We start from the raw sequence: 126,520 nt of genomic DNA, 5'->3' as shown, positions 1-126,520 counted from the left end.
CGAGAGCGCGAAAGGGTTTGTCATGTCAGCTGAAAAACTAACGGCGTTGTAAAGCGAGTAAACCAGATTTCATCCAAGAAAGATTGGCGTGTAAATGAAGATTTCGCGACGTAATTTTAGCCGCTTTTTCGTAATTCTTCTCGTTGCGTTCAATGTACCAATGTCATCGCGCAATTTCTGCAAACGAACTTTCTACAAATAAATTTAAGTATAATGATTCCTCTTTCCCAACTTGAAAAAAAAGGAATCAGTTTTTGCAAAAGTATAAAAGTCGGCAGGATCGATTGACGGCGCGCGTAACTTTACGCCCATTCGCGTCTAGCGAGTAACACAGCGCATAACAAGGAATCTCGACTCACTGCTGACTCGTATCTACAAAACCGACAAGCGGAAGGTGAGTTCTTTCCCTTTCGCTCCTTCGCTTGGCCGTCGTTTATGGGCTAACGAGCACGATTTCTCTCACACCGATTGTTTCTCTAGCGAGAAAGTGACGCAAAGAGGATGTAACGCGTAGATAATCGCAAATGCAGCACAATCGCGCATGCTGCAAGCTGTACACAAATGTACAATGTGTACGGTTTTAACATTCGTACCTTGACAAATTAAATAACGTCGTATCATCAATCTGATTTGTAGTATCGTCGATGTTTACATAAACTATAAGCGGCCACCATCTCTCGTCCGAGAGATCGACACTCGTTTTAGCCGAACGAGACAAGACGGATAACGTTAATCGATAAGTTGATTAGCTCGCAATAACGAGCAGTTGAGATCTAAGGACTCATTATACTCGCGCAGTTTTCATATAATCAAGTGAAGCGACGAGAAGGGTGTGGGCAGGTAACGCCGGGGGTGAGATTCGCCCTTAGGGTTGGCTGAACTCCCGCCTTTGTCGGGGTCGTAGTCTTCATCCTAAGGGATTTCATTTCCATTAGCGCATTGAAGAAACTCAGACGAAGAAAACATTCCGAGAGGAAGAAATCCTTTCTCGAGTAACGACCACGCTTAGTTCCAAATATCCGGCTTTCCTGATTTCAGGCAATTTCGATTTTCTAGCAGGGTGCCCGTGTATACGATGCGTGTGTACATGTACATCCGCATTTATCGTATTCGCCGGGGCGGTCCTACCTAGAATCTATTATAGAAGCTCTCGTCGAGAGGGTTCTGGCGTTACTCTCTTTGCGGGACAAATGTCTGTAGAAATTGCTATTACGCAGGATCTCCATCTTTCACAGGATAAGGAGCGTCTGCTAATGGTGATATTACCGGTGCGTCATAAGAAGAAACGAATACCAAGTTCTTGCTTTCAATTAAGTTAATGGTTCACCCTGAGCACACAATGGCTTGAGTTTAAGATACCGCGACCGTTAATAGGAAACGCACCATCACGAGCGTGTTGCCACCTTTACATCGCGATTCCCTGCAATCCCTTGCAGCAACGATAAGTACAACATGTAATGACGAGTAACCTGGCGTTTACGAGACGAATGTTGAAGTTTTGTTAAAACGCTGTGCGTTTTTTCTCGAGCTTGATGACGATCGATGATCAATCGACAAGTGATTTTAAACGCAAGCCACTGATTCATGGTATGCGCAACCGAATCTCATAGCATCGTAAAAACTCCAAGGAGATTAGTCGGCAATAAGGCGAGCCAGCGAACGCAGTTAGTAGCACCGATCGCGTGACAGGAGTCAAAGCATCCGGAAGGCAATGAGTCCTTCACTCGGGTACGGGAGGAGAGAGCGGTTAATAGCTGGAGGACAATGGGCTTGGGGTTGCTCTCGTAGGTTCCTGGGACCACCGGCGAACGCAGCCGAGGGGATAGGCACGTAGGTCGCAGGCGTGACTGTGTGAGACCCTCGCTGAGATAATTGAGCCGTCAGCTGCACGAATCTCGGGCCACGCCATGATAGCGCCACAAGTCACCCTCGCCAGAACGGAAGTACACTTGGGTCACGTGACGGCGCGTGGATCGAATTACCGCGAAACGACACTACCATCCCCCTATCTCCGGGAATCTTCGTCGCTATCGCCGCCATCGCCGTCATCGTCGCAACGTGATATACGCCATTGACATACACAGTCGATTAGATTTTGTCCTGGCTAATTTCCCCGGTTATCAGAAATTTCTCTCACAAAGACGAGAAAATTTGCTTTCCGAGAATTTTAAACGCCTGTCTTTTCGGTGTTGTTTGGATAATGGCTCTGACGAGTCGTAGCGACACACGTAGAACGGAGTGCAAAATACCGACAAAGGACACGCCACACACGTTGCATGCACACACGGCGAATAAAAACCAGCCGAGAGAGAATAAGGTATCTCGGGGCGCGTCCAGCCGACGCGGAATCTGCTTCAACGCGTTCTAATCCGTCTAACTCGACATAGGATTCGATGATGCGACGCGACGCGTGAAATCCCGACGGATTTGCCCGCAACGGAAATCAACGGTCTAGATTGCGGAATGCATCGAGGAAGAGAGAGAACGACTGTTTACGCGAAAGATCGGCTCGCTTTCGAGTAAGCTCTTGGCGAACGTAATATTCCGGAAATATTACGTTCGCGTGGAAATGATCGGAGATTGAACGACATTATTTCCGTACGGGTCCGCATACCATTTGTATAACGTATTTTGTCAACTCGGCACAAGAAATGGATCAAGGTTCAAAAGTTCATTGATTGAACTTGTCTCGTGTCTTCATACCATCCTCTTTCACATATTTCTTCGTTATTTGCTACATTATTCGCAAAGGAATCAAGAAACAATAATCAACAAACAAATATATAAAAAACGCTTGTTGAGATATTTATCAAGCATATGAATTAATACAGCGACACGTCCAAGTGCAAGAGCGATTTGTCAGACGTAGTTCTCGATTCAGCTTAGACTCGGTGTTTTCCAAGTTGGTGAGATTGGGGTGACTTGGGGAAACAAGATTATTCCTATCTCGGCTATTATCAGCAGAGTACCATAGTTGGGAACAGAGAGTTCTTTACCTCTGTGCTAACTAGCAGTCTCTTGCGACCTTGCAATGTTCAAGAAGAATTCTATCTCGAAAAGTTGAATTAAAAAGCTCTCCACGTAGCAAAATGCTTATCGTAGCTCTCCTAAACATCTATATCGTTTTGAGAATCTGCAGTCCCCAAATTTTGCTCGTATTTTGTCCTCGCGAAATCAAAGACAGCTTCCCACGATGAATCCTCACAGATCCACGATGGTTCTTTCTCGGAGCATTCTAGACGGATACATCACGGAGGCACACACGTATCGTTGCGAGCAGGGGAGTAGTAATGCCAACCGATTATCCATCCCTCGACACTGATACATTTTCCCCGCACCTTACCCCTTTCCAATGGATGCGCCCTTCTCGTATCTGTCTTGGTTCGCCCCTCCAGGAACGTCTTGGAAGTCTTCCCCTTCCGTGCCAGGATTCGTTTAGCGAGTAAGCTATGTACCTTTCGCCGGGTGATGGGAAAGTAGAGGGGACTCACTCCGCCAAGTGTCGACGACAAGAGGGATGGTGGTTACCGGCTGGCTGGAGGGGGGCCACACCCACCGTCTCCGGAGACGGCCAATCACATCCGCGACGACGCCAAAGGCTGCCGGGTATCCCGGAAGTTGTCACTGTGTATCAGGCTGGCTTTGCCGCCGTCGCGAGATACGAGTTTGGAATTTAAGGTTTTAAAACGCGTTTCTCTGTATATAGACTCTGTACATATCGCGTTTATATATATTTGTATACACACGCATGTATATGTTTGTATGTCAATAAGTATATGTGTCGTCACTGCGAAATCTTGCCGATATTTTCAGACTTGTTTTCCGCCGATTCGGTCGATTGTTTAATACATTATGCTACAGACACTCGGGTAATAAACGGTAAAATTATAAATTTTCATCTTTTCGATACACGGTATACGACACATATCGCGGTGTATCTCATACGCCACATGTGCTATTATTATCAATAATAATACGACATAAATAATGTAATTACACGTGGTCTAACGTTTGAGTTTCGATCGAACAAAGGTTTGAAGTACAGGCGCGAGAAGGTTAATCAAATGAAACATGTAAGACGTGTAAGCAAGGAGAGATTACGCGGAAGAGCAACGTGTAACGTATACGTATACACAAGCTTGGTCGTATCCTACCCAGTGCACGCCGTATATACCATGTACGCATTATCCGAACCACTATTAATCGATTATCCGACGCGAGAGCTGATTCCTATTTGATACTCCAACAAGGATTCCCGATTATTATTCCCGGCGAACAAAGCGCAAGAACGTGCACGCACTCTCCAGCGGTTCATTAATCAAAAGCACCAGCCCCCAAAATGGCTTCCTACCTAGTAACGCCCTCAAAATCGCCTCTTTCTCTCGCTGTCACCCACTGCAAAACGCACATACATAGATGTATATCCAGCGGAGTGGCATCTCTCGCATCGCTGGCCACGCTTTCTTTGATTTTCGCGATTACGTTACTGATCTGCGACAGGTGCGCGTCCGCGTAACACGCGCCTCCTCACTCGCCCATGTTTTTTGCTCCACACGCTCCCTGCGTTTCATCTCCGATCGTGACAATCATGATCAATCGTCAGGTCAGGGTATATTAGTATTATGTATAAGAGAGAAGCAACGATCCGCGCGAGAACGCTCGGGGATATCGAGAAAGTCGGAAAAAATGTCTCGGATATTCGTTGCATCTTTATCAGGTTTCATTGGGAAAATGGGACGTGATAAAACACGATATTATAATAGATGAGAGCTGATCGGTGAAAGAGACTCTCTCGTAGCGTCATCGCTCGTTAGGCGAAGCGTTTAACTTTGGAAGAAGAGAGGTTGCAAAGTAGACGACTGCACGCGCGAGACGACGCGGTAATTGCGCTGTCAACGGCAGTGTCTTGGTCGTGGAATCACGTGCATAATATCGCGCACAGCCTGGAACGCTCTCGCAGATTACTATCTGCATTCGTTCGACTCTCTTTCCCCCCGTTTTCCCCCCGTGGAAGATCGTTTCTAAATCAGATCCATCTGCGGGGCATCGCGCAAACACGCGCCAGTAGACCAGACGTATTATAATATACCGAGTGAAAAGAAGCCGAGGGGATATTACTTTCGACTTTTTATTCAATTTTTCATTTGAAATACTTGAGCGTATAGACTTATTCTGCGTTCTTTAGGAAAGTCGTTCCGTGCGACAATGCAGTTTCGACAATTTGCGCTCTTATCCCACTTATATCATTTAATCTCGATCTTTATTCCTTTCACCTACTAAATGCATTTTGACTAATTCTCTAGTCTCGATGACAATGGCAGCTGGTAGAAAACTTGATTTCGCAATCATATATATTTCAGTCAAAGTCGCGTCAACGCGGTACAGACTCTTGGAATTAATTTTCGCGCAAGCTCATGCCTCGGGAAAGACTAACCGAAAGTTTCAGGTGAATCAGCACCGGCTAAAGCTCCGGCATAAAGACGAAATGAAATTTAAGCGTAGCTCCCGGACATCATTAAGCAAAGCTTCATTCGCAGAGCACCTCTCGCTTCGCACGCCGAAGGACTTTCGAGGGGGTGAGTTATATGGGGATGATAGCGCTTTCGATAGATACTCGCGTCACTAGAGCACCATTAACTCTAGATTACAGCGCTGTGGTATTTACACAGGCCAGAGGCGTAACGTAATACGTGACGAGCCCCATCTTACCCCTGCCCTCTCCCTGTATCTTCCCCTTCATTACCTTCGCCCCCGCGTTCGCTGTTCTTCCGTTCACGCACGGAGCTCACCCTTCTCTCGGTCTCCCGATCTCTCTGTGCTGAGAGAGAGAGAGAGAGAGAGAGAGAGAGAGAGGCCAGGTTCTCTCTCCCCCCTCAAAACACGTCGTCATCCCTATTTGCTCGTCCCTATCCCCCTTCGAAATGTATCACTTCGCTTCATTTAATATCGTGGGACGTCGGGCGTACCGACGCCATTGTTCCCGTTAACAGTGGATCACGGCTAAAATAATACCTGCTAATGGCTCCCGGTTTTAAGCTGACAAACAACAGCACGAGTGTAATAATATAATGCGAGCGTCGCTCACGGACGACGACGATGGGATACATGATTTTCCTTCTCCTTCTCTCTGTACGTGTCCGTCATGTATGCGTTGGATTATTAGCAACGAGTAAATTTGGCAGATCGGGAATTACATCTTCTCCCTCGTAAGGCAAAGAATCTTGCGCGTTCCGCGCGCACAGAGATAAAGTCGAGTATAATTAAACGGAAGGTCTGTGTTTCTCGCCCCTCGGCTCGTGTTTGACCGTGAGGGCCTCGTCTCACCGAACAATTGCGATTGTCGGACCGGCACGTACTACTTCCTTTCCAATTAACGAGTTTTCCGTCAAAACGTACCTCCCTTTACAACAGTGCTCTATCCAATTCTTTGTCTCCCTTTCTCTTCTAGCTTTAACTCGCAAATTTTTTCATCCATCCTATTATCCGGCGCAAAATGCCTTTCGGGAAATCACGGCAACCAGGCATGATCCTCAAAGTGTTCCTCTCTCTCTCTCTCTTTCCCTCTCGCTTTCTCTGTAGCTGCGCCGCGCAATTTAATTTTTTCTTATTCTCACGTACTATACTGCGTTGTATAATTTTGCGAGTGAAAAAATGTACACGCCGTGCGACCGACCGCCGCCGCTTGCTACGCACCTGCGGCAGCAGTAATTTGTAGTTTTTATGAGAAATTCTATATTTGCCCGAGCTGTTCATTAACCCGCTCACGTTAACCGAGCTGCGACACGGTAATAAGGGCTACAGCAAGGTCGGGCAAAGGGGTATGGTGCTGTAGCAAGAGGCGAGCACAGTTATGAGTTGGCGCAAAGGGCGACGTGCAGAAGGAGAGCATGAGAGAAACGGATAGGAGAAAATGTGTGCGTGCGTGTGTGTATGAGAGAGCGCGAGAGGGTGCTTTCTGCTCTTAATTAATTATTTCCGCGACAAACGCTAACCAAAGTAGATCGAAGGAAGTGTGTGTGTGATTTAGGGTGAGTCGAAATCGCGACATTTTCTAATTGACATTATGATAAACTTGCAGATCATGAGCTATCATGGACTAATTCTTGATAAGATTACAATGTGTATGAATGAAAAGTTCTGCCAGATTTTAAAAGCGCATTTGCAAGAGAAAATACTTGAAGCGGTATTATGCGAATTACGTCCGCGTGATTTTCTTTGTAAAAACATTTTCCGCAAGCAAATAGGTGCTGTTAGAAAGAGGGAAATGATTGCTGTGAACTACGAAACAGAACAAGTTTCATAGTTAATCAGAATAAAGTGTACAATTATGCGTATACATATATAGAACGTTCTCAACTACTCAACTCAAAATCAATTTTTTTCAAATTTTATCTTTCAATGAGATTTTTAATATCATGTAAGTTTGCGATCGATAATACTCAAACCGCAATTCTGCCAAGCTCACTCGAAAGGCAAATGAGACCAAATGAGGAGAAGAATAGCTTACAAGCTATTCTTGTAGCTTTACAACTTATCTTGTGAACAATGAAATCGCTTATGAGATTAGTAGCATCTCGTTTTTCGAAACTTTTTCCTGAGCAATTCCAACAAATACTCGCTGCGTAGCAGTCCGCAACACGGATTGAGACGCGAGATCTTGGATGCATTGCATCGTCTTCTTGGCTGCACGCGAGTCGCGCTCGTTTCTTGAGTTACAAAACTCGGCTTGCCATACCTCGCGCCTAAAACAATATTGGCGGGGGCCAACCAGGGGTTCGGGGTTCGGGTTGTGCACATTAGATATTTATTTAAGGCCGTCCGACACGGCCGCTTTGCTACTCATTCGCCCTAGAACTCGACCGAATGCGCGTACATGTGCACATGCGTGTGCACGTGTGCACGTATCGAGTGCACGCACATATGCGTGAGCGCGTCATTGACATAGGTACCACAAAGTCTTTGGCACTAAGTACCCCAAACTCGAAATGTTGACCCGGTTAATAGCTCCGTGTTTGATTAGACTACTGTAGTTCGTATAAGCTGCCACCGGTAATGCGAGTTTCATCGCTGGCGACGGTCTATGTTCCATGATACATTATGCAGAAATGGCTCGACGCGCCTATTAAAGACGCGCCCTTCTTTGGTATCTTTGCTGCGTTGAAAATTAAGAAACGAAACTAAGTGTAAATCAGCCTTTTTCAAAAATTTATTTCAAACTTTTCAATTTGTTTCTTGGAATCATTTATTCTTTCTAGAGATAGAAGAAAGGGAGAAGAGGGGTTCTCTCGGTGATATACATTTATATTATATCAATCAGCTAGTATATTGCAGATAGATTTTGAAGATTTCTTTATTCCCGTTACTAGCGACAGTTTCCCGTTTAGGACAGGCTTCTACAATTCTACCAGGCAATTACCAATTATGGTTTAATTCTTGGATCTTGTTGCGCATTTGTCGTAAGGTTCATCAAAGGAAACGCTTCCGCTCCGTTATTTTCCAATTCACTAATTTACGGTAAATTCGCATTTTCCGCGTTGCCGAACTCGAAGAGGAAGTCGCAAAGAGTGGAGAAGAAGGCGCGCGACTCGGCGAGTACAATAAAATCAGAGAATACGCTTCGCTTCGCGTTGTGCACCACCGGGTTACACGAAAAGAGCGAAGAAAGGTTAATTATCGAATAACAAGGGATGTGCCGTTTGGAAACAGATCACCGGAAAGCGCGCTGAGATTGTTGCTTAGATTTTAATGCGTTCGACAAATATCACAAGATTTTCAATCTTGAAATGAGATAAGATATCAGGATACATCTCACGTCCATCGTGATAAAGAAAGATAGTCTGTAATTATACATGTTATTAAACAATCTCAAAACAAACGAAGGAAGAGATTTGTATTTACCGATCGAAATATTCTGTATCGTAAAGTTTGATTCGTGAAAACAAGTCAAGATAATTTACGGATATTAAGCATATCTCTGCCAAAATTGTAGTGTAACGACAGTCGTAGCACGTAGCTAAGCATGTATCTTTCGCGTTTGGCACGTATTAATTCTGCACATGGCACATGTAATAGTAGGCTCGTGACATTCTCAAGATATAAATAAAATTTCTTTATAAATTTCTCAGGATGAATGAAATCTTTTTGCATTTTTTCCTGGAATATAGATGCACATTGACACAAGTGCGTCTGCGCTTGCACGAAAAAGGAAGTAGCCCTCGATTAGAAACCGAGGGGCGTTCTACGGTAAAACCTCTTAAATCTACTGCACGAAAGGCAATGAAAACCATTGATCCTGGCCAACAAAATGGTGATCGTTCGCTCGAATGATCAATAAAGAGAGAATAACAACAGGGCTCGGCCGCAAGCCGACTTACACGTTTCAGCAACGATGCAATAAAGATCACTAAACGCCTAATCGACCGATCGATCGAGGATTAAAGGATCCGCAAAATCCTTCGGGCAATCCAACAGTATCGATTTTCTTGCTTGGTTGTTGAAAAAACATTACACGCTGTACACGTGCAGTTTACAAATAGAAATATAAAAGAAATACAAAAGACTTGACAAGATGGTTACGCAGCATCCGTGACACTTTGACTCACTTACCATGAGTGAGTCCATTTATCAAATTCAATTGTTTGATTTCAAGAGGTAAAGATTGAAAATTCTTTTCTCTACTTTTCGCAGTAACATGCCAATTTTTGGAAACAAGTCGTAGCTTATTCCTTTTTCGATCTCGTCAGGTTCCGCAACTTTATTAACGACAATCCAAAAGTGATATCCGCGCACGCGGCTAGATTCGCCATAATGCCATCTGTGTAAACGAATCAACCGGTGGCCGACTACCAATGGAGTCTACAAACATTTTGACGTTCATTCACGTTGAATGAATTCATGTGAAAGAACGTCTCTTACGCTCCTTAACATTGAAAAGGGCGAGAATTCAGGATGCTTTGCGCGTGCCGGCACTCGCCAGCCTCGTATGGTTACGTGTCGTCGTCCTTTCAAGAATATACTTGAGATATATGTATGATTTTCTTCGTTTGCGTGTGTAATCGAAAATATATGCTTTCATTTGCAACATATGTATAACATATGGCATTTGCAATTGCATAGAGTGAAAATCAAGAATAAAGAATCATAATATAAATCATATACATACTAGATATTTTTCAGTCTTATTCAGTCGTATTATTATCGATATATGACTACAATTTGCACTGTACGCATGTAACGAGTAACGATTTTAAAATAAAATGAGGGAGGGAGAGAGAGAGTTTATCAAATAGCAAGATCATTGTGCCACACGCATCGCTACACAAATCCTCGAAGAAATCAGAAACGTTTTAACAATATAAATGTATACTTGCCTCGTACAGTCTCGCGTTCCGTCTTCGACGCTTGGCTTTTTTCCATCACCTCCTCCTTTTCTCTTTTCTTCCGCGAATATCGCCATTGCTATTCAGATATTCGAGACTCCCTCCGTGGGGCTTTAATGAAAATATTTGCTAAGAAAACAGCTCTGCACTCCCCTCCTCGTTGTGGAGGTGTGCTCCACCCTGCAAGCAAGGCCAGTTATTCTTATATCCAGATTCGCAATGTTCTCCGCGAAGGCGATTTTCATACATACGTACATACATACGTATTGTATATATGTACAAAAGTACATACAATAATTGTCGAAATACAAGCAACTTTCGATGCTTTGACTTAAGATGCAATGTATTTTGATACATTATCACAGTATCCGTATCACAAGTACCGCGTGTGCGATAACACATTATACACAATATAATCGTATTTGTTTTTCAAACACTTTATTATATTCTGATCATTTCTGATGGCAGTAGATAATATACATCAAATGAAATCTTTTTCTCCTTACTTTTTTGTTTTTTTTCTACTTTCTACTGAGTTTACGAGAGCTCACGTACATTCCTTACTCGTACTAACGTGCGTACTGAGACACGTTCTTTTTAATTCTTACAAACATTCTCTTACCATAGAAAACAAGAGTTTTCAATAAAATAGTTTTGACATAAAAGAGATATTTAATGCGCATATTTATCCAAAAAATCATTTTTTGTATCAGCATTATTACAGAAAAATTTACTTACAATAATAATCCGTTACATTGGATCCATTCAATAATACAGTGGCGACATCTGTCCCTTCATTTGAAGAAACTAATTTCGCTTGATTCATATCAATTACTGGTCACTGCACTGTTTTATCTGTGAGAGAACGTTCCTGCGATGTATTATAATCATATAATATCATTTTGTTTCGATAAACTTGGACGAAATCCGAATAGATAAAACGCCATGAACCCACACATATTATCAACTTACTTTATCTAAGATTTTTATCTAATTAATCTTTGTAAGCTGAAGTCAAATAGGCATATATATCTAACGAATTATTTCTTGCATATATTTTTCATTAAAAACAATGCTTACTTTATCTTTCGATTTTATACATACGTATTTTCTTTTTCGCAAGTAGAATGATTTAATCGTCGAGTAATTTTTAGTTTTGTTTTGTATTGTATTGTTCCGAGATGATACCGAGAGAGAGAGAATAAAAAGAAAAAAGTTTAATTGCCTTTTTGGTCGATTTTCTTACGTAGCGTGTGCATATTTCATTTTATTTCCGTTTTTCGTCAATATAAAGAGCAAAAGAGTTGTGCTTTATCGTGTAGTAATATTGTACAATTAAATATTTTTATTGTATTTAATAAGAACTTTGATTAGGAGAGGAACTATAACTTGAATTATAATTTGAATAATTCGAATTAAAATATTAAAACGAGAGATATTTGGATTAAACACGAGACACGTGAACATTCAATCACCATTTTAGTTATGACATCTTGGTTATGATATCTTACCGTCCGTTTATCCAGCGTGTCCATTCTCCCGCCAACTTTTATGCAACCAGATGCTAGTTACCAACTGTATAATAATGCGCATTTGCATATCTCGCCATATCATTCGTACGAATTAAATTTGGCACGCGCTACTAAAGATATGAGACCTTTCTGTACTTTATATAACTATGCTTATGTATTTTGTTCCATTTTCTGTCTGTTATTTACGTAGATTAGCATTCTGTGGGCATTGATCAATAAAATCACACTGGTTTGTCTCGAGATATTCGGGATCCATTTGACGTTACAAATGCTTCGCAACACTTTCTATCCGAAAGAAGAAAAAGGATAGAGAGTAACGACGAAGCATTTGCAGCGCCAAATAGATAGCCGCAACTCCAATCGCGATGAGTATGTATGTACCTTAACCTGGGGGTCGATTGTGTATCATATTTATAATTTCATTGGTCAACATCTAGTAAATTTGCTCACTTCTGTAATTTTCACCCAAGTAATATGATACACAATCGACCCCCTGTATAGTGATTCGCGCGCGAAATGTCACAGTTGGTAATACGGTCGGATTCGCAGTTGGCTTCCGGCTGTGTATAGTACGTGCGATACCAGGTGTGCAAACGCGTCACGCGTATCGTGCATAGTGCTTGGGAGATTGCGCTTCGTTATGAGATCGCGGCAAAATTACCCGCGTGTGAAATGATACGGAATCACGGACCAACATCGCCGAGCCGTGCGGCTTGACGTTTTCATCTTTGGTCAAATCAACACGTCAAGTGCACAGACGACGCGTACGACCACTTGGTGTGCGTTGTCGACGCATCGCGAGTTCCGCGCCAAGAGGCAACATCGTTCCTTGTTCATCGCGATCATTCGTTCTCGAGAGCGGTGCCAGTCTCGTTGCGCGCCTTGTATGTGAGGAAAAAGAGAAAGAACCATCGTCGCCGCTGCCATCGCCGTTACCATCGCTGCTGCAGAGTGCAGCCGAAATGCCGCTGCTACGTAAACAGCCGTTTCAACGGCTTCATGTTTCCTCCGATTTTAGAGACGATGATGAAGTGTACCATTGCGAAGTTACCAACGAGATATTTAAAGATTACAAGTAAGTTTATAACGACGACGATGGCGACCGCAATCCTGACAAATCAATCTTGCTTCGTTGTCGAATATACCGATTTATACAGTCTCGTAAAGTGACAGCGAGATTACAGTATCGCAACAAGATGGACTATGTCCGTGTTATAAAAACTGATTGGTCTTTTGTTACAAGTTTGTTTTATTATTCCGTAAAAAATACATCAATAACCGGCTTGCGCTTGTTGGTTTGTTTAAAAATTGAAATGGCATGGTTGTTTCGACAAGGTTAGACTCGCGAGCAGCTTAACGTACGTTTACGACGAAATTGATGTTGCCATTGGTAAAATTGGGTAGAGTTCGCCAGAGAAAAGGCTTCACATTGCTACTATGTTTCACTACAGACTCAAATTGGAACATTGTATTTGACTTTTTTTTTTACTTTTGGTTATCTTTGGCTGCAGATGCAGACGTCTGCTTACATTGGTAACAATATGGCACTGTATCCTCATATACCTGTTTAATTGTAAGCTTGAATAAGCAAATGAGATCCAGCTAAAGAAATTAACAATTACCTCATTATGTTGTGTAACAAGTTTTGTCCATTGAATATTAACACACGTAGAAATGAGATGCTCCTTTTACCTCAATATCTTGTCGTTGTGGATATGTATATATAAAATTATAAATGCATATAACACAGATGCTGTATACAGATCTGAAATAGAAATGTGGAGATATTTTAGAAATGCAGAAATTGCAACGTTGGATAGATTACTCAGATTTTCCTTGCTCTTGTACAATGAATCTATCATACTAATATATGTATACTATGATACTAGTATATAGTTTTAATATTATTACAGTGAATTTTGCGAGAGAATTATTTTGTGCAACTCGCTCATATGGTCATGTAGTATAACGGGTAAGACTAATATGACATTTGAGGAAGCTTTACAATGTGAAGAGAATGCAAAGAAGAGTTTGAAAGAGTTTCCGATGGAGGTAAGCTATAACTTTGTGTAATCTATATCGAGGACAGGCAGAGTGGGTCAATGGGTATGCTTCTATATAAAAAACATTGTCTTGTACTTTTCAGTTGCGAATCCCTATATTGTATCTTGCTAGTAAAACAAACAGGTCCTCGTTTAACGAAATGATCGAAGACGTTTATCAATTTGCGAGAGATCGCTATTTCGTAGGAGAAATGGTGGAGGCTAGCTTCACGGAAGATTCCTGGTGTAACTGCCACGTTCTTCAAGTCATTGTACCTTCCGAGCAACAAGTTAAGGCATATATGAACGAAAATAGCAAGTAATTGACTTAATTTTGTTAAATCATTTTCATACAAGTCGTTTCACGTGATCGATTTAATATTATTTCACATTTCGGGGTGGGAAATGTTTCAGCAGTCTACAGGAGCATTATTATCATCCACCGGCAAAATTATTTCGTTACGAGGTAGAACAATTGGATTCTGGAGATTCCGATGTCAGCGAGATCATGATAGTGGAAGCGTCGCAGGTTAGAAGACGGAAGCAGCATTATAGCAGAGAGCGTAACAAGATATTTCTTCGTCAACTCTGTGAACAAAATAGTAACGGTATATGGGTCGTAAAGGTTAATAGAGATTTTATTTTAAAATGTTACGCTATTTGCGTAAGGAATATCTGTACTATGACGTACACGTAGGTGACATCGCGACAGAAAATTTTTGGTTCTGTTGCAGGAAAGCGTATTGGAAAAGTATGGAATTAACAAAGTACGTTTCGATACGATATTTGCTGGGACACTTCCAGATTTTACAGTGCGCGTGAAGAAATCTGTCAAGCATAAACAAGAATCGATAGATAAATTTCTTACTTCGACCGTGTCGAAGCAGAAAACACTGGAGAAGGTGGATCCTTTGAAGAAAGTTAGCGACAGTGGAAAAGTGAACGATACCGGTGCGATAAAGAAATTTCGTAAACCAAGGTAAAGATTGCTCAGTGAGGGAGCGAACTCCCTCCGTCCGTCTGACGGAATTTTCTTCTTTCGTTTAATGTCTTTGCGTTTATCTCGACAGAATGAATGGCAAGTTTAAAGAAGAACTTAAAGCGAAAGCTCTGGAGGAGAAAGCAAAGCGTAAGGAGGAAAGAGCACTGAAAAGCGAACGGAAAAAGGAGAAAAAGCAAAAGTCGGCAGCTTTGGCCGCGTACATGAAACTGTGGAACAAGCCGAGGGAAGATCTCGAGTGCGAGGATCTTTGTCCTATTCCTGAACCTACTGCCATCAAATGCAACATACCAAACGAGAAATTCGGAGACTTTGCCATGATATTAGAATTCCTTGCATTTTTTAACGAGGAGTTGGAGGTATCTGTATATTTCTCAGGAGGATTCAATTTGGAACTATTGGAAAGGGCATTGTTGACTGAAGAAGCATCCGGTCCTTGGAGTGATCTCTTGCAACTGTTGTTATTAAACATATTGAAATATCAAGCGGAGGAAGACAATGAAGTCGACGCGCAAGCGTCTACTTTGCTAGACAATATTAGTCCTTACGAAGGAGCGTCGTCGATGGCGAAGGCCATAAAACTTGCCACGATGGCTTCTACATGGTGCTCGACTTATCAAGGCTGCAAATTGTTGGAACTTACGCTGGACCACGTAACTTTAAGCGAAATTCTCAGGCAACATCTATTAAGCTCCGGAGGACGTATAAGCGAAGCCGCTTCCAAATGGCGTTATTCGCAAAAGGGTACGTGTGAAATGTGTCATTTTAATTGAACAGTAAGAGTATGTCAGGTAGAATGTCGACATTTAACGTGTAACGTCTATCTATCGTCATTACAGGTGGTTATACAAATTTCGACGATCCTGCGCTCCTTCTGAGGATTAACGACGCTTACCTCTTGCGATTGTTGGGCCACCGAAATGTCAGCGAGCTTAACTTGGATGATAAAATCAAAATCGTGATGTGTTTGATCAATCAGCTGTTTACGTTTGCATCGATCCGCGATGCGATCGAGGAACGACACGATAAGCTGCACCAAGCTAAGAAAGAATTAAAGCTGTTCTTACTCGCCGAGCAGAAGAAGGAGAAGGAGGAGAAAGAGAAGATGAGGGAACGCGAGAAGGAAGGAAAACTCGAGGAGGAAGATGCAAAGCCGAAGAAAATTACACGCGGCAATTACGACGAAGAAAGGAAAAAAGAAGAATATGAGAACAAGCTGAGAGAATTACAACAAGCGTCGAGGAACGACAAAATGATGCTTTACTTGGGCGCGGATAGAGCCCATCGAAGATATTGGAGACTTCTGTCTATTCCAGGTACGTTGCAACATTTCATGCATGGCCTGTTAAGAAAACGAAATGATTTTTCATTGCAAGATACTGCAACTAGTTAAATGATAATGATCTTGTTTTTCATTTTCTTCTTATAGGATTGTTCGTAGAAAATGACGAACGGTGGCCTGGAAGCTGTCTTGCCGAAGGCACTCCGCACCATCCAGAGTTGCAAGATAAGGAGGCAACATACGCGTATCTAAAAACGAAATTTGAGGATGAGTTTAGCGACAAAGAGAACAGCTTTAAGAAATCGAAAAAGTCACCGAAGAAGCTTCTCTCCTCTGACAAGAGCAGCGTTAAATCGTCTCGAAAGGAGTTCAAGCAAGATCTTACCAATATTAAAAAGGGCTTGGTATTGTGCACGGGAGATAAAGACTGTCCGGTTCATTGTAAGAGATCGCCGATCAAGTGGAGCTTTTACGGGAAGCAAGAAGACGTTCAAGCATTGATAGACAGCTTAAGCACAAGGGGCGTCAGGGAGAGCGAGCTTAGAAATAACCTTTTACAAGAGATGGACAGTTTGCTTCTGGTTATCGACGAGTGTCCTAAGCACAGATTAAATCCGGACGTAGTAAGTATATAGTTTTCCCTAATTTACACAGTAAATTTGTCGTTAAACGTATACACCATCATGCAGCGCTAAAGGAACGAAGATTAAGCGGGATGTACATAGTTTTCAGATCTCAAGGGACAAATTAGTAAGTCGATTACGAGGAAAAACAAGTACGAGAACGCAAACTTAACTTTCCCTCCCGAAACGACGATCGAGGAAGCGATGGAATTGACGTTGAGAGATCACATTTTGGACTTTGAAGACAAGATCAATGCAGGTTGTTTGGGATGTCTGAAGATAATCGATCGCACCGTCTGGAGGAACGCGATCGTTCAGAGAGGTTACGACAAACAATGTGACAAATTGATGTGCGCCGGCAATGAGATCGATCTAGACACACCGGCAAATACTTTAGTAGACAAGATAAAGAACGAGTTTAAGCACAGTAGACCCGGTACTCCCGACTCCGAGGTTGGAAGTATCAACATAAAGACTTACAGAGATCCAGGAATGTACTTAGGTTTACCCGATGAAACCGAAATGACGCTCGACCAAAAGCAGCAGACGATCATCAAGCAGTTGGCGTGCGCTATTTTGCAGCTGTCCCACGCTATAGAGCAGAGGTACTTACAGAGACCGTTAGGACCCGACCAAAAGGATAAAAAGTGGTCGGGCGAAGAAGCGCGAGAGAGATGGGAACAATCACTCGTAGCGTCGACCAACTGGTCTCAATTGTTCGTTCACTTGAGCACGCTGCACAACAGTGTCGCATGGGACAGGAGCGCGTTAAACGCTCAGTGTCGCATATGTCGGAGGCGTAGAGACGCGGAGAACATGTTACTCTGCGATGGATGCAACCGCGGACATCACCTCTATTGTCTCAAGCCAAAACTTAATGTAATTACGATATTTTTCGCGCTCACGCGCCCGCGTTTACCTGTACATTATGTCTTTTCCTAATAATTGCTCCATCATTTTTCTTTTATATCATTTCGTTGTGCTATTGCTTCCTTGTAGGCCGTACCGTCTGGAGACTGGTTTTGTACCGCGTGTAAACCGCCGGAGATCAAGCCCAAGGGGAAAACTCAAAAGCGAAAGAGGTTCGAAGAGGAGATTGACGATGAACCGATATTGACCAAAGAGACACGGCACAATCGCGCGAAGCGCGTGCCTCACAGCGACGATGAGGGCGATCAGGTGGATGAAGAGGACGATGAGGAGAGTGAGGAGGATATGTAAGATATTTCTTTCATCGATCTTTCATTCAAACGCGATTCAATTCAAAATCGCGTTGCTTTAGTCGATTTGACTGATCAACCTTTTGTGAACCTTTCAGAAATATACGATTGGAAAATCTATGTGCATCGTGTAAGACTGGTGGCAGGCTGATCGCTTGTGATACGTGTCCAAATCGTTATCACCTGGAATGCGTAGAACCGCCATTGTCGAGGGCTCCCAGAGGAAGATGGTCTTGCTTCAAGTGCAAGAATAAAAGAAGAAATGCGACAAAAGGTAACGGCGCGTAGTAACAACGGAAGAGCGAAAGTATCTCGAGTTTTCAAGGGCCGTATAACGTCCCTTTACTGTTACTCGAACAAGATTTCTGCATTTAGCATAGATAAAAATTGTAGCCAAGTATAGACAAGAGAGTTTCTTAGCGTGGTGATTATGTTTGATAGTGAGGGGGCGCGAAAGGGACAAGGAGAGGCTGTGCGCAGCAGCAGCACGCTCTCGCATCCATGGCTTTGCCAAGAGCCTCCTCACTACAGAATCTACAGACTGGGACGGTCTGTATCGTATCCCTTATTTTATTCTATATGTGTGCGTGCGTGCGTGCGTGCACGCGTTGCGTGTGTTTGTGTTTGTAGCATTTCCCAACATGATTGATTTATTATTCTTTCCTTTTGTCATTCTCTTTCTTATTTTCCTCGGGAAAGCTCGCTATACATTGAAAGAGTAGTGGATTTACAACATGTGTCAATTTTACAATCAAAGTTAACCGTTTCAACTTGTTTTTTTTCTGGAGCATATATAATGAAATACACGAGGTAAAGTACACGCAAGCATACAGCAGTACTCATTTCGTCGCTCTTGATTTAGATTTTATCGCCTTGGCAATGGAATTTGCTATTGCTAATCCATATCCATATGTATGTATCATATCATATGAAAAAATATCAAGCATCGGTAGAGCTTTGTAGCGCCAACTTGAATGAATTTGAAACTGGAATAACACAAAAATGTACGCCAACTAAATAAAGGAATTTTGGGTGTGCAGATAGTAGCGCATCGGATGACACCGAACCAAGGCAGACGCGACGCGCAACGAAACGAGCAGCGGAGATTGAGCATGAAGGGGACAAGAATTCAATTAAGGGATCAATGGCAAAGTTGCAAGAATTATTAACCGACGTTAGGCACCACAGGGATTCATGGCCGTTTTTGTCACCCGTTACAAAAAACGAAGTTCCAGATTATCATGATATCATTTCTAATCCGATGGACTTTGGAACGATAAAATACAAACTTGGTAATGGTGACTACGAAGCGTTAGATCAATTTTTTTCCGATTGCCAGTTGGTCTTCGAAAACTGTAGATTGTACAACAAGGAACACAGTTCCGTATACAAGTACGTATCAACGTTATCATTATCCGCTTCACGCAAGTTCGGACGCCAGAGATTACAACGCTGATAATAATACACACTAGAAATTTGTAAATTTTGCTCCGTTGTAAAAAGCCGAGCCTTGTTATAAAACGTTCGCTTTGCGCGAGGTAGCGTTTTATAAAAAGCTTAAACTCTTTATTAAACGGCTGAATTTGCAGAAATGTGATATGCACACATACACACACGGTACATGAACGCTAATACACACGCACATATAATTACTATTAACGACAATGTAATGGGGTATATCTGCTTGTCTCGTAGAAAATACTTATTTTGACTCGATATACATACAAGTAAATCATATCGTGCGTAAATGAGATAAATCTCCATGTATGATGTATTCAAGGGAAAATTTGCAGAGAACATTGTTTCACGCATTAAAACAAGCCGTTATTCTACACTATTAAGTTATCAACCCCTAAACTAAACCCTAAATGTGATTAATGTACGGTTGCATTGGAAGAAATTGGCTTTCTCAGTGTCTCTTAACAGCTCTCAGCTAACTCTTAACGATGTCTCTTAAAGCTGTAAAATCATTCGTCATTGTTGATGATCATGTATAATCATGTATAGTCAGTAATTTAATATATCCGCAAGAGTAAGTAAGGCCTTGCTTGATCACACAAGTTGATACAAGTAATCTTTGGCCTCCGAACCAATCTGGAAATACGTGTGTAAGAAGTAAGGCTATGTCTTTTTAAAAATAGTTACGTGTACAGGGCGGGCACGCGGCTGTTCAAATACGTTGAGAAACGTTGCAAGGAATTGAGCTTGAATTTCAACCAAGTACAAATATTCGAAGAAGAAGAACCGAAGGTGAAGAGGGCAAGATTGGACGAGGACCATGTGGAACGAAACGGGGCAATCGACAGCGGCGAGGACGATGATGAAACGGAGACACGGAAGAAGAGATAGAAGCGGGATACGCATATTTCAGTGTATACTTGTGAGATTTTAATCTGCGCCGCTCATAAATCTTATATTTTCATTCGACAAGTGGATGTGTGTATCAATACCGAGCGGTAACCAGATTCCAAAAGAAGTAGTCAAAACATTTTCTAAATACACATATATATATATATATATATATATATATATATATATATATCGATTCCATTGCAAAGAGTAATAAGAAGTTGTGTCGACACTATTTATGGAGGCAATAGTACAATTTTGAAAATTATTTTGTCGAATCAACCGGCGCGTATACGAAGAAAGATTGTCTCTTTTTTTTTCTTTGTCAAAGATTGATTTCTTCGAGGCTTGTAATAAAGATGTATGCAGTATTATTTGCAAAAATGCATATACATAGCTACACTATATATGCTTTTAAATATATTATCAGTCGTGCATCACGAAGCGTTATGAGCAAAGCGAGCACAGTGCATACAAGCAGTTGATTACAGTTACATTTACATTTGTTTCGCGACTGTACAAGAATAACCCTATTTTCGCTCTTTAGCTGTAAAGCAAGAAAAGATTTCGATATACATACATACATACATACATACATACATATATACACCACAGCGCGCGCGCGCGCACACACCACACACACACACACACACACACACACACACACACACACACACACACACACACACACATACTCTCTCTCTCTCTCTCTCTCTCTCTCACATATCTTTGCTTCGATATATAATTATTTATTATTTTAATATTATTCTCGCATAAAGCAACATCGTATTATACTCTCTTTTTCTCTATGCCGTAGTTGTTAAGAATCGTTAATTGTATATGATGATACTTACCCTCATAGTTTTTGCTTTTCTCCAAATCTATACACAAGACACAAGCATAAATTTACATGCATTCATAAATTTACGTTTGTAGATCCAGACAATAAAATTGAATACTTTTGTACTGCCTGCTCTACTATCATAAAAAAAAAAAAAACAAAAGGTAATATCAATATTGTTCACATTTTAGGAGATTTCATTTTCATTTTAGTACTGGATAGTATTAGCTTTTCCTTGCACGTATCAGCTTGTCAACTGATCTTTCAAATATTTCCATACTTTCATACGAGTACAAAATACTATCAATTGTGTCGTACAGCAATTGCAAGATTTTTTTAGTCGTGTTTTTAATTTTTCATCATATTTTATACAATTATTTTGGTAATATAAACATTGAAACTTGACTTTTTAAAACGACCTGTCCTTCCTATAGCCTTTCCTCGAATAAACTCGCGTATACGGTATGATGATATATATCTGGTTTATTTTCTTTAGATCATTCGTTTGATGAACGAGACGACTTACAGATTACTTTTTTCTTTACATGTATTTGACATAGAACTTTAACATACAGCTCTCTAATGTTGGTACTTTGTCGTTAATGATGGCCAGTACCTTGGAACAATTCTTTATCAAGTTTCTTCCATTTCTCAACATTCTCAGGCGAATATGCTGAAAGTAATGAGAAAGATTACATACGTCCTACTAATATGGATCGACAACGGCAATTGTTAATAGCAGACTTACATAATTTTTGTATCTTGTAAAATACGGGCGATACTACCACTATACCAATTAGCCAATACTTGAATAGCCAACTGTGTTTCCAGTAATATTTGAATGGAAATTGAGCTATCTTTGCAGTGAGGGTATACGGGTACTTCATAGGTCGGTACGGTCCACCACCTCCGAACATATTGGCTGTCTGTAATGGATACAAAGTTGTAATTTGCACCGCGTACGCGGCAATAATAATATTACGCGACAGAAGTTAGGAATGTATCGATAATTTCCGAAAGACTCGTCAATGCGCGTGCATCGACACGTCTAGTTTTTAATCAGGTGTATAGGTTATTTAGTCGATGACAAGAAACACGCGAAAAATCAGAGCTTTTCTTCACTATGCATAAGAGAGATACGAATAAAAGTGTGATAATTATATGATATTCATATGTAACAACGCGTAAATGCTAACAAATTGACAAAGTAGACGATCCGTTTTTTCAGGTAATAGCAGCTTCAACCCATTTGATCACACCGCAAAATAAAACGGTTCGATTGGCGCTTTTCATTTTCACATTTATTTACATATCTCTCAATTACTTACAGTTTATAATTTAATATTTCGTCCCAATATCGATGAGAAAATAGCGAATAAAATTACGTAATGTATCTATGAATCCACTTTGTCGCAAAAGATGTTGGTACACTCGAAAGGATCAGTGCAACACTTTCGATACTTTTCGTATGGGTTTCCCGCGCATGCGCAGTAGATTTAATCCCAATATTCCTCTTGTTTCACACTTCCCACACGCATTCAACGTCAACTTATCTTCTCCAATTTTCCTGCTCCTATTTCCTAGTATCTCTTCATGTTTACGATAACAGCACAATTTGGCGCATCTGATATAAGTTTTCAAACATTAATTTGTGCAAGAATACTGGAATAAACCACGCATATGCGATAGAATATCTTCAGAGATTTATTATATTCCACATAACAACGCACATTTATTTCATCAGAGCGTGCACCACGGCTTTGGCGTTCAATGATTTCAGATCCATGTACGTCTGTCCAGTTCCAACAAAAACAATAGGTTGACCAGTGATGTACGTCATTGTGATAGCAGCACCAACCTGCAAACCATATTACTAACGCTACATTTACATTACATTACATTACTATTTCACTTGTAACAAAAGTTTAAAACTTGTCATGGTATTGCGAAAAGATTCTACTCGGTTGACATCACGATACACATATACATGTATGTGCGTACAATTTTAAGGGAAAGGCTTTTTTCTTTTCTTTCTTTCTTTTTTGGAAACTGGACAATTTCTCAACAGAAGTTGAAAAACACAGTTTGTACAGGAAACTTACCTTATCATCGATCGTATCGAATTTCGTTAACACGATACCATCAATAATGTGCGGATTGGCAGATTGACTGTAATCGGCCAAGGCCTGATTGAATTTCACCAGTTGATCCACAGCCTCATTACCGACGAGAGCTTCTCCAACGAACAATACCAAGTCCGGTTCGTTCACTTTTATCAACTTTGCCAAAGCTCGCATCAGTGGCTCATTGTCCTGCATCCTACCAGCGGTATCCACAAGAACGACGTCGATCCTGGAATCCTTTGCAAAGCGAATCGCCTCCATAGCTATGCCTGCTGCATCCTTGCCGTAACCCTTCTCGTATAGTTGCACCATCGATCGATTGCCATGCTTCTCAGGCGGATGTAAGGCGTTCAAGTGCCGCATGTGCGTCCTCAGCTGTTCTACTGCTCCAGCTCTATATATATACATAAATTTTGCGGAGGCGCTTAAAGGTTTAATTAGAATTTAACTTAATATTCCGAATAATTCAAAGAAAAAAATCAGTATTTTAAGTGATTTATTATCGGTGTGGAAACAAATTCATATCGTATCGATTCTCTATAGCTGTCTACGTCGTCCATTTACCTGAATGTATCGCACGCGGCAATCAACACACGGAAATTATTCTCTATCAACCAGAAGCAGATCTTTGCCAGATTCGTCGACTTGCCGACTCCGTTGACTCCGCAGAAGGTCATGATGTAAGGTCTGTTATTTTTTTTCGCTTCAAAAGCGTCTCGCAGAATATCGATTCTCCTCTTCGGTGACAATATCTGCACCAGAGCATCTGTCAAAGTAGCTTTCACCGTGTTTGCTACACTGTCGAAGGTACCGAGCACCTTCCCCTCCAGTTTCGTGCCGACGGAATCGCATAATTTCTGAGCGATGTCGGCAGCGACATTCTTGGTGATCAGGTGATCCTTCAATTTTTCCAAAACCGGCAACATGTCCTCTTGTCTCAAAGACTTGCTACCGACCAGGCTTTTAAACATGGAGAACACGCTTGTCTTCTTCTGCGCCTGCTGTGGCTTGGAATGCTCCATCTCTTGATCGGAATTGTCCTCGGACTCGCTGTCCACTTCGAGATCGCGTATGCTACCCTTCATCTGTCCAACTAGCTGTAAGAGTGACAAAAAGGTATAAATAATTTTATATAATTTTTTTGGCTATAAGTAGAGAAGTAAAGAAACACAACCACTCAAATTTTTAGTTTATATAACACACAAGATAATTGAAAAAGAATATTACAGTTGTATCAGCTGCCACATAATCGCCACTTTCCTCCGGCTTATCTTTCGTGCGTTCCAATGTAGCGAGATCCTTGGTTGTTCCACCTAGTTCCCAGATGCGTGGTTTCTTGCCGGCTTTCTCAGGCTTCGGACTCTTTCTGATACAACATATATTTTAATTTGTTATCTATTTGTTATCTACGTTTTTTTTTTAATTTAAGGAAATTGTTGGATTAACTTGACTTGTTTCTCTCATTTGCATTAAACGTACAATCATCTGCATTAATGTCGTTCACGCGGCGCAAATATCCCTCTTTGTAATATTTAGAAAAAGCTCACATCTTGATATCGCGCTTAATTGTACGATTAAATGTACGGCGTACATGCGTACATACATGTTACTGCAACTGTTCAATTTCGCAAGACTCAACTCAGAGGACAAGCATCTATTAATAAATTAGGGAGAAAAGCGCTTACTGCTTGTCTGCTTTTTTCTTTTGTCCTGCCATTTTTTGAGCGAGTTTCATGCGATTGGCAATCAGTGTTTCCTCGTCGAGTTCTCCATTCCGTTCTACTGGCTGTTTCACCACTTCTTGCTTTGAAATTTCCTGAATTTTCGCTAAAGCATAAAGGAGGTTTTCCTATATTTTTATATGCAACATGAGAAACAAGGGAATTAACAAGCTTAAAACAGGGAAAACGACAATAGTAATTAAATTTAATTTTCTAAGCTTTTCTAAGATTTCCTTTTTTCCCTCATTGTCAATAACAAGGCTCTTTGTCAATAACGCATACACAATTTTCCCTATACATTTTATTTCATGTTAAATCACTGTTTTACTTGTCACGTAATGAGACATTGACATATGTGAATAGCAAAAATGTTAGCCAAGTAGTATTAATAAACGATTACGACACGAGAGAGTTTTTATATCCTTCTGAATACGATAGTAATAAAGTATTCAAGTATTTGCTTGGCAAATCCAACTTTATTTTCTATTACTACAAGAAACATTAATCCCTTTGTTCTTATTGAAGATGAAAATGATTCTAAATTGATTAAAGAATGTGATATTCCACATTAAGATCAATCGTAATGTAAATGTAAGCCTGTGACAAACCTTCATTAAACCTTCATTAAATTTCTTGCACTGTCGATGCAAGATATTATGCATAACAACGCGTAATTTAGTGCAAAGTCACTATGCAAAGATTTAGTAAGCGTTACTTACTTTGGAAATCTCCATTAGAGTTAATGGTTGGTTTCTTCTTTTTACCTGGAAGCGAAGAAGAAATTTTTATTGTTAGTACTAGTCAAATTGTAGTAAAGAGAAATTACTATTTACAAAATATAGCTTCTGGGATTATATCTATTACACATGACATAATGTAACATGACATTTTAATGTATCGCAGAAATAAAATAAGCGTAATCGCAGTATAAATTCAGTGGTACAATTATTAATGTTTATGTTATTATGGTTATTACGGGTAAAGAATTGAAATAAAAGTAATAATTGTTTGTCACACGATTATCAATATCTCGAGACATGTATATCATAAAAGACAGACATGTATATAAATCAATTATACAGCAAAGATTCAACTAAATACAACACATAAAAATTTAAATACGAATTTGTAGACGTAGTCACGTTATAACTATACCTGATTTTTTATCATCTTTATCATCTTTTCTCTCAATCATACTAGCAACAGTCTTCTTGGACTTTTGACTCTCATCGAAAGTACGCATCTGCTTCGGTATCTTGGCTTGCGTGCGTGACCATTGTTCGGCCCGCTCCAGCACCAAACGATAGGCCTGTTCAAACTCAAAATTGGTGAACCAGCTCGAGCTCTCCAGCTCATTCTTAAAACGATCCCTGAACTCCAAGTGAATGTCATTCAAGAACTTGTCGACGTAAGATAACTGTAGTATTTTCTGATACGCCACCACAAATACCAATTCAAACTCGTTGTCGAGTTTATACTGCAAACGCAAGGAATCATGTTCAAAGCTGTGGTTCCCTGTACGTTCCTGAAAAAACAGAAATGAGTTCTTGTCTACATGAGAATAATTACACAGAGATTCAAATTTTCTTAACTTTTCAACTACTTTTGAAATAAAAATTTTGTAGCATATGTCAACCAGCAGCATTATTAATCATTCTTGACTTCTTCAGTCAGAAAAGTATTATCAAAAGGTAACATCTCAACTTGAAGAAAAGTACAAGTGGTATCTTTCAATACAATATCTACCTCTCTAATCTACAATGTACCTTGTACATTATTTTTATGAGGCTACAACTAAACCACTTTCACTCTCACAAGATCCTAATCATAACAATCTCAAACATATGGTGCTTTTAATGCTGCTGTTTTATATTTTTATCTAGTATGCACTTGAAGGTTTTGTAAATAAAAATAAACGCGTCACTTTTGTGATACTTTAATCAAACGAGGAACAATTCTCTTCGATAGAAAAGAATGGCGAAAATAGAAAGTTGAAAAAGTCATATTTCCTTTTTTTCTTCATAAAGTTATAATTTTTGGAACAAGTAGGATAACTAAAAATTGCTTGAAATTAAGATTAAGAAAACAATTTGAGAAAATTGATGGTGTAATAACACGAAATTTACAATGAAAGATCAACAGATAGGCAAAGTGTCAAAGAAACTTACTTGCAATATGACACTTCTTATCAAGGCATTGACACTGGGCGCAAAAATCTGAGACGTACTCTGAAAACACCAGAGGACTATACCACCTTTGCTGAATATCGTGAAAAGATCGAGCATAATGTTTCGTGATGTTTCAACAAGAAAAAAAAAGATCCGAATACAATACAACGTTCCGACTTAACCTATGATGCAATTTGCTACACGTCAGATTAGAGTTACCAGAAGGGCAGATTTTGTGCACATGCGCACGAATGCTAGCAAGTTTCTAGTGCCATGCTGGAATCAGCTGAGAAAGCATCACAATTCACAGGAAAAAAATCTGGTTTACGATCATTGCAACTCGCGTAAACGGTTTTACAGTACCGACAAATAAATTTATTCTAACACAACACAATGTTACGTTCCGTCGTTATAAGAATAGCTGAAGAATTGAAAAAGTCATGAAAAACAAAAAAAATATATAGTAAAGGGAAATTCTCAGGTTGCGCCAGCAGCGCAGTTAGTTTCTCCTGTTAAATTTGTCCACGCGTTAGTTATCGGTGAATCGAAGCTGCCACAAACGGGACGCGACAATCGCGTAGCGAGGGACAAGAAACGATGTGGCAATCAATTACTTTCGATTATCGTATATCTTATATCGCAATATCGAACACACATTTCCTAGCGTTGTCGTGTTCCGTGTGAACGTGCCATTAATGACAGATGATGCGCGCAACTGTCATTACAGAGTCATAACAGTCAGCAGACGGAACGCGTAACTCACGGAACCGACAGAGATAGATCGAAAGGAATCTATTTTTCTCTTTCTATTTTATTAATGCGTATCACACATGTATGCATATATATATATATATATATATATATATTGTATACATATGTGGTATCATCGATGTCGAGTACTATAACTGTACGTAATAGCTATTTGTGACCGTTTGTCAGCCATTATAGTTATCAACATTGCGTTTATTCACTGCTGTTCTGGTTAAACAAAACCAAAGAAGCAAACAGTTGAACGTGGAAATCATGAAAGTCTCATCAATAAAATTCTCAATGTTCTTTGACAGAAAAGTGAGTAGAAAATTAGTAGACTTGGTTATCTTCCTGTTGTATCAATAACACAGATTTTTGTGTATTTTAAGCATTTACAACATTGCAGATCAGTCGAGTGGCGTAACTGTTGGTCCAACAAAAAGTTGCAGACTTACTAATTTTTTTGCATTGTACGAATCTGTACAAATTATAACACTACATGTACATATATCCACAATGCAAGTATAATATGGATAACAAAGTAGTATCAATTCTTTTGGCATGCTATTTTGTGCGTCTATACTTACATTACTTATTAACATAAAGAATTCAAGTCTGCTGCCGAGTTTCACAAGTCTGTCAAAATGGGTACATCGAGGCAACAAGATCGATCTCTCGGTAGTGGAATTTCATTGCCACAATGGATGAAGGGAAAAATGGATAATAGGTTGGTCTTTTTCTTTTTTTCTTCCCTTTCTCTTTGAATTTTAACTAATTCTTTCAAAAGAAGTGCTTATGCTCGAAACATGGTACACAATGTTAAAAGTATTTCACTTACAGCTGTGGATGATATCCTTTTGAGTTTTTTGATAACATGTATTGCCAAGTTAATCAATAAATTAGCAATGTATTTCGTACATATAACGATCATATCAATCACGTAACACATTTGAGAGTATGGCATATTTTTTTTTTCTTTTTCTTTTCTAGATTCGACTTTGACGATGTAGCATTCAGTCCACCATCGTACGACGATAACTTCTTTTACATAAGATATCAAAAGTCACAAAATTCTGAACTACCAAAAGAAGGATTAAAACGTATCGTTCCTGAGGTCTTGAATGAGAACAACATCACGAGTTCTACAAATCAGATAATGAAGGAACAATCTATTTCTGACTTGAAAGAAGCCAAAATCGATTTTAGCAAACATCCTTTGCCCTGTCAACCATTTATACCTGCTGTAAATAGTAAAGGTATAACATTACAAACTATTAGGGTGGAAAAAAAAAGAGTAAGAGTTTTCTTTTTCGAAAGTTGTACCATCTTTTCTCTTCTTGAAAAATTGTTTTAGCTGACGATATCAGACCTAAAAAACCTGTAACAAGTGGATACGTAAAACCCAAATCGCAGGGAACGGACGACGGTTTTCATGGTGAATCGGCTCTCTGTGGCAAGTCGATCGTTCACGTAGCTAGTCAGATGATGTCTGGCAAATTGACAAAAGTACTTGCACCAGATTCCAGTTCCCAACAGATGGAAAGTTCATCGAGAAATGTCAGTAAATCTTTGCCGGCGACACCGCTGACATCACCGACAGCAAGTCCTGATAATTCACCAAAAGCACGCAGAAAGATTCATGCCAACAGATACTTTACGGGCGCATTCGTACCAGACAGAGAAAAATACCAGGGTAATTGGATTTTGGCGAGCATACTTGGGCAATCCAGAGAAATTATTACGGCGAAAATAGAAGAAGAGGATGAAGCCTTTGCAGACATGGAACCACACAAGCCACTCAACAGGAAAAGATCGATATCTTCGCAAAACCTCACGTACATAGGGCAAGAAGACAAATCAGCGGATAAGTCGGCGATTCACATGAATCTACTGGAAGCTAAACCATCCGAATTAAGAGAGATGAATTTTTGGTCACCAACTTCCATGTGAAGTTTATACTTTTACACATTTCGTTAAATTTTACTCACGTAGCTATCCATCGTGCTTGTACCAAAGCATATCTAGATCGTAGAAAAAAAAAGAAGAGAAAGAGCGCGCGCGTGTGTGTGTGTGTGTGTGTATGTGTGTGAGAGAGAGATAACATAGTTAAAACTTTTACATTATTAACGTATAATTCGTAGTCAATATGTAGCGATTCACTCTTATTGCGTTTGCGTTTGACTAGAGACATGTGGGACACACACGTTAAAAATTAAAATCAACGCTGAGAGGAAAGCAAAAGATGTACCGCGATTCGTTCATCTGGAGAATTGTATACATTGAAACGGTGAAACAAAAGTCTTTTTCCTTCGGATAATATTGCTAATTTATGGGATATGTTAGAACCGTAAAAAAAATATGGGAAGAAAAAGGATACGAATTATGAGATGCGCTTGTATCGTAAATGGAAGAACACCTGAGGAAACATGAATCCAGTACAAGGGATTCAGATGATGTTTTGTGTGAACATATGGCATATTGTGTGCGCATGTTTATGAAAATTCAATTTTCCGGGATAGGACTTGACAGTCTTCGTATGTTGTGCAATAGAATAAAGATGTTATCTAATTATATTACTTGGAACGTTACGCGAAATCTGGAACGCGTTACACTCTTTTCACGATGTTTGAGAAAATTATAGAGAAGAAAAGCAGAAAGTATCAACTACAATTGTTGCGAATTTGTACAAACAGTTATACTTTACGTGTGTTACCTATGCATAATGGTTTGCTTTCAACTAATTTAAGAAAAAAACATTAAGATTTAGTTATAAATTATATCGTAGAAATTGTTATAAGTACAAAATTATCTATTAGTTATGAAACAGAATCATGTAATATCTTAGGTTTTAAGACAAAATATTTGGCTGTAATCATGTTCGTTTACACACTACGTATATAACATTGTAGTATAATATAAAAATAAATAAATAAGAAAAAAAGTTATGTATTTCATTAATACATCTATCTGATTGGCTAACGAACATCTTCAAATCATCATCAGGTTAGAGTTCTATATTGCATGTAGTTCATGGCTGCATAGCTATGACATGAACGCGGGAAATCTGTCAACGCGCGTAGAACCGTAAGAAACGGCGTGATAATGGCGCAGCGCCGTATAGAGTGAGTAGATTTAGCGTGATAAATCGCTCCTGAAAAAGAATCGAATTAATATCATTGCTCTAAACATCTAATAATTCTTCTAACACAACGTAATCCAATCGATATAGCATTTATCATTCTATGTCTATCTTCTTTCGACAATTGCTTTGTGTCAAGTATGTACATCGTTTTGAATGACGTCGCCGATGTACTTTGTCTTTGCAGCTCCTTTTTCACCAAGTTACCGTCCAAGAAGGAAAATTCGACCGAAAGTAAATCGGAGAGGTATGTTTCATTACAGACATTATAACGATATCTCTATCTGTAACAGTCGATTATGTTAAAAATCCTTGCGACTTGCTCGCGCTTGAGTTCACTGGCTCTACCGGCCCGACGTCTGGAGTACGCGGCTGTGACTCGTAGTCGATTTCTTGTCATTTTTAATGGGATACATACAACCAACAGCAACAACTCATCCAACAAACAGGAGGCCCACCATGATGCTCAGGGAAACGGCAAACGAAAGAGAGACAGCAGCAGTGAGCTCGCTAGGTAATCAAGTCCAATATTTCTGTTCATCATTAACAATCAGAACTGTAGACACCTATTTCCTCTCTCTTTTCTTTATATAATATAATCTTTTTGTAAATTGTTACATCCACAGTTCTCCTCTCTCGAAAAAGCTAGATACTAAGTCTACAAAGGCCAAGAGAATTTCCAAAACTCCTTCTCCAGCTGCAAAGCCTCGTGTAAAGTTAGGTAATTATACTGCTACGTTATATTTAATGCAATATATTGTTATGTGTCTAAAGCAATATGCTTGTCTGATTCTTTTCTAAGGAGCTACGCCAAAAAGTAAGTCAAATAAACTTTCACCTGGAGCATCGAAAAAGACAGAGAAGAAGAAAGAGAAAACTAGTGTAACTGTAAACAAAAAAAGAGAAGAGAAAAAAGAAAAAGATGAAGCAAATGAAGCTAAGTCTGTAAAAGATAACGAAAAGGAAGAGAAAAATTCGACTGATTCAAAAGTCAATTTGGAAAGAAAATCTGTAAGTAAAACTGTAAAGAAGAAACGAGCCAGAATAATTGAGCCAGTAGAGTCGAGCGACGATGAGGATCACTTACCTGTAAGTTTAGATTTTATTAATCTGATTGTCTTCTACTTTTATTCTGTATTATTTAGCAAATATGTAAATTAGTAAGTTTTTTTGTATCTGCAAATGATGGTTTATAGTTGCCTGAAAGTCCTGAAAGAAAAAATAGTCCAAAAAAGCCAGAGCCTAATGGCAAAGAAATAAAAATCGTAGAAGAGTCTAGCAAAGTCGACAAGAACACTTTGGATAATGAAGCAAACAAAAGTGCTTCGGATAATGAGGAAAAAAGCAAAAGTCCAAAGAAGGAATCTATGCCTGAAAAGAAGCCGCCCAAGAAAGTGCATAGCTTTTTACGTAAGTGTTTGCAGAAAAGAAGCATTCTGAAATTAAACAGTAACACGCGGTAGATCTAAATTAGAGGGAAATATAATTGCGCAAAGTTTAAAACTTTATTGAAATAATTATTTGATGCAACAATTAATGAAATATCGCATTTATCAGTATCGAAGCAAAAGAGCGATACAAAGGATGACAAAAGGAACGGCGGAAAAACTAGAAAAAGTGCTGACCAATCTTACAATCCCAGTGCATCTGGTTATCATCCAATAAACGACGCGTGTTGGAAACGAGGAGATAAGTGAGTTGAGATTGTTAAAGAGGCTTTAACGAGAGAGAATATTTGTAGGAATCTGAAAAAAGTTTCGAAAATATTTGAATCTTTGCTTACAGAACTCCATATAGCGCATTCACGCGTACTTTGGAGCTCATTGAGGAAACTAGTGCGAGACTGAAGATAATAGAGATACTGTCGAATTACTTCCGATCTGTCATAGTTCTGAGCCCAGCGGATCTGTTGCCGAGCGTGTATTTGTGCCTTAATCAACTAGCTCCAGCGTATGAAGGTGAATACTGAAATTGTGTGCATCATTCAAAGTATTAAAAGTATTTTTATTCACGTTATCGTATTCCAGGAATTGAGCTCGGTGTGGCCGACACAAATTTGATGAAGGCGATAGCACAATGTACCGGCAGAACGTTGGCACAAATCAAAGCTGACGTCCAGGAGGTCGGTGATTTGGGAATCGTGGCAGAAGGTAGCAGATCCAATCAGAGAACCATGTTCCAACCAGCACCACTGACCGTTCCTAATGTGTACACAAAATTGAAGGAGATCGCACAAATGACGGGGCATGCGGTAATCCAACTATTATAATTAGAATTTATCTTATAACGAATATATCAGAATTTCTAAAACAATCATAAATAATTATTCTGGAAATTCTTTAGTGAATGCAGAAATTACTTTGCTTATTTTCAGTCTCTCGCGAAGAAGTTGGATAAAATTCAGACGCTGTTTGTAGCGTGTCGTAATACTGAAGCGAGGTATCTCATCAGATCGTTGGCCGGAAAACTTCGCATCGGATTGGCAGAGCAATCCGTCTTGCAAGTAAGTTGCTCGCAACATTACGCTGTCTCAATCGATATTATTAAGAATTTGATTCGTAGGCACTGGCTCTAGCTTGTGCGATGACGCCACCGGAACAAGAATATCCATCAGAAATTCTAAATGCAAGCAAAACGATGTCAAGTGATCGTTTCAAAGAAAAATACGATCAGATAGCTATTACATTAAAGACAACGTATTGGTAAGATAATTTTCAAGTTTAATTATTCAAAGTCGAATATAATCTTATCTTTAATATTGAAATTTATTAATATAATTATACATATATTTTTTTAAATAATTTAATCATAAATAATGATATTGATTAAATGTAGCATTTAAGTCTCAAAATTTTAGTTCACACTTTGTTAATTAAAACAACTAATATGTATTTTTACAGCGAGTGTCCGAATTACAACCTTATAATTCCCGTCTTACTAGAGGCTGGCATTAATGCCTTGCCGACCAAATGCAAACTTACTCCTGGAATACCTTTGAAACCCATGTTGGCGCATCCTACTAAGGGTGTTCAAGAAGTCCTCACACGGTTCGATGGCTTGAAGTTCACGTGTGAGTGGAAATACGACGGGGAAAGAGCACAGGTATTTTCCTTTTTTTTGTTTAAAAAATTTTACATAATATTGCGATAGTAATATGCGATAGAGATTCAAATAAATAAAAATTTATAATTAAAAATTTTTGATATTAAAATCGGCAGATACACGTTGCGGACAATGGTCAAGTCAGCATCTACAGTAGAAATCAAGAGAACAATACCAGCAAGTATCCGGATATTATTAAACGATTCAAGAATACTTGTGGTGACTTGGTGAAAAACTGTGTACTCGATTGCGAGGCGGTCGCCTGGGACAACGGAAAGAAGCAAATTCTACCGTTCCAAATTCTCAGTACGAGAAAGCGAAAGGTGAGAAAGCGATTCTTGTATCATCAAGTTATTGCAATTTTTGTTAAAACTTTTCTATGAAATATCATTTGTTGTAGTATAATGTTTCGTAATCATCATCGTATCATTGTAACTATTTAATTCGAGACATCTTTTCGTATTATTACTCGTATTATTTATTCCGTCTTTGTTTTTAGGATGCCAACGAAGAGGACATCAAAGTGCAAGTGTGCGTGTTCATGTTCGATCTGTTGTATCTGAACGGCGAGTCGTTGGTGAAGCAGCCGTTCGCAAAACGCCGCGAGTTATTGCGAGAGCATTTCAAGGAGGTAGAAGGCGAATGGAAATTGGCTAATAGCATGGACACTACAACAATGGAGGAGGTGCAAATATTCTTGGACGAGTCCGTGAAGGGAAATTGCGAGGGTTTGATGGTGAAGACATTGGAGGAAGAAGCAACTTACGAGATCGCGAAGCGATCGCGCAATTGGCTGAAGCTAAAGAAGGATTACTTGGACGGTGTCGGCGATACGCTCGATGTCGTTGTAATTGGTGGTTATATCGGCAAGGGAAAGAGAACTGGCACCTACGGTGGCTTCCTCTTGGCGTGTTACGATCAGGAGAACGAGGAGTATCAAAGTATTTGTAAGGTACGTTCCTAAGATTCTCTCGGCGTTGAAAATAGACAGGGACACTAAAATTGATTTGCTATTTTTATCGAGTTGAACTGAAATATTTCTGGTAGGTATTTATTAAATTTCCGATAGTTTCCGTAATACATGATATATGAGTTACAATAAAACATTGTAAGCATATTGCTACTATTTTACTCCTTTTACTCAATATATTATTTTAACTCACTTTTAATATATCGTTCCCCCCTCGTAAACAGATCGGTACGGGTTTCAAAGAGGAAGACCTCGAAAATCACACAAAGTTCTTCAAAGATCACGTGATATCCCAAGCAAAATCATACTATCGCTTCGACAGTAGCCATGAGCCAGATCATTGGTTCGAGTCGATTCAAGTCTGGGAGATCAAGTGCGCCGATCTCTCCCTCTCGCCTGTTCATAGGGCGGCTATTGGAGTAGTGAGTCTCCAAACTTTCCAACAAAAGTGTTTTTAACACGTGGCTTATCTTCATTGAACTGCGCTAAAAACAATTAAGAAATTCCATATACAGGAATGTTATTTTTTCTTCTTTAGGTCGATCCGGAAAAGGGAATATCTTTGAGATTTCCACGATTTATTAGAATCCGCGAGGACAAGAATTGCGAGGAGGCAACGTCCGCTCAACAAGTCGCGGACATGTATAATAATCAAGAACAGATAAAAAATCAGAAAAATCAGTCAGCATCGAAGACCGCGGAGGAAGATTTCTATTAATTTCTTTTCTGTTTTTTTTTATTTATTTCGCGACGCCAAGAACTCGCGATCAAGATCCAATATTGTCTTGTATTTTGTATAATCACAAATTTGTAAACTGTAAATAAAAGTAAATAAAAATGGCTATCGCGGAACAATTGTCAAAATCAAATTGTCAAATTTCATTGTCTAATTGAAAGATTGAAAGACTGTCCGATTAAATGATGACAACATTTTCTGTCGATTAATAATCCTGACTTAATAATTACAGAACACACCATTGCGATACTGAGAAAAGAATGATTCACTTTGATGTAGCGTTCCTTATCTAGGACGCTCTTATCCACTTATCTTATATTTGCCAGTGATAACTAGAACGTTAGGCGATGATACTCGGGGTACCTGTCGACGTTGCCGAACAGTTAATTACGTTTCTGTCGCATCGTGTTTCCGAAATAGCGTTTTGTGTTTCTCGGAGAAACGTGAATTCGCAACGGAGGATCCGCTAAATACAAGAAGATGCCCAAGCTCATGAAGAATTCTGGGCCGTTACTGGAGAAGCAGATCGGCTGCATCAAGTTCACGATCTTTTGCTTAAACGCAGTAATATGGGTGGGTGCGCAGTGATATCGTGACGATTCGTGGTGATTACGTTGTCTTGTGAAATTAAGTGTGATAGTAAAACAATAATGAAGTATTTTAATTGTTTAAAGTATGTGAATTGGAGAAGATACGTGGATGAAAAAAATTAATTCAAGCGAAAATAATTTACATTAGGCGCTAAATGAATTAAAACAAAATCGAAATGAGTTTTCGTATACAACAAACTGGATTTTTTAAATAGAGATATTGTTCCGAGAGATTCAAAAGTTTCTTCTTTTAAGAGAGATATTGAAATTATTTAAATAATTTGCTCTTGGTGAATTAATTATAGATATATATATATATATATATATATATATATATAAACATAGATACAAATACTTTTTCTTCTATGTAATTGTTTAGTTTACTTTCTAATTGCGTTGAATTGCGTTCTTTAAGAAAGGAAGTATTTTTTAATCTTTAAAAATGCAGACCTTTTTTTCAAAACTAAACTCAAAACTCCTCTCCTTATCGAGAGCGTATCTTCGAGTATATTAATTAATATATTCTAACTAATCAAATATCTGTCACTTAAGATCCTGGGTTGTGCGATGTTTGGATTGTCGATATGGATGCGATTTGAACCGATGTTTGAAGAATGGGTGGAGTTTCTGAACATGTACGAGTTCTACATCGGGATTTATGTGTTGGTCTCCACTTCCGTGATCGTTATGGCCATTGCTTTCATCGGTTGCGCCGCTGTACTTATGGAGCACATATTGACTCTATTTATCGTAAGAATGCTTATCCCGTACATAGTTTGATAATTATAGAAGAAAATTATTTTAAAAAACGCATTTTTTCCTCAATAAAACACGTTATATACATAAATTTAAGATTCGAAAGAGTTGACATGATTATACAATTAAAATAAATTTAATGTCAATCCGTGAAAGCTTGCTTAAATGCCTCAACAAGATTTTTATGACTTCAGCACGTGGGTCTTCAAGTACTATGTTTCATCTGCGGACTAGCAGGAGCTGCTGTAATCCTCGACTACTCAACGTATGATAGCAAGATTCAACCGATCATCGAGCGAGCCATGTATCAACTCATTAGCAACTCCCACCACGACACTGCGAGTTTCATCCTCAGAGTAATTCAGGAAACTGTAAGAGAAAAATGCGAGTTTTCTTAATGCTCTTATTTGCGAATTATTTAATCTTTAATAATTTTGTTTTGCGATAGGTTGCATGCTGCGGGGCAGAGGGTGCCAGAGATTACACGCAGATGCGTAAGCCATTACCCACCGAATGCCGAGATACAGTTACCGGAAATGCCTTCCATCACGGTTGCGTCGATGAACTGACCTGGTTCCTGGAAGCGAGATCAGGGTGGCTTGCTGGATTGGCGATGGCATTGTGCATGCTTCATGTAAGAATGACGAGCATTTAGATCTTGTTCGAATTCAAAGAATAAAAAAGTGTACATTTGCTTTAATTACAATTTACCTAAAAAATTGATTTAGTTTAATATGATTAATTTAGTGGTACTATTAAATCATAGATTATAATTTTGAGGGAATCCGTTATCCGTTATCGGGACAACTTAGAGTACAGTTTAAGTATGACAAAATTATTCATATTATCGAATTATTTCTTTTTTCTATTCTAATTATTATAGGTGATCATAGCTGTATTGACGCTGACGCTTATACGAGCGATCAAGAAGGAGGAGGAATCGATTCAAACGTTTAAACGTTAGATGTTAATTCGTTATTAAAGACACAACACAGTGACAAATCATAATTATTGCATAAATATAATTATTGTTTTTTGTAAGAAAATAGAAAATTGCAAATTTATTATTGAATTACATTTATCCTAAGAATGATATTCACGACACGTACAATATACTTTGACATCCTTTCAGAACTTTGAACCGAAATTTGATTTGTTTTTAAACAGAACACATATAAACATTTATGTCATTATTTAATAAAAAAGTTTAATTATCATCATAAATATAATGAATATTCGTGTCTCTCATTTAAGTTTCAACCATGAAATTCGTTCTCCATTTTCACATTTTCATAATTTTATACATTTTTTCTATTTACACGATTTACATTTATAATTAAACAGCAACTATAGTAAAACTATTTTCGAAAGAAATATTTCAGATGAAAGGAAAATGCAAATAAATTGAATAGCAGTTTCGAATAAAAAATAATTCTAATAAAAAGTATTAATAATTGAACAATAGTTGCCGAAAACGAGATATTATCTCTGATATTTGATGTAATAAATGTATTGTAATATCGTACAATAATCTACTAATAAATTATAAAAGAACAAAGAAATGTTCAATATTTTCCACATTCGCAGTATCTGGATTTATTATAATACAACAAAACTTTACGTTTCCGTGTTTATTTATTTACAAAATACGCAATATACATACAATACACGATATTATAGTCAATAATTTATTTACAATAATTCCCGATACCATTTGATTGCTATTATCGCCAAGGTTTTATCATAATAATTTGTCATTGCAGCTTTATAATTTTCTTTGCCTAAAATACAATTTTTCGGTTGCGTCTGTTTATGTTACACTTATGCTATTATACACATAGAACTATAATTAAGCGAAATTGCAAAATTGTTGCTTTATTGAAAAGTATTAAGTTTAAATATTATTTTTGTTTAAATCATAACTTACTAAATATTTAATTTTCACGATACGTTACGGCCAATGCAGATAAATATGGAGAATAACTTGTATTTATGTGAATGATATTATCTAAAGATCTCGAAACAGATTTAAAGATGTCTATTTTAATATCATATCACATAAATAAAAATGCATTAGGCTGTATCGTTCGCTTTTAGGACCATTGTACGCATTATTTATATTTAGTATATAAAAGAAACTACAATATCTTTATAAAAATTGAAATGAGACTCAAAGAAACGAGGAGTCTACCTGGCGATCGAGTGCAATCGAAGTGGATCGCGAAGGGTTCGGAGGGATCGAGGATCAGACGAAAGTCTAACCGACGAAGGGGAAGGGCGCATAGGGCACTGGAGCCGGATAATAGCCAGGATACGCTGCTACCGTCGGCTGCACCGGCACCGTGCTGGTAATGTAAGTGGTGAGCTCGGTGGGCACGACCCTCGTGGAGAAGAGGGTGGTGTAAGCGGTCTTGGCGCCGAAAGTGAGCTTTAGCACCCGTGATTCCGACACAGTGGCGAGGGTCTGAGTTATCAAGGGTGCGCTCGTCACTGTGAACTGTGGTTGCTGCGGGAACAACGGTAATTGCGGCACTTGCGGTACTTGTGGCACTTGTGGCACCTGTGGCTGCAGCACCGGACTCAGAGTGGACGTGCCGTATTCGTAAGAAGTCCTGAAACACAAATAAAATGTGTCAGAATATATGTAAATATCACATAAAATATACATTTATTATTTATTTTATATTTATTATTATTACATATAATAATAACTGAATATTTAATTTTACGTGTCCACGATATGTATCCGTTGTATGAAAAGTTTGCCGTTGCTAAAAGGATATCCGCGAGTACTGACAAAATACCTGGGTACGGTGCCGACCGGTCTGGTCAGAGTTGAATAAATGGTATTTCCTGCGTTCACCACGGGGATCACGTGCGACTCGTAGAGTGTCTCCAGGACAACTACCGGCCTGGAAGTGGTGACGACTTGGTGTTGCTGTTGACCAAAGTACTTCAACAATGCCAGCTGCTGAGCTTGTTCCGGAGTTAGTTGTTCAGCACTACTGCTGCTGCTGGCAACGTCGCTCTTGACTTTAGATGGCGACGCCGACCTGAAGATATCCAAGTCGGAGTCGTCATTGTTCGGCACTACTATTCTCTTAGGCACGTCCTCGTCGTCACGATCGTCAAAGTCGCCAAAGTCAAGCTCGAGGTGCAATTCGCTGCCAGCCTCGTCGAGCTTCGAATTGAACTCGTTTAACGTTTTGCTCGGGATAAACTGGTAGATCTCCATCGGTGGCAGAGTCTTCGTCGCCGTTACCATCCGGGCGATGTTGTATGTCTGCACCAAAGTTAATCGAGTGGTGCTGTTGCCATAGATCACTGGCAGCAGATGCGTCTTCAGCAACGTCTGCGTAGTCGAGAACGTCTCCGTCAGCGTTTCCAAAGGGGGTGTCGCTTGACCGGCCTCCAAAGAAATCGCCGGCAACGTCGCCACGGATGAGTCAAGCGGCAATGTCGAGTCATAAGCGGCTCCAGTGTTCGCCAGGATGTTTTCCGTCAGCGGCTCCGTGGGCGAGATCGAACTGCTCGGCTCGGCTGTCGCGAAAGTTTTTTTGATGGTGGAGGTCACTGTGATGAAGCGAGTGTTTCGCAGGCTTCCTACCTGAAAAAAAGAGAAAGGATTTGATTATTAAATCAACGAAGCGTTTATATGCAACTCTCTTTTAAGAATTTTAATTAGCGTTCAGTTTCTTTTTCTGTCATTGCGTTAATCACTACACTTATTTTCTATAGTTATATTTAAGCGTAAATTTCTTGTTAGTCTCAATAATTTTTGAAGAAGACTTGCCTGGAAAGAGTAGGGTGACTTGATGGTGGCGATTTCAAAGTACACGTTGTCAAGATCCGCCGCTGTGGAAATCTCAACGTTGAGTGTTTCTACCGGCAGGATTTGCTCTCCAGGATGCTGTTGATCTTGCTGCACGCTAACAGTGGCTATATCCTCACTCTCGCTAGGATCCAGCTCGTCTTCCGTCAAGGACAGCTCCTTTCTTTGAGCAACATTGACGACGCCTCCGGATGAACTCGATGCGCTAATCATCGTCATCGTTGTCGCCGTCGATTTATTTTGCTCGTCTGGGATTATTGCATGAGGCGACTCTGTCGTGCTCGCTTCGGTCGTCGACGTTCGCAAATCGTCCTCATCCACCTGCTTGCGAATTACGATTCTCGGTTTCGGAGTGGTCTTGTACGACCATCGACCTTGTGTACGCGGTAGCTTTACTTTAGGCACCGGAAGACTAATTGGCGTCGATGATTGTTGATCGTTCCTCGATTTTGTTTGCTTCGAAGACAAACCACTGCTGGATTGACTGCTCGGCCGAAAGCCGCCGCGACGACGAGTCGCCGGTGCTTCCGTGGTGGTCGTTGCAGGGCGATTCCTGAAAGAAGATTTTTAATTATAAGAATATTATAGGAAGACATTATAAGAAGATTAGAAACTCTCTTCTCATATCTCTTATCTTTTATATAAGAATGAAGTAGAGTTCAATGAAATTAGAATTACTTGTCACACATTATTTACTTGTAATTCGGCCGCGCCGTTGTGCCGCGGTTTTTTCCGGTTCTCGTCTGCTGCGGTTCGCTGTTGTCGTAATCATCGGCGATTTTGTTTCGGAATTTGGGCCTGGCCTGATTGTTCGAAGTTGAGTGCCTTCGCGTTGTTCGTACTGGAGTGCCTAATTTGAAAATTCAGCATTGAACAAATATCTTCGTATCTATAACTTTTTCACACAATACTATCAGGAGATACTTTGAAGTTTTATAATAAATAAATTTTATATAATTTTTCTTAAAAAATTTGTTATTATATTCATATATACCTATATGAATAATGAAAAAATTTAATATTTAAAAGAGTTTCTGTAAAATTTACTATAATAAAATTTATTGTATCGTGTAATTGGAATACTTACCGGAAGAACTGAAGAGGGCCTCTAGGGGTAGCGAGGATTCTTCTTGCTGTTGGTGGGTCGGAGTAGGCTCCAGCTGAGGCTTAAGTTTGCCATGTTGTGGACCAATAGTCTTCAGAATCCTATGAGTATTGGACGGCCGAATTTTGCCCTCGGCTGGCGCAACTGGCGCTGTTAGAATTCTCGAGGAACTTTGGAGCACTTGAGCATACTTGCCGTTGATGTAAGTGCCAATTACGCTGGTCTCGTGCACAGTAGTAAGACCGTCCTTCACGATGGTACCACCCAACATGGTCACCAGGCCAGTTGGGTTCTCCTTATCCCTCCGAGGAGTAGCACGTGGCTTATGAGCCTTTGATGAAGGTCGCAGATTGATCAGCTATTAAAAATAAAAATTGTTGAAGTTGAAGTTGAAGAAAGATAATCATAATGTAACAGTTAACATATAAAGTAAGATTAATTATAATGCGATTATCTTACAATCTCTAACCAATTTGTTAAAACTATGAACGTGAATACGTTTTAACATTGTTCTTTAATAGAAAACAGAAAAGAGGGAAATGTGGATAATAAATAACAAATCTAGTAAAATACTCAATTTTGATATTTTTCTGCAGGAATAATTGTGGATCTAAGAAACTCATTTCTCTAATTTTTTTCCGACGCAGTATCGTTAGAAAATATCCTCGGAAAAGTATCGCGTTTCATCAACTCCTTGGGTGAAACCGATTTATCGGTATAATCGGATCAGACTTTCACGCCGAACCCCTCCGCCGATGGCGGACGAATGGGGGGCGGGCAGCCGGGAAGGATAGGAGGCCTAGGAAATCGATTACGGCACGCGGAAAATTACGCAGACACTATTATTCCGTATAATTCCACGGCAATTTCGCGCGAGAGTATCGTGAAAGTCGCTTATAGATTGTGGTTGCGCAATTTAATGGCAAAAACCGAGAATGGTTTTCACACGACCTTCCCACCCCGCTGCTGGCCGGATAACCCATTTCTTCAGCGGGTGTTCAACTGAAACGCCACCGACGCCGACGCCGACGCGACGCGACGTTCCGCCGATCAACAGAACTCGTTCTAACACGCGGCATCGTTCGTTCGACGTCCGGTTTGGCGACAATTAGCGGAATCGAAACCAGATTCCGGATTTTCATAACCATGGCACTCGCTCACGCGCGAAGATCAATGTCGCTTTTATAAACTTGATATTTGAGTTTCCTGCTTCTGCGATCTGGCTTGGAAAATTAATCATAGATTTCGCGGGCGCGAGACTGCTTCTGTGCTCCCATATCATTAACTAGTAGAGAAAGCAGACTTGTTGACATCGATCCAATTTAGTTTTCCGATATTGTAAAAAAATACGGCAAAACACAATTAATTGTTAGGTAGGATAACCGTATGAAAAATGAGATTAAATTAAATAATATATTTCGAAGATTTTACACGTTATGCGACTTCAAGAGCGGGGAGTAACGACGCGATGTCTACTTTATTTTTACGATTTTCATTATATTTTTTATACTAATCTAGATTTTCTATCTACCTTATACGTCTCGTCGATCACTTCCGTTGGTTGCTTTGAGAGAAAATCATATTCCGGTTCGGCAAGATTGTTCTTTACACCTGGAGTCTCGTCTTTCCCACGTACTTGAACGATTGACGACAGTACGGGTGGCTTTGTCGTCGTCTGCTTACTTGGCTCCTGGAAAAATCGCATAAGATATATTTCTCCTCTTTGTACGTATATTTTTCAAGTAGTAATTTAATTTATATAATCTTACTAACTTACTAGATGAAAAGAAAACTCTGAAACCTCCTGAGAGATATTAAATTTCTTTTCTTTTTACAGGGAGGTACTCATAGAAATAAGAGATTAAACATATTTTAAGTAGAACCAATTTCGAAATTAGTCGGGAAACTGAGATTTAGCTGACATTAGATATTATACCTGGCTTTTGGTGGGTTTTGGCGCGACATTCTCAGACGGATTCACCACGTTCTGCTGGTGAACCACGGAATTCACGACGACCTTCGTACCCTTTATCTGCTTCTTTGTCTCGCCGTCCTGATGTTCGACCTTGTAAGTCTTGCTAGGCTGGATGTCGGGGACATTCTTCTTCTGTTGCTGCTCTGTTGGTTTCGTGTGAATCGCCGGCGTGGAGGTTTTCTTCTCGGTGTCTCCTTCTGAAAACAAACGACGCATTTGCATATCTGACGACTGGCGAAAAGAAATCATGGTTTCACAAAGTTGAGAAAACGAGAGTAAAAAAAAGCGCGTTTTGACGGCCAACACCGGTGCTGATGGCCAAATCTTGCCAAATTCTTTATCGTAGAGAAAGAATCCAAGATATATGTATGCAAAAGCTTTTTCCTCATTTGACTTCAATTATATTATATACGCCATCATTTTATTCAATTTTAATTAAAAATGTATCAGCACGTGTTGTTTGGTTTTATTTTAATTTCCTTTTATTCCTTTCATTCTTTTTATTTGATTTTTAGAAGCATAAGGAGATTTGATCTGGACTGTATTAATCATGAAGATAATAAAAGTGACGTTAATTATCCACTGTTGACAGATGTCGTAATCTTTATCGTAAATATCCTTTCTCTTCAGCGTCAACAGGATTCGTATCCTTCATTTAGAACGAGGAAACAAACAGGACCAAGTTTTTGTCGAGTAGGTAGTTTGAAAAGTCAAGGATGACTGTGAGATGACAAGAAATCATGACGAGTGAACAATGAACATGATCTGTAAGCGGAGTTGGCGATATGCTAAAGAGATTGGGACCCACGACGCCCCTCGCCAAGGCTCGCCTTGAATGTACGAACTCTTCAACTGCTTCAAGGTCCCGCTTGTAACTCGAAAGATCAGAACGAGCACGGCGTAACAAAAAGGTGTCGAGTGCGCTTAGAGAGTATTTCTGGCATTATTCACAACTCAAAAGTGCATGACACCTCATGGTTAGAAGATTGGCGAACCTTCTGCTGATTGCGACAGTCCACGCTATTTGTTTTTTAATACTTCGGAACATCATAGAAACTTTTTTTTACCCAACAATGATTGATGGTCGAGTGAGAGGTACATTTTATAGTGTGCAACTAAATCAACAATTGAATAATCTAAATAATAAATTATTGAAAAACCCATAATGAGTTGTATGTTTAAAAATCAAGTCAAGAAATTTAATAATATATATAATTGTAATTATTATTGTACCGATAGATATTTATTTTATCAAAAATTTGATTTAATAATACTTTACTTTTTGTTTTTATATTTATTATACACATAATGATATTAATGTACTTTAATAGATTTTATGAGCGAATTAGTCGGATATAGAATAATATAATTAATAAGTAAATTCTTTCTTAAGGTATTTACCTGGAGGTGCACTCTGAGGGTTGAAGACCATTACCGTATTGCCAATTGTTGTGGTAAAGTCCAGGAATCCGTAGACGGTTTGCGTGATGAAGTCATTATTCGTAGCTGCTGGGTTGATCGCCGCAGCTGCATCCACCGGATGGCTTTCGTAAACTTGCGCGGCGGATGCTGCAACTATATAAAATCGTAAGTAAATTTGTAATTTTTCATATTTACCCTATTTTTCTAATCTTTTTTCAAATAATTAATTCTATGGGAAGTAAAATATTATACAGTTGCAAGTATAAAATATATTATGAACATATATAAAAATATATTAACACACACATTGATTAATTCTTTTTCGAGTTAATTAGATTAAATTAATCAGATTAATCAGAAAAAAATTGTACTCAATTATTTAATTACGTTAAAACGTTAATGGAATTAAATCAATAAGTATTGATAAAAATATTATATTTTTTGACTCATAAAGTTTGCTTGCGGCGTAGTTGACGGAAGATTTCTGGTCACAGCAAACCTTGGACGAAGGGGTTTTTATTAAAAATTCTGCATTTATTAGCAATGACGTCATTTTACTCACCGTACACTAAAACCGCGGCAAACACGAAGTATCTCGATGTCATTGCGCTCAGTCTGATCTCATCCTACGTGGACGCACGAATCTCAGAATCTGAAGGAGTAAATAAGATAAAAAAGATTTAAAAAATTAGTTTTCTTCATATTCCGTAATGCGGATCTGACATAACGCTTAATTTACATGATGATTACTTTCTCTCTTTCTCAAAACATTACTTGGCATTATAAAAAATTAAGTATTTGATAACAAAATAAATAATTAAAAATAAAAAAATATAAGTAAAATACAACAGAAATTATTAAAAAATATTTCGTTCAACATCTTAATGATCAACGTGCAACAATTTGGACGTACATGCGTATATACGACTGTTATATTTATTATATAATGCAACAGATTCTTTTCTACATGCGTGAGAGAATTGGGCAGAGATTTCCAGTCGATTACGCAATTATTACGCAGTTGCATGCGCAGCCTGCTACTTATAGCCATCTTCCCAAAGGAATGAAAATCGCACTTTACATCAGCCACGCATATATCGTGTTGTTTTGTAAAATACCGTTACTTTTCTCTCTTTCTAACAATTATAACGGTTATGTAAAAATTCTGCCTCATTGAAGGTAACGTCTCGGGGATTATCCCGCACGCGCGCGTGCTCGTCTTCTTACGGGAATTGCTAATTATCAATTTCCTACGCGAAAGATTGTCCTCGCATTTACATAGTTACATCTTTATCGCTGCAAGGGAAATATTTCTCCAATAGAAGCATCGACGTTTCGTGCGGATCCGGATTTAATATTAATAATATCTGACATGATAATGATAATGATATTTGCATTGCATAACTCTGCACCTGGGAACTTTCTTCAGGAATTTTCCGCACTGAAAGAATCTGTAAGAGATCTCTCTGTAATCGTTTCCTAAATATTACAAATTTTCACTTTTGCTTCTACGGAATTTGATGACCGGATCTTGATTGTATACGTTTCTCGCTTTAATGAAAAAGACATAATTTTAATGATTTCCCAGTACTTGATTGATACTTTCACATTTCTTAATTCGTTGATTTTTTCGTTAATGTTTTTGTGGATGATAAGGAGACGAAAGACATACTGTTATACTGCCGATCGTGTTTGGTTCACTACAATTGACGCCGACGAGCGAGCGAGCGGAGTAAAAAGAGCGATTCGATTTCGCGATTGCGTGAGGCAATCAAGTGTCGCAAGTACAAATTTCCTTCTCGGCCGATCGCTATCTGCCCGAGCATGAGCATTGTGAGGCATGAGCTCGCTCGGGGAACATCCTGTGTGAGGTAAACGCAAGAGCAACAGCTTAGCACAACCACGGCGCGTAGGGAACGCGGTAACGCCGCGTGGCCCGACGAAATTCTTGCGTAACGCGCAATCCATTGCCGGTTGCCAGTAATCGTCTAGTCCGAAACAATAGTAAAAGCCGCCTCCAAATCAGGAGGCACGACTGGAATCTGTAATTTCGGATCGACTCGAAGCCGCCAGTAGTACGTGGTGCCACAGCGCGTGCCGTTACCACTGCCGATCGATCGCCGATTCGCCGGACGTCCCTTCAATTATAACTTCCTCGGACAATTCGAAGATAATTTTCTACTAGCAAAGGTGTCAAGGACGTGGATATTATATTTTTCACACCTTGCTAATTTCGCACACGCATTAAGTTTCTTACGTTGATGATTATAAATCTTGAATTGAAAGTTGCACGGAATTAATTGAAGAATACAATTTGGTAGTTAATTCTATCGCTAGGATTACTTTTAATCCTTTTAATAATTTATTTATTAAAAGTGCAGTTACTTTGACTGCTTACATCCATCGTGGAAGTAAAAGTGAAGCGCGTTGGTTTCAACGGAAATTCACGCGGTTCAAAAGCGAGGGATCTTTCGATTTTCCCGGAGATGCAGAATAGCAATCGGAGGAATCGGAGTATCAAGATGGTAACATACAGCATCGCGGAATCTGAACTCGCTCCTTTCACCTGTATTCTCTCACGACCGTATCGCATAATGGCTGCGCGAGCTCTAGCTGAAAAGCACGAGCGCAATGCTTCCATCCGCGGGGTGCTTCTAATGATAGAGTACACGGTAAATTATCGCGGGATGAATATGGGCTCGTGGATTATTGCAAGCTGTCAAACGGATCGGGCAGATTGATCTCTTGCTGGGGGGCTGCTCGATATTAAGCCATCGCAATCGTCGGTGTTTGCTCTACTTGCGATCGTTGCCTTGCCTTCTTCGTCATTTAATACAATTCACTTTAACACGTAATAATCTGAGTTTATCTCGTGTGTCTCTGTAACGCGTATAATAATTTATGAAATTTGTAATTTAATACACGGGATTACATGCGTGAGTGTAATGTTGTTAATCCGCTTATTAAACAAAAGACGAGACAATGCAACCAAAAATGTCGCCACGAGAATTCAAGGTGTACGAGGTAATGATGACAAGTCACTTCTCGACTCGCGAAGGAGTCGAAGGTAAAAAGGAGTGGCCCTACTCGTTCATTCTACTCATATATACGCACACGTGCGCGGAATGTAATGACCTGAAAAAATGTTATGCTGCAATGCGCATAAATCTCGGTCGAGCAATTCAGTGAACCCTTTCCCGCGCTCGCGATTCTTTTTTTATGATCGAGATATGTTTTCTTGCGGAAAGATCGAAGAAATGTGCGCGTGACCATCATCGACGCGCAAGATTCTTAGCGTATGATACACGTTTAAAAATAATCTAACAGCTGAACAAGTTATCTTCTCTTTTTATAGTTGTTATAGTTGGTCAAAAATTAAGAAAATTCCATATAAATAACAAATCCTTTAAAATAGGTTTGAAACAAGAGATCTGGCAATCTTCGACAAGAGAACGGTAATGCATTTTACGTTTTTCGTGCTTTCGGATCGCCGTAAACGCGAATGGGTGTCAAAGTTTCTTTTGATGAGAATTAACGACCGATCCGGTCGGAATGGCGCATTAGTGGTAAGTTTCGTGGTCAAGAGTAATGATCGAGGCAAAGGTTCCGAAATATGCTAAAAACCGGTCATCAACGACGAGAACGGTATACCCCGGTCGATCTCCCAAGATCACGGTCAGTTCGAGACCGGGTCCCGGATACACCAACTACCTACGCATTCCTACAGTTCCATTTTTGACTCAACGTCAGTTTTCTTCACATGGATGCGAACTGCAGCCGATATGCTCGACGCAGTTTCGTCTTTCTGCAACGGACCTCGTTCCTGCGAGGCTTAATAACAATTAATATTAAGTATAACAAAAAGCTTGTTTTGTCAGTTTTTCCTAAGCAATCAACATTCTTCAAAATTAATTGTAAGGGTTTTAATATGATTGATTGCGATTAGTATCTCTTCTTCGATAAATCAATTAATTATTTATGTGTTAACAATTTCTTAAATATATAAAAATATAAGTAGAGTCAAATCTAGCGCGAAACGTACGATCACGGATTGTCACAGATTTCACAATCGAGAGAGTGAGAATTCGCTGGCAATATGTCATTCCAACACCTGCTTGTTCGCAACACAGAAAGTATTCGCTTCGCTTTCGAACGCTTCTTCTCATTCGTACGCAGACGTATGCTAATCAATTTTCATTCAATCGTTTCCTCCGTTGGCGTTGGGAACAAGTGCCGGTGTCACTGAACGATAATATCAAAAGCGGCTTGGGAGAACACTACCGGGCTCGAAAACGCAGTAAATCACAGGAAACCACTCAGCATAAGCATATTCCGTCGCTTCGACGACAGAACGGATTGTCAGAGATCGTGCGAGATCATGTCCGCATATTTGACCGTTTGAAGAACCGTCGTGGTGGCCATGAACTTTCCTATAGGTGCGACTTACAAGGCACGATAGTACGGTTCGATCTCAAGCCTCAGACAGTTTGTGTTAGAAGCTGAGATAAAGCGAAAACTTAAAGGAATAGTTTAAAGCTGAATCTACATATACTTCTTGTTGTAATTAAGAGCGAGGACCACACACACACAGAGCGATTGTCTTGAAATTCGTGCATCGTTAAAAAGGACATGCTTCCATTGTTGCGATTGTTAGACCCACACGAACGGTAATTTTAATGCGAATTTACGCATTTGTTTGACGCAAGCACGATGCAATCCACTTGTGCACGCGTCTGCAAAAGGTGACGCGATTCTAGGCAAGCCTAGCCGCGCACAATCTCGCGATTTTACGTGAATACTCTGAGAATAGTTGGGAAAGCACTTTCCCATGTGTGCAGCGCTTCTTCTTTTTCTTCTGCATCATTGCGCTTGCTGGAAAAGGTTAATCCGAGAGAATTCTCGCGTTGTCTTGAACGAACGGGCCAAGAACAAACGCCGCCGTTATTATTCTCCTCATTATTCCCTTGAAATATTGCTCGGTTTCCCTGTCACGTAACGTTTCCGCATTATGCTCCTTTGTCAGCTGCTGAAGAGCGAATTTTCTTTTGTTTTAGTTGTCAGATTATTCCAGAAATAAATCATCTTTGTCTCTGTTAATTAGAATTAATTAGAATTAATTAGAATTAAATAAAGACGAAGTTTCATCTTGCCGATTCACATTCTGGGGAATAGCGGGCATCGACCCTAACTCCTGCGCTTTCCTGGAAGGATCACGGTCGTTCGTGAGGTTACACTGGTCTTGTTACAAGAAATTTTTCGTCTTCGTTCCGAGGACAGTTATTTTTAATTGGACACCCTGCACTGCACGGCCTTCCGGCTGGTTCCAACCGGGCGACAAAGGAATCCGGGCTCTCCCCAAAGATCTCTGATTTTCTTCTCCGACAACTAAGTTAATCATCTATTAATCTATTCATCGCAATTCGCCTCCTACGTGTTCTTCAAGTCAGAGGGTAAAATAAGGATGAAATATATATTTATTATAACCATGATTGAATTGATTATTTCCGCTGACAGAAATCGTAAATCATTAAGGAATAATCATTTAAAATAATTGTACCAAAATTTAAAAATTGCTTCAATAAAAAAATGTAAAAAATAATTTATATTTTAAGCATTAGTAGATTATGATGTATGTTATTATATGAAACATAATATTATAAAATTGATATTATAACTCAAAGTAAAATCGCATCAATATTTGTGACAGATTAATTAATCTATTCTGATCTATAATGATAATAGCACTGTCGTAGATTTTTATACTTTCTTGCCTTTAAAGTTCGTCTAATTGTTCAGTATTCCCTTAGGAAATTGCCAAGCTTACCGCAAAACCGCGTCAGATTGAATTCCGTCATTAAACTATCGTGCTTGCGAAACTTGCAATCGAGAAGGAGAACGCGCGAGGCTACGCGCTGGTTTCATATTAACTCTCCCATGTAAAATGGAGACGGGTTTATTTTCGCGGATGACAAAGTGCTTAAATGCATCCTTGGAACACGTTTTTATATCTCTGATTTCGGTTATCGTTTAGTTTCTGGCAACAAAAGAAATATGGTGGAAAATCTGGTGAGTTATTTATATAATAATTTGATAAAATTTATATAAATTTGATTTGAAAAATGATATCTCTTTTGATTATCTAAGAAATTTGATGTCAACGTTGTGTATACTGAGGTGAAATATATAAGTACAAGCAAAGATTGAAATACATTTAATTGGTAAAACGTACCAATTCAAGAAAAGTGGTCGACAGGAACGTGATTATAATTAATTACAACTTTCCAATTATCTATATTTATCGATATTATTTATCTTCACAATTAAGTCTCGAATCAGAATTCTATTCAATGCAGATCGGAATTTTAATTGAAGAATATGACCCTGACGTATCGATTTGCATGCGTGAAGCTTAATTTACTGGCGTCAACGACGAGGGCAGTTTGTATAACGATATAATCGTTTGCCACGAGAAAAACCACTCGAGTATCGCGAGATGCCAGAGCGATTTAGTAAGAGGGTGTATAAATTTTCCTGCCGCTTATGGCAGGCAGGCCAGGCAGCGTTGCTGGTTATTTCCTAATTGCTTCCTGATCTCGCGGCACAGCGGCCGATCGACCCAGATTCCTTTTTCTTGCCGCGGATCTAACGCAAATCCGCGACCGTTATCGCAAGACGAACGATAAGTCGGAAGCGGAAGCCCGCGATTTCACTCGGAAGCCCTCCGTAACATTCCACGGGCTTATTTTACTTTCCATCAGCGCAAGTGCAATACGTAACACTACGCATACGCATATAAAATGCGCTTTGCACGCTCCCGTTCCCACGAGACCATCGCACTGGAAACGCGTTCGCCGCAATCCACTAATCACGCTTACGGTAACAATTAACCGTCCGAGTTTCGTTTGAAATGAGAAAATACGTGCATTATGGATCCAGAAGTATGGATTGTGAAATTGTCTGTTCCATTGAATATTAAGCTCGATTGCAGAGATTACGGTGGGAACGAGATGTTATGAGGAGATTACAAATTATAAAATTATCGGATTACATACAAATCAAAATGGAATTGTAGATTTCTACGTTTGTAAAGATCACAACAGAGTTAGACGATGTATTCTGAAATAAAATCGAATTATGAGATCACAAATTCGTAGAATTGCTGAAGAAAATATTACAGAAATTCACTGATTATGTACTCGCGCGTCGAACATTGTACCGAGGGAAAAAGTGGTATCGTAAGATTTCCGATCGGCGGCAAGCTCTCACTTCTACGTGAGACTGGTGTCGATCGAATCTAATTATTGAATTTATCCACTTTAATTAAAAAAGTATGCAGTATTCAGGGCCAGCGAAATTGCGAAAGCCTCTTCGCTCTATAATTATGCCCTTCGCGCTAATCCCACAGTGGATTATCACGGTTACGTCAAATACGGGTTGTGACCATTACGGCCAAAAACATTTCGTGTTTCTGTTAAACGCTTTTTATGTTAAAAACGCAACATACCTATATAAATATATATATATATATTGTATATAAACATTTATATATGGACAACATGTTGCTCCTTTGGTGAAAGAACGTCACAACTCAAAAATTCCCGATTTTGTGTTAGTAATGCAGAGATACTATATTTGTTGTATATTTTCATATGAAAGAACGTCATAAATGTAGGTACAAAAAAATCCGCCAGATTAAGCAATTCCTTAAGTCTGAACCAATCTATGTAGGTACATACATGCCGGAACGATACGTGTCGCTGATACGAACCGCAAAAAAGATTGGTACACCCTACATCGTGAAGGAGTTATCATACAGTTTTCAGTAAAAAAAAATCTGCTTCAATTTTGTTTCATTCGTTATCTTAAAATTTACTTAAAAAGAAATTTTCCTACTGCTCTCCTGAAAAACTTGTGTTTTTGAGTTGTGACGTTCTTCCACCAAAGGAGCGATATATAATTTAATAAATCGTCATTGTGTTAATTGAACTTTATCAAATTTATAATCAATTAATCCAAATGTTAAAATAACATATTTTATATGTAATGGTAAGAATTTCACTCTACAACAGTCACCATATATTAAATCAATTTTTGCCAAACATTAGCGCGACGATGACATAAGGTGCAGTGCGATATTGTGCGAATCGTACAATAACATTTATCTTAAATAAAATTTAACATTCTAAATATTCATTTTACATAAAATTTGCTTTCAAACATTGTAATTTTCCTACTAATTTTATGTTAAATTATCTGCATAATATTGATGTTATTAGACACATATTGGCTTATTATATTAAATTAACAAAAAATTGAGCGACTCGTTTGAGTTGAAATATGTTGAATTTGTCGTAGGTTGTAGATCGCGGTAAACCGTGTGCGTGCAAACGGGAGCAGTGAACGTGCTTTCGCACGCACGCTGTCACGCGTGGACCACATAAAATCACGAGTGGACGACAAGCGGCTGCACGTGTCAGATCAGAAGGTATCCGCGCGAACTAGGCCCCGTCGCACGTGACCAGAGACCTCGCTTAGAAAGCAAACTTAGGAATGCCCATTTAGCAATCGTTCTCCTCGCTGGCCCCGAATGGAAACGCCGCCGTGATCGGATAAATGCGAGCTGAGAGAGAACGAAGCCGCGGGATCAACTACGGCTATGTTGTGACGGTCGTGCGAGATGTTTTATATTTTGAATTCTTATTACAGATGCAGTTATTATAGATATGTGCGAAAGCGAATAATAAGTTATCGTTACTCGTTCTACTACGTAGAAATTAAAGTAATAAATTAGAGTAACTTTGTTGCAATAATAATAATTGTATATTGCTTGAAAATCAACAATAGAGGGTTCAAAAGATTTAGTATTCGATGAACTGTTTAAATAGTATTCATGATATATATCGAGTTATCATTGAATATTTTATTAATTGAATTTTCGGAGTAAACTTCAGCGAAAGTTGTTCCCTCGAGAGATGCTAATCGAGATATCTTTTTCGTACAATGACTCGCGTTTTTTCGAGCATGGCCCGTATATCAGGTGTATCGAGCACGTAATGTAACGCAATGTAAGCGATATCCCAATTACAAATAACAGGACACAAGCGGGGATGCCGTAAGGAACGTATAGACGGTACAAACAGTTATACACTTTCACTTGAATCTCGTTTAGCTTTACGGCTAAGATATACAGGGTGTTCATGGTCCCCCGTCGAGGTCATATCTCGATGGTGCTCGCGAAAAGTTATACATAGAAAACTACAAAAGATCAAGATACTAATCGTAATTATTGATATTTTATAATAACCAATGAATGGCGCGAATGAATAAAAATTTATTCAACATTTGTTAATTACTTTTGATTACTAACTTGCTGAAAAATTACCAAACATATTATTTGATCCAGTCGAATGAACAAACATGTATGTAATTTTATATATATATATATATATATATATAAAATGTTATAAAAATATTATTATATAAATATTATTAAATTTTCCAATGTTCGATTAGCTAATGTATAACTTTAGTTCTTTTCACATCTCAATTAGTTAATTTGTCTTGAATGTTCAGTAATTAAAGATTAATGGCAATTAAAGATTGAGAGTGACTCGCTCAAAATTTTGCTTCGGGTCATTTTGTTGGCGGCAAGTTTGTTCATTGCTATGCACATCGCCGCCTCGGATGCAACTGAATTCCCAGGCATATCGTGAGACGAGGATGACATTCACTTGTCCATTTACGGCGCGCACGATCGTTCATAAATGATATTTCTGTAATGTACGCGTGCCTCGCACAATATTCACGCTGCCGCAATTTTAATTGACAATCTAAATAAACATATTTTTTAAATTATACGTTCAAGAATATAATTTTTACATTATATAATATAACAAATACAATTTTGATAAAGAATCTCTGTATCGAAGGTATTACACTTTTCCCAATTTCGAGAGTAAGAAAAGTCACAAGTTATAAAGTGGAAAACTTATCTAATAATTATTGCGATTATAAAATTAATAAATATCAAACTGAATTAAAAATATTATACAAAGGAAAACATAAAAAAAAGTTTTGAATATTTATAAGTAAGAGATTAAATACAATACTGCTAAATTATTTTTTCAATAATTTGAGAGAATTAAGTCTAAAGTGAAAAAAGTTAATTCCCTTGTGTTTTTCAAGAAGTAGATTAAAATCGCTGTCGCATTAAAGTCCCCAATTTCTTTTGGTATCGAAAGTTAATCGAATGACAGGAAGAAACGAGATTCAGTATCCTTCCTGTTTCTAGCTGGATTAAGATGGAAGATTGCGTCGCATCATCTCTCTTCCTACAAATTAAGCGCACGAATACTCTCTCGCGAAGTCGCGCTTTCTCTCGTATTCAGCCTACATGAAAGTGACACGATTACTCATTGGTTGCTCCAATCGCACGTTTGTTTGTTCTCAAACAATCTCTTACAAATCAGAAGACGTATTGGTAGAATAAAGTGGATAGGAAAATCAATGGGTATTTGCGTAATCCAATAAAAATTCCTAGATTGATAATATGTTACTACATAGATTATCGATAAATAATACTATATCAATTAATTTCAACATGAATTGATTATTTTTTTACTAGTTCGAAAATGATAGAAAATTATAGAAATAACTTTAGATAAATCGTTGAATTTTCACTTATTTTAATCATATAATGCTTTTCCGGAAATCTTTTCGACCTTTAGATTTTTCAAATAATACGAAAGAAAATTAACGATTTTTCTCATGATTTTTCTATGAAATCGGTTTACCATCCTAAATTGAAAGGTAATAATTTTCACGCCATTTGTCTATGTTGTAATCATGCAGTTTTTGTTCAATAATAAGATTTCATTGAATAAATATTATACAAATTACAGTAGAGAAAAATTCATTTCAAACCAAAGAAATTCTGTTGTTTTAAGAAGAATTTTCTAAGAAGAATTAAATGTGAATAAAACATAAACATACACATCATTTTTTTATCTTGCATCACAAATAATACAAATAATATAATATTAAAGATATTTTATGTATATGCTAGGTCTACCATAAAATTGTATCCAAATTCGAAACTTAAAAATTAAATTTAAAATTCATCTCTGAGATTCTCTATTTCTTTTTAGATATTGATTTTGACAGATAGACGAGATATTGTGTGTGTGAAAAAGACAGTAGGAATATTTTTATTCATTTTTATAAATTTTAACTAAGTTTTCTAATTAAAATAAATTCGGTGTTATAAAAATCGAGTATTGTTATTTGTTTTGCAAGTTGATCACATAAATTTCGGATGACACAAGCACCTACACTTATTTGATAACGTGACGCAAGGTTGATAGGGGAGAAATATCTTTTACATACCGAATCGCGCGGACGTTATCCCCCGGCTCGGGCTTGAAGGATGCTCAACTCGCTGACGACTCGCAATGCACGGCGCTCGACATGCCAGCTCTCAGCTCGTCTCGGACTGACTGCACGGGCCCTGGGATGACGTGCTGCGGGCCCTCGCGCGATCCGCCTTGCGATCGCAACTTGCTTTCACTTTGCGAGTACCGCAAGCGGTACCGCCGCGCGAATCGCCGATCACTGATAAAGACACGATTCGATCCGACTTAATGCGCGCCGCTACTCGCGCGGAGTAGCTTGGACACTTTGCGCAAATTGTGTTTCCTGTGAGCTGTATATATATCACTAATATTGTCATTACACGCATATATTTAATTTTAGATTGTAATAAACTTCGCAGTATTTAATACAGTCACAGTTTAAAAAAAGATATATCGTATTGGTGAATTGCACGAATCGCCTTATTATATAAATACATTTTTAATAAAAAGATTATATATATATATATATATATATATAGGCGCATTATGGTAAAACGTTATGATAAAACAATGATCGTATAAAATAAATTAAAGCATTATCGTTGTAAAAAGATTTGTAAAAATAAAACTTTTTAGAAGGAATCGTCATCTTCCTCTTCAGTCGGAACATCTTCCCGGTGTTGTTTCGGATTCCATCGTCGCCAGAGCAATTCTCTTACTGTGAACTCGGAGAGTATCTCGGGGTTAGTCGCGCCGACATCCCGAGACACTGAAGATGGCCATAAAACTTGCGCGAAAAGTATTTCCTGATAGCACAAAAGCAATATGTATTTTATCCACATCAGAAAAATTCTTATATTATAAATACATTTACCTTAGCAGCGGTTTCGGAAAGCCTTTCTAGTCCGAACAAACTGTCCCACGTCATGGATCGCGACGACATGGTAGAATCTATGACTAAAGAATCTGCGTCTGCTACTTCAACTATGACGATGTAAGAAGCGTGATAAAAGGGCGGCCCGTCTTTGTAGAGCACTGAAAAATAACACCGATTCGAAAGACAGCAACGATATAAATTCGGCAAGCAATCCGAAAAAACAAACAAACTCGAAAAGCAATAAATACTAACGAAAGTCGCCACCATATTTCAGGCCAGGCTTTACCACCCAGCCTTTGCTCCTATAATAATGGTAGACTACGTATTTTTGTAAAAAGTCCGGCCTCTCTTTGCAAAAGTACAACCACGCGCTGTTGATGTCCAGTAGGCTGCCATCGAAGTGGACGATCTGCAAGCAGCCGAGACCGAACAGCAGGAAGAAAGTCTCCTCGAAAGTGAGGTGTAGAGCTTCCCGGATGGGGAAACCCTCATTTTCGATCTTTGGCTTGATGTTCTTCAGATAGTTCTCGGTGTCCGAGTCGCTGTCCGGTAGGACTAACAATTTACCATGCGGATCATCATCCTCGTTCAGGCGATCGTTCTTGAAGTCGTAATAGTCGAATTCGCAAAGTTCCTCCTTGTCCTTTTGCTCCTCCGAGAAGTTCTGATCATCCTGAGTTTTCGGAGAGCCCTTGGTGCTGTTACGTTTCTGTTCGGAGTCTTTATTAACAATGACGCACACGTCATCCTCCTCCGCGGAATCGAGAACGACCTCGTCGATCTCCTTTATCGCAGCTTCATCTCTTTGCTTGCTCCCACTTTCGATGGGGTTCGGTAAAATCTCGATGATATCGCCAACGCTCTCTTTTCTGTTACCTGATACATTTCCTTCCCCGTATTGACTCGCTTTACCTTCTGCAATTATATCGCAGATCTCCACTGCGTTTCAATCATACTCTTTAGTCACGTGTAATATATGGTTTTGCTTTTATATTTCATATTTTACATATTGCAAAGTGTTCATTTTGTACCTTCGAAATTGGATCTAGAGGCAGAATTCAATTCTTTCACTTCTCTCAGCCATTCCTGCCTATGACGCCATTGTCTGTTTCGGACAACTGGAGGTGCACCATACCTCGCTTTGCCAAAAGAAGGATAACTGCGTGATAGCGATCCTTTACCAAAAAATCCCTGGTAATAGATATATTTATTATTCCTAGTTTTCTGTAGAAAATTTATTTCATATATAAAAATTTGCTCTTACCATAGAATGTACTGCATGGATTTCATCAGGTTCAATTATGCACGAGCCCAGATCTGTGAGGTGAGCGGTATAAACTGGCCATTCTTCAGTTTCGTTCAGTGGAATGGGAAATGGTGACTGCAGTTTCAATTTTACTCTTTTCTTTTTCCTTGGTTCTCGCAAATTCATCTTTCAACTTTGTTTGAGTAAAAATATAAGATTCTTTTAGTGGCATGTACTTGTTATAACGTATTGAAATATTTTGTGAGGCATCTAGGATTTACTTTTGCGATCAATAAGTATGTAGTACATATGTTATAATGTAAAAAAATATGCTAAAGAAATTTATTGTTTCGATCTAGCAAAATAAATAAAGAGGCATTGTAGTGCTAAATAATTTCTACCATGCGATAAGAGAAATTTAACTTAACCTATAGGTAGAAAACATTTCATTATTCCGCATTGAAGAATTTAACAATTGTACACATACTTTAGAAATTATACATTATAGAGTAAATAAAATATAAATTTCAATACAGAATATTTTTCTATTAATTACCGATTGTTAAAAAGATTACCTTATGGAGTGACAGTCGATACGTGTATACATTCAGTCATTTCAGATTAGGTTAGATATTTGAAATATACCGTGGTAGTGGTATGTTCATACGTAAGTGTTGCTGTTTATAACAAGAATTATAACAGAATATTTTTATTTATCTCACTTACACTTATAATACTCAACAATAATATAAAAGCTATATCTATAAAATATAGTTACTTATATCTTACATCTATGAAGAAAATTCGAAAATTGGAACATTTTTGGTCAAATACCTATCTCTTTGAAAACCTCTCTTATGGAAATACAATGACTTTATAGGACTTTATCTTGTCTATTCTTCTCAATATTATATACCATAGGCTTTTATAATTTCTTCTGAAGCAGTGTAAAGGTAAACTATAAAAAAAACTCGGTACAAATTAATTCGGTGCTTTTATTGAAGAATTTTGCATTTGTTAGAAAAAAATAATGATAAAAACATGTCAATCTTCGAAATATTCGGCATAATTTTCGAATATTTTTCTTTACTACTAATAAAGGCTCAATTTCTTCAGGAAAAAGCATCGGATTAACTTATACACCTAATAGTTAATGCAACATTGTAAAAATCTTTCATATTGTTCATTTCGCAGCGATTTCCAGCATTTCCGTCACATCAACTATCTTCTCGCGCGGTTTTCCCACTTGTCTGCCACGTTCTTGTTCAACGCGATCGATCTTTTCCCAATCTTTGTAAGACACAATCTGGACCCCTTTGAGGCGCAATATTTCGCACAATTCGTCCGAGCCCGCTTTCCTTTCATTTGAAGAGGCAATTTCCTTGCACACCAGCTTGCCTACTTCGAAGGCGTTCGTCATGGTCGATAGGATAACTCCGATCGGTCCAGTAGCCGCCCATCCAGCGCTGTAAAGATTGTCGTGGACCTTGCCGAGAGCATTCTTCACGCGTCCCTTCGTCCAGTCGAACGGAATTGAGCTATCTATTTGCACTGACTTGTAACCGATGCTACGCAGAGCCAGACCACACGAGATCGTCTCGAACTCGCTGGTCGCCTCAGCCACCTGATCCCGAATCGCGTCTCCTCGCAGGCGATTCACGGCAAGTTTCACGCCCTCCAACTCGCGGGTACCGCGAAATTGAACGGGACCTCGCAAAAAGATCGGATGCAGCTGTTTGGCGTGCGTTGAGTCGCACGCGGATTCATCTAGAGATTTCAGTATGAGCTCTGTTAGTCGTTTACGGGGTCTCGGTAAGGTCGGTACGATTTCCCGTATCCCTGTCAAGTCTTGCGGTTGCCACAGAGTCTTGCACTTTTCTAATTTGATGAGCTCGCGCAGTTCCGCGATCGTGAACGCAGCCTGTAGCGGTCCTCGTCGTCCGACCAAAGATACCTTGCGCACTTTACTGCGGGACAACTGTTCCAAGGCGTACGACGTGATGTCGGTGCTCTGAAATAGTCGATGAAGAGCGGAGAGATATATAATTTGATCGAAAGAACATTTTTAAAATATACAATTTGAAGAATCGTAGATATATTCAATTAATTAAGATCACTTAAGGATAGACTACCTTGAGCTTGTCGACCGGTGTCAGAAGAATCCTCGCGATATCTATAGCTACGTTGCCTTGACCGAGAACAACTGCTTCCTCCACGTCTAAATTAATTTCGAGATCTTTGTCGGCTGGTATTCCGTTGTACCAACCAACGAAACGTCGACCTGATATCACATTGTTCAGATCTTCACCTGGTATACTAAGCAATCGATCTTTTTCGGCACCGTAAGTCTGAAATAAAATTATTAATAATTATATATAAAAATTGGTCATGTGTATGAAAAACATGAATCGCATGTAAATGTAAAATACTCTGTAACATTATAAGTATTATATTGTAGGATGTAACTATTGGCTACCAGTTAATTGAGAAAGAATACGTACCAATAACACTGCGTGATAAAATTCTCGTAATTGATCGATGGTAACATCCGTCCCGACGTTAATATTGCCCAGAAATTGAACGCGTGGGTTAGTCGCGGTTTTATGGAACGTGTTGATTACATTTTTCACTTCTGGATGATCTGGAGCAACCCCAAAACGCACTAGACCGAAAGGAACCGGTAGTTTCTCCAGTATGTCGACTCTCACGTCACTCAAACTCTAAAATATAATTAACCAAAATTTGTACTTTTGCTTTTTACTTTTTCGTGAAATCTCCGCAAGTTTAATTATTCACTAATACCTTCAGCAATTGTTGCGCGGCATAAAAGCCTGCCGGACCTGCACCAACAATGCATACCTTCGGTATGCGTTGTTCGGTGGATAGCAGGCGAGCGCAGCTTCTTACAAGGTCGAGTTTCATCTCTTCGTGCGTCTAAAACGTATGTATATTAGATACAACAATTGTAATATGCTTTAACAGGGTACCGCCGAGGTCTCGCACAATGCCGTTTAACGCGATTTTTGTGAAGCGGAATCTCAGTCACCGTTCCATGCACTAAACATCGCAAGACATTGATCATTCCACCATTATCAGTGATCGTGAATAACACGATCCACAAGCACCAACACTTTGGACCTGAAACTATTTATTGGCCCATATTATTTCAGTGTCGTTCAATTTATATTGCATAAAAAAATTATTAAAACAATAAAATATATAATTTCCCCATTTTTAGTATTTCATATAATTATTATTACAAATATGTATTGTAATTACCATTTCTATTTTAGTTTTATGTCTTTCCATACATGCAGCCAACGTGCCCTTTATGTTATTCCGTATGTATTTCGTATGTATTTTACAAGTATTGAAACTTTGTGCATTTACCTAATTATTTACAATAATTAAAGTATTTGCAACGCCCGCGCCGGCGGTATTTACAAATTTACATTTGATTATAATTATTTTCAATCAATTGTACGACTGCAATTATGAAACAATTATGTAACAATTTACATCAAATGTAAATGTTGCTACATTTCAGTATCTTTTGTCACTTTGACAATATAACAAGCGTACGCTTTGACCATCTGGTGATTAAGTTGCATTATTATGGAGAATTGCTCATATTCTAAAAAGAAATTATTATAAAAATTACGTAATAAATATATACATGTTGAAACTGATATAAGGCGTTCTTATATTTGTGTCTGTGAGTCTTACCATATAAAATCATCATTGGTACTATCGACCAGACTGCCATATTTTCTTTGCGTGCGTTATGTGATGCCGCAAGAATTTCTTGCAAATTATTTATTATTTTCTCGTTGCGCCGATAAGTCTCCAATTTGACGCGATAACCTTCGTTATCACAAGTCTCTATAATGATTTTCTCGAAGGAACTTGACAGAAGGTATAAGAGACCAACATTTAATTGCGTCAATAACGAATAACCGAGGAGAATGAGAGTTTGTCCAGTCTGGAGTTTATCCAGTCGATCGGACACTTGGGTAATCGTCCGATGACTATCGTAATTATGAACAAATTCGAAGCTCAATATCTCGTAATTCGGATCATTTTGCTGTTCCGTGCTCAACTGTGTAATCGCTTCTGCAGGTGGAAAGCAGACGGTGGAACGCGTATCTTGCATCACATTATCGATCGTGTTCAACATTTGCAGAATTCTCGTATCGCAAAATCGCGAGCTGCGTATTTTACTAAACAATTTCCCCGTTTGTATCTCCAGAGTTGCCGAGAATGCTAGAGGATGCCACTATAAAAGAAAATAATCACACGTGGTAAATTTATTCATCATCTAATTCTTTAGAAAAGTAATCAATAAAAAATGTCAATGCTGCGATAGTATACAAGCTCGTGCTATCGAATTTGATAATTATAATAATATAAAAATGTTTAAATTGCGCGCTATGCAAGATTTCATCATGATAAATATTCTTGCTCTTTAATTTCGAAAGACTTGTGATCTAAAAACCCAGTTAGAAACTTTGCTTACGGTGTAAAATTTTTCCATTTCCAAGTCAACGTCTTTCACTTCGTTCCATGTGTGCAATAAACGCTCTCGCGGACTCAAATCTTGCCTCTTACGCTCGTTGTAAGAATTAAAACGCAACTTTTTATTCATGAAACAGCTGTTACTCTTTTCTATTATCTCTCGACCGACTATCTCATTCGCCGGATCCATCTGACTCAATCTGCAATCTTTCACGTACTTATCAGCGACGATTCGTTTGGTTCGCTTTAGCTTGACATCGTTGTAATTTTCTGCGCGAAACACGCGTATGTTATCCCGTATGACTTGGCACTGGTGATTCTTGAAGAATTCACTGCACTGCTCGATCCTTCGCAGGAAATCATTCGGAATATCCTGCAAATTGAACATCGCTTTCGTGGGTAACACGTTACCGTAATGCTGTCGGAGAATGTTTAAATACGGTGCCACGTAGTCCCTTCCCTTGAAGTTCATACAGACGACGAACATCTCGGAATTGCCTGCTTTGCTAGACGCTGGTTTCGTCACGGTGACCTGATGGAAGATGCAGGACAGTAGATACATTAAGCATACGGAATAGTGCTCGAACAGAGTAAACAGCTTCAACAAAAAGTTGCCGCCTTTCTGCAGGAGATGCATGCAGGCCACCGTCTCGCACAGGTGTAACTGTGCCACGGCGCTTTCCTGTTCTCCCGGCACGTCTATGCAGTCTATACTGCCGTCTGCGGTGACCAGTAGGGTACGTTGTCGCTGATCGCGAGACATGGACGCTCTCTCCACTAGAGCGTCTAGATTTCTCAGGTCCATGATGTCGCCCGTATTGTCGGCGCCAAAGCACCAATGCTTCAGAGTATGCCTGATAAATCTGTCGTCCGCGACCATCCTGTCGTATGGATTCTCTTCGCAGTAGGGATTCAACGTGCTGGCAAGCCAATTCCATTGCACATCAGGCGCGTTTGTTTTTAGCCAGTGGTTCAATGCGGCCACGAAGGCACCTGGCGCCTCGCAAAGATGCACAGACATGAAATGATCCCCTTCACGCCGAATCTCATCCATCGGCACCAACGGGAAACTGCAAGCGATTTCGTAGAACTTGCACCAAGCTTGAGTCAACAATTCCGGCTGTGTAAATTTTCTCACATGACCCACAATGCTGCCTGCTTTGTTCATCTGAGTCGTGTGCTTCTGCCACTCAAACAGATTGAAATTATTCAGCCGACTTTTCACCTCGTTTAAGTTACTCTTCAGTGTCTGCAGGCTATCTAGCTGCCACTGCGGCTCCTTGAACATAGACTCTGGCTCGGGAAACGTGTGAGTATCTTTTTCAGACGAGATCGTAAAATGTTTTTCAAATAACGTTCCCATTTTGTGTATTTGTTTCTCTGTACAACTTTCCATCTTGCAATTCTTATTGCTTTACAACAGCAGAATTTACTCCCGTCGCAATTGTTTTCTTACACCATCTGTCACAGCAAAGATTATGTTTCGGTAGTGTCAAAGAAGCTATCTTGCTAAAATAATAATTTATAATATACGAAGAACGCAACAGATATAATAGTAAATAACAGTACAGGAATAAGTTTTCATATTCAGTTTACATTCCAAATCCATATCATAGAATTATGTCATGACAGATTCAAAACTTGTCCGATTAAGTTAGATGTATTAGCTATTTAATATAATTATATACAATAATTAAGGCAATTCAATATTTCATTAACATTTAATTTGAAAATCCATAAAATTTTGCAATATTATGAATGTACTCATTAAGATATAAAGAACTTTTCATCTTGTGATTTTTAGTGTTTTCGATTTTTGTTTAGTTAAAATTACTCTTGTCGCAATTATTTAGCGCTACACTATCTATTATATCATATAATAAAGATTATAATAAAGATGTTTCAGCAGTCAAAAATTAATATTTTTGACTGCTGCTGTTTCCTGCAGCTGCATTCTTTTCAAAATAAAATATGCATAAATGTATTTTTCATATTTCTTTTTTGCCTTACACATATAATATTTTCGTTTTGATAGCAGAGAAAAGAAATCGGATAAGAAAGGAACATGCAGAAAGATTAAATTAAACTATCAAATTAATCATACAAATTCATTATCAGATATTATAATTCTCAAAAGGACCTGTTGCTCAAACTGAGAGTAATCACAATTGCGAGGTTAGTTTCGCATGCACCGGCGTTGCCTCGGCGGCCCAAAAATATTATTGTTATTACTCACTTTCTCACGTTGCCATTCAATTCAGTCGCGTAGAATGAGTTGTTTCAACTGTATGTAAATTACACTGTCGGCCGTAATAAGAGCATTACGTTGCACAGGTTATACCGCTTATCATGGTATTGCCAACACGACACGTACATACGTACATGCATCGACCAAGTAGTATGGAAGACTAACAATGGTCTAGTTTCCACCGAAGCCTTAAATCCGATTCCGCTTCGGTGCAGACGCGACACGCGACACGCGACATCCAATCAGCGTATAGTTTTTACAGAAAAGCTGTACGTTCATTGGATGTCGCGTGTTGCGTCGCGCTGGCCTGCAGAGGAAAGATTAATATTTCAGTAGAACCAATTTAACTTTTGCTTATTGAATTTAAATATAATATCCTGAGGAGTACATAAAGTTAGTTGAGTAAAAAGAAAATAGATATTATGGAAAATTTTGTCTTAATTAGCTGCCACTTTAATTAATACAACTTGTGAATCGAAGCGGGAGTAAAGTAAGCACTACATCTTTTCATTTCTTTCTTATCTTTTTACCTTTTTAAACTTTGACTCTTCTCATATACTTCCAAGTATATTAAATATTCAGTTTTTGTATAATATGTTTAAGTGCATGATATTTTATAAGTATTGAATACTATCTAATCTGTGTTTTTATCATTACGATCGAAAATATCATTTCGATTATTTCGAAAAGAAAACTCATCATTGTAAAGTTGGACTTTTGAGGATGAGATGGCGCTGATGGTACGATTCGCGAGCTGTTGCACAGTTCGACATATTTGCATCGCTCAAAGTGATGAACCACTGATCGTTCCGCGAGAGTTAGTCTGGAAAAAAGTAAAAAACTATGGTGTTTCTTCGGATTTTCTTGAATCTTATAATTCGCTGGAGGATGAGAGAATATATAATACCGCTGGACGGTATGTAAAGATTGCTATCTTGTAATGATGTGAGCACGATCTGAAATATGCACGTACGAGTTTGAATTTGCAAAGATAAAAAAGTTTGGTCACAATACTTGTACTGTGTCATATGGCTGCCAGTGTGAAGGCATTATATTACTTATATTATTTATTTAGTTCTTAATTGTGTGATGAAAAATTACTTAGTGTTATTTAATTATATATATATATATATATATATATATATATATATATATAATTTACATAATTCGTATACATTATCTTAAATTATCGTAATTATATAATTATTACATATTTTTATCTAAAAATTACTCTAAAATTCCTTAAACACAGTACTTAGAAATTTACATACTCTAGTCTTTTTAATGAAGAATTTATACTTTTAATAAGTAACATAATATATACTATACATATATCAAAATACATATTTATTATATAAAATTGTGTTGAGTTATTTTTTATATATATCATATAGATGAAGTTATATTTATAATTTATTATTACCACATTTGCTACATATAAGTACGTTTTTCTTATATTCGAAAACATTAATAAGTGCAGTAAGGACTAAGGATAATAAAAATTAAAAGTGTACATCTTTTTCGGCATGTATTTTTGATACTTTTGAGATGTGTACTTGATTTGATTTATTTACATGACGATCCAAACGACGATAATGTAAGAATTAATTTCGGATTTACAGAGAGAGCTTATCCTTGCTTATAGCTGTTCAGCACAACGGATATTAATCGCCGTTCTGGAACTGGCTTCTTGCGACGGGACATCATCGTTGGCGAGTACAATGCTTGCATGCGAATGCTTCTATTTTCTGTAGCCCAGCTTGCGTAGGGCCTTCAGGTCCACATCACCGTAGTAATCTTGGCTGAGAAATGCATGAAAATATTGCGTGTGATTTGTTCGTAACGTATCATCTTTAATCGAAATCGAATTTCAAATATACATATATGAATTGAAAAATTAAACGATAAGGATAAAGAAGTTGGAAATAAGTTTAAATAACATAAACAGACCAGAAAATGAAATAATACTCATAAATCTCATTTGAAATTATATTTAAATTCTGATTAAATTTATTTTTAGCAAACTTTAAATTTGTACTTAAGTAATATAGTTTTCATAACTAAAGAGTAAATTTTTCATAAATATGAAATTAAATCAATAGGTATAAAATGTAATAATATAGTAAGACATTTTTTAAACATTATCTTTGATTTCAACAGTCTTGAATAATAAATTTAATGTATTATGAGATTTAAAAACTTATTGAGATTCCAGTCAATTCCATAACGCATTAAAGAATGCATTAAGAGCCAAAATAAAATTTCGTTTTGCAAAAAGAATAAAAAGAAAGTAATAAATGCATACGAAATTTACCTCTTATATTCGGAGAGAATATTACTATCTTTTGTATTAGTTCATGTATCGAAAAGGATTTTTTGTAAATACTTAAAAAATGATACAATTGAATAAGTGTTTACAATATTTTACTTTTTTTCTGTTTTCTGTTTTATGAATTATGCTAAATATAACTGATATTATGCTTTGCTAAAAGTTTTGGAATAACTTCTTCAATTAAAAGGCAAAGTAAGATTAAGCAAAAAGTTTACCATTTATAATAATATATCGAATAAAATGTTCCCTTGATTGCTTACAATGCTTGAAATATAATGTTCCTTTCATTTACTAGCTGTTGCAATTGTAATTGCAATGAAGTTAATTTGATACATAAATGTATGTTATAAGTCATGTCAGTTTCTACTTTTAACATTGCATATGTTACAATTAAGTTATAAAAATTAGTAAACTACGATTATAACGCATGCAACGGGTGAGTACACAGATAAAATTAAATAAATATGAAACAACAATAAAAATGAAATAGATAAATGGTAACATTAACAATTATCAATTGATCAAGAATGATTAGGAAATAGGATCTAGGGCAATTACATAAATTGCCTATATCCTCACCACACATTTAGTGTATAAATATATAGCTGTTTGATTTCTTGATATGCCGAATTACTATCTTACTATTACATATAAATAGATCTAATCATTGCTCAAATCATAATATTAAATCATATTATATAATTAAATATGAGAAAATACAATTTTGATATTTGATAAATATCTGACCATTTAGTGGATTTTCGTTGTAGATGGATCAATCTTTGTTATTACATAACACGATTTCAGAGTTTGATGATCACATTTATCATTAAACATGCGGTGAAAATACAAGCTGCAATCTTTGAAAAAATTTCTCTTTTTTATTGTACGGACTTTCTTCGCTTTACTTAAAAGACCGATCAAACTTTCTTAAACATTGGCGCCAAAATTCCCGAAAAATGCTTGAATATTAGATCATGGATCGCGCGAGTCCGATGGATTTAATTTTGTGTGAAATTTTCCATGAAAGTGATATTTTCTACTATTTTTATTTTAATCATGTGTCTCGTACAAGATTTAAAATCAATGTAATTTCGTTAGAGTACAAGATCATAATAACAACACGTTCTGAGACACAAATATATAATTAGTAGAACATATTTTTACAATAAAAGTGTTCAGTCTTGCAAAACCATCCTCAATTGTACAGTATATTTATTATTACGAAATTACAAGCTTTTAAATCCTATCATCGGCAAAGGAAATTTAAAGAGAGAGAGAGAAATAGGAAAAAAATACAATCAGAGATAGATAAGAGTGTAAAAAATAACATTTAGAGAGAGAATAAAACAGAAGAAATTGCCGATAAGACGTCATGATTAAAATTTTGTAAAATATCAATTTTTTCTTGAGCATTTGTCAAAAAATAATTTGTTATTTATTGCTAATTTATTATTAACTGAAATATTAATTTAATAGAGTTTTATATGGAATTTGCATATATCTCCATATATAGTATGATTAATTCGGTGAGTTATATATTTGAAAATTAATACTTTGTAGAAATTTATATATTTTATCCACAATATTTATTCTGCTGACTGAAAAAATCACATTATATTGGGTTTTTAATAACGTTATATCACAAAACTTGACTTACAAATGTGAAGAAAAGTTTTGTACAATTTTTGAAATTTACAATTATGTTATTTCTCGCGCTAGTTGTTTATACTGCTATTCATTTGCATTTATGCAATTTTATTTCAATTATAATGGGAGAAATAATTGATATAAACTTTTGTTGAAAACACAACAATTGCACATTCTAGTCTTCTCGGTATCTCGCGGATTTCTTTTCGGGACCTTCATCTCGAGACAGAGTCACGTCCTTACGAGTCGCAAAATAGACAATCGCCCGAAGGATTGGCGGCCTTTGAGGGTGGATTTGACTTTTCAATTCTCTAGGCTCTCGACGCCGATTACTTCCTTTCCAGAAGAATCTTCTTTACGTAATCAGGGCTAGATTTTCTCTCAACTATATACGTGTGTGTGTGAGCGTATGTATGTGTACGTGTGATAGAAGAAACGGAGAGAAAGATGAAAAGGAACTGAAAAGATAGGAATGATAAAAAAAAAGAAATAGCAATCGAAAGAGAAAGAAAGAGAGAGGAAAAAAGACAAAAAAGATAGTTTGATATAATTTATTGGCGTAAAATCGATATAAATTTAAACATAAAATAAATTAAAGGGAACAATATTAATGGACATGAAATAAAATCTTAAGTTTACAAATATTTTGGATTGCTGATTTGTAAAATTAAGATGAAATAAATTTGAAGTCGAAAAAAGTACATTACATTACATTATATGATAGTGAGCTTATCCCTGAATAATTATACATCAATCAAGGAGCATTATTTCTTGTAAAGAGGTGCCTATCAATAAATTTGGTGTTTTAGATTTTGCACCAATAATTTGTATTAAACAATAGAATTCGATAAAATTAAACGATAGTAACAAAGATAGGTAAGTGATAGGAGGAAGGGAAAGAGAGAGAGAAAAAGAAAGAAATAAAGGAAAAGAGAGGGTGAATGAAAGAGACAAGGAATAAATCAATCGGGATTTATTCCTGGAGGGCTCCGGAGGGCCTTACGGGCCCTCCTACTGTTGAAGGCCTGGGTTTGAGAGCCTGGTTCGATGGTTTTCTCGGCTCGCTCTGGATACCGGCAAGCAGCTCGCTCTTCCGGATGCTCTTCAGGTCCAGGTCACCGTAGTAATCCTCACTGTGAAGCAGAACCGAGAAAAACCCGGGAGTCAGGACATGCTTGGTGCTCGCTACTTTCTACGTGCCTACATGGCGTGCTCTTGTCATTATATTTGCAGAAGAAATAAACACATGCATACACATAAAAGGGCTACAGTAGGTTGTACTTAGTCACAAAAACTTGCAAAGTGCCCCCAGAACTATAATGTTACTCATTTAAGATATTGTAGAATAGAATGAAAGAAAGCCCTTTTCTTGGCACCTTATTATTAAAGTGTATGCAAATTTTCATGATTAAATATCGAACATTTCTACAGATTATCGCGTAAATTGCCAAGCAGTTTATCAACTTCGATCTCTATCTAAACTTTCTAAATAAATATATGTAAATTATATAGAAACTAACTTTTCAAAGCTTTGCTTAGCAATCTACAAAATGGAGCGCTAATGCTATAACAAAATATTAGAACAGTGGGACGGTTAACATACATGTTAGCCACATGTTAGGACATCATTAACAAACAAATCATTAACAAACTCATACAAACTGATAGATACATAATGTTCGATAATTGCTAATTCACGATTAAACGCTCATTCATAATTGTTTTCAAAGGAAGATTATGATTCTTTGATTTTTGAATGCACGATTCGTTGCGTAAACTTTTCGTTGAGATTATTTTTTACAGCAGTTACGCAAAATATAATTAACTACCGTGAAAGCGCGTTGCAATACGAATATCTCCTTAATTGCAGATCGTCCACGAATGCAATTCATTCGCAATGGTATATCCGAAATCTCTTCAACACGATCCTATCCTCAAGGAAGCCTCGAAGTTCTCTGCCGTCTACTATAATTACCGAGATAATCGAATTCAGATGCTTTTATATTTTTCCCATAATTATTCCTTGCACAATGTACCGACATTAACATTCTTTTTGCAATCTTACTGCTTTTTCTTACGCATATTATTTGCAAATTATTCTATTAATTTAATAATAACCTGAACTTTTTTTAGAATTTTAAAGAGAATTACATATTTCTTTTCTAAAATTTTACGGCATTCTTTTTTTATTTATTTATGTCTGTTTCCTAACTTTTCAACAAAATCTTTTAATGATATATTTACGAAAATGCTGTTATTTGAGCTTTTTTTATTCTTTTACGATTTCTACGGTAATCGTGGGTAATCTTTGTGGAACCTTGAACTTTCGGTCGGCGTTCATTAACATTCACTATCGTACGAGATCAGAAGTACAGAATTCTGATAGATATGAATCATCCATTCACGTCGCATTCGATCATGTGGTCTCACACAATTCAGATTAGAATCCAAATGTTGTGAAAATTATACGCTATCAGGTTAACGTGTCGTTTCGAAGATAAATTCATAATTGTACAGGAAAATAGTAAATAATGTGAAAAAAGACACTGTTTTTTCGAAATGTTTAAGTAATGCTATTTTTAGCTTTTTTTAAATCTTCTAAATTGTATATTTGGAAGAAAAAATATATGTCGAATGAATTGAGTAATTTTCTAAGTAAATAAATGGTTCTTTTTTCCTGCATAATCTCGTAATGAAATCATATCATGTAGAAAAGGATGCTCACCATCCGGGAACGTCCTCAGGGTCTTCACAAGCACCGCTACCGTCAGCGTCGCCGATCTTGAAAACAGTGCCGATCGGACAGCCGTATTCCCTGGCGATGCCCTCCAGGCATATGTAGTATTTTCTGCAATCCTCGGGATGGGCGTGTCTACTGAAGCTGCCGGATGCGCCACTCACTTCGCCCGCGGCCGGACACGTAAAACCTCCGGCGACTTCTGCACAACGCAATAAATAGGATATAGACTTGTATAGTGAGAAAGACAAAGAGAAAGGCATTGCGTTTCTTCACAATTGCATTACCAATCAGTTTCGAGTCAGCGAAAGCAGAAAAGGTACATGATATAAGGTGTAATAAAGATTCCCGATGCAATAATAGTTTAATCCATCAAAATTAAAGGAAAAAGGTCTTGTAAAAACTTATCTTGTAAACAATTTTCTTATGTAACATAATTTTGTGTTATAATATTGTAATAAAAAAAATTATCTAGAGAAGGAACATTTCTGGAAATAAGGGAAAATTTATTAATTTAAATTATGAGAAAAATTTGGTAGTAAAGATAAAGTAAAGTAGATAATATAAGAATAGAACTCACACAAAATTAGCAAATAGAAAGGAATGGATATAGAAGGAGGCAATTGTACTGTCTTGACGTAGAGAGGCGAGTTCTGTACGCGTTTTACATTCTGTTATTCATGTCAAATCATCCGTGACGAACTCTTGGGTGACTGGACCAGATAATCTGCATTATAATATTCGATCTATCTAAGTACGCTAGAGTACGAGCTAAAACACTGATTGAGCATAAAAGAGAAATTCAAGACTTTCTCTCTCTCTCTCTCTTAATCGTGAAAATTTGCAAATGTTGAAACTAGAAATCTCGAGCAACATAATTATTGATTGACAATTGACCAGAAATATTATTATGATTTAAGTAAAATTCTATAAAAGTAAAATTCAACAAATATCGCTTTTTATGTATCGTTTTATATATCGCTTGAGTTTTCTTTAATCTCTGATTTCCACAAAATTGCGAGCATTAACGGATTTAATTAAAATGAATTAATTTAATCATGCGATTCGCATCTGCGTTTGAATTCTATTTGTATCTACGATTAGCGAGATTAGTACCTTCGTTTCTGCACTCGGGCACCTGGTCGGCCCACATGCACACCCTAGCTTCACGGTCGTAGGCCAGTCCGGGGCTGCATTGGTAACGGGATGCTTCACCGTTCCAACAGTTCCAGAAGACGTCGCACTTCTTCTCGTCAGGGAAGATGCCGTATAGGCGAGCGCAGTGCGGTGTGCTGATGGGTGGTTCGAGTTGCGTGCGCTCGCCACACTCCACGTTGTGCAGGTAATCACAATTCTCGGTGAGGAACTTGCTGTCGCTGGCATCAAACGCCAGGCCGTTGCCGCACGTCTTCAGTTCCGCCACATTGTTGTCGCACTTCCAGTACTTGTCACACGATATGTGATGGGGATAGAATCCAAAGTCATCTGGGCATTTGAAGTTCTCCTGACCGCTCGTTCCTAGAATAAGCAAGCAAAAATTGAAGATTTGGTTGCGGAATTTGGTGAATTTTGGAATTTCGTTGTAAGTAATCTTGTCCTCACTGGGCAATTTGAGGTTTTGAAAAGTCTTCAGATTTTAAAAGCTTTATCAGCATCTTTAGTCGTGTTTAATCGTTCTTTGGTATTGAATTTATAGATATGTATGGATATTATTATAAAACTTTCTTGTAATACATATGTATGTTCATTAGTATTAAAATAAATTAATATTTGATCGATCTATAACTTTGAGGAGAAAGTTATAGTTTCTGTCCTGTTTACATTTCCTATGAAAGTCTCGTAAAAGATGATCGCAATTCATGGTAACATTTGAGTTTTCAATTACAAGTTACATTCAAGTAAAGGAGAAAATAAATAAAAAATGCCTAACTAATATTTTTTTTGTATCTGATAGATTGATGGAAGATACTAAAAAGCCCAACTTCGTTTTTTGATCCTCTCTCCGAAAATTAAAAAACATATATTAACTTTAATCTTGAATTCGCGCGAATTGCCAAGCTCCTTGGAACGCGGTTAAGTGCGGCCCAGCTTTTAGCTCGATATCACTGTTCTCCGTAGAAAATCGCAGGCTAAAATTAACTGCCGACCGCCTGCATTCCGGTTTCTTCTTCTCATTTTACCTTTTAACAACGACGATCGCGCGAAAAAAAGATCCTGGGAACAGCAGGAAGTCGGCCGACGTCGTTACAAGAAAATAAAACCGGGAGTAAATAGATAAGGAACCCCACGACCCCTTCCACCCCCCTGGGAGCTGCTTTTTCGCGCGTCTATGCGCTACTGGTCTATGCTAATTATGTCTCTTTCCTTCTTTCATACGCGCAGCATATGATGCCTGAATAAGCTAAAATGTCTTATGTAAGGGGCTGTACGGGACGGTAACTTTCGCCGGGCGCTTTCACTTTGGGCCCGTGGCCAGGCCCTGGCCGCAGCCGCCGTCGCGGTTGCTCGTGACTGGGCCCTCCCAGCATCCCGTTCACCCGGTTCACGCTATAAGTCTCAGTGCGGGTCTATATGAGTGCGTCTGCGTGGAGCGAGCTGTATTCACTTTCGTTTTCCGCGGACCGGTCCTGCTACCGAAAGCGACTTCGAAATATTTATCGGCTAGGGGACCGCAGACAAGGCCCCCTTCTTTCTCCTTCGTCCCGGCGAGTTTCAGTCACGTTTGACTTGTTTTGTAAAATATGCAGTATTAGATTATTATATAATTACTTGTTTTGAGCGCGTGGCGAGAGATTACGTAAAGTATTGAATTATATATTAAAATTACTTGCGTATCAAGAACTAACAAAGTTCTACGATTGTAACGCGAAATTATCTTTAATGATGTCGAGTGACAGTCTGTCACTGACAGAATGATTTCTAATGTACATTAAAAAACGAGTAAAATGTGTGTTACATATGAAAAGATATTTAATGTATGTTTGAAATTTATTTCAAGCATTTTAAATTTAAAAACATTTAAGAATTTTTAATTAAAAAAATTTATTTAAATCAGTTTCAAAAGATTCTTAAAAATCATTTTAAAGATTTTTTCTATGTCTGTATCTTCGTATCTTCGATAAATCAATGAGAAATTCATTCTGAGTAATATGTGTTATGTGAATACGATACACTACATACAATTTTAACTTGTAAATATTTTATATGACATATTTCTTTACATTTTATAATTTATAGATGAAATTATTATATTTATAATACAAAATTTCGATGTGGATTTCTTTATGATATTTTCACTAAAAAATATTTCAAAAAAGTGCTATTTTTTCTAGGCTTTATATTCTGCATCTTAGCAAACTTTATAATTCTTTTATTGAAGTGGAAAATGTATATTTCAAAGATAATAAAAATATTGTTTTATTATCTTTGCTTATAAATATTGCCAATATTTCTTGGAAAAATCTTTTTCTCTTTACATTTTTGACATGATTATGTATACATACATGTATGCACAAATTAGTATTAGTTTATGTCAGGAAACTTAAGATAACTTTTGGCAAATTATATTCTTCAATCTCCTTTTGACATGAAAGAAGTGAAGAGATTAAAAAAAGGGTCAAAATCTAGGCCAAGGTTATACCGTGACGATAAGAAAGCGTAGCAAACTTTTTTACATCGACACTTTTTAATTATTATAAAGTACATGTTTAATTAACGTGACCACAAAGAAAGTTGTTCGAAAATTTACTGTTTTCAGAGACGATTAAGGTGCGTGTCCACAGTTTTGTTTAAAGACATTAATTTAAGTTTCCAGAATAAATGTAATTAAAAAGTTAGTTATTATTTAATTAATAAAGAAATAAGTTTAAAAAAAACTTGATAAAAATCTTTCGAAGTACTAATTTTTTAAAATTGCGAATGTATGCAACTTTGGATAAAATTCAATAATACATTATAAACATGTTACATACAATTGGAATTATAGTTTCATTCAATTATATTATCTTGGACATTAAAAATCTGCAACGTATTGTTTCATAGTTGTAGAAGTATATAAGCAAAAAATTGTATTATCTAGAATGTACTATTGTAATCAATTACAATCGTAATTAATTGCAAAAACATCTTTTATCATCAAAAAGTTGAATTAAAAGTTAAAAAAAGTTAAGATGCTTCAAAATTGTATTATATAAAGCATTTGTTATTTTAATCGAGCACATTTTCATAATTTTAATGTTCTTTTTTTTTAATTTTAAAGTATTTCAAATTTTATTTTTTAAAATCTACAATTACAATTACGGCAATAGTTAATATTTTAATAGTTGATATAAAAATATGAACAATTTCGAGAAAATGATATCATGTTGCTGTAATAAATACGTTAAGAAATTATAATGTGGGCATCGTTCGTAAATGAAAAACTCGCACATTCGATTGCGCGAAGATGAATCGATCGCGATTTCGGAAATCCAAGGAGTATCTTCGCGGCGGATCGGTCGCTTCGGCATGAGATCCCCCTGTCACAGAATCCGGTCCCGATCATACATCCTGCCCTCGACACACGTAGGCCGCACTGCTCTACGCTACACACGCGTATGATCACACACTGACGATGACTCCCGTCCACTTCCTCCTCCTTGCAAAAATCGATGCCGACGTGTCGCATCTCACTCGCGACTTTCCGCGCGTTTAAGTCGCGGGCCCTTCCTCAACTTCACCACCCCTATTGCGCCCCCAGCGGTCGGTGATTTTGATTTACGTACCGGCGATCAGTATGGCGGCTATCACGAAGTACGTCCTCATGGTTCAACGACAATAGTCGACTGTGCGGCGCAAACGTATTAAAAATTAACAAAAAAAATCTACAGGCACTTTTAGGACACCGCCTCCGTTGCGCCGAGAGAGAGAACTCTGTGTTTGGGCCCTGTCGTTCGCGACCTTTATATAAGTCATTGGTCACGTGTCTTAGATCCCTCTCCTTCCTCCTACGTCTACCACCTCTTCCTCCGAATGCTTCGAGAAGAGGTGCACCTCTCTACTTTTCTCGTATTTCTCTGTCTCCTCACTCACTCTCTTTCTCTCTCCCTCGTTTCTCTGTCTCGCATTGGAGCTTTCCGTCTTCTTTCCCTCTATGATGATATCCTTTCTTCTCCTCTCTCTCTCCCTCTCTCTCTGTCACTCGCTCTTTTGCTCTTTCTCTGTGTTACGAGGTAGATTTGGAACGAAATACCAACACTGGGTATTCAATGTGTGTTTCTTCTCTTGTCAGTTTCAGCTGCTCTATTCAAATCCTCGAACGAAGAATTCATCGTATACGAAGAGTGTAATAACGGTATTACGTAGTAATAGCGGTTTCTCACAAAACAGATTTAAAGGTCCGAGATGAATGAAAGACTTAAAGAAACATGAGAGACGTAAAATGATAATTTAAGAAATTGTAATTATATGGGAATAATAGTTTTGCGGAAGCACAAAAAAAAGCAAGAAGATTCTCCTTCTTGAGCAGATAATTATTTACAAGATTTGTGTACATAAAATTAGGTTTATTTTGGATTCGTTATAATATGCAGTTAATGCATGTAACTATATGTGTGTTTTAGTATTAGTTTACTTCGTACTTCATTAAAACTTTATTTTTAGAATTGTCTGAACATCAAAATGAGAATCGAGCAATGTGATTTCAACGAGTTTACATTAAACAATATGTCTAGAGAAACTGAAAGTAAGAAAGGAAAAATGTGATCAGATTTATATTAATTTATCATTTTAATTTAATTTCAGTAAATTCAATTCATAAAAATTCTTGATTTAACTTAATTTATAATTACAATTATTTAGGATTAAAATGAAGTGTACTGTATATCATGTTTATCTTACAAATCCTGAAATCACTGAAATAACTTTCAATTTTTAATGCCTACGGATCCATTCTTCTTTTCCCTATGTTATCTGCCGCGAGCCATACGCGAGCCAGTTTCGGAGCTGGCTGGTTCTTGCACCGATTAAAAAATTAAATTTACAAGCTTTGCGAGCTTTGAGAAATGTTTCGTTCTTCGCGACAATCGCAAAATTTCATATCGCATGGAAAAGAGAAAGAAAAAAAGAGCAATCGTAGTCATTGCCATAGTTGTTCTTTGCAACGCAGGCGAAAGGAAGGTTAACAGAGCAAATATCTTTCGCTCGTTCTGTCGGTTTAACTGCTCATAAAACATTGTCTTAACTTTTCCTTGCCAAATCTTTGTTTATTGGAGAAAAACCTATAAATACAGTTTATTATGTAATATATTTCCTGATTAATTTTAAGAGAATTATCAGTGGATTAGTTAGATTACTTAAAAAGTAATCATATAATGATAAAAGTAGATCATTTTACTTCCATGCATCGAGACAAGATTTGTTAATTATATTGATGCAACATGCACTGATTATATTACACAAGAAGGCGAAACGATGCGTTTGCATATCGATAAATTCGTCGAGTCGCTTTTGTACGCAGCCGGCATGTGTCGGCGGCCATGGCCGCGCAATTTGCAGAATACTGGTCGGCCCGTGGCCATAATAATAATTAATCGTGGCTATAATACGTGGCTACAATGATGATCGTGAGGCCATGGCGACTTGCGGCGCGATATGAAATAACGGGGAAGGTGCGAAGGTCGAGCTCTTGTGCGCGAAGCGCGTGAGTCACCACCCTCTTCAGGATCTCGACTATGATTATTTGTTATAAATCGCGATATTATGTTCTCTATGCATTTCCAAATGTTACCGCATCAATACGTAAGCTCGATATGTAAATTGAGATGTTTGTGATAAAATAAAGTGTGATAAATTAAGATTTCTGAAAAAGGCTGTTGTGTGAATACAAATTGTATCTAGTACAGTTTCATTAAAACTAGTATCCTTAAATAACAACAAATATAATATATGTGTAATTTATTTTATCGAAAGTACGATGCACATGTTTGGACGTTTTCGTCACAGTGAGTGGATCACTCTCCCCAAGACGGGAGTAAAAGTTTGAAATTTACATCAATATCGCGTGCGAGGAAATAGAAATTTACCTAGATACCATTCTTTCGCACAGACCTCTAATTTTCTTCTCCTAAATAAGATCTATTCTGTTCTATAAGTTTCGTTTCTTTTCTTTTTTATTTTTATTTTTCATTGTAATATTGCTTCAACTTGATTTTTATTTTGTCGAGCTTAAAGTTAAAGTATATTGAGATACATAACGGATACTTGCCAAGATATGTTTCATTTTTTAACATTAATGAACGACAGGGCTGTCGAAGAAACAAAAAAGCAATGCTCTAAACTCTAAAAATAAAGTACGTATAAAACGAGCAATTAAAATTATGCAATAATTGCGTGTAGTATTTTATATAAAAGAGTGTTGAATTCATGCGAATTTAATTCGAAGCTTTTAAAGTATATTCTTAAAAAAAGAAAACGTTAAACGGACGCTAACGTTGCTGCGATACAAGAAATCAGTGCAAAGAAACCACGAAAGAGGTGCACAATTAAATAGAATTCGAGTCGCGTTTTTCTTCGTTCACTTCTCCGTTGTCGTTTCTTTGCTGCCAACATTGATTTATAATGTTCTTCGTATGGGCATAGAAATCCTTTTAATGGTGTCTCGGTGCTTTGATCGTGATAAAACGGCTAATCAAGATTCATCTGAAAATTCTAGCAGCATAAGTTCGTTTAGTTCTACTTTTTTGTTATTTCTATGCTTTAAACATAACACACACACACACACACACACACACACACACACACACACACACACACACACACACACACACACACACACACACATATATTTGGATATTACATAAATATCTTCTAGTTTATTCGCGTGTAATTATTTTTTCTTCGTACATGTTGGAAGTGAATTCTCGTTTGAAGCCCTTGTTTCCTGAAAAGCGTAGAAATGCGTTTACATCACCTAGAAACTAACGGGCGTAATTACATACTTTTCGGTTTGCTGATTAACATCTTGGCGGTGATAGGCTCGGATAATTTAGGTTAATTAAGATATCGTTGATATCCAGTAAAGGAAACTCCAAGTATTTTTGTCTTCCGTGCGATAGATTTTCCAAAATGTATATTTGCGGGATTTGCACAGATTTGTTCTTTCTACTTCGACACTTCAGCTTTTGTTATCTCGCGAATTGTCGCAAATGCCATATTGATATATTGATATATTGAATCACGCATTGATAGATTGTATCAAATCTCGTATCATCCGTTTACGTTTCCAACAGCTATTACGATTCGTCACGTAAGAAAGTTGCACAGGTTTTGCAACGCATTTCGCCATTTCTCGCGACAATCGACAAGTTATTTCGTCACGCAAGAAAGTCTTCAGATTGGAAGAAAGAAACTAGACAAATGCTGGAATGTGCGAAATAAAAGAGCAACACTTATCTACAAAGTCTCTATGATAGCATACAATTTGTGCTAAAAATTCAGTGTAATAATAATATGTTATTCAATTTTTAATTTTATTTTAGTAGATTAAATAAGTTACGTTTATTCTATGCAATTAGAAATCGAATATATATGTAAACATTTCGATTTCGTGGAAGTTTAGATTTTTATTCCTCATGCCTCGAATATGCAATAGATCAATGGAAACGTTCTCTCGAGATTTGACGAGAAACGACCTGTGTATTTCTTCTCGGGACCAAGGACGATTTCGATCCAAGGCGGACACGCATGTTAATGCAAGACGCTTTCGACGTCGACGACAACGGAACTTTCTCGCTCCGTTTAATCCAGTTTCTCGAATAAATCGCATCGCCACCGCCGCCGCTTGTTCAAGTGAGGTAACGACCGTGCGCAAGATTTATAAGTACGTTCGATGAATAGCTGGCTACTGGCTATTGAATCTAATAAGTACGGACGCTATCGTGTGATTTCTTATACGTGTATATCTCGCTGTAATTAATATTATATTAGCAAAAGACACGAGTTATTGAAAAATTAATATTTTTATATTTGCGCTAATATATGCGTGATTTGTGTTTTATGGTTTAAATAAAAATATAATGGCATTAACGAAATAATTATCATGATCATAAAATATACGTTGGTTAATATTATATTAAATATGTTACATCTTTTTGATATCAACATAATATTTAATTTAATGCAAACAAGCGTTATTTACGTTTACCGACGTATAATTCAATTTTTATCTACCGACATTGATTCTGTATCATTATTTTACTTACATTATTTTGTTTTTTGTTAATCGAAAAATTCGATTTGATGATAGTCCGACTGAGAATATCGGTAACGAACGATGTGATATCTGCTGCATGCCATGCATTCCGTACATTTCTCGTGCGCACGTTATCATCGCTGCACTTCCGGTAAAAGCGATCTTATTTCTAGTCGTTCTAGTGAATTTCTGCAATGATAACTTTCACGTCCTACGAATTGTAAACAATATTTTATTGTCGAGTTAACGACTACTTGCTTCGTTGATCTTGCAAATATTCAGGTCATATTATCGACTTTTTTCCCTTTTTCACAGCAAATCTATTTATTGTTAGACATCGAATCGCGATTTCTATGATATTAAACTATAAACTATTGAATTTTATTAAGATATACCGTTACATCGCGCGAATCATTTAATCTTGTTTAATAAACAAGACACAATATAATATATTTGGAAGAAAATTATATTTTTAAGATAAACATCAGTGGGCCATGACCAAAATGGCTCGACGACGAAAAAGGCGATCCCTTTCCGGATAACGGTAACGTTGCGTCGTGTACGGTGCATTATTGCGGTATACTGATCGGCATTACGTGTTCAACGTGCCAAGGATGTGTATGCCACGCCTCGAGGTGTGATTAATATTCGGCTCGATGGCCTCTTTCGAGCGAGGCCCGTCGTCCTTCCGCAGGATCATTCCATACGTGGTCGCCGCATTTATTTCTTTCCTTCTCGCGAGTTATCCTTCTCTCGTTTCGTCGAAGGAATTTCATTAAAAGTCCGACAGGTGTTCCTCGTACAAAAACAGGACTGACAATGAGTGATAATAGAACAGATCGTTAATCACATAATTATAATTGTGAAATGAGAGAACGCCACTTAAATCGGGAATTGATTAATGAGTTATTTACCTCGTTAAAAATACATCGACGCGTTTACAAAAGTTCCTTTCTTCAGTAGTCAAGAATATCTCCGTCTTATTGCTTCCTGTAATCTTCTTATTCCGTAATCGTATTACATATTCTTCAAACTTTTGTTAAACTTTCTTGTAAACATATATTTTCTTCTAGCTAGAGACATACAGAAGATATCAATAAAGACCACAGGATCATTAAATCTCCGTGGCTTTGCAATCTCGAACCACGAAATATCGCTCCTTTCTTCTCCAACGCAGCGTGAAATTCAATTTCCGAACATTCATCCTCTGTTATTAACGATTTCGCGCTCTGTACGTCGGCAGCTTCTGGTAACACGAGGTAACATCTCGCAGCTTGCATAATAGCGTCATTGCGAAGGAGAGGAGGATGGTCGATCGCGTCGGAGGCTTTTGCCAACGTTTGAGACTCGTTCGGCGTCGCGATTTTATCTACTGGAATCTGCTGCGGCATATCGCGCACGCGGGAGTGAAAGTGTGGCGCTCCTCGCTTTCGACGGATCCTCCGCAGCATCCGCGCCTGCGCCCTGCGGATCGCGAACGACCGAAAAGTGCTGCAAGCGACTAATCAATGAGACAGTTTAGAGCAATTTTGATGGGATCCATTGATGAAAATTGCAACTGTAAGATTTGTTATGTATTAAAATAGTTTTCGCAAAATTTGCGAAAAGTTAGAGCCTTTTAGAGAAATATTACAGTAGGGTGCGATATTGTAAAGCTTTTACGTTTAGGAAATTATATATATTATAGCTGAATATTTTGAAATTATATTAAAAAACTGTTGAAAAGCGGGCGAAAGTTTCTGGGTAAAAAAATAGAGGTTAAACTAGTTTTGATCGATAAAATCAGATGAAAAATGTTAACAGAATGATAGGATTTTTTAAACGAAATAACGGCTTTTAATTAATTTTACGAATGTTTAGTTGACGAATATGGAGATTGTGAAAGGCAATGGTAGCTTCAGGTGGAAAATTAGGTCGAAGAATGTTGAAGAGATGAACGAGATCTTATGCAATATAGCAATTATGATTTAAATTGATTCTCATTAATAAAGTTAAATCAGAGGACATTGAAATAACGATAATCTAGATTCTAGATTGTGGGTCGAAGAATTAATTTCGATAAATTAATGTTGTGTATATTTTTGCAAATAAACAAGATATTTGACTTTTCTGAAATTTTACAACTTATTTCGATAGAAAATTTTAGCCAAAGATTCTTAAAGAAATGCAAAAAGTGCAAATATCGTGACATTCGATCAGTTGAACTTTATTATAGTGGCGCAGACATGAACTTTAGCATATGAACGTGAGTGTTGTTCCATGCGAATAACAAATTGTGTAATTTACTGTCCGTTTTTTTGAGATATTCATAAATCCGGATGAGTTGTTTTATGCATGAGAAGAATCGTTTCTGTGTTTTTATGTTGCATAATTTCTTACAAGGATTATGTAAGTTTCGAAATACGCTTACCAATATACAAATTTATGTTTTCAAGATTAAAAATAATCTTAATTTAACTAAAATTTACTAAAAACAGTATTAAAAACTTTATTACAACACAGTAACGAACTTATAATTCTGTATAGGTTAACAAATTTTATGTAAAAAATAAGATAATTACTATTCTTCTTGACAATTCATGAAAAATATGAAAAAATCAATTTTCTTTTATAATAATCAGATCAACACGCGCTTTGATGTATGCACTCTCCTAACGATGAACATTAATGACCTCATTTGATTCATAAAAAAATCAATTAATTTTTTTCTTCTTACCGATCGATTATGCGCTTGCCATACCTATGCCTAAAAGGAGCTCGTCGTTGAGCGAATCGCAGTGCGGAGGAGTCGAGGCGACGATGAGGTGTGGGAGGTGGAAAAAAATCGCAGGTGGAGAAGAGTGCCACGAGAGGTTGTTGACACCTTCATCGAGCATACGTTCTATGCGTTTTGTCTCCTGGGTGTCGTGGTAAGATATGTGCGCGATGCATCGTGAATGCCAATCAGCCGGCGAGTCGGCTGCTCCTCCTCGTGCACGCGACTTGCATTCCCTATTTCGTGTTTCCTTCACACCGCCGACGTTGATCGGGCTAGATCTTCCATATGATGAGATTTCCATATCCGCCGCCACGACTTCAAGGTCCCATCGTATTTTCATCCTGAATTCATTTGCGCTTCCAAGCACACTTTCTTGACGAGCAAGAGACATAATTCTGTTTCTTAGTTTCATAAATAACAAAAATGATACATTGCACAGTTTTTGTAAATTCAGCTCTCTTATAAAAAGTATAATTTTCTTATGTTACAGTGTATCAAAAATACTAAAAAATAGATTTTCTTATAAGAACTGAATTTATCAATATCGTAAAACATTTACATAGAGAATTACGTAATTTACATTTACATTTTATTACAAGATCTGTCCCTAATGCTATTATTATTATAATTGGATTACGAAAATGCTTAAATATTCTATTAAAAGTCTCTATCTCGCAATCCATTTTTATTAATACTCTTTCGATATGACGAAAAGTTTGAGTTTCTCCGAAATTGATTTATTAACTTGTCGAACAGCGTGCTTGTGCGAGGTTGACGTCGTTGGTGACCGGCGTTCCGAAGAAAGTGCGACATGCCATTTCGAATTCAACCAGATGTCTGTGTTCTTTTGTCGATCTGTATTTTCCCTTTCGCGTGAATTCGCGACTCTTTTATTCCGCGGCGCGCTCTCCAGAGCGGTTTTCTCTCTTTCTTGATGTTGCGACGTTACATTGCGCTTTTAAATGCCGCTCAGTTTTCGGATTCCGTCTTCTTCCATTTTGTCAGTTTTTCTTCATATGCGAGGAATAGGCAGACTGTCTTGCGCCGAAGATTGACACATCGCCTATTGTTCCTGCGTATGCTAAAATATCTTTCTCAACCTCAACTCGGCATCTTTAAATTAGCAGCACTCATCTCGTGATTGTGTCTGAAAGTATAAAGTATTTTTGAGATTGATTATAAAGTTTTGAGAGGATCTGTCATCAGGTTTGAAATTTCATGAGCTGTGGAATACCGTTTACGTGCACGCGAGGCGTGCGAACGTATCACGTGTCGTGAAACCGTTAGATCTCATGTGCGGGTAACATCAGACGTCTTCCAAATGGAAAGGAGGATTCTTCACATCAGCCTATCGTCGTTCGTGCCGCAATCTCCCTCATTGCATTCAGCATGGAACCGAGATTTCGCCCGTTGTTTTCGGGGTTACGTCTCTTCGTCTCCTTTCGATCCTATTGCCCACGAGTCCACGTAAGGATACCGCATTCGATCACTTCAGGATCAAGAAAATTTAATCTCTCTGAAAAATTGCAATTTATACTTCACTAGTACTTATCAATACATTTCATCGGAGAAAAATGTGAATAGCAACATAAAATTCTATATTATATTGATTACATTGATAACACGACTTCGAGAATTTTACTTTAGTAGTTGCGCACGAAATTTATGTTTTCCCGCATAGCAAGTTTTGCATAGCGAATACGTGAATGAGAAGAAATTAAAGTTCTAAAAAGCGACGCCGCGCGAAATCTAATCTGATTTTTTTTCTTCAACATGTTGGAAAGAAGAAATTTGGCAAATTGGACACATGTACGTGTAATGTGCAGGCATCAAGAAAAATTGTCGAAACTTTTATGATACTGCATTTTCATTTCTCTCAAAGTAAATCTTCATTGTTGGCCTGTGTGGATGTCTCATTCATATTCGAACGACCATAAATGTAACCCGCCGGTAGACACGTCATCACTCGGGGTTTAATGCCACGCATTTACGATTAGCGGTAACGCGCTCGGGACGGATCCGTAACGCGCCGTTTTCCGTCGCCCACGTAGCCAATTGCGGTGCGGAAAAAAGCCGCCGTCGGGAGAGGAGATGCATGCGAGTCGGAATGCGGCACCAAAGCCCAAGGAGAACCACTTCTCGCCGCTGCACCCTACGTGTTCCGCAGCTATCTCCTCGATCCCGACTGTGACTGGCCGGCCGGTAACATTGTTTGCCGATGGCCATTCCCGTATTCAACGCAAAATCACCTCAACAACTTTAATATCGCATATAATTTCCAAGAAAATTAGAAGAAATTGGAGAATTCTCGCTCATGATTTGTGCAACGTACGATCACGGAAGAACTCGTCTCGTCAAAGCGTAACAAAAGATTCTTTTTCTTCTTTTTGTATCTTCTGTTTCTCCTTAGGGTCTTATTTATCTTATCTATCTATTGTACATTTTTGTCGATTAATTTATTATTATTTCATTATAATGTTCTAATTGGGTGACTATATTTTTAATTTGATTAATTGAATTTGGATGTTCAGCACTGAGATTCAGAAAATTTTGGTTTTTGATTTATCATTTAGGATAATTCCGAGATAAATGGCCACTTGGCACAGATGACTAATCGCTCTAATTTTGTTATTATTATCGCTCAGTCTGTGGTGAACTTTAGTTGTGTTTGCAACAGGAGTGTCCGCTGAAAATTGTTTCGTACGTTACTATTTCCACGTAAGTATTAGAAATATCTGACATAAACTTACAGACACCAAGATTTTAGATTTATTTAGAGCTCTCATAGCTGACGTTGTACAATTTCCATTCCCATCATGTTTTATGAAATGCTATTGATTATCTCTCTTAGATGATCGGGAGAGATGGCTATAGCAGCTCCGAAATAGTTGGTCACACCCGTGGAATCGCTATTATATTTTTCTACAAAAGTTCTCTCTTCTTCTCAGATGCTGAACAAATATCTAAAACCCGTAATACCCGTAAAAATGAAAAGAAAAAGACACTATTAATATAATTTTTATTAAAATCTTTTTTCCAACAACAAGTGTATTTTATTTCAGGCTATTTTTAGTCTTAGAACATTTTTTTCTCCTTTTTTGTTTACTTTTACGTTAATTTAAAAACTGCTGAACTACCTTTGTACTTTATGGTCTTTCCCGGTTATTTTTTCACCATGTTTTTATTGAAAAACAGGATATGTTTTCAGCAACTAAAAAATCGATGGTTATCTATCCCGGAATTACCCTAATACCTGAAAGATCTTCAGACATGTCTTCTTAGTCTTTTCGTGACATTTGCAAGTGGTCTCACCTGATCCTTGCAGGCGTTCGCAATGTAGCTATAAAGAATCACACACGGATCCCGGACGGACACGCGCGCGAATGTTCACGCGCGAGCGAGCACGGACATAACTATGCACGCGGACGAGTTTGCTCGTAACGCTTCGACGAGACGAGTTCTTCCGCGATCGTATGTTACACGAACCATGAGCGAGAATTCTCCAATTTCTTCTAATTTTCTTGGAAATTGCATGCGATATTAAAATCCACGAGCGTACAAATCTAACTTATTCAATAATTGCAATTGTGTATAACGTTCTTTCGGGATTCTGGTTATTCCTCAATTTCATTTTCCATTCATAGGAAGAGGCAATTTGATATTTTACATTTATTGATTGCTAGAATTGAATTGCTAATTGAATTTCATTAATAACGTGTTTCTCAGAATGAATATTGCATAATTTCGTGATAATTATTTATCACTGCTTTCCTCATTGCTTCGAAGCAACGAGATAGAATACACTTCCTTGCACACGGCACGTAATAACGCGCGGTGAGAAAAATAAAAGGAAAATCTCGAAGGAAATGCGAGCGCCGGGAATGCATTTACATAGGTGGAGAGGTCTATGTACCGCGTTGTTGTTCTTATTTTTGCGCGTATTTCTCACTTTCTCCGTGACGCCGCCCGATCGCGATGCTTAGAAATAATATTGCGAACCGAGGACGTGCAGCGTAAACTTCTATCTTCTACCGTGGATTGCTAAAGAATGATTCTCAACATTTCAATGCGATTGAACCATCGCAGTGACACACGAGCTCCATGTGAGTTGCTCCAGACTGGAATATTCTTTTTGAGATAAATTTCTATCAAGAAAATGTATATACACAAATTAAATATTTTAATAGAAATTGCCATTATGGATTTATTCATCTTTTCTTTACGTATTATATTTTGCGAGACAGCTCTAATTTTGCGGTCTCAATTGCCATCTGTCTCGATCTTCGTGCTCGGTAGTTTCGATAATCCCCTTTCCTTCGACGTGGAATTCAGGTCACGGTCGTGCAATGAGAATCCCGGGAATCGCTCGGATGCTGCGCGTAAGTAGTAAGTACCGATTTGGATCAGACTTACGCGATGATAGCGAACCGCGCCCTGAATGCCAACGCGAGACGACAACGACGACGATGAAAAGACGAAGAAAGCAGCCTTCCCGCAACCGGGCCCGTACCAGTGAAAGTCGTCCAAAATGTCACCGGGGTTTAACTTTACCGCGAATATGTGCACGCGCACACGTTCCTCGACAAGAAGAGAGAGAGAGAGAGAGAGAGAGAGAGAGAGAGAGAGAGAGAGAGAAAGTGAGCGAGAGAGGGCGACAGAGCGAAACGTTGGGCGCGGCGAGAGTACAACGTGCCTTTGCGTAATTTACCTTCTGACAGCTGGAACGCATTAGGATGATCGATGCCATTTAAGCGAGACTGTAATCGCAGAGTCTTCATCCGCTGCTTGATCTTCAAATTTAGGGCAACGAGATGTTCAGGTGTTAAAGGTCGCACAAATTTCGCTCAATTCGCTGAAATTTAATAAAACGTTGCATAAGTATCTACTCATTCATATTCCTTTATATCTTTTAAAGGTATAATTACGGAGATCATTAAAAGAGCTTCCTCATAAAGGTTTTATCTTGAAGGAAGGCTAAAGGAAGGATTCGCTTTATTTCCCTGAATCATCTCTCTCGTCTCGCGCCATCGACATCGCCGAAATGCATTATCGCATTATAGCTCTCTTCCTGGCGATATTTCGCGACGCCGCTCTTTCACGAGTCTAAAATTATCCGCGTCGAGGACGGTTATGCGTTCCGAGAAGTCTGCGAGAAGGTGGCTTGCATCCATTGCTGTACAAAAACCCAGCCCCCGGGTCTCCTCGAGGTCTCCTCCGGCGCGTCGTTATTTTCCCCAAACCGGATTTTCAGGCCGTGTTTCGCCCCTTGTTTCGATCCTTTGAACACTTATCTGCTTACCGGAGTTGCAAAATCTCCCAAGGCAAGGTGACCCAGTTGCACCTTCGGATTAAGTAGGTTGGGAACCGAGAAGTGATCCATCTTGACGTCTCGATTTATGGATATATAAAGGGAAAGATTTTTAGCATAATAAGAATTTTTAGAAAAGTTAAAAATATAAGGATTATGCAAATATGAATTCGTTGATGAAATAAAATACGAATTATAACTATTTTGCTGAAAAAAAGATTTTACATTTTATTCTTAACTCGAAACAAGACATTTTATTAATAGGTTGTAGAATATATATGTATATATCGATTTGTGTTTTGTTGATATTCCATTTACTTATTGAAGATGCCATTTTATTTTATATTGAAAAGATTGATAAAAAAAGGATTTTATATTTAAAGGAAATGTGTTACTAATAAAGTATTATAACGTGTGTTTAGTAGCTTTATCCCGAGCAATGCACCTTTCGAGAGTGCATTCGTCACCTTTTGCACTTCGCTCTTACTCGCAGATCGCGTATTTATGAAGATGCATACTCACTTGTATTGCAATACGAATAATAGGCGTTCTCTGTCTCTTGGATGCAATCGACCTGCAGGGAAAGTAACGATGCGTGACGTAGACAGAAAGAGACAGGTCGAAGAATTCGAGTCACACCTAGAGGACCTTCCCTGGCGATGCAAAAAATTGCGGAACGCAGTGACGAAACGTATAGACCGGGAATGCCTCCTCCAGATTCCTCCTGCTTATTATTCATTGCCTCGAATAGTATCGCACATGCATATAATCATCTTTAAGCAGAATTTTCTTGACTTCTGATACCTAATGAGAAAGATATAATTTCGACAGAATTAACTACAAATAACCGAAAAAATTAATTATGAGTAAAACTATCGTTTGATATTTATATACGATAGCTATTATCACGGATTTACGATTCATTAATTTGATCTTACGGAAATTATTAATTTACAGTTTAAATGAGTACATTTTACATAAATCGTATCGAGATGCAGTGTATCTAAGTGCCATGTGCGCGCACATTATAATATATTATTCCATTATATTATGGAATGTGGATATTTTAGCATTCTGAAAGACAGTAAGTCTCGTCCAGGCAAGAAATATAATATAATATTTTGACAACATCATCGTACTACGCGTTTCACGCGTGAATACGTGAAAATTTTGCGTAGTAGGTCTCATTACGTTATGCCCGGCACACGACGACGTAAGATTTTTCGTCGACATCGTGTACTACCTGTCCATCGAGAACTTGCATAATGTTCTATTTATTGCACCAATCTTGCGACGTATAAATAAAATAAATTCTACAGTTGCGAAAAGCGCGATCGCAATTATCGATTCAAAAATCTGAATGGAAAGTTTATCGAGATCTTTCGCTGAAATTGTTTTCTTGATTGTCTCATTTCGTCATTTAAATAAAAAGATATTCTTGTAGCTAAATCTCCCTAAATAATGATTTTGTGATAAATATTCTCAACTGTTTTCTATTCATTATTTTAAATTTCTTTTATTTGCAACATCAAGTTCCAAGATTCTAGTAGTGATCATTCTATGTAATGGCTTACGAAAATGTTGCAAACCACGTTAACATTTAACGATACATTGCCTTGCAACTCAACCACTGAAAGGACATTGTCCTTTTGAAGTCATTAAGGCGAGAGAAAGGCGATTCCTCGCGACGGAAATTTCGTAACAACGCACGTTGATTTTCTGGCAGACCTATTAACCTGGAGGGCTAATTCTTTGTTTGTAATCGGTTGTCATATAAAATAATCGCGTGATCTATTATACTGTCGTCAACTTCTACTGATAATTAAATCTTTTAATTAAATTGTTAATTATTTCTTCTTATTATTGAAATAAAACATTATAAAATCAATTTAAAATTAATTATAAATTAGATTATCAAATTAAATTCTATTTTTTCTCTTTAATAATAACTTTATAATATTTTAAATATTTTTAGCATTAATATTATTTTTATTTCGATATTTCTAAATTTTTGTAGAAAAGACTAAAAAGGAAAGAAAACAAAAACTAAACCTGTGTGTGAGTGTTATTAAATTGAGCGGCGGGCGTCCATCGTTGATCTTTCACGCGTGCCTAATCATAGGGCTCGTTGACTGCAATTTCTAAGCTTTTCCGGAAAGGTCGAGGCCGCCGTGGTCGTGCGGCCAACTCGCGAATACCTTTCTCGACCCGGCGAACCTTCTGTAATAAACAGGAATTACATGAGTATTTCTCTTCACCTTTCTTGTCACGAATCATTATCGCGATCGTTTCGCGTAACTTTTGGCAAATGCATTACCGTTCGTTTTTAATTCTATTTATTTTACCATCCCATCGGTTGGCCGCAAATTATGCAAGAATTTTGTGTAACAAAGACAAAAATGTATATTTAAGCATAGTTAAGCGATCCTGCTTCGTTCCTACAGCAGTTCTTTCGCTTTATATTCATCACGCTTGACATCGAGCGTTTTCTTCATCTCTAGAAACACGGTAATCGGGCGTGGCAGCAGGAAAACAGCAAGAAAGCAACGGGAAAGTGATATTTCTTTGCCCTCACGTCGCATACAGGGACTAATCAAATTTCTCAACATCCCCGCATTTAAATAAAATAATTATTACACATTTAAAAAACATAATTTAAAAAATAATGTTACTTGATATAATGAGTATTAATCACAGTTAATAATTGGAATAGAGAGAGAGAGAGAGAGAGAGAGAGAGAATTAATGAATAAAGCTATCTTTGTGTTCTATCTCTTCAAATTTTGACTTTCAAAAATTAACAAGTTACTTTTGCTATTCTAATTAAACGCAGCGATTTTCACGATGAAAGATTTTCCTTTCAAAATTGTAATGATTTAATCGCATTCCCGGCGTTCGGCCGCATATTCGATGACTTCCCCACTTTGCCACTGATTTGCTACGCTTTTCACATTTTACCGGGACCTTTTGCCGCTTCATATCCGACATAACGTCGCGTATTATTACGTAATTATCAAGTTTTGCGCCAGCGAGACCAAGTGAAACGTACGAGAGGCGTCTCCCCGACTGCTACTTTCGATACGCAATTCGTTCGTTTCTAAACGATTTCTCGAATTCTGCTCGGTCAAAACATCCGGTTTAATCGAAACACTTTCTTCGTTAAAGAGCAAGGCGATATTAGCTTTCGTTCGACAATTACTACAATATACTTTCTGTTGCTTTTGCCATTTTCACATTATGCACAGTATCATGAAATCTATTCTTGATAAAATGAAAACGTAGGCGATAAAAATTTCACACTGTCATTATTTACACATTTACATGATTGACGCGTAATCTTACGACTGTTATATGATCATTATATTACAGCCGTTTGGCGTTGCTCTTATATAACATTGTTGCGTGATTATATAGTCATTTGTTTATATAATTGTTACATAGTGACCAATGACATGCTTCAGTTTTATAACTCATTCAGCACATGCGATAAGTGTGTGGATTGATAATTGAAAAATTTCTTGAGATATATAAAAGAAATTTTCTTCTTTCTAGTGTCCTTTATCCCTTTCTCTTTAGCAACGCACTTTTTGTAATCGATTTCTTCTATGCGTATGTGCGATCAAGCGTGAAATTCCAATTGCGAAAAAGGCATGAAAAAGGTCGCTGCGGTTGGTCTCTTCTTTTACGTGCCATCATTTCTCCCGACAATGCGTTGTCAGGAATAATAGAGGTGAAAGAGATAGACGAGAAATGCATTGAATGATAGAAATCTCAGTTCGAAGCTGCAAATTAATGAGGATATATAAATTCGTTGAATATGATTTAGTAAAATAATGACTAATGATATAATAAGTCTTATACGCAGTAATTACTACAAATAACATACATATCAATAATTAAGTAAGAATTAAATGACATATTTGATTTATATTTGTGATGTAATTTGATACATGTATCGTTTTAAATTTGTGCTTATCACACACACACACACACACACACACACACACATATTGAAGTTTCGATACAAGTTTTGGAAATCTACAAAATGTATTTAGTGATATTCACATGTTTTAAACATAAAGTATGAAACTTTTTAAATATTAAAAGATTTTCTAGCCAAGTTTTAAAAATTTATATGTCGGATATTTCGATAATGTAACGTCGTTAATTTCAATGCCGGAGACTTCAACGCCTGGACAAATACGAACTCCAAATTGTTATTTTATAATTAAGAACTAAATGACATAACATATCAAGATGTGAGCATATCATTGTAGATTCAAGCGAAACATGCCATTTAGTTCTTAATTGACCGTAACCAACATACGTTAATAATCACGTTATGTGAAATAATTAACAACGAAATGGTTTGGCTTTACGAAGGCGTGAAAATTAGGACGAGCTACTTGCCGCTAAACGAGGATATTACAGTTACGATCCAATAAATCCGCTAACGGCGCAACAGATTGCTTTGCGGAGAAACCAAAGGCCTGTCTGCAAGGCAATTGAAAAAGATGCGTGTTAACGTGTTACTCTCTCCAGAGGTAAAAAAAAACGTATCCCAATTACATGCGGTGTATATATGTATATAAAGTATATACAGAGTGTCTCAACAAGAAAGGTCAATATTCCGAGAGATGATATCGATTATTTTAAGCAAAAGTGTTCATATGAACGTATGTCCTATTCCAAATTTTTGTTTCTGAGATAGAGCTATTATATTTGAATGTACAGTTACAAAATTATTGACAAGATAAAGAGATACTACTGTTTCTAATATTTATTGTTCAAATGACACATGTCTTACAGTTTATAATAAATTCTTAATAGTATCATCATTAATATCAATATACCTTTTTTATTTTCTTTTTTTCGTATATACATTTTTGCTTAAAATGACCGATACTATCATTTCCGAGAATGTTAACTTTTTCTCCTGGAACACTCTATTATATAGAATTATATAGATCACCTTGATGTTGCCACAACTGATCATGAGCAATACATCTTATGAGATAACATTTGTATGAATTATTCATGCTCCAATTTATCTATAATAATTTTTTCAATCTCTAATTGGATACATCTCTTATCTTCCCGTTCTTTGGTCATGTTCTCCGGTTGTTCATATATATATTGGTCGAACTTCTTGCTTTTGAACCTGAAGAATCTGAAGAGTGTGTGCTGCAATCTGGTGCCTCTGATGTAAAGTTTCTGGATTGCATGTCATCTGCTAACCATTTACCAGCAATGGGAATTTCTCATAAAAATAATTTCCGGCGAATTTTTCAAATTGCTTAATTTTATTTGTTTCTATCGTTTCTTTGTTAATGTTTATTAGAACATATTCTTCTATCGAAATTTTTTGATACTACTTTAATCATTTATATTCATCTACAAATCCAATTGAAGAAGTTGGGAAAATATGTGAAAAGCATATAACAATTTTAGCTTATATTTATTTACAGATCTGATTATGATTTCAATCAAAAGTTCCCTTTTACTTTTCTACAAGATGCTATATTATGAGTGAGTGTAAATATATGTATATTGCAGAAGATACTCAATTAAATGAAAATAATTAATTTTTTACTTGCTGTCTGTTCATCAAACTCTCTTGGATTATTATCGAGAAATTATCTTTAAATTTACTTACTAATAATTTCTTTTAGTTATTGCTTAAAACTTTAATTAAATATTATTGCACTGATGAGCAACTGACAGATGATAATCAACATGCTGATTTAGTAAAAGTATTATTTTATTGAAGTTTAGTCAATGCGCGTCCTTCCTAGCGAAAGCATGAATTTCAAAGAATTCATTTGATTAGCTGGAACAGAAAAACGTATCTTTTCTCAGCTTAAGTCATTCCACTAGAATCTATACATACATCTATAACATATATCGCATGTTTCTTTCAATATGTATATATTTAAAAAGTGAGGAAGACTATTATACAACAAAGGAAGCCTCACCATTTGGCAATGCTGAAAGGCCTGCAGGAGTCCGACGGCTTGTCATATGAAAATCCTGTCGAACACCTTATTAACTGAGGCCTGTTGTTTCTACAAACCACCACGTTGGTACAGGCGTCGTTGAGTCGATGCATGTCGCCATTGTTACACGGGGCATTCATCAGCTCGGGCGGTATCACTTGAAAGACGGTCCACGGGTTCGTTAAACTGGATGTTTCAGTTACGTTCGCAGGCTGACCAAACAGTTGATCATCAGCTAGCGTTTCTTGTTTGTGTTTCTCCTTGTCAATCTCCAGTTGGCTTGCTGGATGTCGCTGATGCCACGGATCGAGTTCGACTTTGTTCAGCCAGGGATTACTGGGATACGAGGGGGATGGTGGTGGATAGGGTTGCGGCTGGTAGGTCGGTGGTTTGGGAGGTTGAGGTTGAGGTTGATAAGTTGGAGGTTGGGGTTGATAAGTAGGTTGGGGTTGATAAGTTGGAGGTTGAGGCGCGATAGTCGACGGTTGTGGTGCATAAGTGGGTGGTTGTGGGGCATAGGTGGGACGCGATGGGGGACGCGAAGGTTGAGTCGGCGGTTGTGTAGGTTTCGGTGGTTTTGGCGTGGCTGCGCCCTTGCAATCCACATTATACGGATAGTCGCATACGTTTAATATCTGGAAGATAAAACGACTGTTGAAAGTTGTATTATCACTGTTTCTTAATGGAAATAATCATGAAAACTAAAATCGGTTTTTATTTTTATGATATGTAGAGATTAAATTTAATAAGTAATTTACTTTTAAGTAATACTTTTTGAAATATAGAAAATTGCAAAATGTCATCCATAACTAGCATCATGACATCATGGCGTCATACTACGACTTCAAATTCCGCTCACACCAAATTTTTTTTTAAATGAATTCTTACATCATTGTAAACGAGACCGCGAGAGCAGTTGAATTTGATGGGCCTGCCTACGACACACACATAGAATTCTGAACAGTTGCTCGAGCTTCTGTAACGCCCGTTCGGATCCGGACAGATTTTTGATCCTGGTGGCAACTGCGGTTCTGTCGAATAATCACATTAATTACATTTGTTCCTCGAATGTATATTTTTAATCAAACAAATTGTTGCAAATTTAAACTATTAAGTTATTCAGTTATTTAATTATAAATTACACTATTAAGAAGAAATAAACCATTATTTTTAATCACGGCATTTAAATGAAAAAATTTAATGATTACATAAAAATGCATTATTGTATAACTTATAGGAAGCATAATAGAAAATTTTTAATAGATATTTTAAATAATTACTGAGCCAAGATGAAATCCACGCTGCTTCATCTAATAATAAATCTCACTTCGAGAACCACTGATCTAACAAACGAAGTCGTGATCACTGCGTGAATCGGCGATTCGCGCCGCATGAATTATCGATCACACTCACTCGGCGTGGCGGACGGTCTGTTGCCGCAATTCACGTTGTAGTCGAAGTCGCAGTAGCCGGTAACATCATTGAAGAGTAGCCCGGCCGGGCAGATCTGCTCGACCACCACGTCGTCCCAGCAGTTCAAATAATTGGCGCAACTCTTCGGGCTTGGATATTGACCTCTTAAGCCCAGGCAGCCTGGCGCAGGTTGCGGTGGTAATATGGGTTTCACTGGCGGCGAAATGGGACTTGGAAGCTCGTTTGTGTCGCCTGGGTTCTCTGGAAGTCCGGGATATTGTCTGCTGAGAAGGATCTCGTCGTAACGTTCCGACGTGTTGTTCGCATTGCTCCAGCGAGCCTTCAAGCGAGACTCCAGTTTCTGGAGGTCAAATTTGTTCCATGGGTTCTCTAGTTCTGGAATTTCATTTGGTTGTTCTAATGAATAAAAGTTTATTATCCTCTAATAATAATAACAATTTCATATTAGCTTGCGCGCAATTGGAATTGAATATTAGAAATTAATAATAAATAATAAATTTTTCTGTTTAAATTTCTCATCTATATTAAACATTAATATTTCTGTTTAAGTAAGAATTAAATAAATATCATACATGATTCCACTCTTAAAAAAGCCGTGTTAAATCAATAATTTTACATTTGACGTTGACAGTGTCCTTTTAAGTCTTTTTAAAATGCTCTTTTAAATTATTAAAATATCTCTAAAAACTGATACAAAGACATGAAAAATTATAATACTTTTTAGATATTTTTGATACGTTAGCAGTTTGCGTACGTTAACATCTCTCGTTACGTTAACGTAACACCTCTCGTAACGCTACGTTATTGTTACCAGTCACATAGGAACCTCTCTCGCGGAACTCGAGACTCTCGACCCTGAAAGTCGTTGGCACTGACCTTCGGTTCGCCCAACGAATGCAAAATGCTTACCGGCATACGACGCCGGCGTCGTCATTACCGCTGTCGCCGTCGTGGATCTGACTCTCCTTCTGGCCGCGTCGACAAATCCTAGAGCAAGAATCACGAAGATCCATGTCACTTTTGATGCTTTCATCTTCCTTTCGACGTTGTCCTCGTTTTACTCTTCGTCTTCCTCGTTGTTTTTTTTCCTTTCAGGTAAGGTCGGCACCCTTTGCCGGAACAAATATTCCTCTCTTCCGAGGGTATCTCTTCAAGGATACCTCTTTCGCGGATGATCCGAATTGAACGATAATCGACACTGACGCGCGCTGTTCTGATGCTGGATGGGCTGGACCTGGACGCTTTCAGGGCTTTACATAGGGCGGCCCCCACCGCCGCACCTCGTAGGGACCGCAGGACCTCAATTACGCGGCGGTTCGCCGCGTAGGACCCTCTTCTTGTTGCGCAGGAAGTGCTTGCGACCGTTGCTTTCGCACCGATACGTTCCTCCTCCTTGGAGCGCCTCCCTTCTCCACTCCCCATTCGAGGACTCCTCATTGGACGAGATTTAGGATGCACCCGAAGGATACATACATGCGTTCGCGGTGATCATTCGTCCTGGCCCGAGCTGTTCTATCGAGCTGACCTTCGATGGGTTTTAGGCGCTGGATATTGTTACCGGACGAATTTAGGACTTTAACCCTTGTGGGTCGGGTTTTAATTCATTAAAGCATGCTGAAGGTGGACTTGACAGGGCTAAAAACAACCTCGTGACTTATTGATCACTGTTCTCAGACTGTTCCTCAGCTTATTATTCTTGCTTCTAGGAAAATAAGGAGGAAACAGGCATCGAGCGAAATCGCTTTTAAGTCCTAAGAGTGATTTCGGCTTCTTTTTTTTATTTCAATTATTGAGGATAGATCAATTTCTCCCATTCATGAAATTAAAACGTAGCTTCGCACTCCTTTGTTGTCTGTAATCGATTTTAGTTTCTGGAATTTAGTGTGGCAAAAAAACAAAAACATTTTAGTACATCAAATATTGTAGTTAGATAAGTCCGTTTCTACAATACAATAAAAAAACAACAAAAATCAAATAACATATTACAGATATATTAGTATTGCATTATTATACAAATTTCTGAAAGAAACATTTGACCATTATTTTTCAAATGGCGTGACGTTATCGATTTATCTCAAACAATCGATAGATAACGCGTGCTCGCAAATTTAATTTGCGGTCATTTAATCTGTGACTTGAACGTTTACGGAGCTTCCTATGGTCAAGTCAACATCCTGCGACACAGGAGAGGAAAAAATTCCACACCTGCAAGATCGGCAGGAGTGCGGAGGATAGGAGGAAGGGGCGAAAGAGGACCGCGCATCGGTATGCAAAGGTGGATGCACTTTCGAGAGGACTCGTTACGCACTCGTTACCGAAAGTGTCCTGAGACTGGATCCAGCGATGCTGCAAGAACATGGGCCGCGGTATGTAGGAGGCCCCGTCGGCCTCCAGGAGGGCTCATCGTCCTTTTTATTATCCGCTTGGATAAGAGATTCGGCGGTCCCGGCAATAAGGAAGAATCCGGTCGTGCGAACGACGGACGAAAAAAAAGGGTGGACGATCGTGTCCACGTAATACTGGAATCTGTCGAGTTTTCAGTTCTCCCGCCTTCGAATCTCGCGAGAGTAATCTTGAGTCACGCGCAGTGACCTCGCTGTTGCGCTCTTCAACGTGTCCTGGGTGACATCGCTGACAGGACTACGAAATCTGCGGACTCGCGTAACCGTATACGTCTTGTTTTTGTAACATCCTAGGATTCTCGAGACAGGAATATAAAAAAAGAGTTCACGCAAAATTCTAATCTGATTTAATACCGACGGAATCTTAATCGTGTTACTCACAAATCAACAATGCTTTGATCAGAATATTAATATTGCTTCATATAATAATAAAATAAAATATTATATTTACATAAATTTTATAATTTAATAGCAATATATTTATTTACTGTTCCGAATAATTAAAAATATATGGTTCTAGAGATGGAAATAATATTTAATGTTAACGGATGTCTAAATATGTTTAATGTATGTATAAATGTGTATAAATTTATAAATATTTACGTGATAAAAGTGATCAAGGATAATATCAAAAAGAATTTAGCATAGCTTCTCACGATGGCCGCTTGCAAGACACAGACATACGATCTCGCGATCAGAATCACGGGAGTGACACTCGGGGTAATCCCGCGTTTAATCCTGTCAGCTGATATTTACATCGCGCGTTCGGCGAAGCGGTCGCTTCTTAAGTTTTACCGCCATCGTCATCTTCATCGCGTCCGACCAAGTCATCGTTGTTGTTTTTACTTGTGTAGCGCTTCGCTTAGACCTTAGACCGCAGTCCGAGAGACCGCGAGGGGATCTAGGATGGAATGCCGACAGCAGAGAGAAACGAGGCGGGAATCCCGTCCGTTGTATGGACCGCGAGATCCGCCCAGCGAGAAAGGAAAGGGCTGGCCCTTAACTAGATCGTTGTGCACAAACTGCAACAAAAGCAAAGTGTCGAATCATGAATTGCACAAAAGTGCGTTCGTTGAATTGCTTTGCTTTAACCTTGGCATCTTTAATTTACTGTTGTTAATTTTAGTATCTGTAACTTTGATAATCTTTATGTAATAAAAACTGATTTGTTTTCATTACATCACTGATTATATTATATTATTGAAATGATATTTTGGAAGATATTTAAGTTCAATGCCAAGTCGCAGACATATCCTTACTTTTGTCGAACGTTGTCGATAACGTAACGATAATTTTTATGTGCGATGCTGAATCGCATGCTAAATCTCGCGCAATAAATCCAACGTCGTTTACACGACATGCCACTTAGATTCAAATACGAGGGCAATATTTCTGCCGCGAACACGCGCGAGTAGTCTACCGAGAAGGAAGCCTTTACATGAGTTCTCCTGAATGTCAATGTAATTGAAAGGGAAACATGAGAACTAAATTGAAATATGTATTTAAACAAATTTTCATCGTCTCGATAATGAAAATAAAATGCAATAGATTCACCTTTCTGTAGTTTTGCCTGGAAATAAATTTAAGCTTTGTTTCGTATGCGTTGTGTGAGTTCTGCTTGCGCAATGAAAGTCGAAAAACAGGTTTGCTAACATTAATATTAAAGCAGGAACCATCCAAAGTGATATTAAAAATGCAGGCGCCGCGCATTGATACCGCAATGCTTATTTGAATTCATTTCGGGTACGTTGGCGTGCCGGATTGAAGGTACACGCGCTGCAAAAGCGCGTCTGACATAGGTGGTCTGTTACTACTGTTACACGTTCATAATTTAGCGCGAGATGATACAGTGAAGTCCGGAGGGTTACAAGCACTTAGTACAAGCACAGCGGCGATAACTGCTTTAAACGATGTTGCTGCTATCGAAATAAAACACATGCTGGCCAGACTCTCGCGCGATTACGCCGAATTATCTTTGCGATTCTTTACGGACTCCCTTATGGCAATTTTGATAACGACAAATAAAAGTCTTACATAATTAGCATTTAAATTTAAACTGTATGGATGAACGTGTCTTTAAAACGTATCTCTAGAGTGACAGCATAGATTAACTGGATATATCTATAATATTAATAAGATTGTTAATGAGAAAAGAATAATTCCAAAGATCAAAATGAGGAAAAAAAGGTACAACCTGGGAAGGTCCGTTTATTCTTTCCTTCGTTCGTGACCAGTTCTTCTGACCAATGTCGAGACATAGTGACGTCAAAATTTGTCCAAGACCTTAGGCGGTGGACGAATTTGCATAAATAACACGAGCGGCCAAAAAAGAGCAGCAGACTTCAGGATCCACGATAAATATCGCCCGTGGGTGGGATTTGAGCGATAAATTCGCGTGGCTCTCGTGAATTAATTTTTGTGCGCCGCACCTATAAGCCGATCCAAAAGTCACTGTCCTAAAAATAAAGCCAATTAGAAAGATTTTAATTCCACATAATTTATTTTTGTAATATCACGATTCATCAAGCATAATTTATTATGTAAAATTTATTGTTTTGTTTGCATAATTTATTAAATCGCTATTTATTTTTGTTATTATGCAGAATACACATAAATATTACAACGACTATTTTGAATCACGAGAGAATTTTTTATTTAATTGGTTAATGTGTGATTTAATATTGCCAGGCTTTTATTTTTAGTTTACAAGTTTCTGCTTTTGACACGCCATGTATATGAATCGGTCCTTTTCGCATTTAGATATTTGCACCTTGTGGACAGTTTGTTAAAAGTGGCTCTCTTAATCACGATACGCAAACTACCCTTGTACGTGTCTAAGGCGATATACGATAAAATGGCAATGTGTAGGCCGTTCTTATGTAGAATCCACACATCCAAAGATACGCACCAGAACAGCACAAGCAGCTTACTAACGACAAACGTTACACTTTATTTTTGACTTCTTCATCCGCGGACAGGAACCTCTTCAGTATTATTATAGTAATTATCAGGTATTTCTGCGCATATATTCGAAATCTATATATATTAATTCTAAAAACTAAAATAAGTTTAAAACTTTTAAAAATTTTTCATTGACAAAGTATAAATGTACTAACGATGTTTATAAGTAAAATTAAACAGCCATTAATTTTTTTCTATATTCTTCCTTTGTAAAAAGCAATTTTAAAATAAATCAATTGTAGTATTATGGAAAAGTTCTGGATCTTTGTTTAAAAAAAATACGTTTCGTAATGATCTATAATGTGTATATTTGAGGACTTATGCAAGAATGAACTGCGTAATTCCTGATACAGGATATCTGGCCGCATTTATTGACTAAGTATTTTAATAAAACGTACATTTTGAGGACCATTGGAGGAAAAAGTGGAAGAAAAGGAGAGAGAGAGAGAGAGAAAGGTAGAATAACCATAAAACAATTAAAAAGGATCCAAAGGACGGTGCGGCCGCAAGGGGTCCGGCAAAAAAGACGATGCAATGAGAGAAAATAAAGGAAAAGAAGAACGCGGTGGACTCGAACACGTCCAAGGACCAGAGGTCCTTGCTCTCCAGGTCATAGCGGCCCACAGGCTCCTCGCAACACCTTCCTCAGGCCCCTCAGAGGCTCTCAAGTCTGGCCTATTCGGGTTTGCGAGCCCATCAGTATCGATGTGCCCATGTCGGATTTATAAGGGACGGGAGAATTCAATCTAACGAATATCATCATTAAGATGAGAGATATTAATAATATGATAATATCATTATATAAAATGATTAATAAATAGGCAATTATAATAGATTATGCCAAGTATTTTAATGTACGTCTCCACTCAAAATTATTATATCTAACATGTCTTTTCGGAGCTCTGATGGAATTATCTTTTTAAAATGCATAATTTTGTAATAACAAAATAAAAATGATAAAATAGTTTTGAGTGATTTAATAATTTAAATGTTTGTTCACACTTAATTTCTAATGATTTTACAAGATGTTAGATAAATGAAAGCGACATGTAATTTTCCGGAAAGTAATATCTCGTGACTTTTCGTCTAATTTATATAATCGCAGATATTATACATCAAGTGTCGCACCGGCGAAAGAGCTGGCTCGAGTAGGGTGTTAGAAAGCACGAGACATTTCCTCGTTAAAATTACTTTCTCACTGTGACACCTACGATCTCAACATTTTATTTGATTATATGCGACCGTAACTTCGCGGTACGCGACATGTTTCGTAATTTCATGTGGTGACAGATGTTCGCGGTTTTCAACAAGGTTTTAGGCTTTGCGACATTCACGTGATACACGGAATATCCAGAATTTTTAATCGAAGCTTTATTGCAAAGCGTTTAACGTGCATATGTACAAAGATGAAATACGCAAACGTTTGTCATAGTATATCAGTCGTGTGCATTAGTATTTAATTTTTCATATACATTTTATGTCTTTGAAATATTTTTAATTACATATGCGGAGAAAAATGTAAACTTGTTAGTATGCATCGCGTTTTTACTATATCCAGCCAGATTTGATGAACGTGCAACGCATCAGTGCGATTGCATCGCGCAAAGTTGTACTGTCATGGAATTTAGTATGAGGATAAAGCGTGTAATACATTCTTAATTTTACATTTTCTCAATCATTATTATCTTGATATTCCAGCCGTACGAGAACTCTTACGCTTCTCATAACATATTAATTAACCATTACTTAAGGTTTAATATCAGATTTTATTTTCTTTAAAAAATCTAACTGTACAATTTTAAACGTATATTCCTCAGATCTAGAAAAAATCTAGATGTATTTAATAAAAATGAATTGAATTAATAAAACGATGTATGTCGTGAGAATACTTATACAGATTGCATAAATATTTATATAGGCTGATGTAATGAATCTATTTTATACAACTAAGCAAAAGCCCTCTTGATATGTAACCAGTTTAACGCTAGTGCGATATGTTTTGCCTCAGCTTAGGCGTTCTCTTGAAATGTTTTGAAATAATATCAATATTAATTTTTATCATAAAAATGAAATGATCTTCGGTAATGCAGACGAAATAGATACTAAATGATCAATAAAAATCTTTAATTTTTATATGTATAAAATAAATATATATTCATACATAAAAAGTAAAAATTGTTTTACATTGATTGTTTTATTATATTAATAAGAATATATATCTCATTTAATGCATTGAGTTGATCGAAAAGTTCGTGCGAATTGTTTTAGCAAAATATAAATGCGAAACTTTGTATGAAGAATAAAGTTTTGCGTTTAAATTTCGTTAAAAAGATTAGCACAGACTTTCCCCGGTAACGCAAAACTTTGTATTAATACGCATGAACTTTCCATCCAATAATTATATCTGTATACTATTATACATACATATATACGTACTCGTACATACATAGTTTGTAAAACTGTTCTTTTTAGTTTTTATTTATTAATTTCCTTTAATTTTTCAAGAGAGTGAGAGTTCAATTACAAGATAAAAAATATAAAATTCCGTACTATCGTGATTAACTGGACGCGTTAACGATCGGCCTCCTCCGTTGAAAATCGAGGATGGGATTGCGAGAGTCTTGCGAAACTAGGTGCCCCATTGTTTCATTCTTATGTGTCTCGTTTCCTCTTGTGACCATTCTCACCGAGCATCATGATAATTTCATCCAACGAGCGTCCGTTTTTGTCTTTTCCACGCGTTCGCTTGCATAAGAGAGTTAAGTGAAAATCCTTGAAGGATTATTTCAGATGCCTCAAGCGCTCCTCGAGCTTCTTCCGGGAAGCACTGGTCGTTTAATGCAACATTTCCATTTATCATATAATCCGACATTTTTTATATCTGAAATCCATTTTCTCATTCTCATCACATCTTTAATCAAGGAATCTAAGAAATTATTACCGTCGATTATTAATCAACGTAGTTTTTTTATTTTGATACTCGGAGAATAGCCTAGAGCAGTGTTATAAGGGATAATTAAGCAACTTTCTATTTTCAAAACAGAAAAGAAGAATAAACAAACTTCTGTTTTTGAGAACTTTAACAATTCATACGCATCTTGATTAAATCAATATCTATCCAAACAAATTTTGAGACACGGAAAAATACTCGACGCATTAGAAGAAATTTTTCAAGTTACTCAGAGAAATTTCTTCATCTTGGTTCTGCAACTGGGAAACGCGCGATGGTTTAATCGACAAATATCTGATGGTCCTTGGAACGCTTCGAATTCCATTGACCGTGGATTTCCGTTGAAATTGGAATGTCGCTGCAGCGAACGATCGAGGGATTTCTTAATGATTCGAACCGATGCAGCAAAAGTTCACAGTGTATCATGAGAAAAAGTGGCAAAAAGTAACAATCACTTTGTTATTCCTGTAATATTAACTCCATCTAATATTAACTTTGTCCTGGAAACGATACTGTACGTGTACGCTATTGCTATTGTCATATTGACGTGATATGTAATGTAGGCATCTTGCACTGTCATGTGTGAGAGTTTCATCTTTTATTTTCACCATCTCATCGCATTAAGATGACCGCTTGGCCGGAGGAAGGCGAAAGAAGCCTCGTGAAGGCCTCGTCTCGAGGCCGTTTATGCACGCGAAATAAACGGTTAACGGTGGCGCTTTGAGATAACGGAAATTACGTGTGCCACGTATTTCTGAGCATCTCGATTCACGATATAGCGACAATAATAAATCGATAATAATTATATGCAGGATGTTTTATTGTTATTTGAAGTTAAAGTAAAATTTGAATCCAGCAGGAATTAAGAAATAATAATAACGTTAATATTAAATATGAAGATTTATGAAATGGTATTTATGGATTAAGAATTAGAGTTTGATTAAATTATCGTGCAATTTTTCGCGCTTGTCTTCTCCAATTTCTTGATAATTATAAATCTTAATTATGAGCTTTCTTGCGATTTACGAATAAATCTGACCTTCCTTCCAAATAAGTTTTCTTTCCTGCGTGCAAATGATATTTTTGCCAAACGGGTTTTCTTCCCAATTAGCGAGCAAAAATTCTCTCCGTTCTCCGTATAGCGATCTCGTTTTCCTCGGAGCGGAATTTCACTTCCCCTCTTCGAACACCTCTTCGTAAGGTAATACCTGCTGCTCTTCGATCACGAGTGAGTTTGTCTTGCAAGTTAAAGTCCCGATCAGGATTAGCCATTAATTAGTCCTGCTTCGTAGAGCGTAGCAATGTTGTTTTATCCGCGAATACTTTAGTGTCTAATAGATAATCAGGCGAGTTTTTTTCCAATGCTATCAGTATCAATTCGTGGCGTGTAATCGATTTCTATAAATGCTTCGACAGAATTTGTAGTGTTTATGAATGTTTATAGATATTTATATACATGGAAGAGTTTCACCTTTTCACCGCGTGAAATTTTATGATCATTAATTAAACTGTAATATTGGTAATAGATTGCTATTAGTATTTTTTCCGTTTTGCATTTCAAACTATGTAATTGCAGTTATCCGTGCTTAAAACAATTATATTATGCAAAAGTAAAAAATTATTTATCAATTTTCTAAGTTATGACAATAATTATAATGTGAATGTACAATTATAACAAGTAATACATTCATTACATACAGATTAATAATTAATAAGTGTCTCGAATTATGTTCAAAAAATGTTTCTTTTCAAAAAGGAAACCGTTCTTTCGGAAATTACGATAATTAAGTATAATCAAAGCTCATACTTCAAAATTAGTTCAAAATTAGATTAATCTGTATAATTCAAGAATATTATTGAGTATAAAAGAAAATAAAGTAGTTGATATGTCAAGTCTTATAACTTCCAAGGAAACACAGATATCATCCATGACGATCGAGGCAAAGACTTCTTATGGCCTTCCTGAGCGTGCGATAAATTACACAGTGTATAATACGGAAAAATGTTATTATTAAAGACACTATGTGTCATCTCTCCCACGAGAGATCATCACGTAGAGAGATCCTTTGCGTCCCCTTCTAACCGACGTTCGCGTTCCAGGACGGTATCGTCGGGTGATCATCGTGGCTATCAGCTAGGATTACCGATAGACGAAACCAGGTATGTTCTGGCGTAGAGCCTTCTTACGCGGCCCCAGAGATCGGTTGGTGACGAAGGGTGGGGAGCTCATATAAGACACCAGGCAAACGCCTCTCCCAGTGACCAGTCTCGACACGAAAACTCATCAGCCGAGCTTCCTCGGCTCCCACACGACAACGCAGAGAAAGAGAGCGCGCATTCTCCCCGAGTCGTATTCCTCAGTCGTCCTCGGGATATTTTACCGATCAGGGATTGACACTTCGAGTTAGATCGATCGTGCGTCGCCACTTCAACTCAGAATGTTGCAGCAAATCCTTCCGCTCGTCCTGGTGCTCCTAGCTACGCAGGGTGAGTCGTTCTGCCTCTTCTTCTTTTCGGTCTTCTTTGTGCTTTTCTTCTTCTTCTTCGTGCTTTTCTTCTTCTTCTTCGTCTTGGTTCTTTCTCGCTTCGTCCTCTTGGTCTATTTTTAATTGAACAGACTAATTGAATTGCATCGATCGCGTGTCGCTTTCTGTCTATATTAAACATAGGTTAATCAATATAATTGATAAATATAATTTGATACATTTGAGAATTTTTATATTTTAACTAGTAATTTTGTCAATATAAATGCTTAATATTATAAGTAAACATAAAACGTAAAAATTTTTATTTGTGTCGGTATATAATATTTCTTTAATAGTTTTATTGATCATGCAATTTATATAAATTAATAATATATATTATATTAATACTGTTTATATATTCAAGTTTCAAAATATTCTTTGATTTATATACATATGAGAAAATATTCTTTAATTTTTATATAAAATGCACAAATAAATATATAGCTATATTTCAGGGATACTATTAATAATGAAAAATTGATATCTCACTTCATAACAACGTAATCACGCTAAAATTCTTTAATTCTATTTTTTATATTTTAAATGTCAATTAAATACTTAACGAGAAATAGATTACTTTTGATCTTGATTTGATCTAGTAATCGTTCGGCTTTCACTTTCGAGATCGGCACGTATGCGACTGTAAATAATAAGAGTCGTTCAATAACGAGTCGAGTTGCGAGCGAGCGAGGTGCGAGAATGAAAACGGTGAAATTTCAGCACAGCTATTACTGTTCGCAGTGAAAAACTACGCGGACCGTTCCACTTTCTTTCGTGAATCCTCGCGATGATAGACATCGATTAAAGCGATCTTCCTGTGTCCTTCGAGATTGACGATGACTCATGAGAGCGACCTACTTTATTTTCTCACTGAATGACAAATTATCGTTTCATTCTAACGGTGTTTATTACCAACGCTAAACGTGCCGTCATGCATCCTTATTATGATACATACCACTTTTCTACATTCACTTTACTATCACTTATAAGTGGGATACATTATAGTTTTTCTACCAAATCATTCTCCCATTGTCTATTTGTAAGAACTTTGCAACTGGAATTGTTTTTAGTTTCCTTATTTATTGATAGATAACTGTGAATTAAATTAATTATTAGATAATTTAATATCTTTATTAATAAGATTAATCATATTCTTTGTTAGCTCTCTCTCTCTCTCTAATTTGTGATAAAAATATTATTATTATTCTCAGAAAATGTATATAATGACGAATCAATTACATTTTATTTAATTGAACGTTTTACGTACTCTGTAGTGTGGAAAGCTAGCGTGAGTAAAGTGCAATGAGAAATCATATAATTTCTAATCTGATAAACGTCATAGCAACTAATTTCCTAAATTAACGCTATGTTAGTAACAGCAAAGAAAACTGGTGGGTCCCACCTAATTTAGCGCGTCTAAATTACATAATTGCTAGTTTGATAAGGGAGAGTAACGTCGTCAAGTTAAGTAATGAGATGGCTGCTCGATTACAATTTTCGTTGCACAATTCCCGCGACATCCAACGTGTAGAATCTATAGTAAACAGTTGGGGAACGAGAGGGGAGATCTTCTACTTCGTAATTATTATACACATCTCCGCAAGAACAATGACGACCATTCACCGGGTTTCACACATCTCTCGGGAACTTTCTCCTGTGCGCCTGGAGTGAAAATATGAAAGTAGCTCAGCCTGCAGTTCACTCTCTCTCTCTCTCTCTCATCATCTTTACAAGTATATAATTATTTATTGGACACCCTTCGGAAGCACGTTATTTCTTTTAATAATTTACTTGACACGTTTCTACGTCTTATACAATTTTATATTTAATTTATATTATCTAATCTCGTGCACAGTATTCCACATTGAAACTTTTTGCCATAATTTATGGTGTTCCACGTCACAGATACTTTTCCATCTTGCTCCTTTCCTCGAGTCGTGGCAAGTAGATTATCGACGTCGACGACAGCCGTCTTCGATCACTCGAAAACGTGTAATTGCCGTTAACTCGGCGCTGCCACGCGGCGTTTGCGCTTACGCAAGGGATTCTACTTTCTACGGCGACACATGCACGGTTTTATTATGAGAGCACATTAGTTTGGGCACCAACCGGTAGTCAACCGCGCGTAATTTTCGCGAAGGAAAGCTCGTTCATTCATCTATTTGTCTGTCCGCTTCCCACGTTTGCTCGCCACGTTTGCAACGCGCCAAGTTGCAACATTTGCGCTCTGACCGATTCCGGAAGCGGTGTAACAACGAGAAAAACGCTGGTTGTTCTGCTCGGCTTGATTTATTGATCAGAAGGATAAAAAGGTTGTGAATAGGACGGAAAAGGGAAGCGAGATCGTAAACGTCGTTGTTGTTGCGCGCGTTCTTTGCCGAGGAACGTTTGCATTTTACCAGGTACCGAGTTAAGGTGGGGCCCCGGCATCGCGTTCCTCGGCTTCGTGTTCTACCGGTCTCGGGAAGGACCGGGAAGGTGGATTGCACTTATTTATTCGCGTATCACGGAAGGGGACGTGGAAAAGGCCACGAGAGAAAGAGACTCGTGAGACTTTTACCGCCGCCGTTTGGAAATGTCTCTCCAGATGCATTTTTCTCTTAGTTTAATCCGGTAACGCGGGATTCCTCGATGGGAAATTTATCTCGGAGCTTTTTTCCGTTTCGACCGATTGCGCGAAATTCAACGTTGACGGAATCATTCATCCGGAAATTCTGGAATCAAGCAGTCGCGAGCTGTATTAAAGAAAGCGCAAGATAAATATTCATGTGACCATTCTCTTGAAATTTATTCGAGGAAGTTACGCGAATTACTTTGCCGAGTGTTACGCTGGATATCCGCATCTTTATTGCGCTAATTCATGGAGCTTGTAATTCATGGAGAGTACGCTTTCGGAAAATTAATGTACAACAGCCGTCGATATATGTATATATTCCAAACTTTGAGTCGTCGATCTTCCAAGTCATCTAAAGAGATGATTCCCTCACACTCCGCTCTACGGAGATGCTTTTTTGCTGCAAAATCTCGATTTCTTGTAAATTCAAGCCAGGGATTTACTGGACCGTAGTGCGTTTATTTGTTCGTTCGAGGCCTCGTGTTTTGCATAGAGCGTAGAGCATGAAATCTTCGTCGAAGAGCAAAGCCGCTCCTGCTCCGAGGTGTAACGACCGACGGAGTCATTGCGGCTCCGGCTACTTACTCTTTACAAGGAGTCGTTAAGAAAGGGAAAGTAACTCGATGCCGCACACGGCGTTAACTAAACGTACCGCTTGCGTAATGCGCCTCGACGACGTCCCAGGGATGTCTCCACCTATTTGCGGTACCGTGACGACCGCGCGAGTAAATCGATTAATCGCGCCGCTCGCGGGACTAATCGGATTCATCTTCCTCGCTCTTCGAGCGGAGGCATCAACCTCATCATCCGGCTCTTGACGACATTTGCATAATTCCTGATGAAGGATAAATCTGGTGATCGCATTAATGTCCGGATACGTTACAGCAGTTAATAATTGTTATGGGATTTCGTATTGATTGTTCTAGCGAATAATAGGATAGTAAAATGATATCAAAGGTTAATAATTATTATTGTATAAGATATATGTTTTTATTTTGATTTTTAGACGTTATTTTGGTCCCGTAGTTGTCTATATTTTAACAGATTAAAGAAAAATTTCAGGAAATTCACATCTCTCTATCTGAAAAATATAATCTTTCAGAATGTCAAACAGTCGCTGTTAACTTTATGGAAACCGACGATTTGAAAGTCTCAAACAAACAGACAAAGAACTGAAAAGAACGACGCGATTACGTCAAGAGCGCTATAGTTATCGATTTTAGATATTGTTACGATATTCCCATTGATAATTAAGGCTATGTTTTGCACAATCGCTGTGTCGGAGGAAACTTGCAATCTCCAGACATTCTCAAACGAGTGAAGCTCGCTTCCCCACGAGATTATCCGTATCGTGAGATCAATCGTGCTGCGCTTTCCTTCCCTTATCCGCTCGGACTACTTGGCCAACAATGTAATTTTTCCACGACTAAAGGCTACAACATAAAAGCGTGTTCATAGCGAATAAGTATCTTAAAAATGAATAAAACTATCGAGATTTTTATTTTATTTGACAGAATTAAAAATATATATTATCGTAAATTTTTGTGATAAAATTGGTATTATTGATATTATTAAATAAATACCTAAAAAGATAATACATATATAATAAAAAAAATAAAGTTGGGAGAAATTTGTCTAATAGTTTAATGGTTTGAGAGAATCTTCCAACTGAGAATCGCAAAGTAAAGAATAAGAATGACAGGCGAATGGTGAATTTTTCGTGGGGGATCAATGGGCAGTACAGGGGGGCGAAGCAAGGAGATGAAACAGGGGTGTGGAGCAGAGCTGCTCCCGAAGGTTGCAAGTCAAGGCTAGGCACTTTCACTTGAGAGCTGTCTTGGGAGCGCGCCTCATGCCGGCTTCCCACCTTATTTTACTATTTGCTTTTCTGGCGAATGCGCACCATCGGATCATTAGCGAAACGATCGCATTACGGTAAACCGGCACCGGTAGTGTATGCACGCCCTCCATCCAATAGTGTGTGTATCTCCGATAAAAATTTCCAAATAAAAATGCGGTAGTTACAACAGCAAAAGCGCGCTATACATTTAAGGAAAAACACATTCAAAAATCCTTCTTTTTAAACAATATCATTAAAAAACAATTCTTTTCGAACTTTCGGCTTAAAATACATATATTTAATATTTCAATAGATTTGGACAGAAAGGATAAATGTTGTTCTGTAGCTTACATATCTATAAAAGAAAAGAATATTACTTTATAGTATGCTATAGTATTTTATAGGATGATGTTATTTGACTTGTTCCACTTGCGAAAAGAAATGCGATCCGGATATCTCACATTAATCAGACGATATCCTTGAACGGTGAACGAATTCTGTGTTGGCAAGGATGATACCATTCGCTATTCATTGTGATTTTCGAATTGACTCGGCAGATCTTAATTTATCATGACTCCGAAATTGTACGTGGCTAGAATTGGCGGTAAATTGCAGGTACGTCGTTGATATTCCCCACGATATCCTTCGACGAGGACACACACAGGTGGAATTCCTGATTCTGATACGCATGTTCCTTGGTATTTCGTAATCGCGGTTCATTGGAACGAAAGGGAAAGGAAAGGATAATTAGCACAAATGGAGGAAAAGTTAATGATTCGATAAATTGGCAGATAAATTTGAATGCTCGTTAATGAGCTTCCAGATGAGCTTAATTGGCTTTGCTGCTCTATTAGTATTGAGAAAGCAGAGGACGATAAGCAGAAAAAGAGTTTCTTCACGGATGGACTAATTACTCTTTTTATTAATTAATTAATTCATTAATCACCATGATCCTATCATCTATACATATAATATGTACAAGGAAACAGGAAATACTCTATCCTAAATCTAGCCATCAAGCTCTCCTGAACAATCTGACTTTCCTTTATCTGACTTCGTTATCATCCTGAACATGACTCAAGAGGATTCCATTCCATCAAAAAGTCCCAAAGAGGACAAGCATTCACATTTCTATGTTTACAGGCTCGCTGGGCCAGAAGCAGCAGCAGGAGGATCCATGCCAGACAAAGTCGCGGGTGGTGGGTGATGCCGAATATTGTGATCGTTATTGGGAATGTGTAAATGGCCGTCCGGAGTTGTTTGACTGTCCAAATGGTCTCGTTTTCGCCGGCAAACATCGCGGTGTCACCGAGGGTTGCGATTACCCGTGGCGGGCGAACTATTGTGACGGTAAACGCCAGGCAAACCCACCGATCTCGACCGAGCACTGCGACTGGCTGTACGGCATCTTCGGGCACGAGACTTCGTGCACCAGGTATTGGACCTGCTGGAACGGTACCGCCACTGAGCAGCTCTGCATAGGTGGTCTGCTTTACAACGAGAGGGCCAGATCCTGCGACTGGCCTGAAAACGTCGAGGGATGTCAGAAGCATCGTAAGTAGGACGATGAAAGGATTTTATTAGAATATTGTTGAGGTTTATTAAGAGTCGTCTCGAGGAATCTAAAGGAAGAACGGAATGGAAAATTATTATAGAGGAAAGAAAAATAACGGATACTTGGAGATTGTTTGGAGACCATGAAGTGTCCTGAACAATGACTGTGATTTTCCGCGAACGATGCTTGATTCTCAGCTCTGAGTTCAGTTTGATCCTTTCGTCTTTGTTTTCATCTTTATAATCGGAATTAACTTTGAATTTTGATTGAACATACTTGAAGCATTTTTAAGATGTAATTTTAATGTGATTCAATTTTAAGATGCGATGCAAGAGTTTTCATACAAGAATTGCAGTCCATTTCAATCATCATTTTCACTTTCAAAAGTGGGCGAATAAGACGCGATACGTTTCCTCATAGCTGTTCTTCGATCCAGGAGACAGTGCCCCAAGGAAAAAGGGGCGAGGCACTTAATTAGCATTCGAAGCGAATTCTCGTCGCGCCTTTCTCCCCCTACTTGCCCTCGGGATCAGATGAAATGCGTTTATTAATTCCCGTCGCGCCGTCTCTCAGAATGTCAAACGTCGACACCAATGCATTGATCACTGCGAGATTGTATCTCTTTTTCAAGACTGAAACGGGATGGAAACCAATTGCAAGAATCAATTTTCGTGGATCATCAAACATTTTCCTCAAGTAGGATTAATTGAAGCGATTCACTTCGAAACCAAATTACGTTTTGTCAAACAGAATCTTGAAAATATTCTGCTAAATAGCGATGATATCTCGTTAACAATTGATAACAAGATTTTAGCGAACATTTTTTATATAAGGAGAATTGGAAAATCTTGAAAATAATCTCTTGCAGTTTCCACCTTCTTCGCAAGAAGAAAAGATATCCACGAACGTGGAAACGCGTGCATCCATAATTAAATTTCGAGTTAGGTCATTCTATCCCATCCGAACGAAAGTTTCCAACTTTCACCGAGTCATATCGCATTGGTACGCAATCATCAGAAGAACGATTGATTGAACCGCGATTAGCGGGGTCGAGACTCGGAAATGCTTTTCGCATATCCTATTTACGAGTCTCTTGCAGCGGCCAAGCAGCAGGTTGACAATATATTCGACCTGGCTAGACGTAAGATTTGAACTGTTTGCAGCTCTCTGCAATGACGACGCCAACGGCAACGTGCCCCTGGGCAAATCGTGCAACCGCTACTGGCAGTGTCAGGGTGGCTATCCGCGGCTGCAGCGGTGCCCGGCCATGCTGGTGTTTGACAGGCGATCATTGAGGTGCGTGGTACCACCGACGGAGGATTGCGACGTACCCACGACGCCGCTACCCGCCGAGGGCGAGTTACCCGAAGGTCGCAACGAGCAAGAGCCTGAAGAGGAAAACCTGCCACCTGGCGTGCCACCGTTGCCGTCAGGCGCGCTACCGATCCCCCTGCGACCGCGCGCCAGGAACTAAGGCGACGATTGGTCCTGCATCCAAGTTGGAAGGACCGAAGGAAGCGAGAGGGGTCCCTTTGACGAGCGAGATCGCGAAGGTCGAGCTCGTCGTCGATCATCGATCGGAGAGTTCTCGAAAGGTTCTCTCGTCGGGTCTCCCCGGAATCCCGCGCAAATCCTGTAATTCCATAATTCTAGAGTCGAGTAGAATCGAGTTTGAGATATTTAGAGCTTCTTTGATATTCTGAAATTGTTCTGGATGCCAGAGGAAAGGCCTGTGATTTCTCGGGGACGTTGACAAAGTTCCATTCCTTCTTGATAACATTTCTGCTGCAGTGGATTACTTTCTTAATTATAAAGACATGTGGCTGAAATTTGAGTAATCGGTAAATATTATTTTAATTATTTTATTGATGAGGAATACATTTATGAAATATATGATTTTATACAAATTTATAAATTTGATAAACATCAACGAAGATACACTTAAAGAAAAGGAAAAAACAAAAATGGGATTAACAACAATATGAAAAAAGCTGATTATAAAATTGTTTAATAATGCAATACTCTTGCATACTGTGAAATATCAAATAAAAGATATGAATTACAAATAAAAAATAAAATCAAGTTAAATTTAACAATTAAATTTAACAAGTTAAACAATTTAAATGGACATAGACGCAGGTTTATTTTTTTAAAGGAACAATATTAGACCCAGAAAATAAGAAAAATAAGTAAAAAGCTAAAAACACTTCCAAAGACCGAGACTCATCGATGCCGATTGATCCATTGATCCGTCCATGATTTAACCGATCGAGTTCTACTCCTTTCCCGAGAACGGAGACTCGTATTATCGATTAATTATAATATTACACCAACATCTCGTTTTTCGGTTCTAGAACCGTTCACCATCCGTTCGCCTCTGTCACATTGATCGAGATGTACATATTGTCCCCATCCCTTCACTCTCTTTCCCTCGCCCTCGTAATCGTAAGACTCGTATTATGTACATGTAGATCGAATGGAATAAACTGTACGTTGTATATTTTTTATACGCATGTCCAGATTTTATTCAATGTTGCCTGGCTGTACATTGTTATTCTATTTATCATAAATACATTATATGTATTACATATATATCGTATTATATAAATACACACTATATGTACTACATATCGTACTCTTTTTATGCACTTTACGGTGCAATCACTTCCCCTTAACATTTATTATTAGGAATAATTAGGTTTTCTATTCTCGTCTATTTTTGCAACGCTGAACAAAATTGGAATCTAGCAAAAGTAGAGATTTTTACGTCCCGTGTTAATTAACTTCTTCTTTTAATCATTTTTTTGCTCATAAAAAATGCATCTAACATTACGCTGTAATTGCTGTTTTTATTCGATTTCTTTATTTTTGTAATTAATTATTCTCTTAATTTTCAAGATTAATTTTGTTCTCTATACTAATTTAATTCTTTACAATGCAATTGTGCAATTGCTTTTTGAGCGTTATATATAAATTTGTAGCTGCAATTGTTATATCTTTTTTCCAAAAGTAAATTTTTTATTGAACGTGTAGTTCTTTCTTGATTGTTTTGTTGTTTCTTGATTTCATCACTGATTGAATGATTAATCAGGAATACACTTCGATGCTTAAACTCCATTGCTGTGAAAAATACAAAAACATATAATTAGAAAGTTAAAATATTTTTTATTGTATTTTCGTATTAAATTTAATAAGAACTTAATTATTACGTCTGTTTCAATTATCGCAATAAACTTTAAAACTTTTCTTCATCGTCAGGAAGATCTTAGATCAAGTATTCGCGCTTATAATATTAACCTCAAGTAGAAATCTGGATATTAAAAATCTCGAGATGTAAAATATACAAACCAATGAGGAACTTCGTCAGGATCCAGGCAGGTCAGACTCACAGAGTCGAATAATTTTCCATCTCCACAGGTGAGAAGTCGTGGATGACCATCGACGCAGGTGATCAATCTGCCGCAATCACCTGGCACAGGGAATCTAAAAATAATGCCACATGAATAAATGAAACATCTTAGCATATAGTTTCGATATTTAAACAAGTATTTTCATTGATCACCATATCTTAAAAAAGCATAATCAACTATTTGCAATTCTACAACTAAAAAGTTATAGTTGTTCCAGCGAATGCAACGTTATAGGTAATAATTAATATTAGGAATATAATATTATTTAAAACCTTTATTTTTCTTTAAATATCATTTCCTAGATTTCTTTTGTAACATCCTGTATAATTCATGGAGAAAGAATAACGTATTCGTTATTTATGTAGTAGGAAATTGAATATTCATATAAAATACATGTCGACATTTGTCTCATCTCTTTCTCTTTCTCGTTCTCCGAGTCTCTCTTGAAAAACGACCGGTTCTTATACCGAAGCACTACGCATAAACGCGAATGGTCTGACATTTAACGGCGTCAACTCCTTTTACTCTCACAATTAGCGACGCGCAGTATTTCCTCCCTGAATCTTTCGCGTAATAAAAAAGAAGAGAGGAAAGGGAAGATCAAGATAAAAAATTTTATTATATCCTATGACTGTATACTGAAATGATGTACGCACTTCAATAAACATTAATATCAACAATTCACACGGACGTATGATAATTTGTGTGAGAAAATATTTATATAAAATATATTAAGATCTTGAAGGCTGGTAAAATGAAGATATTGAAATATTGTATGTATAAGCAAGAGTGAAACTCATCTCTATGCAATTATCGATCAAAACAAAATTTTTAGACACAATTTAATCAAATCTGAAATAATGAAACAAAACATTCAATTTAAAAGACAGAAGAGAAGCAAGCAATTAAACTGATCAACAGGTGTTTTACCGATAAAAAAAGAAAAAATGAGAACGTGTTCGTATACAACAAGAACGAAGAATTGAATTTTTAAGACTTTTAAGAAGCAAAAAAAAGCAATAAAAAATTGAATATATTGCGCGGCTCTCGGAGTGCATCGATCCTCATCGTCATATTTATCGCCGCGTGGTTTCTCGTTACGTGGAATTTCTCAGAAATGTCTCGTATAACTGCATGTAATTGCGTTACCTTGGGTAGGGCCAGAATTTGGCAGCGGGGCTGTGAGGCGGCAGCTTGTGCGGACACTTGAATCCGACTATGGCTTCGGGGTTGCAGTAGGGGATGAGCTCATCGGGCCAGACGCACGTGTGGGTCTTGGCGTTGTAAACCAGACCAGAGTCACAATGTGCCTGATGCGATTCACCGTGGATGCACTTGCTGTATGTGGTGCTGCAGCTATCGCTATCCGGATACATGCCGAATTGGTACTCGCAGCCCGGACTGCTGATCGGCGTCCCTGTGAAAATGATCGGTTGATTATCTTTATTCGAGGAATCCTAAAGTTATAAGTTATAGAAACAAGTTAAATATACTGACTAAGAAAGAAATGTTTCCGCCTAGTTTATCTTTTTTTTTTGTGAAAATATTAAACGTAGGATATTTTGTACAAAAGTTTGTAATAGAAATTCTCTTAGCATGTTTAATCGGACATAATTTTGACGGAGCTTTGTCTCGTTTTAAATGTCATTTTAAATGTTAAATTATATTTTTTATACCAATTTTTTACCTTTTTTTCTTTGTACATATAATAAAAAAATTTATTATAGTTTATGCATAGGGTTTTTGGCGGAGCAGAATACGGGAAACGAGATGGGAAATTGGAAAGTCACGCAACTGCGTCGAAACATTGAGTTGAAGCGATCCAGAGAGATTTGCTCGAGGGCAAAATTATAATCATTGGCGTTAACATGACCCACTAAAGCGCTGCCAAAATCGCCTGGCTTACACAACTTTTACTTTCACGAGAATGTTTCTTTCGCGGACGTGTAATTTTTACTTTTGCATAAAATACATGATTTTGTTTAAAGAATAATAATTTAAATAATAACATAAATAATGGAATGTGCTAACTAGTAGTGCAATAATACATCAAATAAAAACATTTCAGTGCCTTGAAGAAATGAACAAAAAGATATTACGTTTGTAATATTTACGATACTTACAATCGACTTTACGATCACCGCATTGAACGGCCCAATTATAATTGCAATGGTTGTAAACAGAGCCATGTCCATCGAAGAGAAGTCCGTTCTCGCAATATTCAAAAGTTAAACTGCCATTCGTGCATAGAAAGAAGGCTCCGCAGTCCTCAGGGTGGGCGTACGCATGAATCCCATAAGGGTCGGGGCATGGTGGAGCTCCAAATAGGGTAGCACCTTCAGCTATAAGAAGTGAAAGAAAACTTAACGTACTTGTAGAAAATGTAAATATTTAACATAAATATTATAATATTAATTTTTGTTATTATGCATATAAATACATATAAATTTCTTTTATCCTATTTTTATATTTTAGTGTATATTGTGATTTTGTTCCATGAATAATTATAGCAAAGAAGATTGTAATCGATGAAAAATAAAATTTGTTGATCAAGTTTGGATTCGAATGTTTTTAATTCGTAAAAACTCGATTCGCATGACAACCTCGCGAACGCTGACTCTCACAAACTTTTTTTCGCGAATGTGCGTTCCAACAGTGAGGTGAAGTGTAACGGACACCATGTTTGCTTCATTATACATACAGGCGTACGTAAAACATATGCATAAAACAGACAATGGTTCACCTCATAGAAACAACTCACGAAAAAGTTAGAATTTTTTCTTAGCAAATAAAGACAATTGCGAGACAAGACAAAAAAGATATTAAGAGATGAAAATTATAACTATCTCTGAAAAAGTTGTTTTTTTTTTTTAAACAGTCTACCCATAAATATATAAAAAGATGCAAAAAATTGAGGAAGTGTTTTATATTTAAATAAACAAAATTCGCCACCAAAAACTGAGAAAAATCATCTTGTACCACGATCTGATCAGTACTTAAATCGCGGATTGATTGTATTTTCTATGGATCACTTCGGAATGTCGACCATTATGTTACACACATGGATCTTAACATATGGTGCCTCGGCAGTGAAAGCCTCGCGAGCCGAGGGTGGTGTCGCAACCTGCCAGGCCTCAGGCCCCAGGGGAAGAAGAAAGCGTTTACGCTAGCGGAGGGGCAGTCGCCGATGCAGAGAGGAAGAAAAGAAGCGCATCCTAAGGCGGAGATGCACGTATGTTGCGCGCATGCGAGATGCGAGGTGAAGGTGACCACGCGGTGGTGATGATGATGATGATGATGATGATGCCGGTGGTGATGGTGGTGGTGGAGAACTTACCACGTGCCAGGACTGCCAAGACCAGCAGCAGGGTCACGCTCCTTGGATAGCCCATCTTTCCGGCACTCTCTTCAGCTTGGCTACTGACTGTGACTACTGACCGAAGTCGGCGATTGGCGCGCACTTAGGTGTCGGCCTCGAGTACACCTCGAGACAGTCCCGTCTCCCTTCACTCCCTTCACCGCGGCTCCACTGGACCCCACCAGGATTCTCCCGGGTCGCCATCGGCTGGTTACGTGCTCGGTGTGCCGACCAGCGGCACACCGAGCGTGATGGATTGTCCGGAAACCGCGGTTGGATCCTTGACTGTTAATTTGAGGAAAAGACTAGATCTCAGTCGAATGAATCACGAAGATTGCTCAAGAGAAGAAACAGTTGGAAAGAAAGTCCAACGGACGGTGGAGAAAATATATAATTATATTGGAAAATGTATATTCTAAGAGAATAGAAGCAAGAAGCTGATTCTGCAGCGATAAAAGAATGTAAGATAAAAGTTGGCAGGAAGATTTTTTGCGTTCCCAAGGTACTATTGAAGACGTCATAAAATTAATGCTATTTATACGAGAGAACATTTAAGAGATATTCTGCATACAAATGCACAATGGGTTGCATTCGCAGACGAACGAGGAATATTCCTTTAGCTGCAAAAATACATTTGAATCATCCTTCTAATCTCTCGGCATCTCACAAGAAGATACATTGTATATACGACTAGACGACGTCAGCTTTAATGGTAGAGTGCGAGAGTCTTTTGCACCTCTCGAAATGTCTAAGGATGTAAAACTCTGACACGTACGCTCTGCAGTCAACCATGTTGCACAAGTCATTTTTCCGTGTTTAATTTAATACCGTCTAACATTTCTGCAGTCTCGGTGAACGGCTGTGCAGATGGAATATGTTATCGCACAACTGACAATTCGAAAGATCGCGTAACTGCATAATCGCATAATATGGTTATAATAGGTGATTGTACGGCATATTATGCATATATTGCACCAAAAGTACATAAAATTGTATAAAAATTTGGATTTATTTAAATCTTACATTATCGTTTGATATATCTTTTTCCCATTTATATAGTTATCCGATTTTTAGTTTTAACTTTACTTTAAAAGTTCAAAGCATTTTAAAAGTATCTTAAGAAAGGACGCGTTGTCGCAGTAGGAAAGCGAGTTTCTCGCAAAAACGGGAATAAAGTAAGGGCACGTTGCGCTTAACGGTTAATGCCAAGGTGCGATCCTCGTGCTATGACGAATACAGCGCAACACGAGCTTCTAAATACGTTGTAACACGTGCGAACACGTGTAATCATATAACTGAAACGTGTGCACGCACGCAGACAGGTGCGTTTCCCATATATCAACTAATGCGAACACATGATCTCTTGGCGAACACTGATGCGTGCACACGTTGGTGAGGCCCCTCGGATCTTAACTGGCCTTACGCAAGACCCATCGTACTGGTCCCAAGGAGGAGGGGGGACCAGATCGCCGGATAGTGAAAGCAGCCGAAGCGAGTCAGATAAATAGATCGAACATTTGAAATGAATATGTCATGATGATAATCTTTCTTGATTTTAGCGCAAAATAAATTTAACGACAATTTAAGATTTTCTGTGAACAAGTTATCTAAAATATGTTATTGTAAAATATCAACTGTCAATTTTAAAATAAAAAGTTTGGAAAATATGCTTTATTTTATGAATCAAAGAAAAATATATATTTTATCTTGTATTGGAGAAGATGCGCCATGTATCTCGCACACATCTCTTTATCTTGTTCTTGTCTATAAAGGTATTGGAAATAAGAAACTCGAAATTGATTTCAACCGAGTTCATCGCCACGCACAAAATGTAAATCACTGGTTGAGGCGTATTTCGTTGAACACATCGCATATTACATAAAGAGAAAGGTTGCTGTCAGGCAAATGAAGAGAAATTGTCTGTATTAACTCGGCAAACTATGGCGCATTCTTTATTGTTACTTGTTATTTGTCGAATTTTTCATCAATGTAAGACACATAAAATGTGAAAAATAAAATAAGTTTGATAAAATATCGTAAAGCGAATATCGTAAAACATGTATGTACACGTTGTTAATTTCCGTTTAATCGATCTTTTTTGTTTTATTTAAATGTCTAAACTTAAAGAATACGTTATATAATAAAGCGCACGCGCAGATATAGTTGAAGTTGTAAGTTTAATAAAGCGATATATTGCGCAATATAATTTTATCACGAATGACTTAATTAATTCTCAGGTTGACATTTCGATTCGCCAATGTGTAATATGTTCGAAGATGCGATTTTGTGATGAAGATTGGATGAGAGATTTTTCGATGTCCAGGTTTTTGCATTAGAAAACGTCAAGTCAATTCATTGTAAGATACAATAGATAATTTTGGTTATATAATTTGAATCTATCATTCGACGAGAGAAAATTATTTGATCATCTCAATAGAAATCTTAATCATCATCATCGCTTAATTAACTTTTTCGGATTTCTACTATTTGACTTATTATTTCAACAACTTCAAAGTGTATATCTTTGGGAACTAAGGTAAATGATACAATCATGCTGCAATACATGTATGTTTTATTATTTTTTTACTGCATGTATCTTTTATGTATATAAATTTTTTCATAATTATATTTGAATGAAAGTATAGACACCTCAGCAATTTTCTATAATAGTTAAGTGTGAAAATAAAGATCTTAACTTATGATCAATGCAATTATTTTTAACACATTAAAGCTTTCTACAAAAATATAATTAACATTTTTCATTAATCAAGTTTTGAACAATTTTTCATCAAAGTCTTAGTAATCAAATCTATATCCAACTAGATTTCATGGGCACTCTGTAGAAAACACAAATATACGAACGTAATCACATAAATGTATTAAGATTTAATATAGCATAATTCTCTTATATCAGCTAAAAATGATGTTATCTAAAGTGGCGTTCGGAGTGAAAGAGTTAATTCTCGTTTGGACTAAAATAAATAATCTTATTACTTCGGTTATTTAATCGCGGAATTGCGTACGGGTATGTGTGCCCACGCGGTTTTACAATAAAATTTTATTAACGTAGGTATAATCGATAATTATGTAAAGTCGGACCGGTTCGGAGTGCAGATAGTTTATCTAACGAATATTAGAAGTTGATATCGTCGCATTTGCGGGTTTTCTTTCCGTGAGTTAGTGATCCGCGACTGGCAGCTTCGTTACGAATTTTCCGAATACGAATTTGTTTACGTAAAAGGAGAAAGGGGTAGTAATTGTCGCGGAGAGGGCGTAATCGCTCTCGTAAAGGCTACGTGGTTTTTACGTAAGCATACATATTACACGCGTTTATTGTTCCTAGAAGTAAAAAGATGAGCGTTACACACGTAGCTGCGGTTAACTGTGCGGTATCTTCAATCCTCTACTTCAGTTCTTGCGCTTGTAGTAATCCTCGCTGAAACATTCAGTCGCAATGCGTTATGAATATCGAAGAGTAATCCAGTAAGAAATAAAAGAGAAGATAGTTTTATTTGTAAATATAACATTAAGGAAAAGTACTGTTGCGTTATTAAATAGAAAATCATCGATAAAATTAACGAATCATAAAAGTAACAAATTAATATAAAATATAATTAATAAGCAGTTAACGAGAGAAAATATATATACGAAAAAATATTATTAAAGACGTATATTTTCTCAAAAAAGTCGTTATTAAAATTACATATGAGGATCGTTTGATAAATCCGTAGAAAATATATACGTATGTATACATATTGTATTATATCGTGTCGGTTTGATATCAGTGTCGCCATCTCATATATTTTCTAAGAACTTATCGAACGACCCTCATCAAGTACAAGTTTCTACAGAAGCTCGAAAACAAAATACTCACCATCCTTGCACATATTCCGGTTCGGTGCACCTGAAGCTTTCTTCATTGTACACAGTACCGGGTTCGCATTGACCCTTCTGTGGCACCACGCCGTTCTTGCAGATATAGAATTTGGCGCAGTCATCGGGATGCGGATACGTAGGATGTGGCAGGATTCTGCCGGATGGTCCAGCGACGTCACCATCCGGGCAGACAAAACCGTCGTCTAAAACGTCGCGTTTCATGTTCTCACATAAGCGACTAGCGTCTGCTGGCCAGACGCAACTCGACATCTTGGTCTCGTAAATTAATCCGGGCGGACACGGCACCACCTGCGCCACCCCGTCAATGCAGTTGACGAAACGATCGCACGCGGTCGGGTCTTCGTGGCTGAAGATGCCGTTTGCGCGAGGGCAGTCCTTGCTGGGATGCGGCTCCTCTGTTCAATTATGTAAGAATTAATGCAACACTTAATTATGCAATATATTTCAATTATTACATAGTCATTGTACTACTGATTACATAATATTGCGACGTATCATATAATTAATCATATAGAAATAAAGATGTTGAGTGATCGGAGTACGACAGAATTCGTAAAAGAATTCCTTGATTGTTCGTTCATCGAAAAACCGGTTCACCCCGAGTTCTATTTTCGCGACGATATCTGACCGGCCATTCTTCCGATCTGTCGAGCTGCAGAAACATATGTACGTAGATAGAAAAGTTGTAGACTTAGTTTTAAAAAAAGCCTCAACTCTTTGAACATTTACAATAAGTACAACTCGGAAAAGATTTCTATGTCAAATAGAGAATTTCTAGATTTGTAATTCTTGGCCTAAATAAGTCGCACATATAACAGCGAGAATAAAAATAATTTTAAAACTTATAATCTAATATTTTTACGAACAAAGTTGATCGCATGAATGCGTTGATCATTTTGAAGACTTTTATTTTTCTTTTCACTTTTGAGATAAAAAATCTCAGTTTTTTATCAATGAAGATCTAATAATTTTTTATGTGGACTTACGTAAAAGAGTACGGTCGCCACAGGGCACGTTCGCTGGTATGTCGCATAGCTCTTTCTTCGGATTATCGTCCCTGAAGACGAGACCATCCTTGCACAACCTCTCCTCGGCCTGGCCATCAATGCAGGCATAGTAGAGATCGCACTGCTCCGGGTCGGGGAAAAAACCCTTGGCTTCCGGGCACCGAAACTGCGCCCTGCTCAAGGTCACTAGGGTCAGCAGTAAAAGACCACGGAGGACCACGTGCTTTTCCGTCCTCTGCATCCTGAAGGGTGTCTCGAAAATTTTCTCAAACCCTTTCAAATCTTTGTCCCAAAGTTCTTCCTGCAGAGGCTTGCTCTTCTCTTCCTTCCTCTCTCAGTTCTCTTCTTCGTCCTCTTCAGCTTTGGCGACAGCGCGTCGCGACGACGGTAAAACGTGACTGCGGGCCCGAAACGGGTCCTGTTGCGCTCGACGGTCTCGCCACCACCTTGGTGGGTCCTTGTTGCTGCACACATTTCCCGACCCTCCCTTCTCTCAACTGCGCCCCCCTTTTGCCGAAAGTCCTGTCTCTCTCTTTCTATTTGGACCGCAGTCTCGCTGGCCCCTTTTCTCCCGAGTCGCGAGTGCATTCTAATGGATGCATGAGCGCCGGTTTTATTACATCTCGCTATTATCGGCGCAAGGAGATATTCGAGGCACTTCCGG

At 37.7% G+C, this 126,520-nt stretch overlaps 14 protein-coding genes and 2 long non-coding RNA genes across 30 annotated transcripts in view; 5 read left to right on the top strand and 11 right to left on the bottom strand.

The window, feature by feature from the left end:
• Nucleotides 1–10,406: 10,406 nt before the first annotated feature.
• LOC105280267 lies at nt 10,407–12,318 on the bottom strand. Of its 3 annotated transcripts, none has more exons than XR_002193353.2 (3): nt 11,352–12,318; nt 11,118–11,250; nt 10,407–10,559 (listed from the first exon to the last, which is right to left on the bottom strand). It is a non-coding gene; the product is annotated as an uncharacterized LOC105280267 (long non-coding RNA). The 3 variants fall into 3 exon arrangements; XR_002193352.2 differs by having other exon boundaries at nt 11,891–12,318; XR_002193351.2 differs by having other exon boundaries at nt 11,118–11,234; nt 11,891–12,318.
• A 161-nt stretch (nt 12,319–12,479) lies between these two features.
• On the top strand, nt 12,480–20,832 carry LOC105280268 (bromodomain adjacent to zinc finger domain protein 1A). 4 transcript variants are annotated; one of them, XM_011340633.3, is made up of 14 exons: nt 12,480–12,986; nt 13,825–13,963; nt 14,058–14,272; nt 14,371–14,578; nt 14,688–14,932; nt 15,024–15,697; nt 15,793–16,269; nt 16,383–16,858; nt 16,961–17,737; nt 17,858–18,075; nt 18,177–18,352; nt 18,520–18,627; nt 19,119–19,470; nt 20,220–20,832. In XM_011340633.3, the coding sequence occupies exons 1-14, from the start codon at nt 12,874–12,876 to the stop codon at nt 20,425–20,427; spliced, it is 4,386 nt and encodes a 1,461-aa protein (XP_011338935.2). In that variant the 5' UTR covers nt 12,480–12,873; the 3' UTR covers nt 20,428–20,832. The 4 variants fall into 4 exon arrangements, with proteins under 4 accessions (XP_011338935.2, XP_011338936.2, XP_011338934.2 ...); XM_011340634.3 differs by having other exon boundaries at nt 12,481–12,986; nt 14,368–14,578; nt 20,232–20,832; XM_011340632.3 differs by having other exon boundaries at nt 12,481–12,986; nt 14,368–14,578.
• LOC109611032 lies at nt 13,143–13,818 on the bottom strand. Its single transcript, XR_002193354.1, has 2 exons — nt 13,534–13,818; nt 13,143–13,474 (listed from the first exon to the last, which is right to left on the bottom strand). It is a non-coding gene; the product is annotated as an uncharacterized LOC109611032 (long non-coding RNA).
• A 901-nt stretch (nt 20,833–21,733) lies between the features above and the next one.
• On the bottom strand, nt 21,734–22,738 carry LOC105280261. The gene is made up of 3 exons (XM_011340624.3): nt 22,597–22,738; nt 22,017–22,194; nt 21,734–21,941 (listed from the first exon to the last, which is right to left on the bottom strand). Exons 2-3 carry the CDS (start codon nt 22,183–22,185, stop codon nt 21,868–21,870), a joined length of 243 nt encoding a protein of 80 aa, XP_011338926.1. The 5' UTR covers nt 22,186–22,194; nt 22,597–22,738; the 3' UTR covers nt 21,734–21,867.
• Nucleotides 22,739–22,825: 87 nt separating this feature from the next.
• On the bottom strand, nt 22,826–27,547 carry LOC105280260 (signal recognition particle receptor subunit alpha homolog). Of its 3 annotated transcripts, XM_011340622.3 has the most exons (9): nt 27,281–27,544; nt 26,268–26,637; nt 25,832–25,876; nt 25,077–25,218; nt 24,619–24,757; nt 23,956–24,488; nt 23,371–23,785; nt 22,999–23,126; nt 22,826–22,892 (listed from the first exon to the last, which is right to left on the bottom strand). In XM_011340622.3, the coding sequence occupies exons 1-8, from the start codon at nt 27,395–27,397 to the stop codon at nt 23,001–23,003; spliced, it is 1,887 nt and encodes a 628-aa protein (XP_011338924.1). In that variant the 5' UTR covers nt 27,398–27,544; the 3' UTR covers nt 22,826–22,892; nt 22,999–23,000. The 3 variants fall into 3 exon arrangements, with proteins under 3 accessions (XP_011338924.1, XP_011338923.1, XP_011338925.1); XM_011340621.3 differs by lacking the exon at nt 22,826–22,892 and having other exon boundaries at nt 22,950–23,126; XM_011340623.3 differs by lacking the exon at nt 22,826–22,892 and having other exon boundaries at nt 23,003–23,141; nt 27,281–27,547.
• Nucleotides 27,548–27,927: 380 nt separating this feature from the next.
• LOC105280259 lies at nt 27,928–30,700 on the top strand. 3 transcript variants are annotated; one of them, XM_026973929.1, is made up of 5 exons: nt 27,928–28,112; nt 28,220–28,348; nt 28,437–28,757; nt 29,021–29,286; nt 29,385–30,700. In XM_026973929.1, the coding sequence occupies exons 3-5, from the start codon at nt 28,675–28,677 to the stop codon at nt 29,978–29,980; spliced, it is 945 nt and encodes a 314-aa protein (XP_026829730.1). In that variant the 5' UTR covers nt 27,928–28,112; nt 28,220–28,348; nt 28,437–28,674; the 3' UTR covers nt 29,981–30,700. The 3 variants fall into 3 exon arrangements, with proteins under 3 accessions (XP_026829730.1, XP_026829731.1, XP_026829734.1); XM_026973930.1 differs by lacking the exon at nt 27,928–28,112 and having other exon boundaries at nt 28,124–28,348; nt 28,437–28,548; nt 28,637–28,757; XM_026973933.1 differs by lacking the exon at nt 27,928–28,112 and having other exon boundaries at nt 28,124–28,348; nt 28,420–28,757.
• A 339-nt stretch (nt 30,701–31,039) lies between these two features.
• On the top strand, nt 31,040–36,093 carry LOC105280257 (DNA ligase 1). Of its 2 annotated transcripts, XM_026973906.1 has the most exons (16): nt 31,040–31,152; nt 31,357–31,416; nt 31,597–31,683; nt 31,796–31,890; nt 31,972–32,258; nt 32,366–32,579; nt 32,727–32,862; nt 32,955–33,127; nt 33,197–33,420; nt 33,544–33,672; nt 33,732–33,871; nt 34,070–34,271; nt 34,388–34,594; nt 34,771–35,223; nt 35,466–35,663; nt 35,780–36,093. In XM_026973906.1, exons 1-16 carry the CDS (start codon nt 31,133–31,135, stop codon nt 35,957–35,959), a joined length of 2,805 nt encoding a protein of 934 aa, XP_026829707.1. In that variant the 5' UTR covers nt 31,040–31,132; the 3' UTR covers nt 35,960–36,093. The 2 variants fall into 2 exon arrangements, with proteins under 2 accessions (XP_026829707.1, XP_011338912.1); XM_011340610.2 differs by lacking the exon at nt 31,040–31,152 and having other exon boundaries at nt 31,159–31,416; nt 31,504–31,683.
• A 237-nt stretch (nt 36,094–36,330) lies between these two features.
• Nucleotides 36,331–38,554, top strand: LOC105280256 (tetraspanin-2A). 2 transcript variants are annotated; one of them, XM_011340608.3, is made up of 5 exons: nt 36,331–36,550; nt 37,120–37,317; nt 37,518–37,694; nt 37,772–37,957; nt 38,207–38,554. In XM_011340608.3, exons 1-5 carry the CDS (start codon nt 36,458–36,460, stop codon nt 38,285–38,287), a joined length of 735 nt encoding a protein of 244 aa, XP_011338910.1. In that variant the 5' UTR covers nt 36,331–36,457; the 3' UTR covers nt 38,288–38,554. The 2 variants fall into 2 exon arrangements, with proteins under 2 accessions (XP_011338910.1, XP_011338911.1); XM_011340609.3 differs by having other exon boundaries at nt 36,511–36,582.
• A 345-nt stretch (nt 38,555–38,899) lies between these two features.
• On the bottom strand, nt 38,900–57,174 carry LOC105280255 (flocculation protein FLO11). The gene is made up of 10 exons (XM_011340605.2): nt 57,043–57,174; nt 46,220–46,309; nt 45,637–45,810; nt 44,197–44,432; nt 43,792–43,950; nt 42,243–42,618; nt 41,852–42,005; nt 41,117–41,708; nt 40,128–40,930; nt 38,900–39,935 (listed from the first exon to the last, which is right to left on the bottom strand). The coding sequence occupies exons 2-10, from the start codon at nt 46,260–46,262 to the stop codon at nt 39,581–39,583; spliced, it is 2,892 nt and encodes a 963-aa protein (XP_011338907.1). The 5' UTR covers nt 46,263–46,309; nt 57,043–57,174; the 3' UTR covers nt 38,900–39,580.
• LOC105280254 (tRNA-splicing endonuclease subunit Sen2) lies at nt 56,918–59,794 on the bottom strand. The gene is made up of 6 exons (XM_011340604.2): nt 59,707–59,794; nt 59,150–59,324; nt 58,917–59,076; nt 58,138–58,824; nt 57,883–58,043; nt 56,918–57,814 (listed from the first exon to the last, which is right to left on the bottom strand). The coding sequence occupies exons 2-6, from the start codon at nt 59,315–59,317 to the stop codon at nt 57,641–57,643; spliced, it is 1,350 nt and encodes a 449-aa protein (XP_011338906.1). The 5' UTR covers nt 59,318–59,324; nt 59,707–59,794; the 3' UTR covers nt 56,918–57,640.
• Nucleotides 59,795–59,837: 43 nt separating this feature from the next.
• On the bottom strand, nt 59,838–66,058 carry LOC105280253 (NADPH:adrenodoxin oxidoreductase, mitochondrial). 3 transcript variants are annotated; one of them, XM_020031982.2, is made up of 5 exons: nt 65,883–66,049; nt 61,934–62,065; nt 61,633–61,851; nt 61,264–61,479; nt 59,838–61,142 (listed from the first exon to the last, which is right to left on the bottom strand). In XM_020031982.2, exons 2-5 carry the CDS (start codon nt 62,051–62,053, stop codon nt 60,315–60,317), a joined length of 1,383 nt encoding a protein of 460 aa, XP_019887541.2. In that variant the 5' UTR covers nt 62,054–62,065; nt 65,883–66,049; the 3' UTR covers nt 59,838–60,314. The 3 variants fall into 3 exon arrangements, with proteins under 3 accessions (XP_019887541.2, XP_019887540.2, XP_011338905.1); XM_020031981.2 differs by lacking the exon at nt 65,883–66,049 and adding an exon at nt 62,411–62,669 and having other exon boundaries at nt 59,848–61,142; nt 61,934–62,275; XM_011340603.3 differs by lacking the exons at nt 59,838–61,142; nt 61,264–61,479; nt 61,633–61,851; nt 61,934–62,065 and adding exons at nt 62,143–62,275; nt 62,411–62,765; nt 62,858–63,407; nt 63,648–65,107 and having other exon boundaries at nt 65,883–66,058.
• Nucleotides 66,059–67,407: 1,349 nt separating this feature from the next.
• On the bottom strand, nt 67,408–77,524 carry LOC105280252 (protein obstructor-E). 2 transcript variants are annotated; one of them, XM_011340602.2, is made up of 4 exons: nt 77,377–77,524; nt 73,730–74,131; nt 72,602–72,815; nt 67,408–67,696 (listed from the first exon to the last, which is right to left on the bottom strand). In XM_011340602.2, the coding sequence occupies exons 1-4, from the start codon at nt 77,414–77,416 to the stop codon at nt 67,636–67,638; spliced, it is 717 nt and encodes a 238-aa protein (XP_011338904.1). In that variant the 5' UTR covers nt 77,417–77,524; the 3' UTR covers nt 67,408–67,635. The 2 variants fall into 2 exon arrangements, with proteins under 2 accessions (XP_011338904.1, XP_011338903.1); XM_011340601.2 differs by lacking the exon at nt 67,408–67,696 and adding an exon at nt 70,518–71,009.
• A 17,221-nt stretch (nt 77,525–94,745) lies between these two features.
• Nucleotides 94,746–98,370, bottom strand: LOC105280251 (YLP motif-containing protein 1). Its single transcript, XM_026969387.1, has 4 exons — nt 98,214–98,370; nt 97,317–97,712; nt 96,792–96,934; nt 94,746–96,538 (listed from the first exon to the last, which is right to left on the bottom strand). Exons 1-4 carry the CDS (start codon nt 98,368–98,370, stop codon nt 95,879–95,881), a joined length of 1,356 nt encoding a protein of 451 aa, XP_026825188.1. The 3' UTR covers nt 94,746–95,878.
• A 9,550-nt stretch (nt 98,371–107,920) lies between these two features.
• Nucleotides 107,921–116,255, top strand: LOC105280250 (protein obstructor-E). Its single transcript, XM_011340597.2, has 3 exons — nt 107,921–108,137; nt 113,773–114,183; nt 115,348–116,255. Exons 1-3 carry the CDS (start codon nt 108,089–108,091, stop codon nt 115,656–115,658), a joined length of 771 nt encoding a protein of 256 aa, XP_011338899.1. The 5' UTR covers nt 107,921–108,088; the 3' UTR covers nt 115,659–116,255.
• A 427-nt stretch (nt 116,256–116,682) lies between these two features.
• On the bottom strand, nt 116,683–121,082 carry LOC105280249 (protein obstructor-E). Its single transcript, XM_011340596.3, has 5 exons — nt 120,932–121,082; nt 119,718–119,936; nt 118,744–119,011; nt 117,533–117,667; nt 116,683–117,304 (listed from the first exon to the last, which is right to left on the bottom strand). The coding sequence occupies exons 1-5, from the start codon at nt 120,984–120,986 to the stop codon at nt 117,292–117,294; spliced, it is 690 nt and encodes a 229-aa protein (XP_011338898.1). The 5' UTR covers nt 120,987–121,082; the 3' UTR covers nt 116,683–117,291.
• Nucleotides 121,083–122,957: 1,875 nt separating this feature from the next.
• The window catches only part of LOC105280248 (protein obstructor-E-like), a 4,759-nt gene continuing 1,196 nt past the window's right edge, over nt 122,958–126,520 (bottom strand). The window contains exons 1-3 of the mRNA XM_011340595.2: nt 125,836–126,520; nt 124,827–125,244; nt 122,958–124,388 (exon numbers count right to left, since the gene is read on the bottom strand). The exon at nt 125,836–126,520 is cut by the window's right edge and continues 1,196 nt beyond it. Coding sequence (XP_011338897.1) covers nt 124,361–124,388; nt 124,827–125,244; nt 125,836–126,097 — 708 coding nt within the window. The 5' untranslated portion in view covers nt 126,098–126,520 and the 3' untranslated portion in view covers nt 122,958–124,360. The remainder of the gene's footprint in view (nt 124,389–124,826; nt 125,245–125,835) is intronic.

Source organism: Ooceraea biroi, chromosome 1, assembly GCF_003672135.1.
Source record: "Ooceraea biroi isolate clonal line C1 chromosome 1, Obir_v5.4, whole genome shotgun sequence".
Lineage (NCBI taxonomy): Eukaryota > Metazoa > Arthropoda > Insecta > Hymenoptera > Formicidae > Ooceraea > Ooceraea biroi.
Note: the sequence above shows the minus strand (reverse complement) of the source record. Positions and strands in the feature narration are given on the sequence as shown.

Coding starts and splice junctions, on each gene's coding strand:
- LOC105280268 (XM_011340632.3), top strand. CDS start 12,874: ATGCCGCTGCTACGTAAACAGCCGTTTCAACGGCTTCATGTTTCCTCC. Junction 15,698..15,792: donor ATGGCGTTATTCGCAAAAGG/GTACGTGTGAAA, acceptor TCGTCATTACAG/GTGGTTATACAAATTTCGAC. Junction 19,471..20,219: donor GAACACAGTTCCGTATACAA/GTACGTATCAAC, acceptor TTTTAAAAATAG/TTACGTGTACAGGGCGGGCA.
- LOC105280261 (XM_011340624.3), bottom strand. CDS start 22,185: ATGTTCGGAGGTGGTGGACCGTACCGACCTATGAAGTACCCGTATACC. Junction 21,942..22,016: donor TTACAAGATACAAAAATTAT/GTAAGTCTGCTA, acceptor CATTACTTTCAG/CATATTCGCCTGAGAATGTT.
- LOC105280260 (XM_011340622.3), bottom strand. CDS start 27,397: ATGCTCGATCTTTTCACGATATTCAGCAAAGGTGGTATAGTCCTCTGG. Junction 25,877..26,267: donor TAAAGATGATAAAAAATCAG/GTATAGTTATAA, acceptor CTTCGCTTCCAG/GTAAAAAGAAGAAACCAACC. Junction 23,786..23,955: donor GCCGCGTGCGATACATTCAG/GTAAATGGACGA, acceptor GTATATATATAG/AGCTGGAGCAGTAGAACAGC.
- LOC105280259 (XM_026973929.1), top strand. CDS start 28,675: ATGGGTACATCGAGGCAACAAGATCGATCTCTCGGTAGTGGAATTTCA. Junction 28,758..29,020: donor AAGGGAAAAATGGATAATAG/GTTGGTCTTTTT, acceptor TTTCTTTTCTAG/ATTCGACTTTGACGATGTAG. Junction 29,287..29,384: donor ACCTGCTGTAAATAGTAAAG/GTATAACATTAC, acceptor AAATTGTTTTAG/CTGACGATATCAGACCTAAA.
- LOC105280257 (XM_011340610.2), top strand. CDS start 31,310: ATGTACATCGTTTTGAATGACGTCGCCGATGTACTTTGTCTTTGCAGC. Junction 31,417..31,503: donor ACCGAAAGTAAATCGGAGAG/GTATGTTTCATT, acceptor CTCGCGCTTGAG/TTCACTGGCTCTACCGGCCC. Junction 33,128..33,196: donor ACTAGCTCCAGCGTATGAAG/GTGAATACTGAA, acceptor ATCGTATTCCAG/GAATTGAGCTCGGTGTGGCC.
- LOC105280256 (XM_011340608.3), top strand. CDS start 36,458: ATGCCCAAGCTCATGAAGAATTCTGGGCCGTTACTGGAGAAGCAGATC. Junction 37,695..37,771: donor TCAGAGTAATTCAGGAAACT/GTAAGAGAAAAA, acceptor GTTTTGCGATAG/GTTGCATGCTGCGGGGCAGA. Junction 37,958..38,206: donor TGGCATTGTGCATGCTTCAT/GTAAGAATGACG, acceptor TAATTATTATAG/GTGATCATAGCTGTATTGAC.
- LOC105280255 (XM_011340605.2), bottom strand. CDS start 46,262: ATGACATCGAGATACTTCGTGTTTGCCGCGGTTTTAGTGTACG. Junction 45,811..46,219: donor TGCCGCGGTTTTAGTGTACG/GTGAGTAAAATG, acceptor GATTTTATATAG/TTGCAGCATCCGCCGCGCAA. Junction 43,951..44,196: donor CAAAACCCACCAAAAGCCAG/GTATAATATCTA, acceptor CGATTTTTCCAG/GAGCCAAGTAAGCAGACGAC.
- LOC105280254 (XM_011340604.2), bottom strand. CDS start 59,317: ATGAATTTGCGAGAACCAAGGAAAAAGAAAAGAGTAAAATTGAAACTG. Junction 59,077..59,149: donor TCCATGCAGTACATTCTATG/GTAAGAGCAAAT, acceptor ATCTATTACCAG/GGATTTTTTGGTAAAGGATC. Junction 58,825..58,916: donor CTCTAGATCCAATTTCGAAG/GTACAAAATGAA, acceptor ATTGAAACGCAG/TGGAGATCTGCGATATAATT.
- LOC105280253 (XM_011340603.3), bottom strand. CDS start 65,042: ATGGAAAGTTGTACAGAGAAACAAATACACAAAATGGGAACGTTATTT. Junction 63,408..63,647: donor AAATGGAAAAATTTTACACC/GTAAGCAAAGTT, acceptor TTTCTTTTATAG/TGGCATCCTCTAGCATTCTC. Junction 62,766..62,857: donor ACCAATGATGATTTTATATG/GTAAGACTCACA, acceptor ATTTCTTTTTAG/AATATGAGCAATTCTCCATA.
- LOC105280252 (XM_011340601.2), bottom strand. CDS start 77,416: ATGAGGACGTACTTCGTGATAGCCGCCATACTGATCGCCG. Junction 74,132..77,376: donor AGCCGCCATACTGATCGCCG/GTACGTAAATCA, acceptor TGCTTATTCTAG/GAACGAGCGGTCAGGAGAAC. Junction 71,010..72,601: donor CCTGAGGACGTTCCCGGATG/GTGAGCATCCTT, acceptor TCTGCTTCACAG/TGAGGATTACTACGGTGACC.
- LOC105280251 (XM_026969387.1), bottom strand. CDS start 98,370: ATGAAAGCATCAAAAGTGACATGGATCTTCGTGATTCTTGCTCTAGGA. Junction 97,713..98,213: donor ATTCGTTGGGCGAACCGAAG/GTCAGTGCCAAC, acceptor ATGAAATTCCAG/AACTAGAGAACCCATGGAAC. Junction 96,539..96,791: donor GCGGTCTCGTTTACAATGAT/GTAAGAATTCAT, acceptor TTTATCTTCCAG/ATATTAAACGTATGCGACTA.
- LOC105280250 (XM_011340597.2), top strand. CDS start 108,089: ATGTTGCAGCAAATCCTTCCGCTCGTCCTGGTGCTCCTAGCTACGCAG. Junction 108,138..113,772: donor GGTGCTCCTAGCTACGCAGG/GTGAGTCGTTCT, acceptor CTATGTTTACAG/GCTCGCTGGGCCAGAAGCAG. Junction 114,184..115,347: donor CGAGGGATGTCAGAAGCATC/GTAAGTAGGACG, acceptor AACTGTTTGCAG/CTCTCTGCAATGACGACGCC.
- LOC105280249 (XM_011340596.3), bottom strand. CDS start 120,986: ATGGGCTATCCAAGGAGCGTGACCCTGCTGCTGGTCTTGGCAGTCCTG. Junction 119,937..120,931: donor CTTGGCAGTCCTGGCACGTG/GTAAGTTCTCCA, acceptor CACTTCTTATAG/CTGAAGGTGCTACCCTATTT. Junction 119,012..119,717: donor CGGTGATCGTAAAGTCGATT/GTAAGTATCGTA, acceptor TCATTTTCACAG/GGACGCCGATCAGCAGTCCG.